Genomic DNA, 104,585 nt, shown 5'->3' with positions numbered 1-104,585 from the left:
AGCTCACCTGCAGCATATTTGCCAAGTGCAGGACCGACAGGCTCATTCAGGCACCAAAGGCCTTTTCCGAGCCGTGTGTCAATACACCAAGGGTGGGGCCGTGTCTCTGCAAGCCTGGAAGCAGGGGGCTGCCCCCAAGGTTGCCCAGGGAGGCCTCTTGTTTGCTATCCCCGCTTTGTAAGTGGCTTTACTGGGGAAGGGACTGCTCTGGGATGGGGGAAGGGGGCTCCTTTGAGCCTTGCCAATTGGAGGGGTCGGCAGACAACCCGGGGATGCAGCAAACGCCCCGAAGTCAGGGTGGGTCAGCAAATGCAAGCAGCCTGGGAGAGCTGGGAGAGGACAGGGAGGAGAATGGCATCCCTAGCTGGACCTGCCCCTTCAGGGATCCCAGGCTTTGGGGGTCACAGAACCACCTGGGGGCGTGTTGTTTGGGGTGTTATGCTACCACTTAACAGGAAGCTTCAAAGGCAAGCAATGAGCCCACTGACGGAGGGATGCTGCACTGGGAGGGGAGATGCTGCCCCAGCTTTTGCCTGCTGCCTCCTGTGGTGGGAGCCGCTCAGAGGCACCCAGATTTCCCCTTATGACGGGCTTGTCTGTTGAGACCCAGAGACTCACCTGGCAACCTTTGCCTTTCCACCGAGTCCCCAAGGTGCTGGCACATAAGGAAAGGGGCTCGCTGGCACCAGAATCCCACAATTACCGTCCCCCTTGCCTTTCCCGTGGGGATGCTGGGCCATGTCTATGGCCTGTGCGGCACCTGGCACATGAGTTCTGCCATGAATGTTTGTCACAGGAGGAGGCAGGCAACAGAGGAGTTCCCTTCCAGGCGAAGGGGGGCCAAGACCGTGTGTGTGTGGGGGGGGGGCAGTCCCTGGCCAGTCTGCCCGGTGGCAGCTGCCTGGCCCCACCAACGCTTTCCTTCTGGCACTACCCGCTGCGGTTCCTGGGCAGCCCCTTCCCGGCAGCCGCGGGAGCAGAGGCTGGAGCGGGCCTCCTTTCCCGGGCGCTGAGACCGGGAGCAGCACCTCCCAGCAGCGCCGCCCCTCCTTCCAACAGCCCCGGGCAGGACCGGCGGGGCGCGGCTTCCTCGGAGGGGGCGGGGGCCTTGCGCCCTCCCCGGAAGGGCCGCCTCCTGCTGCCCGGCCTCCTCTCCGGCATGGCGGCGCTGCGGGTGAGGCGGGCGCGCGGGGCGGCGGCGCGGGGCGGCGCGGGCGGCGGGGCTGCTGCGGGGCCTGACGCCGCTCTCCTCCTTCTCTCCCCGCGGTGCTGCAGCGGCTGCGGGAGGCGGCGGCGGTGCTGGGCGGCGGCGGGCTGCTCTTCGCCTCGGCGCTGGCGCTGGCGGGCGACGAGCGCTTCTACGGCGGGCTGCTGATGCCGGCGCTGCAGCGGCTGGCGGGGCCCGAGGAGGCGCACGCGCTGGCCCTGCGCCTGGCCGCCCGCGGGCTCCTCCCGCGCGCCCCCCGCCCGGACGCGGCGCTCCTGGTGAGTCCCGGGCGAGCGGGCGGGAGGCAGGCCGGGAGGGCGGGAGGGGGGCCGACCGGGGGCGCCGCCGGCCTCACCGCCCGCCCTGGCCCCGCAGGAGACGGAGGTCTTCGGGCGGCGCTTCCGCAACCCGCTGGGGCTGGCGGCGGGCTTCGACAAGCACGGCGAGGCGGTGGACGGGCTCTTCCGGCTGGGCTTCGGCTTCGTGGAGGTGGGCAGCGTCACGCCGCAGCCGCAGGAGGGCAACCCGCGCCCGCGCGTCTTCCGCCTGCCCGAGGACCGCGCCGTCATCAACAGGTGCGCGGGGCGGGGCGGCCCGGGGCGAGGCGGGGCGGCCGGCCCCCCCTGCCCGCTCACGGCCCTCTCCCCGCAGGTACGGCTTCAACAGCCACGGGCACGCGGCGGTGCGGCGCCGGCTGTGGGCGCGGCGGGAGGCGCAGCAGCGGCTCGGCGAAGGTGAGGCGAGGCGGCCGGGGTCGGGGTCGGGGTCGGGGCCAGGGCGCGCCCCCGCCGGCCGGCCGGCCGGCCGCCCACGCCCGCTCTCTCTCTCTCTCTTCCCCCCCCCCCACAAAGCCGGGATGCCGCTGGGGATCAACCTGGGGAGGAACCGGAGCTCCGCCGACGCGGCCGCCGACTACGTGGCCGGGGTGCGCGCCCTGGGCCCGCTGGCCGACTACCTGGTGGTCAACGTCTCCAGCCCCAACACGCCGGGCCTGCGGGCGCTGCAGGGCAAGGGGCAGCTGCGCCTCCTGCTGGCCCAGGTGAGGGGGGGGCCGGGGCCGGGCCGCTTCTGCCCCAGCTGGATGGAAGGGGGGCGGCGGGGGGAGGCAACTCGTCCCCCCATCCAGCTTTCCGGCCCCCTTGAGGGCTTGGCAGTGACAGCGGGGCTGCCTTCGGGGCCTCGCCACACATCTTTTGGGGCAGGTGCTGGCAGAGAGGGACGCTCTGACCTGCGAGCGGAAGCCGGCAGTGCTGGTGAAGATCGCCCCGGACCTCACTGCACAAGACAAGGAGGACATCGCCAGGGTGGTGTGTGAGGTGAGAAGGGCCAGGTGGGGCGGGCACGTCATCTCTCCCCCCCACCCCCGCAGCCCAGTTTCTGGCATGCACATCTTCCTCCCGCGTAGACTGTTGCACGAAGACTGGCTGGGGGCTCTTTTCCCAGACAGGCGTTGATGGGCTTGTGGTCACCAACACCACAGTGAGCCGCCCCAGCACTCTCCGTGGGGCTCTTCGTGATGAAGAGGGGGGCCTGAGCGGGGCTCCCCTGCGCCAGCTCTCCACTCAGACCGTCCGCGAGATGTACTCTCTCACCCAAGGTAACAGGGCAGGAGAGCTGGGAAGGGAGCTGTCGGTCACAGCAGTGCGTGAATCCCCCGCCCTACAAGCAATCTCTCTGCCTCCAGGCCGGGTACCCATCATTGGCGTGGGTGGGGTCTGCAGTGGTCAAGACGCCCTGGAGAAGATCCGTGCAGGTGCCTCCTTGGTACAGATGTACACCGCCCTTACCTATTGCGGGCCGCCTGTCGTAGGTGCTGTGAAGCAGGAGCTGGAGGCTTTGCTGAGGTGAGGAGGTGGCGGCCACAGAGGCTGAGCTCTGCCCAGGTCTTTACTGCTCTGCTCCCCAGCCTTGGCCGCAGCTGGAGGGCCAAAAGAGCTCAGCTTGGGTGCAGGGGATGAACTGAATAGGTGTGGGGCTGTGCTGTGCCATCGCCTAAGGCTACTTCCTTTTGTTCAGGAAACAAGGATTTCAGAGTGTCAAGGATGCTGTGGGAGCGGACCACCGCCTCTGAGGAAGCGTGGCTGAGAGCCACCCCAGCTGTGGCTGCTGCCACCACCCGGAGATGCCTGTTTGGGCAGAGTGGGGGTGGGGCTTGGTGATATCCCCGAGGCCTGCTCTTCTTTTCAGAGTGTCTCTCTTCTAGTCCCTCTGGGCACCATTGCTCCACATGTCAGTTTTTCAGTCAAGATTTTATTTCCTACACATTCTGGTAGCCTAGCAGCACCCTTTGTCTGGCATTGAAGGAACAAATGATGCAAACAGCAGCCCAGGTTGGACTCAGCTTCTTTGACCAAAAATTGAGTAGCAGTGCCAGACATGGATGGCAAGTTGATGCTGTGCACTGCTGGTGCTAAGGCCTTCCCCCTTACCTGCTGAGAATTGGCAAGGCCTGGTGTGAAATGTCTGTGCAGGGAAAGATGGGGAGGGCCCATTTGCGTGAAGCCTGGTGACTGGCCCAGGAATATGTCCTGCGCTCCCTCCCTCCATGTGCCTTGGTCTGTGGCTGGCACAGCTGAGGGGAAGGCCATGCTGCCACAACAGTCTTTTCTCTGGCAGCAGCTTTTGCCTTCTCCTTACATAAAGTTCTTGGCTCAGCGTCAGGAATAAAATGTAGTTTTGTTTACATCGTTGTTCCAGGTGTTGGTTTGATTTTACAGAGCAGTGTTTGGGATAAAGAACAAAGTTCCACTGGATACTCTGACCTTATCAAACTGGCCCCTTGATCTCTGCTGAAATCTGTCTGCAAAGTATTGCTGCCCTTTTCACCACCCTTGAAAGTTGCTTTGCTTCTGAAGGGGAGGGGGAGTGCAACTGGCCATAAGCTACCTGAGCCCCTCTCTGTGTGAACCTGTCTGTGTTGTCCTGTGACAAGCAGTTGCCATCTCCAGGAGAAAGCCATGGAAGGCCGTGGGAGGAGATGTCACAAGAGGCACCCCGTAGGATAGTTGTTTTAGGCTTTATAGCTATTCACTGGCAACTTGAATTGCCCCTGGCAGCTGAGGTAGGCTTAGAAGCAGAGAGGGACCAGGCCTGTTCTAGCTGCCTTGGAAAAGGCAGGTCCCATATTGACTTGAGCATGCAATAAAGGTGTAGGTTTATATTTGTCACTCTTGTGATCAAGATAACTAATAGGGGTGCAAAGCAAATATAAGAGCACAGTACAGGGTGCTATTTGCATAGTTAAGGCTCCCTATTGCTGCCTATACATCTGGAATATTGCAGAGCGGGGCAGCCTATCATCATACAGAGGAATACGTGGAATACTAGGAGGGTCTGGTGGGTGGCTCGGTAATGCTGGTAATGTGACAAGAGGATGCTTTCTTGGCTTCCTTCGGAGCCAGTTCTGTAATAGCAGCCAGGGCTCTGGTTGTTGTACAGGCTGGCTGTAGCTTTCTCTTGGGTAGGCCTACTGCCATTTGCAAGAACTGCACACTGCTCTCGAGAGCACTGGTTGTGTGTGCTTGCAGCAGCCCAGCAGTTAGCTCCTGCCTTGGTTGCTGGGAGTGATGCCTTGCTCCCAGACTGTTGGAGGAAGTCACAGAAAAAAGAGGCAGGTATGCCAGCATTGCTGTCTACTCTGCCAGCTAGGCCCTCTCTATCAGTTGCTGGTACTGATGACTTTTGCATAGCAGGAGAGTGCTTTTTGGCCTGTAAGTGCTGCCTCAGTGGCACCTGTGTCAGACTCGCCCCTGGCCCTGGAGAAGGGGATGCTGAGATGCAGTGAGCCCAGTCCTCTGGCAGGTACAGTTTGCTTCCCTGGAAGCTGGGCTGTTGGGCTTAGGCTCTTCATAAGCTCAGGCTGAAAGACTATGATGGAACTAGAGGCCAGTATGCCTGTCAAATGGCTGCCAGCTGCCAGGAAGTCAAGGTGGTTTTTCCCTAGGAGGGGCCCACCCACTACGCCTGGTACCCACAGGACAAGGTGGCAGAGCTGTTTGGGGCTAGGTAGGAAGCCCCCCACCCCGGAAGTTTGGGGTGTCCTGCCCACGAAGCGTCTGTCTCTCTCGGCTGACAATCGGTGAGGGCTGTAGATCCCCTCGGAGGGGAGGGGCCAAGCGCGAGGGCCTTGGGCGTCCCATCGGTGGGATTTCTGGTCCCAGCCTCCAGGAACTCCCCTCCTCTCCCTCCAGGCATTCGCCTGCCCCCTTTCCCGCGCTGCCGGGCTCGTCTGGGGCCGGTGACGTGCAGCAGGCGGGCTTTCGTCCCGGGCGCCAGACCCCGCCTGGGCCCGGGGCAGCTCCTGCCCCCGTCGAGGCCAGCGGGCCGGGCCCAGGGGCGCTTGGGACGGCCGGAGCGTGACCGCCGCAGGAAGAGCCTGCGGGGCCTGCGCCGAGCCAACCGCCTGGGCTGGAGGGCGTCCGAGCCGCTCTTCGCGGGCCGCGGCGGAGCCATCGGCCTTTCCCGCGGGCGCGCCGGAAGGACCGAGCCAGGCCGCCTCCACCCTCCCTTCCGGGCCGCGGCCATTTCCCCTCCTCAGACCGGAAAGGGGAACTAGGAGCCGTCCGATAGCGCCCAGGAAGTCCCGCCCCCAGGCACCGGAATTGACTCGTAGGAAAGGGTCCATCGCCATGACGTGTCGGGCGAGACCCGGTGATGCGATCACAGTAGAGCGCAGAGTTCTAGCAGAGCAGCCCCTTTCCCTTGTTTGCGGACGTAAAATCACTGCGGTTCGCGGGAGGCGGCGAGGAGCCCGGATGTAGCGCCTCTCTGGCCCCGGCCCCGCCCCCCGCGCTGGATCGCGTCCTCTGAGGTTGCCCCGCCCAGGGCCGGGTCAGCGGCGCCGCCTCGGCGTCTCTATGGTGCGCGGGGAGGCCAGAGCGGCCGGCGCGGGGCACTGTGGGGCGGGCAATGGCGTCGCCCGGGTGCTGAGGCGAGAGGCGGCCCGGGCTCCGAGCTCCTTTCCGGACCGGCGACGCTCTGGCTGCCGCCGCCTCCCGCTCCCCCGGCCCGGGGGTGGCGATGGGCGACGGTGCCGCGGCCTGCGCGGAAGGGGCGGCGGCGGAGGAGGCCTCGCTGCACCGGCTGGCGGGGCTGGAGCCCGAGGGGCAGGTGGGCGGCCTGGTGCTGAAGAAACGCGGCGCGGCGGCGGCGGGTGGCGGCGAGCAGCACGTCTTCAAGCGGCCCGCCCCGCGCACCTCCCTGCTGGGCCTCGACCTGCTGGCCGCCCAGAAGCGCCGCGAGAGGGAGCGCGAGGCCGGCGACGGGAAGCGCGTCCGCCTCCCCACCGACAACGACGGGCCCGGCGGCGGCAAGGACGCCTCCGCCCAGGAGCAGCGGCAGGACCGGGACCGGGATCGGGACGGCGCCGAGCAGGAGGGCGAGGGCGCCGCATCCGGGCGCAGCAGCCGCAAGGACAGGTGGGGCGGCCCTCCCTGCCGCTCCCGCGGCCCCCGTTTGCTGGGGCCTTGGCCGGCGTTCTTGCGAGGAAGGGGAGCTGCATGCCTGGGGGGGGGTCCCCCAGTGGTTGAGCTGATCTTCTCCTTCCTTGTGTTCTCTTCCCCCCCGCAGACATTATCGTTCAGCCCGGGTAGAGACGCCGTCCCACACCGGGGGTGTCAGCGAGGAGTTCTGGGAGCGCAGCAGGCAGCGGGAGCGGGAGCGGCGCGAACAGGGAGTCTATGCCTCTTCCAAGGAGGAGAAAGAGCGGAAAAGAGACCACGGGCGGGAGCGGGACCACGAGCGCAAGCGGGACCGAGGTAATCCTTCTGTTTTCCTGAGCAGCCCTCACCTCCTGTTCCAGGGGTGGGAGCTTGACTGATCACAGGCTGTCTCAACAGACGAGCGGGAGAGAAGCCGGCACAGGAGCAGCAGTCGGTCTGAGAAGGATGGCTCCTCGGAGTGGAGCAGCGCTCGGAGGAATGAGCCAGACAGCCCTCGGCATCGACCCAAAGGTGTCCTCTCCTTCCTTGTTCTCCCCATTCTGTGGGACAGGATCCTCTGTCTCCAGGAAGAGCTCAGTCAGAGCCACTGTGGGGTTCTGTGAGGCCACAGGGGCTAGAATGGCATAAGGTCACACGTGGCCTGTTTCCTTTCTGCATCCAGATGCGGCTACGCCTTCCCGTTCCAGTTGGGAAGAGGAGGATAGTGGCTACAGTGGTTCACGCCGCTCCCAGTGGGAGTCTCCCTCTCCGGTGCTCTCCTGTCGAGACTCTGAACGAAGTCACCGGGCAGCAGCAACCCGGGATAGTGACAGGCGTGACCGTGACCGGTAGGGAGTTGTGGGGAGTAGTGGAACCTGTTGTGGGGTTGAGTGGCTGTTACAGGGATGGACTAAGTGCATCCTGGGGTAGGTCATGGGGCTGGTGATGACAAATGTTAGGCTTCGGCATCTGTAGCTGGTGATGCCTTTTGGAGCCAGCTTTTCTCATTGTGTGATTTTGACAGGTCTGTGAGAAGTAAATATCCCGAGGAGACGCCATTGCCAACTCCATCCTACAAATACAATGACTGGGCTGACAATCAACAAGTTTTGGGTGCACCACCCTGGCTTTCGAGGGGCAGAGGTGAGAGCCAGTTGGGAAAAGGGTATGTGTGTGTGCATGCTCTGGTGCCTGGGACCAGAGTTGGCAATTGACAACATTGTCCTTTTCCAGGGAGGCGTGAAGAGGGAGAGGATGGTATTGCCTTTGAAACAGAGGAGGAACGGCAGCAGTGGGAAGATGACCAGCGAGTGAGTGTGGCTGAGTGCCTCAAGGCTGCCAAAATTGGGGCCTTTGTCTCACCACCCCACCCCCTTTGTTTGAGGCTTGTTCCAAAGCGAGCTGATTTTTCATTTACGATCCAGGCAGCACACAGTAGGAGTAAGAAAGGGCCACAGTGGTTATACCTCAAAAAGGACAGTGCAGGAATGGAAAAAGCATAGAATAGGCAGCCAAAAAGAAAGGAGGGATTAAGGCATCTTTTGTAAGAGAAAAGGCTTTGGAGTCTGGAGTCTCTCATTAATAAAACGCACGCACAAGGAGTGAATAGGGTGCACAGAATTTTGTTTTGTTGAAAATCGTGATATTTAGGTGTCTATCAAAATTTTTAAAAAAGTATGTCAGCAAATATGGAAAAAAAAACAATGGCTCGCATGCTGGAAATATTCAGTCTGCGTTTCAGTTCCCAGAAAGGGGATGCCAAAGAGTACAGCAACTATTGGACCCTCAGGTTAATTTCCTCGGCAAGCAAAGAGATGCTTAGAATTTTACAGCAAAGTCTCTTACCGTACATGGGATGAGAAATGCCAGATGTTTAAGCTGGAGTCAGAAAAGGAAGAGGCACCAGAGGCCACACTACGCATTTACCATGGCTGACGAAGTACACCAGGGAATTTCAGAAGAAAATCAGCCTGTGTTTTATAGACTGCAGCAATGATTTTGATTGTGGTTCGTGAGAACATATGGATGGTGTTAAGAGAAATGAGGATGCCACAACATCTGATGGTTTTGGTGTGCAAACCGTACTCTTGATAAGAGGTTACTGGTAGGACAGAATATAAAGAAACAGAGGAGTTAGCCGTGTTAGTCTGTAGTAGCAAAATCAAAAAGAGTCCAGTAGCACCTTTAAGACTAACCAATTTTATTGTAGCATGAGCTTTCGAGAATCAAGTTCTCTTCGTCAGATGCATGGTACAGAAACTGGTCAAATATAAAAGAGGAGGAGGGAGAGGGGAGAGAAGGGGACATATATCAGAAGGGGACAGGATGCAATTAGCGGGGAGGCAACCAAAACATTCCTTTGCTAGTAAATGTAAACATCTCCTTTTGGTGTGGAGTCAGTTTGCCGTGTTAGTTTGCAGCAGTAAAAACATCCAGTTCCTATGTAGTATAAGCCTTCGATAACCACAGCTCTCCCTGCCAGATGCATCTGACAAAGAGAACTGTGGTCCCCAAAAGCTGCATCTGGCAGGGAGAGCTGTGGTTATCGAAGGCTTATACTACATAGGAATTGGATGCTTTTACTGCTGCAAACTAACATGGCAAACTGACTCCACACCAAAAGGAGATGTTTACATTTACTAGCAAAGGAATGTTTTGGTTGCCTCCCCGCTTTTTTTTTTTTTTTTTTTTTTTTTTTTTTTATAAATTTTTTTATTTTTCATAACTACAAAACACTACACCAGACTATCACAAGGAAAGGGAAGAGGGAAGGGACAAAGGGGAGTGGAAAAAGAAAAAGGGGGGGAATGAACTACAAACACTAAACACTACACTTCAATGTTTCCCTTCATACTGTCATAATACAAAAATAGCTCCATAGAATAATGATGGAGTGGTTAATCATACAGAGAATAAACATTTCAAATTCTGATTAAACTTTCCTCCCCCTTCTGGGTCCCGGACGCAATTCTCTCTGTGCAACTGCTGTTGCAATGCTCTCCTCCTCCCCCCCCCTCCGGCTCCTCCTTTTCTTCGTTCTTGGTGCAGCAGAGTTCTGGGTTTTTATTCTCAAAATCCTTTAGTTGATCTTCTGATAATATCTTATAGGCCTGATCTTTATATCTGAACCATATTCCTTCCGGGAATAACCATTTGTACTTTATTCCATGGTCCCTCAGAAGAGCTGCAAACTTTTTATATTTAAAACGCCGTTTCCGGACTAGAAATGGAACGTCCTTCAAAATCTTGACTTTCAAACCCATAAAGTCCAAATCCGCATTGTATGAGTTATATAGGATGGTGTCCCGAATCTTTTTAGTTGAAAAGTCAATAATGATCTCACGAGGCAACTGTCGCTTTGTTGCATATTTTGAAGAAGCCCGACGGACCTCCAAAATGGCGCTTTTAACCTCTTCTTTAGTCGTCCTCGCGGGTGTCGCCAGTAATTCCGAGACCAAATCCCACAGATCCTCATTTTCCTCCTCTTTTACGTTTTGGAGACGCAAAATTGTCTGCGTTCGTTCCACTTGTAGCCCGATCAGTTGGTTCTCTACCAACTTCAGCTCCTTTTTTGTAGCCTTCACAAGTGACGCACTTTCCAGAGCAGACTTTTCTGCCCCCCCCGCTGCTGCCTTAATGGTTTTCACCTCGCTTTCAATTAAGCCCACCCTTTGATCAGTTTCGTTCAGCTTGTCAACAAAGGGTTTTATGGCTTCCACCACCGCCCTGCGCACCAATTCTTCGAGCGACTCCCCTTTCTGCAAGGTGGCCGAGATTGACTTACCGAGAGCGGGACTTTGCTTCTTTGCTGCCATTTTGGGGGGGGGGGGGCGCCAACAAAATTCTGGAACTCCACGAAGGGGAAGAACGAGTCTTCTTCAGATCAACCTCTCCTTCACAAACGCTTGTAAAACAGAAGGGATTCGCTTGTTTACAGGCTTCCGCCTGTTTCTTTTACTTGCCGTTTCTCGTTGCCCGGCGGCACTCGAGGCGCCGCGCACATCTGCCGGCCTCCATAGGGACAAACGGGCAATTCCCTCCCCGCATTGGTTTCGGGGAGTTCTTCCCGCCGCGTCCCGGACCCTGGCTCCCTCCCTGGGAGTCCTGGGGGCTAATCCTTGCAGATCAGCCGCCCGGTCAGGGTGCCCGGTCGTTTCCTCCCGGACCAGCCGAGAGGAGCGTCCGGCATGGCTGAGAAAACGAAACCGAATCCGGTTGCCTCCCCGCTAATTGCATCCTGTCCCCTTCTGATATATGTCCCCTTCTCTCCCCTCTCCCTCCTCCTCTTCTGTATTTGACCAGTTTGTATCATGCTTCTGACGAAGAGAACTTGATTCTCGAAAGCTTATGCTACAATAAAATTGGTTAGTCTTAAAGGTGCTACTGGACTCTTTTTGATTTTATAGAGAAACAGAATGCTTTCCAATTGGAAAAGTCAACGATGGGAAAAGTTGAAGGTAGTAAGAAAAGAGGAAGACCCAAAATGAGATGGCTTGACTCAATAAAAGAGGCCACATTCTCCAGTTGCAAGATGTGAGCTAGCCTATTAATGAGAGGAAGTTTTGGAGTCCTTCATTTATAGGGTTGCCATAGGTTAAAGGCAACTTAACAACATGTGATGGACATCCTCTTTACAGCTCCTGTGAGGAAGGAAAGCCTGAAGGGGAATGGAACCACACGCTGACTACAGAAAGCCCGGCTGCTTACTAGTTTTCTTGGTTTTTCAGTGAGAGATTCTTTCATTTGAATAAGGGCAGCTGATGAGGTTCTTACAATGGACCTTCTAAGACGCTTGGCAGGCAGCAAGGCACCAAGTTGGGTAATCACTGGGTTAGGTTCGTGGAGGCGAGAGATCCATCAATGGTTAGCAGCTGTATTGACTAAAGGGAATCTCTGCGCCCAGAGGCAGTTAACCTCTTGGTTAGTAGCTAGTATGCAGTGTCAGGGGGACAGCCTTGGCTCCCGTGCCCTGGTGGTGGGTCCTTCCAGGCAGTAGGTCGGCCAGTGTGAGAAACAGGAAGCTGGACTAGATGGGTTCTCCTTCGTCGGATGCAGACGGCTCTTCTGGTGTTCTGAAGGGAGGTGGTTGTGTGTGTTTGTCCCTGTCCAGCAAGAGCCCCGAGTAGCTTCTTTCTCTGAACTGCATGGAGAGGGGCTTCTAGAGGAGCCAGGTGTACTTTGAATACTGGCGGCTGGCTGAGTGAGGTTTGCCGTTATGTCTGAGTGAGTCAATTCAAATTCAGTTGCACGACCAAAGTGAAATGACAACATACCTGTTCTCTGGAGACGGCCGGGTGTTCTGTGAAAGGGCTTGGATTTTCAGCTGTAGTGGAGCATTTATGGTGAGGCTGTCAGGATCTGGAGAACTGAGGTGGCACACTGGTTAGCATGCCGGATTAGGGTTTGTGAGAGTGAGGCCCTCAAACTCACTGGTGGGCCTTCAGCCAGTCATTCTGTCCCAGGCTAAGCCTCCCCTTCCCTCCCACACAGGATGGTTGCCATGGTAAGCCGAGTCAGAAAAAGCCACACCCACATACTCTCATCAGGTCCTTGGAGGAAGAGGGGATCCAAACAGAGGCAGAGGGGCTTGCTGTCCTTGGGGAGGGGGAGGGCCCCTGTTTGGGAGCCCAAGAGGGCAGTCCAGCACCGTAGGCCTTTGCTTTGTGCTCCAACGCACTGGCTGCCTCCAGTGGAGAAGGGGAACGTGGCTGGCAGGACTGGTTGGCCAGCTCTGCTCACGACTCATTTCCTTCCTTTGCCCAGCAAGCGGACCGGGACTGGTATATGATGGATGAGGGCTACGATGAGTTCCATAACCCTCTGGCTTCTTCATCTGAAGAATATGTCAGGAAGCGGGAGCAGCACCTGCAGAAGCAGAAACAAAAGCGCATCTCTGCTCAGCGCAGGCAGATTAATGAGGTGAGGTGGGCGTATCCTGTTTGTGGGCTGGTGGGAACGCAGCAGCAGCAGCAGCGTTTGGGCCCCGTGGCTGCTGCAGCTACTGTCATGGGGGGAGGGGAGAGATTGTGCGACTTCATGTGGCCCTTCTGCTTTGCAGGACAACGAGCGCTGGGAGACTAATCGTATGCTGACCAGTGGTGTGGTGCACCGCTTGGAGGTAGATGAAGACTTTGAGGAGGACAACGCTGCCAAGGTTCACCTCCTGGTTCACAACCTGGTGCCTCCTTTCTTGGATGGGCGCATTGTCTTCACCAAACAGGTGAGAGGGTTTGCGTAGGGTGGGAGGCGCGACAGTGGGAGTGGCTGCCTGTTCCTTGCGTATCACTCTTGCTTCCATGTTTGTTCTAGCCGGAGCCAGTCATTCCCGTCAAGGATGCCACTTCAGACCTGGCACTCATTGCCCGCAAGGGCAGTCAACTTGTGCGCAAGCACCGGGAGCAGAAGGAGCGCAGGAAGGTATGTGGCTGCCTCCTCCCTTGGCTGGAGGGTTTGGCTTAGGTCTCTCAGTTGGGCAGCCAGAAGATTTGCCTCACTTGGCCAAACTTGCTTAGGGAGCAAGAATGCAGAGTCTTGCAGCATTTTGATACAAATGGCTTGAGCGGAGCATCAAGTCCACGAGGAAAAGAGCTGTGTCGGTTTATCCTCATGAGAACCTCGTTGCCTGAACTGCTCAGGAGGGAGTGTGGTTTGTTTTAATATGGCACCGGCACCTTCCTGTTAAAGGAGGAAGTGGAGAACTGTTGGGGTGAAGGGTGAGCCGCTGCTGTCTGGTTGAGGCACAGCAAGGGTGTAAATCTCTGCTATTGACTTGGGCAGGCCCAGCACAAGCATTGGGAGTTGGCAGGCACCAAGCTGGGGAACATCATGGGCATCAAGAAGGAGGAGGAGGAGGAGGGAGCAAGCCAGGTCTTGGCAGAGGACGGCACAGTGGATTACAGGTAGGCTCCAAACCTGTTTGGGTCGAGGTGAGAGGGTGGCGGAGCAGCGGTGACTGTGAGGGGCTGATGCCTCTGAATGCCTTCTCTTAGGACAGAGCAGAAGTTTGCTGATCACATGAAAGAAAAGAGTGAAGCCAGCAGTGAGTTTGCCAAGAAGAAGTCAATTGTGGAGCAGAGGCAGTACCTGCCAATCTTCGCTGTGCAGCAGGAGCTCCTGACGGTCGTTCGGTAACTCTCTGCTTGCCCAGTGGGGTTTTGGGAGGGCTGTAGGAGAGATTGTCCAGTTTTGCCAAAGCAATGGGACGTGGCTTTAAGCTGTATTCCTGCTGCTTCTGTGGATCTCGCTATGATTTATTCAGCAAAAAATTATATTTAGGTTGTATTGGATACCACAGTGCCTCATTATTAAAGGAATACATCTAATTTCCAATTGTCCAACTTAAGGTACAAGATGTGCCTCTTAAGTGTATGCTTTGGACATGTACAGTTATTTGGTACTTTTGAGAAAAATCGTTATTCATACTAATTTTGTATTAGAATGCTCATTTATTTTTGAAGATGTTTATATATTTTAAACTATTTGTCTGTTTCATGGAACGTAACTGACAGTCGACGTAAATGGACCGTCTGTGCCCTTACAGTTCTTAAAAGCGTCGGAAAGACAAAAGCACACTTACCATAATTTATTGGATTAAGGACCTTATAAACTTACCAACATTTGAGCATATCGTGTACTGAGAACAACTGTATATGGGCTTACTTAATATAGGTGAAGATCTTTTATAGAAGTTTATATAGAGAGTTGCCGCTTTCGGTTTTTTGGTTTCTTTTTTTCCTTTGTACAAATAAATAAAAATCCGTTTTTTAAAAAAGCCATTCTCTCTTTCTCACAGGGACAACAGCATTGTGATTGTGGTGGGAGAGACAGGCAGTGGCAAAACCACGCAGCTGACACAATACCTGCATGAGGACGGGTACACTGACTATGGCATGATTGGCTGTACGCAGCCCCGCCGGGTGGCTGCTATGTCAGTGGCCAAGCGAGTTAGTGAGGAGATGGGTGTGAGCCTGGGTGAAGAGGTGAGCGCAGTGTGCGTGGGAGGGGCCTGGGGGGTGGTTGTGCTGGGCCAAGGGAGGTATGTGGGGATGTTGAACTCTGCCTCCTCGGCTTACTGGGATGTGATGCGTTTGCTGCGTCTCCTGTAGGTGGGCTACGCGATTCGTTTTGAGGACTGCACTTCAGAGAATACTGTGATCAAGTACATGACTGACGGGATCTTGCTGCGCGAGTCTTTGCGTGAGGCGGATCTTGACCACTATAGTGCCATCATCATGGACGAGGCGCATGAGCGCTCCCTCAACACGGACGTGCTTTTTGGCCTCCTGCGTGAGGTCAGTGTTGTCTGGATCCTCTTAGGCATCAGTCACACCTCTTTGCCTGGGGGCGGGGGGGGGGGAGGGAAGGAAGGAGGTGCGTGATCTGTTCATGCCTTGTAGTTTGACCTCCTTGACACTGTGCATGCTGATGGGGCTTGGTGGTGGGGTGGAGGTGGGACTTGAAACCCCTGTCTCTTTCTCCACAAAGGGGGAGGGCATTCTATGGAGAGCAGTGTCCCGAGCAACCACTTCTTGATAAAACTGCAGGCTGCTTGCCATCCGGCACTAAATCAGGAGAGTCCCGTCTTCCAGAGACAGGGCTAGACTTTGGGTATCTGCACCTCCCCTTGCATGGGCCTTATAGCTGCTGGCCACTTTGGAAGGCTCAGCCTGCAGCACGCAACCCAAAACGTTGGAAATGGTAAACGCGGGGGTTTCGTTAGCGCTGTGAGTGCTGCTCGTCTGTGGGTTTGTTCCAGCACCCCTGCAGCTTTCCCAAGGAAGCAACAGCTGGTGTGCTGATGAAAAGCCATCTGCTTGGGCAGGGTGTTTTGACACACTGTAGGTGAAAAGCTGTAGGAAGCATTTCATTGTCCACGTGCCAATGCTTGTGTGTGGGTAGGGCTGCTATGTTAATAATAACAATAATAATATTCAATTTATATATTGTCCTTCAGGATGACTGAGAGTGGTTTACAAAGTATGCCATTATTATTATTATTATTATTATTATCAACAAACACCCTGTGAGGCGGGTGGGGCTGAGAGAGCTCCGAGAGAGCTGTGACTGACCCAAGGTCACCCAGCTGGCTTCAAGCGGAGGAGAGAGGAATCAAACCTGGCTCTCCAGATTAGAATCCTGCTGCTCTACACCAAACTGGCTCCACACAACAGTGGCTTGTCCCCCCCCTCATGAAATCCGTTTGCGTAATGCTAGCGGAGGGCTGGTAAGGCGCTCAGAATTGCCTGCCTTTGCCCGTGGAACAGGCAGGATCAGTAACCCTCCCCAGGGCTCCCTTTTCCAGCATTTTATAGTGCAAATGGGGAGGGGGGGGGCTTTTGGCGCTGACAGGGTCTTTTGCTCCTGGGCGGTGTGTTCAGGGTTTGATAGTGCAGGTAGAGATCTTTGAAGTGTGCCACACTTTGACTCTTGGGCTGAAGTGTGCGTTTAGTAAAACTGCTGCTTTAAGTTTTCCTTCCTAGTGGGCAGATCCTCTTCCTGTCAAGTTAGCAGGGCGAACCTTGAGAGTTCGTAAGTGCAGGACGGCCAGTCGGGCGTCATCTAAGTTTGCGCTGCTGCCTCAAAGAGACCTTTTTGTTGTTTACTTCAGCAGAACTGGGAGCCAGCAGGTCCTTCGCCAGCACTCTCTATGAGAATTGCCAGGCCTTATGTCTGACAGCATTGAGCAGCCAGTCTGGCAAAGGCTGTAGTATCGCACAGTCCCTTTTCTTACAAGCAGCGTGTTCTGACTTTTTGAGGGCCATGTGTTTTCTAATGGGATTGCTTTAGCTGAGAAAATTGGCAGCACCCTCGCTTGAGGGAGCCACGTGTGTTCGCCTACTGGTAGGCAAGAAACGGGCTCTGTGACCCTCCTTCTTGTAACCCCTCTCCAGGTTGTGGCCCGGCGCTCGGACCTAAAGCTGATTGTCACCTCAGCCACCATGGATGCAGAGAAATTTGCTGCTTTCTTCGGAAATGTCCCCATATTCCATATCCCTGGCCGGACTTTTCCCGTAGATGTCCTCTTCAGTAAGGTGCATGGGCGCTCTGAACGGTTGCCGTCTTTTGTGTCCCCCTGCCACGGAATCCTGAAGGGGGTGGTGGTGGTGTCTGGAAGGGGGGGGTCACAATTTCTCTCCCTTCCAGACCCCGCAAGAAGACTACGTGGAGGCAGCAGTGAAGCAGGCCTTGCAGGTGCACCTGTCGGGTGCTGCAGGAGACATCCTCATCTTCATGCCTGGCCAGGAGGATATTGAGGTGAGCCCCACGGCCGCCCCCCTTTCTGCCGCCCCCTCCCCTGCAGGAACATGCCTGACTCCCCCTCCCGCTGTTGCAGGTCACCTCAGAGCAAATTGTGGAACAGCTGGAGGAACTGGAGAATGCCCCTGCGCTGGCCGTGCTGCCCATCTACTCCCAGCTGCCCTCGGACCTGCAGGCCAAGATTTTCCAGAAGGTGGGTTCAAAGGGAGCGTGTGTGCCTGCGACTCTCCCCTCCTGGAGGCTTGTCTGTCTGGAGCCTCTGTGCAGCTGGTGTTGAAGAGGCGTACAGCCTGTCAACGTCTGCACTAGCAAGAGGAGCCTCTTAGAGGTGTATACCTGCCCCCCTCCCCCAGCTCAGTTGTGTCCTACCAGGTTCAAGCCCCAGAAATCTATTCTAGGATCAGGCTTGGCCTAGAGGGAGGGGAAGTTCCACAGTTGCAATGCAGCCTTGCTTTCTAGGAAAACCATGCAGAAGAATAGAAGCAGAGGCAAGCTAGACGTGAAAGTGGGCCCCCAAGCACAGTAAGAACCAGGCCGATGTCCATGAACAGCTGGGGTTGAGTGCAGGGGCCTGGAGGGGGACGTGGGGCTGGAGCAGAGCGGCAGGCGCAAGCCCAGCAGTGAGTGATGTCCTGAAGGGCACCAGAAGTGGGGAAGGCCTGGCTAGTCTTTGGGCAGCGTCCAGAATCCTCAGCTGGTGGTGTCCGAGAGAGGCTGGCCCACCTGTGGTTTGCAGGGGGGTGGGTGCAAGTATCCAGTGCCATCGTGAACTCTTAATAACGTAAGAGAAGCCATGTTGGATCAGGCCAAAAACCAGGAGTCCTCAGGAGGTCTGCCAGTGGGGAAGGGACACTAGGAGCCCTCCCACTGATTGCTCCCCCCCCCCCGCAAAAAACACCAAGAATGTAGAGCATCACTGCCCTAGACGGAGAGTTCCATCCAACTCTTCATTCCTGGCAGGCCCCAGATGGAGTCCGGAAGTGTATAGTGGCCACCAACATTGCAGAGACTTCCCTGACGGTTGATGGGATCATGTTTGTGATAGACTCTGGCTACTGCAAGCTGAAGGTGAGGGCGGTGAGGCTCAGTGCGGGAGGGCGGGGCTTGTGGCCTGAGGGCTGGACTGAGGCCCTGGCTTCTCTTGTCCCTTGTGTCCCAGGTCTTTAACCCACGGATTGGCATGGATGCCCTGCAGATCTACCCAATCAGCCAGGCCAATGCTAACCAGCGCTCGGGCAGAGCTGGGAGGACTGGCCCCGGCCAGTGTTTCAGGTAGGAGCTGTTCTTACGTAAGGTCCCTCCCGTTTGCTTCTGTTTCATTCCCTTCAGTTAGACTTTACCTTTCTTGCCAAGACAGAAGGCAAATCACATCATTTAAAAAATGGTAGAACACATACAATTGTTAAAACGGTGAAAAGGAGGCAGGGGGTGTCCGTGTGTCCCTGCCTGTGCCTCCTGTAGCCTTGCCTCTCTTTCCTGGGCAGGCTGTACACTCAGAGCGCCTACAAGAATGAGTTGTTGACCACTACCGTGCCAGAGATCCAGCGTACAAACCTGGCCAATGTGGTGCTTCTGCTGAAGTCCCTGGGGGTGCAGGACCTTCTGCAGTTTCACTTCATGGACCCCCCTCCAGAAGACAACATGCTCAACTCCATGTACCAGCTGTGGATCCTTGGGGCACTGGACAACACAGGTGGGAGAGGTGGCTGCCCTGAAGGTGCCTCAGGGCTGAGTGCAGGGGGGAGGCTTGCCAGAGCTCACCTCATCTCCCTGATGCTGCCTTCCTCTGCAGGAGGGCTGACGTCGACAGGCCGCTTGATGGTGGAGTTCCCCCTGGATCCAGCCCTATCCAAGATGCTGATCGTCTCCTGCGACATGGGGTGCAGTTCGGAGATCTTGCTCATCGTCTCCATGCTCTCCGTCCCGGCCATCTTCTACCGGCCCAAGGTGTGTCAGTCCTCCAGACCTCACGTCCTCCTCCCAGGGTGCCTGCTGCTTCACTAAACCTTGCTACCCTGTAGGGCCGGGAGGAAGAGAGTGACCAAGTCCGGGAGAAGTTTGCTGTTCCGGAGAGCGATCACCTGACTTACCTGAACGTGTATCTGCAGTGGAAGAACAACAGCTATGCCACACTGTGGTGCAATGAGCATTTCATCCATGCCAAGGCCATGCGCAAGGTGCCTGCTTGGGGGAGGGAGGGGCTGGGATGGACTGGTGGAGGTCCGGGAGCCTGACCATTGCTGCGCTTCCAGGTGCGGGAAGTGCGTGCTCAGCTGAAGGACATTATGGTGCAGCAGCGCATGAGCTTGGCTTCCTGTGGCACGGACTGGGACGTCATCCGCAAGTGCATCTGTGCTGCCTACTTCCACCAGGCTGCCAAACTGAAGGTGAGGGTGGGGCAACTGGGTATTTTGCACGGCTGGGTTGGGCACCTGGATGCCTCCTGTAAACTCATTCAGGCCGCTGTTCACGTTCTGCTGCACCTCCTTCAGCCGCTGCCCCTGCTGGAGGAGAGGCTGGCTGCCAGTCCACTTCCCTACTTTGAACCAGACTGTTCCAGGCCACAAACAGCCCTCGTCTCCCAAGGCCCCACAGCAGCACCTGCATCCCCTCTTAGGTCGTAGTGGCAATAACAATGCAACACAGTGTCATCATCCCCCCCACAGTGCTGCTGGGGAGCTGGGGCTGAGAGGAGAGGCTTCAGGACCACCCGGTAAACCCATGGTGGTGGTGAGCTTGGAACCGGCCAAGTACAGCATCACCGCTCGGTTACTTAACTGCCACACCACACCCGCTCTCTGTCTCTGGCCTGCATGCCTGCTTCCAGGATTTCCCGTGGCTGGGTGGTAGTCCAGATGTCTTGGAGCCCTTTGGGCCGCCCAGTTGCCAAACAGTGGTTCTTTCTCATGCCACGCTGGCCTGAGGCGGCTTCTGGGGGAAGTGCTGTGTGTGTGTGTGGGGGGGGGGGGCAGAGAGCACTACCAGCGTCTTCATTTGGTTCAGCTAATCAGGACGGTGCCTCACTGTTAAGGCTCATTCTCCATGTCTGGCCTTTGGAAGCACCTTCCCCCCACCCCCGCCCCGGCTATCCTGTGCCAGCCCCTGCCTCCTCTTCCCCCTTTTGCCCTGCTTGAGGGAACTTGCACTGTTTATGCCTGTTGAATGTGGTAAGAGGCCGGCTGAGTGATGTTAACTGCCTTCTCTGGTGCAGGGCATTGGGGAATACGTCAACATCCGCACAGGAATGCCCTGCCATTTGCACCCTACCAGTTCACTTTTTGGCATGGGCTACACGCCAGACTACATTGTCTACCATGAGCTTGTAATGACCACCAAGGTGAGTTGTGGGTGGGGAGCAGCTGTGACTGCAGCCTACTTTGGGGGGCTGGAAGTGCTAGGCCCTCCATCCCATCGCTTCCCCCTTCTCTTTGCAGGAGTACATGCAGTGTGTCACAGCTGTGGATGGTGAGTGGCTGGCTGAGCTGGGCCCCATGTTCTACAGCATCAAGCACGCTGGCAAGTCACGGCAGGTAAGGAGAATGACTAGCGAACACTACCCCGACGTGCTACTCTGAAGCCTGCCTGGGAACGCCAGCGGCATGTGGCAACCTGCAGCATGAGCCACCCCGATGCTGCTCTGGCTGTGGCTCAGTTTCCTGGTTCACTTCCAGAGATTGGTGCCCCCTGTGGCTGGGAAGGGCTGCCTCTGCCCACAGCACCCCTTTGTCTCTTTAGATAGGCTCTTTCAGGGGCAGCTCTGTATTTATGGAGGCCCCCTGAAGAGCTGGGGGCCTTTGCTGTCCTGGCTGTTGGGAAAGGCTGCAACAAAGCTGAGAGTGGGCTTTTAACTGCTTTTATGCTGTTGGTCACCTCTCTGGGGGTCATGAGTTGCTCAGCAGAAGGTGGGGTGGAGGGAGAAGGCAGTCTGTTCTGCACCATGGTCATGCACCCAGTTCCACTATGCTAGCAGCTGGAAGCTCCGTTTTCTACTGGGCAGCTGCCGAGGGAGGAACCAAGTGCAGCTGGCAGCTGCTTGGGCATGCAGAGAGGGGGTGAAAAGGCCGGCTGCTCTGGTGCCTCATGCGAGGCCTTCTGTCTGGCCCTGTAGTCCAGGGCAGGGATGGACCGCTGGTCCAGTTAAGCACTCAAGCACCTGTCAAGATGCAGGGACAGCACAGGTGATGCCTGAGGAATCTGCCCCCTAACACTACCGGTGAACTGGGGGAATCGAACGTTGAACAATGAAATCTACACAATTCTAAAATCTGCCTTTTGGCTGCTTGCCTCTTACTTCCCCAGGAGAGCCGTCGGCGGGCCAAAGAAGAAGCATCTGCCATGGAAGAAGAGATGGCGCTGGCAGAAGAGCAGCTCCGTGCCCGCCGAGAGGAGCGAGAGCGCCGCAATCCAATGGGCAGTATCAGGTAGGCGTGGCAGGTGCAGGAGCAGGGCACGTGCGAGCGTTGGCTTGTGGCCTGGCTGGCTGCAGGAGTGCTGTGGCTCACTCTTCTCCCTCGTCTCTCCACAGGTCAACAAGGATCTACACCCCTGGGCGGAAGGAGCAGGGCCAGCCTGGGACACCTCGACACACCCCTGCTCGCTTTGGCCTGTAGCCTGTACATAAGTCGCTGCTGTGCTCGGTTGGGCAGGGCCCATCTTGGGGGGGCGGGGACACAGAAATAATTTTATTGTTTATATAAACATTGCTGCTTCTTGAGCTTCCTTGGTCTGTTGCTTTGTGCCAGAAGAGCAGAGGTTTTAGTATGTGTTTGCCAATGATAACCGGGGGGGACGACTGGTTTCCAGCTAATGGATTGCTGCCAGGAGTGGTGCTGGGGCCTTCTACCCATTCCCCGATTCCCATCCCCAACCCCCATTTCTGCCCAGTCATTCCATTGAGTCTTTGGGGGAAAGCAGCTCAGCACCTTTCCTGTTTATTGGCATAGTATTTTGTACAAGTCCATTTTTCTTCAAGTCACATGATTACAGCAGATGGTCCAGTCTGGACCCAGTTGGATCTGGTACTGGGCTTGGCAGCTGCCCGTAAGTGCTCTTTTCAGCTGTGGCCAGCAGCAGGCCAGAGGCTACGGTCGATCCCACTTTGTGGCGAGGGCTTTGCATCGTCTCCAGCCTGCGCACTGACTGTGAATGAAAGGCAAAAAGTTTGTGTGTGTGTGTGTGTTGGGGGGGGGGGCATGGCTTTGATGACTGGCTTAGCTACTACCCTCAGCAGCAGGGGGAGTAAAACGAAGGTTAATATTTTATTTTCTGTCCTTGCAGAAATTTAAAACACCAAGCTAGAGGCAGTTTGTGTGAGTGTTTTAAGAGGAGGAGAATTTTTTTGACAGTGTGGAAAAACTGGAGGCTGGCAGGGGGAAGTTGTCCTGAAAGGCGCCCCTCTTTGCCTTCTCTTTTCTATGGTCGCGGCTCCCCCCCTTGAGCGCATGAGGCTCCATGCAGCAGGAAAGCACCCTCTCTTTCCCCGCCTCTCTCAAGCCCGGGGCGGAGGAGAGGGCCCCAGCTCTCAGGAATCCCATTCCGGCCCCATTCAATAGCCCCTTGGGCTTGGGAGCTGCAGGCAGCTGGTGGCACTGGGCAGCTGGCACCTATAGGTGGTGACCCGACCAGGGCTGTGCTCCTTTGCCACTGGGCTGCTAGCAGGGAAGCAGGGAAGACCCTTCTCCGTATCCCACGCTGGCCTCTGCCTGGGTGAAGAGGAGGGGTGGAGGAACACTTACTCTTCCCTCGGGAGCAGGTGCCACGGCTGTCTCTGGTCCTCGCAGGAGTCCCAGGTATTGCAGCGGAGAGCCTGCAGCACATGGGAAGGCACGGAGCCCACATGCTTTTCAGGGGTGGGGGGACGGACGAGCCAGTCTGCACACAGCCATGCCTAGTGGTCACTGCTCCCCTCTGCTGGCTGGTCCGTTGGAGGCTTCCCCCAAGGGGGTTCTAGTTAGCCCCTTGCATCCTGTGCTGCTGGCGGCCTCCTCCTCCTCCTCCTAGGGCTTGTCACTGGAGTCCTCCCCTCCAGCCCTGCTTCATCAGCCCATCCAAACCCCCATGAAGGCACTACTGGCGTGACAACAGTTTGAGGCGGGCACCGTTCTACGAGTTCTTGGCGAAGGCTAGACTCTGCATCAGCACGTAAGACTCCTGCCAGCCTTTCTGCCAAGGATGTCTGTAGCTGTGTGTCCCCTCCCCCAAGAGAGAGGTACGGGCCACCAGCTGCCTGCTTTTTCCGTTTTGAGGCAGTCTAAAGCAGCAAGGGGACGCCCTGCTTGCCAGGTCCCCTGCCCAGCCATGGTGGCAATGGGCATGAGCTGTATGCAGCTATTCCCCCAGTGGGGTGTACCACGGGGCATGCAGCTGTCTACATCACCTCTGGCTCACCTTGAGGCGTTCCTGCTCAATGCGCCATTCATCCACTTGGTTTTTCAAGCGCTTATTCTCCTGTTGGAGTCTCTCTGTTAATCCCTGGAGATGCCTGTAGAGAAAGCTTCCTTCAGACTGTGCACAAAGCTCGGGGCAGGAGCAATGTTTCCCTGATCCCAGGGGCAGAGGGTGTCCTTACATCAGGGTTCTGCCCGGCTGCAGCTGGAGGCAGGCCTTGAAGCAGCTGCTGCCAGCAGGACCATCTTGGGGGTGGGGGTGGGGCTCCAAGAGGTGGCCAGCACTCGCCCCTTTTGCCCCAGACCCCCAGGACCTCTCAGCTGTAGTGTGCTCATACTCAAATGTTTGTTCTACCTTCAGCCGGGAAAACCTTCCCGCCCCCCTCATGCACAAGGCAAGGGCACCCCCAACCCACGAGGGGCTCCCTCCTCCCTCCACGCCAAGGCTACCTTTCTGTTTCCTCAGCCATGCTAGGACATGGGGGCTCTTCAGCGGCAGCGGCCCTCTCGCCAGGGCGTGGTGCTGCTGCTGCGGCTGCTGCTCAGGGCAAGCTTGCTGGGGCGGAACTGGCCTACCAGTAAAGGACCCTGGGGAGGGGAACGGTCTTTGGCGGCAGGACAGGCAGGAAGGCAGGCTGCAGTGTGGCGGGGGCAGCAAGGAGGGGCGTGCCCCTGCTGAATGGCTCCCTAGACATCCTTCAGAGCATTCATGAGGAATTACTTGATGACAAACACGGTGGTCTTAGAATCTCTCTCCCTTTGCTATCTCGAGTATTGCTTTGATTGGCAGCTGCCAGCCAGCAACCGGAATGGCTCGCTTGCCACTCCGTCGAGGAAGTGTGAAGGGGTCACGTGACTGCATTTGTCAAAGGACATCAGATCCCTTCTGCAGATTGCAGGAGGCAGGCAGACATACTGCATCTTTGCGGCTCTCTTGCGGAGCCCCAGAAGAATTTGCTGTTGAACGCTGCGTAACACCTCATTTGCTTTGGCGGCTTCCTCGTGCGGCAGGGAGCACCTCTTCTCCGTTTCAGCCTCAAGGGAGGGGAGTCAGGGCCCCGGCCCCAGGGAAGGCTCCTCAGCAGACCAAAGTTACCCCACTTACTCTTTTTCACCTGTCAGCTGAGCAATCTGTTTGATCTGGTCTCGGATCTTGTGGCCCAACTGCTCGTTCACCTGCCTGTCAGGAAAGTTGGGAGTCGGGAAGGAGCCCTTCACTCCCTTCCCCACCCCCGCTCCAGGGATAAGAACCAGCAGATGCTGCTGGAGCCGCATGAGCACCCCGAAAGGCTGTGGGGGTGGCTAGCTCCCTCTTCCCTTCTCCAGCCTGGAGTGACTCTATGGCCTATCCCAGTGGTCCTTCGTTCCAGAGTGTTGCTGGGCAATGCAGCACGAGCTTCTCTCCGCTTGCAGGCCCAGCGAGGAAGGTGCCTGAGTGGGAGCCAGGCGGCCTGGCCCACAAGGACTGCCTGCCACTCACTTTTGCTCCTTGACCCACTGGCTGACATTGGCCACCATCAGCTCACTCTCCTGGTGCAGGCGACGGCCGTCAGAACGTGCTGCCTCCAGCGAGGTCTGCAGGGTTTCCACCTGCCACAGAAGAAGAGAGATGGCAGAGTCCTAGAGGGCCCCCAGAGCTCATCAGCAGGGCCTCTGCAAGCTCAAGACACCCAAAGACTCTAGGGCAGCTTTCCACAGGCCAGAGAGAAAGGGGCTGGCCCCAGGGCCTGTTACAGTCAGCCCCAGATCTCCTGCAGATGAAAGGAGAGGACAGCAACAAAGAGGCTGGGGTTAGGCAGGTGGGAGGTGAGGAAACACTGAGCCAGAAAGACGTCGCGTCGTGCATGCGCACAGCCCGCCTTTCTCACCAGTGGCGAGCCGAAGTCGCTTCCAACCTCATTCTCCCCTCCTCCGGTTTCCCTTCACCAACCCCTTACAAAGTATGTAGGGCTGAGCGTGACTAGCCCAAGGTCACCCACCAAGCTCCAAAGAGAGTGGGCCCTTGGCCTGGGATCTCCTTGATTCCAGTCCAACAATCTTCATCACTACTCCACACCGGTTCTCCAGATGCCCCCAAGCCTCTATCCAGCTTTGCCCTGAGCCCTGAGTCGGCTGCTGGGCAGGGTTTCATGGGTGGAAACTGGAGAGCAGCAGCGGTAGCAGAGAGGGGCCCCTCCGTGCCCTTGGGAGGACCTTGCGTCTGGGAGGAGCTCCTACCTCCTTGCTGGAGACGACAAAGTTCTGCCGCAAGAGGCTGAGTTCATTCTGCAGCTCTCCTCTCTGTCAAGAAAGCCCCAGGGGAAGAAGAGCATGAGCCACAGTGGAGGGGGGAGCGGGCTCGTGCCCCTCGAGGCTGCCGCGACGTCCCCGGAGGCACTTAGCTGCTGGGCCAAGCCACCCTGCCCTCTCACCTCCTCTGCGGCAGCGTGCCATTTCTCCTCCAGTGCAGCCAGCTCCACCTTGAGCACCACCAGCTCCTCGTCTTTGTCGGCCAGGGCCTGCTCAGCTGCCCGGTGGTCCTGCTGCCAGTGCTGCACTTGGCGGTCCATCTCCCCCAGCCGCTCCTCAGAGCAGCAGGCCTGTCAGAAGGGGAGATCGCTGAGCCCACGGGCAGCTCCGCCCGCTGGAAGGCGGCCGGCCGGCCTGGGCAAAGGCGCTGCTCACCTCCTCCTGCTGCTGCCTCTGCAGGGCTTGGAGCTGGCCTCGCAGCTGTTGTGTCCGCTCCTGGCACGCGGCAAGCTCTTCTTCCAGGTGGTCCTCGTGGTGGCGGCTGAGCTGGAGGTCTGCCTGCAGGCAGGACACCTCCCGCCCTCTCTGCTCTAGCTGCCAAGGAGGCAGGGGAGTTGGTAATGCCCAGCTCTCCTGGCGGCAGCCCTCCCAGAGGGGCCCAGCCCCCGTCCTCCTCTCGCCCTACCTGCTCCAGAGCTTCCTTCTGGCTGGCCTGGCAGGAGGCGAGCTGCCGCTTGAGGTCCTGGGCAATGTCCTTGGCTGCGGCCAGGCTGTGGCTGCCCTGCTGCTCCCTCTCTTGCGCTGCATGCAACTCGGTGTGCAGCTGGGCCAGAGCTGCCTCCTGCTGCAGTGCCTGAGAGGGGAGACCATGCAAATGGTCACCCTGCAGAGCCGCTGCTGCCTGGGAGGGAGGGAGGCGGGCCATGGGGCAGGACTCACCTCTGCCGTCTGCTGCTGCAGCTGGAGCCGCGTGTGCTCAAGGTTCCCCTGCGCCACTTCCAGCCGAGCTGCCTGCTGCTTCAGCTGCTCTCGCAGGAGCCTGTTATCTGCCTCTCGCTCCGTTAGGAGGCATTGCAGGTGCTGGCCTTTCTGCTCCTCCTCCTGCCACTGTCAAGGGGCCGGTGACGGTCAGCCGCTGTGGGACTCAGGCGCCCCTGCCCCTCCGGCCTCCCTGCCCCGTAGCTCACCCTCTGCTCGCTGGTCTGGAGTTGTTGCTGCAGGCCCTTGCGCTCATGAGCCAGCCCCGCTGCATGCTCCTTGGCTTGGAGCAGCTGCTTCTCCAAGTCGTCCTCCCGGTGCTTCTGCTGGCTCACCTCAGCATGCAGCATCTCCAGCGTGGACTCCTGCCGTTGCACCTGAGGGCGCACACAAGGCTCAGGCCCCAGCAGGCCCTTCGGCCCTCCCGCCCCGCCCCGCCCCTCCGTGGGGCAGGCAGAGCTTCCCCACCTGCTGTTGCAGCCCCTTCAGCCCCTCTCTGCTGCTCTCCAGTTTCAGCTCCAGCTGGGTGGCTGCCTGCTGGTGCTGCTTGGACTCTTGGGCAGCTGCCTGGTATCGCAGCTTGGACTCACTCAGCTCTTCCGTCAGCTCCTCCAACAGGACTCTGGGAGACAAAGAGGGCTAAAGGGAGGCCGAACTCTTCCCTGGGCAGAGAGCGTCCTCTTCTCAGGGGCCCAGCCCAAGAAGAAAGCCCTGCTGCCTCCTTGCCCGCACCCCAGTCTGCCCCAGGCAGGCCCAATGCTACCTCTTCTGCTCCAGCTCCACTTCAGCACCGGCGAGCCTGTCCTTGAGGGCCTGGAGCTCTGTTTCCATCTGGCGGCCAGCCTGCATGTGATGCATGACCTCAGCAACGCGCTCGCCCAGCTCTTCTTGGGCATGGGAGAGGCTGCTCTGGGCCAGCTGCACCAGTTCTTTCTGCTGCGCCAGTTCCTGGGCTGTGAGGCAGATGAAGGGCTGTCACTGCAGAGCACTTGTGGGCAGGGCTCATTTTGAGGGGGAACGCACAGGAACGCAGTTTCGGTAGTTCTCCAAAGAGGTCTCAGGTCAGGTGGCCCCACCCACCTGACTCTCGGCCATTTTGGGCCCATTGTGGCCTGGATTGGGGCCAAAATGACCAGGATCGGGGACGAAACCGCCAGGATTGGTCCCGAAATGGCCCAGATTGGGCCTCTGGTGGGTGGTGGATCACTCTCCCGCTCAGCAGCAGCCCGATCCTGACCATTTTGGCCCCCTTTGGGGCCATTTTCAGCCCCCTTTGCCATTTTGGGCCCAATTTCGGCCCTCAATGGCCAGGATTGGGTCCAAAACAGCCAGGATAGGTGATGTCAGGGGGTGTGGCATACGCAAACCACTTATGCTAATGACACACTTCCGGTGAGGGCAAGGGGTGTGGCGTATGCTAATGAGTTATGCTAACGAGTTCCTGCCGCTCTTTTTCTACGAAACGGCCCCTGCTTGTGGGCATCAGCAGTACGGCCCATCTGTTGAGGGGAGGAGCTGCTAGGCCCTGTTTGTAGTCAGGGAAAGCTTCCCTGCTTGGCAAAAGTGCAGGGAGAGTAACCCAATGCGCCTCACAGGCATCTCTTAGCGTGGCACTGTTTCTGTGGATGGCGCAATTCCATTCTGTTCTTCCACACTGTTTTTGAGCAGTGGAGGGGGGGCCTGCAGGCAGAAAGGCAGACGAGAAAGGTACCACCCAGCTTCCCATCAAATGCACGCTCCACAGGAGGTGGTGCTGGAGGGACTCTCTCTGCTTCAGACGTGCAGAACTACAGTATGCAGTGGCCATGCAGACCGGGGTGGGGGTGGGGGGCGCTCCCCGCAGCCCAGAAAAGCAGGTCTTTGCACAGCATGAGATGTAGGGATGGGCCAGCAAGGCTTTGGGGGCCGCCTACTGAGTCAGGGGCCAATGCGGAAAGCGTCACAATCTGTGGACCCAGACAGAGAGGGCGGGGGGCGGGCGGGAGGGGGCATCACAAGTCAGAAATACTGCAGAATAAATCCATGTGGTTGGAGACCATAGAATCCTAGAGCTGGCAGGGACTCCAAGGGTTGTCTATTGTGGTGGCTGTTGTCATTTATAGTCCCGCCTTTCTCACTGAGACTCAAGGCGGATTACACAGTGTAAGATTAGTACAGTATCGGAGCTGCTCCCCACTACCCAGGGACCCGACCCCAATGCCCAGAAGTCCAAAAACCTCCAGGGCCCCGAGCCAATCTGGCCTGGAGGGAAATTCCTTCCAGAGCCCAAAGTGGCAGCTTGCCACAGTAGGAGTTGAGCAGCTCTGCCCTCCCGCTAGCGCCTGCCAAAATCCAAATCTCCTCTTCCCACAGTAGCCCCCCCCCCACTCCCTTGCAATGCAGTCAGGGTTACGCCAAGACAGATGCAAAGTTGCTGGTATCTAGTGCTATGCAGAGGTACACAGGACAGGCCTTAAGGGTGGGAGGGAATTTCCTCTTGCACTCTCACAACTACTAATTTAACACTTGAATGGCTGACAAGCACAATTTGAAAATGGTGAAAGGCACTTCAAAAAATACGTTCAAAAATTAGCTAAGAGCAGTTTCAGATCTTGTTTTAAAACCTCTTTGTAGCTCCCAAGCAATGTTTCTAAAGCAGCTCAGGAAGCAACGAAGGGAAGTACCCTTGCCCATATCAGGGACGTTCTTCTGGCATGCTGCTTATGGCTCTGTCTGACCCAGGACGCTTCCCCCTGAGGAGCGCTCTGCAGTCGATCACACGGCATTCCTCCTGCACGGGATCAAGAGAGTAACGAGAATACCAACAGGGAGCTTCACTCCCTTTTCACCCTTGGGGGTAACCGCTGGGGCTCCCTCTCTGGCCCTGCTGGCTCCTCTCTGCTGGATCTCTGTGTTCCCTGAGAGCTGCTCGGGCTAAATACGGAAGGCCTTCCTCTGAGATGCAGAAGTTTTAGCCCATCAAAAGCTTCTTCCCTGTAAAACTAACACCCTTTTTTATTTCTACGGATGCTTCTCCTGAACGGAACCTCGGTCACGCCAAGAGTTTTTGTGTAGCAAGCGGCTGAGGAGTGCCCCATGAGTTAGGAGAGGGCAAGAGGAAGGGCTCCCTTCCAGACACAGCCTGACAAGAGCTAGGAAGACAACATTTGGAGCTTGGCCTGCAGGCGTCTGGATGCCTTTGCTTGCATCGAATGCAAACAGGCACCCGGAGGAGCCTGCCCCCCGCCCCCCCAGCCCAGCCCCTCTGCACAGCTACTTGGCCGAGGGTCCCGGCAGGCTGGAAGTGCAGAGAGGCAAAGGGACAGGCTCCCGTTTCTGTCTTGCATCGTACACGCAGCGAGTGCTTTCTGAGCCTTTGTTCATTAGCTGCCCGGAAGACGGTTGGGCAAAAGACAAGCACTGCATATTTGAGCCCCAGCACACTCTGGTTCCCCCCGCCCCCCCCCCCCAGCCTCCTCCTCCTCTCCCCTCTCACCAGCTTGCCGCTGCTGCTCCTGGCTCTCCCGCAGACTTTGCTGCAGCGCCTGGGCCTCTGTGCGCAGAGAGGCGCCTTCCCTCTGGCTCCGCTGCAGCTCCTGCTGAGCTCTCTGCAGGCTGGTCTCCAGCTGCTGGGCCCCAGCCCGCTGCCGGGCCACCTCCCGCCCCTTCTCCTGCAGGGCACTGCGGGCACGCACCATCTCCAGCTGGGATTTGCGCAGGACCTCGTCCCGCTTCTGGATGGCCTGTGGGAGGAGGGGAGAGGGGCTCAGCAGAGGAGGCCCTACCCCCTCCCTGCCCGCAGCTGGCAGAGGGGCTCACCTGCTCCTTTTGGGCACACAGCTGCCGGCACTGCTGCAGCTCTGCCTCCAGCTGCTGCCCCCGCTGCTGCTCCCCTGCCGCTTCCAGCTGCCGCCTTTCCTGCTCGGCTGCTGCCTCCAGCCGCAGACCCTGGACTTCCAGCTCTAGGTGAGCCGCCTCTGAAAGAAGACATCAGCATAGCATGGCAGGCGGCAACGTGCCTGCCCACCTGCCTGCTGCAGGCAGTGAGTGTTTAGACTGGGCAGAGGTGGCTGTCAGTCAAGGCCAGGGATGGGACTGTGGCTTGCCCGGACCTTGCCTGGCGCAGTTCTTCTGCTCTGCCACTCTGACCAACTCCCGCTTCAAGTCTCGCACCAGGCTCTGGTACTCCTCCGCCTGCCGCTGGTGCTCCGAGTTCTCGCTTTCCACCTGCAGGAGCTTCTATAAAGGCAGACCAAGTCAGCCGTTGGGCCCTGGAGATCCTCCCTCCCCAATGGTGAGCAGGCGCCTACCTGCCGGAGGGTCTCCGTGTTGATGACCTGGCTTTCGTAGCTGCTGTTGCAGTAGGTGTGGGAAGCCTTGTAGTCCACGAAGTCCTGCTGCAATGCTGCCAGCGCCTCTCCTTGGTCCAGCAGCTGTGGGGTGCACGGAGCGGGGTGGGGTGTTGCCTTCCTTCTCCCGGAGAGCAGAAGCAGGCCTGCCCCCTCCCCTCCCCTCCCCTGGAGCCCCTGGCTAGGACCTTGGTGTGGCTGGCTGCCAGCTGCTCCTGAAGCTCCTGCACGGCCTCTTCACGCTGGCTGGTGAGGTGCCGCCCCTGGGTCAGCTCCTCCCGGGCCCCACGCAGCTCCCGGGCCAGCCGGGCGATGGTGCCCTCTGCTTGGCAGCACTGGCTCTGCAGCTCTTCCTGCAGGCTCCGGGCAGCCTCCTCCCTCTCCTTGGCCTGAGAAGGGCACGAGCAGGTCAGAGCCAAGGCGGCAGCCAGCAGAAGCCCCCCCCCCCCGTTGCCACCCTCTGCCCCCAGGGCCGCACCTGGCTGGCCAGCTCCTCCAGACGCTGCACCTGGCTCTCCAGCTCCCCGGCCCTGCCCAGCGAGGCCTGGTACTTCTTCTTGTAGAGGCCCAGGCTGCTCTCCAGCACCCTGGCACTGTGTTCCGCCTGGGCCAGCTGCTCCTGCCTGCGGCGCTCCTGCTCCTGCTGCTGGGAGAGCACCGACTCCTGCTGCTGGGTCACTTCCTCGTAGTAAATGAGCTGGGAGTGAGAAGGGAGAGGCTCGCGGGCTGCGGGGGGGGGGGGGGGAAGGGTGCCCGTGACCCCCAGCTGTCCGAGGGTGGGGCTCACCTGCTCCTTGAGAACCTGGCACTGGCGCAGCAAGAGGTCCAGGTCCAGGCCTTGCTGCTCCACGGTGCACTCGCGGGCCTGCAGCTTGCAGAGGTTGTCCTGGTTGCGCCCTTTGCAGACATCCAGCTCCTGCTGCAGGCGCTGCAGCTTCCCTCGCAGCTGATCCATTTCCACCTGGTGGGCCTGCTGGCTGGAGCTCAGTTCCCCCTGCAGCTGCTCCAGGAGGGCTGCCTCGCCCTGGCCCTGCAAGTGGCGCAGCCAACGAGGGTCAGCCAGGAAGGCTCTGCGGAGGGCTCTGGAGCACTCCGACTGCCAGCCCTCCTGCCACAGAGCCAGCAGCAAAGCCCGGCTGGGGGGCAGCCAGCCCACACAAGGCTGGGAGCGCTTGCTTCCCGCTAAAGGAGGACAACCAAGTCCAGGGCCACCCCTCACCCTCACTGAAAGCACAGGGAGCAAAGTGTGGCGGGCAGAGCCAGGCCCACTCTAAGGGGCCATCCGGGGTGCTCTGACCTGGCGGAGGGGGGCCTGCTTCTCGTGCCGGAGCGGATGGATGACCCGCCTCTGCTCCACCATCCTCCTCTCCTCCTGCACATGCCAAGAGTCCCACAGGCTCCTCTGCCGCCTGTCCTGCAGGGGGTGAAGTTGCCCCCGGAGGCAGCTCCCTTCAGCCTCCTTCCTGGTGAGCTGCGGAGAAGGAGGAGGTGTCCTCGCAAAGCTTTGTGCAGCACACCCCCGGGGACTCTTCCCTGAGGCTCTCTTGGGCTAAGCCCCAGGGGCATTAGTTGCCAATATAGCTTTGAGCTGCAGACCTATCTCAGAAATAGCCTGGCTTCCAGTCTTCATGGTGCTGAGAGCCAAGGGGTTTGCCCAACCCCAGTTTACCAAGATCAACCTGTGTGGCAACCAAGCACGGTCCGTGCCTAGAAGGGAAACATTCAGGCGGGGGCATGGCTTCCAGCCCTTGGGCTGGGGTTCCTTCAGTCCCCTTTACTGCCCCCTAGAGCCTCCAAGCGGAGGGCTTCCCTTTGCCCAGGGGCTTGGGGAGGGCTGGCCTTGGGAGCTCCACTCCCAAATATCCCCTCATCTGTCACTCACGACCCACCCTCTCCCACAGCCTTCAGACATGCCCACATGGACACGGATGCCTACCTGGGAAAGGAAAGGCCCTGGCTGAGAACTAGTCTGAGGACCAAGGGAATTCTAGAGACAATGCCTAGAACTTGGAACCTTCCTTTCCCCCAGCGTGTGTGTGTGGGGGGGGGGGGCGGTTTTGCAGCAGTAAAGGCAGCCCAGGAGGGGGCCAGTCTGCAGAGGCAAGGCAGCTGCGCCCTGTGCCAGCTGCTGGAGCTTGGCCTCCATTCCAGACAGCTGAGCCTCCTGCTTCTGCTCTGGCGGTGGCTGAGGCGAAAGAGAGCCAGTCCCCTTGAGAGCACCTGGGGAGAAGCAGCCCCACGAGGGGAGGGGAGAGCAGAGCAGGGCACTGCCACAACTCTTTACGGAGCGCAGAGGAGTGAAGCAGCGGCTGGCTCTCCTGCTTACTTCTGCTCAAGCCCAGTGGGGCACAGGGGGAGAAATCCCTAGGCACACCCATGCTGCTTCCAAAGGAAGGCCAACGGCTCCTCTGCCCTGGGAAGATCTTGGCTTGCAAGACCCTCCTCATGTAACTCACAACCCGTGGCAGCTGGCTGGGGCACTCCTGAGCTCCAGGCCAGAACAGACCCCCTTCTGGCTGGTCTCCCAGTCAACCAACAGTGCCTGGAAACACATGACCACCACATGCCCCTCAGCAGCCAGCCCCTTCTCCTGGGATGCACGTTCCTTAGGGACAGACTGAGCACTCCTGCCGGAGTCTTGTCCCGCGGGAGGGCGCTGTCAGCATGTCATACTCTGCAAGGCCCTGTGTACTGTTTGACTCTGGCGAGAAGGGCTGAAGCTGCTCTCTGACTGGGATGTGACAGTCCGCACTTTCTGCTGTTATCTGCGTGTTTCCTCTTTAGCCTGGGAAGCAGCGCCTCACGGCCCGGAAGTTTCCAACACATCATCTCTGCTTTGTCCTGCTGCTCATCTCTTGAACGTTGCCGTTTCCTAAAGGTGGGGATTAGGCTGCGCTAAGAATCCTATAGATGTTATGTGCTTGTAGAGAAGAGCCATTCCTGGCAAGGAACGCAGTAGGGGCCTGATTCTAGTAGCTTATCAGTAAAGTGCTTCGACTCAGGCAGTCCCTGGACTCGTGCAGTGAAGCCTTTGAGAGCGACTTGGCAGATGCTTACAGGCGCCTGCTCATTCACCCTCAGGGCTTGGTAGGTGGAGAGGCACTGCTGGGAAGAACCAGGGGAGCTGACCCCGCCATTCCATTCCGAAGGGTCTCAGGTCCGGCTCTCTTACGGGGGGGGGGGGGGCGGGTACGTCTGACGTGCCCGTTCCCCTGGGACAGATCCCCCCTTCCCTGCCCAGCACACTTGGATTTCTCTACCCCACCAGAAAGTTTTCTCCAGGGATGGAAAGAAGAGATTCCAAAGAAGCGTGCAGGCCCAATTTCTCTCCCCCACTCTCACAAGGTGTCAAGAAAGAAATCGGAGCGAGGAGCCCATGCTGAATTAAATGCCACAACCTGAAAGGGATTCCCCTCAAGAAAAGGCAGAAGAAAACCGGGCCAGCAATCGCCTCCTGAAAGAAAGACCCTGCAGCCCCCTGGCCTCAAGAGGCACGTCCCCTTCCCACTTCCCGTCTGCTCAGAGCTGTGAGGGAAACCCAGGAAACTGGACGTGCCAAGAGAGGTCCACCGGGAGGGGGCCGCCGAAGTGGAGAGAGGCCCGGAAGCATTGGGGGCCAAGCTGACCCAGCACCCCCCACCCCACCCCAGGCGGAGGTGGCAAGAACGGCCGACTGCTCCCAAGTCCGAGAGATGCCAGTTGAGGCCAACTCCTTTACCAGAGGCAGGTGGGGAGGCGGGTCCCTCTGCTGCCACCTCAGCTTTGAGAGCCGCATGGCCACTGGGCTCGTGTGCTCTCGCCAGCCAGCCAGCCTCCAAGGAACAAGTTGTCAGCAATGAGGTTTTAATCCCGTCATCCTGGCCAGCAGCAGCAGGGCCAGCAGAGGATCAATAGTGTTTAGACAGCCAAGGCGAGCCCTTTCCCTTCAAATGCTCTCGATCAATAGCAGCTTCCTCCCTCCCTCGGAATGCAAGAGGATGCAGAGCCAGAGATGGCCTGGCCTGATCAGGACCCCAACGGCAGGCAGGCAGGAGGCAGGAGGGCAGGCGGTGGCCCTTGCCCCCACAGTCCAGGTCAAATGGAGGCATTTCACACCCAGCTTTTATACCCGGCTTGGACCACAGACCCCCCCGGTGCACAGTGGGCAAGTCAATCAGCATTCACTGGGGCATTTCATCCACCCTCCAGGCTATACAGGGAGCCTGTCTGTTGCCCAGCCCTGGGACCAAAAGAGCAGGCAAAAGCTCTAGACTGCCTGAAGCCGCACAGGAGGCTGGAGAGGAGAGCTGCTCTGCCCTGGATGGTTGGGCCCTGGTTTCCCACGAGCAGTGAGATCTCCCAAAGGGACACATCTTCTCCGCAGCCCCTGTGGGGCTTCTAGTCCTGGGAGAATGGCTCCGTCACAAGCCAGAGGCACTTCACGTGCCTCCGAGGGTGAGGTTCTCTTCAAGTGCTGCTGCAATCACAACGGGGCCCCACCAAGGAGTGCCATCCCCAACAGCGGCTGACCCAATGCCGGGACTTCTGCCCCCCTCCCCAGGTTCCTCCCCCCCCCAGGCAAAGGCCAGTGAAACCTTCCCCATGCCTCGCTTTATTACCACCTGTCGAAATGTCCTTCCTTCCACGGGACTGTTAAGGGAAACTCCACACTGTTGCCACGTTCTCTCAGGGGCAGAAGCTGCTTCTTCTCTGCTGCTTTCTGGTGTAACACAGTCTGGCAAGTGGTGGGAACGGCCCTTTGGACACTGACCGCGAAGGGGCCCTTCTCCCTCTGAGGGAAGGAGGACATCTTGGGCGATTCCCACCATCCAGTCAGGGAGGCAGGAACTAACTTCCTTCCTCTTCCTGTCTGGCATGTGGGACCACCCTCTCTTCAGTTCAGGTGACTCCACAAAGCAGTAACACTGAATTTATCATTCAGCAACTGTCAATACTGAGAGAAAAAACACCTGTTGCATTAACATGTGCTGTAAATAAAGCATAACCCGGAGGAGGAAGAAGAATGAGGCAGCAGGCTAGAGGAGGACGGAGACCCGGGGAGGGCAAGATGTCCTCCTTTCCTCAGAGGAGAAGGACCCTTCACGGCAAGTGTCCAAAGGTCCGTTCTCCCTCTGAGGCGGAGGACATCTTGGGTGCTCCCAAAGCAGTTTCTAGTTTCTGGGTGGGATGTGGTCTTCGTCCATGATCATGCACTGCAGTACTTTCCCACTACAGTCAGTGTCCGCTGAATCGTATAGATTTGATTTGTAGCATCTTAAAAAGGTCAAGACCGACAACCTTGTTGCTGCCTTGCAGACTTCTTCTACAGAAGTGTTCCTGTGTAATGCTGCACTGGTAGTAGCACTCCCCAAAGAGTGAGCTGGCATTCCACAAGGAACCTCTATGAAGAGAGGTGTTTTTTTTTTTAGGGAGTTTTAATAGTGTATGTTTTGCTATTGGCACCTACCACTGCTGAAGACATTTTCTTCCCCAAATTGAGGGGAGATATATTTAAGAACAGTAAGACTGACTTTCTAATTTGCACTGTTCGGAGCAGAGAGGCCTTGAGCCTCCTTCTGACATCTAGGTTGTGTCAGAGCCTCTCACTAGTCTATTTAGGGTACAGGTAGAAAAAAGGGTGGCCTTATCTCTTGCAAACTATGCAGTTTGGAATACGCTTTTGGAAGACAGTCCGGGGCATCACCTTACCATTGGGAAAGATAGAGAGTTCAGGTCTGACTAAATCTTCTGATAGATGCGAACATATTAAGGAAGATAGTCTTCATTCTCAGCCTTCTCAGGGGAACATCCTTGACCGGTTCAAATGGATGTTTGGTCAGGGCTGTGTAAAACGTCTACTAAGTGAGGGCTTCCCAAAGAGAGTTGTAAATTCTGAGCATCTGACGAAGAGAACTGTGATTCCCGAAAGCCCACGTTACAACAAAGCTGGCCAGTCCCAAAGGTGCCACTGGACTCTTTTTGAAATTCTGAGCATAAACTGTTTTCTGGATGCTAGGAGAGTGTTGGCCACCTCTGAGGAATATCCCCATCTTAGGAAGGTGTTCCTTTCTATTTCCACACCGTTAAGCAGAGTAAGTCTAAATGAGAGAGCCAAATCGGTCCCTGCTGTAACTTGACCGGAGAGGTCAGTATGATGAGAGGTGGAAATATCACCATCTGTTGGAGGGTGGAAAGGCATGGTCTGTTACTGGTATGGGTAGTAATACACAGAGGAGGCCTAATGGCCACTGCAATGTCAGGGCATCTGCTTGTGGGTAGAACAAATCTTGTCATGTACCCCAGTAGTTGATGGCTGTGTTGGGACGCACACAGGTCCATGAGGTGTTGCGAAGTGCAATGTTATGAGATGTTTCTTGAGGGACTATTCCCCTGTTGTCCCCTCAGCCAGTCTGCCTGGGCATTGGATATGTCTTTGATGTGTACAGTTCTGATCGAAGCTAGGTGACCATCCCCCCAGGTAAGTATCCTTGCTGCCACCTTGTGTCGCCTCGAGGTCTTGGATCCCCCCTGCTTGTTTATATATGTTTTGCCTGCAACCTTGTCCAATACGGATCTCTGAACTGGAACAGGGCCAGACAAATTGCTCACCTTTCTAAGTCATTGATAGGAAGACATGTCTAACCTGATTCTTACTCCTGTAAATATTTGTTGTTCTTGAGGGATCATGAATCTTTTGCTTTGCATTGGGTTGTTGACCTTGGCTCAGATGGGTTTTGATCTGAAGTGGTATCTGAACGGGAAGATCTGTCTTCTCCATGATCTGTTGTTAATGAGACCTAAGAAAGGTCTGAGGTGGTCTTGCCTATAGATGACCCCAAAGGTACTGCATTGTAGGTGGCCACTAGCCAACCCATCAGTTTCAGTAGTGTCGTGAGAAGTGATTTTGCACTCTGATGACAGGCTCAGTCAGCTGTTTGGTCTTCCTGACCTTTTCTTTGGTGAGGGATAGAAAAAACCCTTTTGGTGACTTTGATCTAACCCAGGTGTTCAAGCTTGTAGGACCTGAATGGTGAATTGAGTGTTGTGGTGAGATTTTCTCTTGAACTTGAACCGATCAGGAGATCATCTGGGTACAAGTGAACATGAATACCCCCCGTCCCTGAAACTATGATGAGGTTGATCATGAATTTTGTGAATAATCTTGGTGTGTGGACAGGCCAAAACAGGATGGCTCAGAACTGCTGGTTTTGTTTTTGTTTTTAACATAAAATCTTAGGTATTGTTAAAGGGCTGTCAGAATTGGTACACGGAGGTATGTTTCTGTGAGATCTGTAGATGTTATGTGTTCTTCTGATCGATTGGTCACTGCAACTGAGTGTACAGTCTCCATTCAGAAGTGATACAATTTGATAAACTCGTTCAAAAACTTGAGGTCTAATAACGCCCTCCAGTCACTATTCTTTTTAGGGACTGAGAAGAAGATTGAGTAGACCCCTTTCTGGAGGGCAGCTTTCAAATTGTATGGAATAGCCTTGTGAGACTAGGTGTAAGGCCTGCCTGCTTGTCAACCCAGGCTTGATGGTAAAGAGTAGTTGGCCTCTCACAGGGACAGCTAGCAAGTCCTGTCTTAGAGATCTGGGTATTAAGGTTGGATCTCTTTCCACGTGTGGAGAACTGTCTGTTTGATCTTGAGACAAGGTAAGCATTATCCCCACAATACAGCTGGAGAGCTGGGACGGAGAGGACCGGTTTATCCAAGGCCATGTGGCAAGTTCATGGCAGCAGTGAGATTTGAGCCTGCAGAGTACTGCATCACTGCTCAGTTACTTAACCGCTATACTACAAGTGGGGTCTTGAAAGGACCCCCCCCCCTTAATAAAGGGCTGCCTAGATTAACCCCAGGATGGCCATTTGGAATCTTGCCTGGACCTTAGTAGCGTGTGTTGTGAATAAAAGGCTGAGGGCCAACGGATCGCCTCTCAGATTGAGAGTTTCTGGCAACACATTCTTCTGTCCTAGGTCTCAATCTAGATCTTTCCCAGGGCATCCCCAAATAGCTTGTCTCTCTGAAAGAGGTAAGCCAGGACGATATTTTTAGAGTGTGAATCTGCTGGCCATGCTCTGACCATTGGTCAGTGTTATCTCCTCAGACTGGCAGCAGGTCACCAGGGTCTCAGAAAGAGGTTTTTCCCCTCATCTACCTGAACTTTTAAACCGGAGTTAATGGGGAACAAACCTGGATCCTTTGCACACAAAGCAGAAGCTCTTCCACAGAGCTACAGCCTTACTCATGGAGGGGGGAGGAGGAGGTAGACCCACACCACTATTTCCTCCCTCCTGGTTAGTCTTAAGAGTTAAAAAGTCCAAAGACACCGGCAAATTTGCGCCCTTTGTACATTACCCATCTGACAGGGAAAGGCAGGGCTAAAAATCCTGTTGTAGAGGCCGGGCTAAATCCAAAGGGGAAAGGCCTGCTGCAAAATCTCCAGCCAGGAGTTTGGCGTGGGCACATTCACGTAGTGCCAGGGGTTAAGGAGATTCCTGGCATCTTTACAGGGCCAAGGTGCTTCTGGCTGGCAAAGTGACAGGATGGCCGACAGGATTGCAGGGGACAGGCTATTGTCAGGGTCACTCACAGTTTCCTCAGGCCCATCTCGGCTGGAGCTCTGCGCGGTGCCTCTTTGTTCCAGATGATCTTCTCCCGCCGGGAGAATGGCAACCGCGTCCTCGGGTTTGTGCGGGAAAGATTCTGCCGCTGCAGCGTTTCCTGCCGAAATGGAGCTCTGCCGATCAGCGTCGCCCTCAGCCAGCAGGATGGGGCGCGCTGCCTTCTCTGCCTCCCGGCGATCAAGACCGGGGCCGTTTTGGAGGCTTAGGTTGAGCCTGAGACTTTTCTTGCCGGGGGGCCGTGCAAACCTTGGAGGATTGCCGGCGCCGGCCGGTTGCGTTTCCGCCGTCGGCAGGACGGTTCCATGTGAGCCACCTGCTGTTGGTTCTAAGAAGCTGTCTTCTGAGTCCGAAGACTCCCTAGATGCCGTGGCTCCTTTTGCTTTTTTTCCCCTCAAGAGAGGGAAAAGGAAAGTGAAAGTAAGAAGACAAAGGACAGGCGGCACAGTAAAAAAGGAGCAGTCAATAGTAGAAAGAATTAGGCAACAGAAAAGATTAAGGCACCGTAAAAGGAATCTAGCAGAAGCTAAGCGGAATAGAGAGACTAAGGGTTAAGAATGGAATGGGGGTAGCCGAGCTAGCCTAGCACAGAACTGCTCTCCCCGGAGGCAGGGAAGACCTGAGGACAGAGAGGGGTGGTCCCACAGGCTAGACAGGAAGAGGAAGGAAGTTAGCTCCTGCCTCCCTGAGTGGATGGTGGGAATCGCCCAAGATGTCCTCCTTTCCTCAGAGGGAGAAGACAGAGAGCCCTTCAGCGGCTGCAAGAGGTGCCTGTGGCCCTGAAGCCAGGAGCCCTCTGCGAGCCCTCTGAGGTGGGTCACGTCCTGCTGGAGTTCTGCACAGCTCCGAGCACCATCTGAAGAGGCAGTGGGGGGGGGGGCGGTTTCCAAGAAGTGCCCACCCGTTGGACTATGAAGCCCCCCCCTCCCTGTGTGAGGTGCTGCCCCAGTTTCTCCCGGACATCCTCTGGGGGGCTCTCCTTGCTCAACGAAAGCAGCAGGGCATCGCCACCCTTCTTCCTACCCGACAGAGGCCCCGCTGCTGGTGCTTACCTGGGGCCAGGATCCCAACCAGAGCGAGCCTCTATGGCCTGGGAACCTGTTGGGCAAGACTTGCTTCCGGGCCCTGCCGTTTAGATTCCTTGGGGCTTCCCCTGCTCTCTAGTGCTCCGGTGAGCCGCCAGCTAATTCCAAGCTAGCTGCTTGGCACTGGTGCAGGCCCTGGGAGAAGCTAAGCGGCGTGTTGTCCCTGAGCAAAAGGCACGCGAGGAGGGACTAAAGAGGGATGCTTCACCACTCAGGCATCTCCAGGGCCTGGGAGCTCACCCCACTACCCGCCAGAAGCGACACAAAGCATTCCTTCTTAGGGCGGCATCTGCAGAGACCTGCCTGCCTGGAAAGCAAGATGGAGCAGTAAATGCCAGGCACTGAGGTGGACTCTGGCCGCCTCTCCCCAAAGGGGCTTTGCCCCTGAAGGGGGGAATGGCCTCATCCTTGCTAGGGACCTTGCGCGCTTGCTTCTCTGCTTGTCCTGGCTTTTGTGCGCTGGTGGCAGAGGACAGGTACAAGTGGGCTGGGAGTCGCGTCACCTGTGGTTCTGTTCTTCCCAGCAGCCCGGGCCACGGAGGCCCTCAGTGATGCAGGCCTCTTCATCCTCCATCAACAGGGCCCTGTCACGAAGCGGAGGCTGCACGCACCACAAGGCTGTTCCAGGCTTGCAAATATGCAAAGTGAAGCACGAGCGCAGACCTCATTAACATCCGCCTCCAACATCATTAAGATGTTTCCAAGAAAATTAATTGAGAGACTCATTAAAAATAAATTAAGAAAAATGTGTTGCAGAGCGCTTGCTTAGGGCTCGTAAATCACAGCTCAAAGCTCCGGGCCGCTGCACAGACAATTAACGCCGGCCAATTTGTTTTATCCTGACTGAGAAAATTAGAAAGCAGACGTGGAGATTAGATTAGGGGCGTCTGTCGAGCAGAACCCCGAGTGCATATTTTAGGAGACAAAATGGAAATGAGAATGCCGCAAAGAACCCGTCAGGCTTCAGCCAAAGGTGCTGACAGGCAGAGGCGCCCAGGGCCACAAGAGGCAGGGGTGCAGCTGAAGAAGCCCCCCAGCCTCCTCCTGCCAGTGTGCCCCCAGAGCTGCTAACAGACACACCAGCGGCCCATCAGAGGGCCAGGCTAGTCCAGAGCCCAGAAGACCCCCTTCAGACAAGTGTGGCCCAGTCCCTTCGGCCACAACACCAGCCAAGCTTGCTCACTCCCAATTGCCACTGAGCGCATGCACCGAGAGGGCTTTTCTTCCCACACTGCAAACCCTCCTTTCTCCCCAAGCACACCTACAGGCCTCGAAAAGGAGCCTGGGAGCTAGCTAGCTAGCCAGGGCTAAATGCCGTTCACCCCAAACCAAAGGAAGGAGGCACGGCTCCTGGGGAAGGAGGGCAGCCGTGGCTCCGAGCCAAGTCACAGGGCCCTCCTGGCACGTGCGTGTTGGGCGAGCTGCTGTGGCCAGGCGTGTGGTGAAGCTGTTCCCTGTGCCCTCGGCCACAGCTGCCCCCTGCAGCTCCTTCCTGGCCCTTGCTGAACGGGGATGAGGCAGGCCCGCCCCGCGCCGCGCAGCCAGCCTGGTCAGCCTGTGACCAAAGGGGCACCAACTCCTGCTCCGGGCCAGGGAGAGTCCCCTGGCTGCTAATCTCTACTACTTGCTAATTCTGGCGCCAAGAGTCCCCTCCAAAGAGGGCTGGAGCAGGCTTGCATGGAATGAGCACTGTCAAAACTGGCCGACGGCCAAAAGGACAGGGGAGTCTTTTCAGTGGCAGAGCAAGAGCAGCTCGGGCCAAAATGGGGAGGGGGGCTGCAAAGAGATGGCTAGGCTAGAACACCAGCTAACAGCAAAATTGTTTTGAGACTGGCAAAGCAGGGAACAAGACCAGGGAGGAAGCCAGAGGAAGATGGGGAAATTGCTGAGAAGCTGAGGAGGCCGGAGGGAACTAACTGCACAGAGGAGCCAAGGGCTTTGGGAGAGGCATCCAAAGGACAAGAGGGAATAAAGGAAGATGAATCAAAACTAACGTACTAGTTAAAAAGGGAGAAAAAACCCTCAGATCACCAGGGCTAAATGGCATTTACCCAAGAACAGAAGTGAAACGTTGAGCTGGGTGAAGATTGGAAGGGCATCGAGCATTACATGAGAAAAGGCAGTGTCTCCCACCACCACCCCGCCCCAAATCAGCACAGCTTCTGCCCCAGGTATATTGGTGGGAAGCAGGAGTCTCTCTTACAGGGAACGGGTCAGCCTGGCTTCTGCAAAGCCTCTCCTTTGAGCCACCCACCTCAGTTCTCCCCCTCTGGCCTCTCCTCAGATGCTCTGCCCAGATGGAGGGCTTCTAGCTTTAAAAAGTATTTGCAACATGTTGCAAAGGTGACAGGATTCCAAGTCAGAAACCAGGGTTTAGGAAGGAAACAAACTGCAGTTTGCTCAAGTGCCTGATTAGGACACTGCAACAAATTGCAGTTTGCTGAGATCAAAGACTTCCTAAAGTCAGAAGTTCTTAATGTCAACACAGTGGGCGGGGGGCTTGAAGATTTCTGACTTGTTCTCAGCATTAAACATTTTTTTATTTGTGCACAGAGGGCAGGCATGGACATGCGAATACAGACATCTCATGGCAGTATCAGACTTGGACTTGCAAAAACCTACCCCTGAAGGCCTCTAGAAAGCTGTCCTGCAAATCCTTTTCTCATGAGAGGAAACTGGTTTAAAAATAAGTAAGAGGGGGAGAAAACACTGCCCCCCCCCCGAGATTAGATAGGTTTTCCAGAAGACTGAAGTTCAGCCCTAGAGATCTGAAGTTCAGCCCTAGGGCCTCACTGACACAGAATCATCAGTCAGTAATAGGAATACCTTACACAACTATCAAGATACTTTAGGGGTGAAGTGTGTGTGTGTGTGGGGGTCCTCTCTCACACACCCACACAGGTATTGCCTCTGGCACCCTTTGCTCACTTCTGATCTGGTTTCTGGATCGTGACTCCAAAGCAACGCCGCATCCAGTTTGAGCCAGTTTGGTGTAGTGGTTAAGAGCACGGGACTCTAATCTGGAGAGCCGGGTTTGATTCCCCACTCCTCCACTTGAAGCCAGCTGGGTGACCTTGAGCGAGTCACAGTTCTCTGGAGCTCTCTCAGCCCCACCCACCTCACAGGGTGATTGTTGTGGGATAATAATAACACTTTGTAAACTGCTCTGAGTGGGCATTAAGTTGTCCTGAAGGGCGGTATATAAATCGAATGTTATTATTATTATTATTATCCCTCATGGGCAGATAGTCGGCCAAGGCAATGGGCTGCTGGTGGGGACTGTGTGGAGCGAAATTCTCTCTCGACAAACCCTCGGGGTGGGTAAGCTGATGCGGACGTGTGCCTTGCCTGCAGCCTGGATGGAAGCAGCGACAAGGGAGAGAGAAGCTGCTTCCCTCCCTCGTCTTCCGTGCAGGATTGGACCCTCCAGCTGGCCTCCCCCCCACGACCCCCGCAAGGCCCGGCAGTGCCTGCGGCTCCAGGGACGGGCAGCAGGGGGCCCCCTCAGCCTTTGCAGCCGGCGCCTGCCCCTCCCCCACCCCCAATCCAGGGCATAATTCCAAAATGGCTGCGGCCTGAAAATTCACCTTGATTACCAGACACGAGAAGTGACTCATCCCGCAGTGACTGTCTGGCAGAGGGACAGGATCAGACAGGAGACAATGAGGGATGGGGCACATTAACCGTGTCTATTACGGAGCCCTCAAAAATGCCTTTGTTCTGCCAAAGATCCCACCATGTGGCAGTCGGACTCCTTGGAAAAGAGGGAATGAAAACACACAGATTTCTGACATCTCCGTCTCCCAGGGATGCTGTGGGGAGAGCAGGGAACAGACATCCGGGCACTGCCTGGGCAGGCAAAATGGGGCCTCCGCAGACACAACAGGGAGGGAGGGAGGGAGGGAGGGCTGGTGTCTCTCCTTGAGTGGGTCCCTGAAGGAGGCAGACAAAATCCTCCCTTCTCTTCTCTGAGACTTGAGGATAGGAAAGGACCGGGCTCCCCTTCCGCTCCCTGGGCTGCGGCCACTTCTGCCTCACACGCACGGCGCATCGGCCACCCCCACCAGGCCCAGCGATCCAGAAATGGAAAGCAGACAAGGGTGTGCTCAGCACCCATCCTGTGTCAGACCCACTGGCACGGCACATGCCAGCACGATGCTGGGCACCGTAGCCAGAGCTGTGAGGCCCGTGGAAGAGAGACTGCTCCTCCAGCCAAGGGCCAGAGCGGGCCAGAGCTTCCCCCTGTCCCCAGCACCCATTGCTAGCCCTGAACAGCAACAAGAACCATGAAATTCCTGCCCAGGGCCCCAAGAACAAGGGAAAAGAAACAGACAGGGACCGCAGCCGGCCAAATGGCACAAGGAAGCTCAAAGCATCCGTTCTAACCAGCAGGCTCAAAAGAGAAACAATGGGAAGAGAGCTTTCTTCTCTCTCGAGAACACCCAAGCATGGCCGACCCTGCGACTCTCAGTAGTTCCAAAAGCAGCAGCTGCCCCCGGCGAGAGCCCACAGCCACCCAAAGGCCCCACTTACAGCAAGAGGAAGCAGCGCTTCAAAACAGCCATGGGGCTGCCAGAACTGGCCTCACGCCAGCAGCCTGCTGCCCACAGTGGCTTCTGAGCCCTCCACAGGGGGCATCCTACCCACTTCAGGCACCCTTGTTAGAATCGCATCTCCTTCGTCACTGAGGCAAAAGGCAGCACCGAGCGGAGATGGCTACTCTCCCGTCTTGTGTGCTCCCCTGCCACCCCCCTCTCCAAACACCGCCTCGGTGAGAGCCAGGGGTCATTCGCCCTCCGGTTTCTGCTACAGCCAGCTGAGCCCGAGGGCCATCTGCCTAAAAGGCAAGACCCCCCACACTGAGGTCCACATTTCAACAAGAAGGAAAGCTGGTGGCAGCAGAGGCTCTTAAGAAGGGACCAAGGGAAGCCAGAAAATTCGGGGGGGGGGGGATCATTGTGAAACCGCTAAGAATCATTCAGCGTTGAGGTCAACACGCCCTGTCAAGTTAGAGTCTGCCCGACTTCTGCAAAGAAGCTGCTCCAGCCTGCCTCTGCCGCCTTCTGCAAGTCTTTGACAACGTCTACAAACGTCCAGAGGCTTTTTGACTTAGTCCCTCCCGATGGCTCCTGAGTAACCACAGCCGCTGCCGCCGCCGTGGGCTAAAAGGACAGGCCCACCTCCTGGGTTAGGAACTGGTCAAAGAGGAGGAAGTGAAGAGCAAGAGCGAGAGGGCAGCTGTCACCGTGAAAGGAGGAGCCGGCCCCAGCCCCAGCCCCATAACTGGTCTGGAACTGGGGGTGAGGAATGAGGCGGCCACCGTGGCAGGCACCATCAAATGCTCCAGGTGGCTGAAGGCCAAAGAGGGCTGTGAAGAGCTCCGGAAGGAACTCCCCAGTCTGGGTGGATCAGCGCTCTGAGCAAGCACGGAGTGAAGCACAGCGGGCTACTAGCCCCACCTGGGGTCTGAAGCGGCAATGGCTGACCGAGGAAGAGACCTCGGGGTTGCAGTGGACAGCTCAACAAAAGCAGCAGCCAAGTGAGAGGACGTAGCAAAGAAGGCAAATTCCAAGCGAGGCTCAGGGCCGCAAAAAGGGCGCAAGAACGGCGCGGAGAGGGAGAGGGTGCCTTTGAAGCGGAGGAGGGCGGCCGTGGGTGAGAGCGGCTGGATGCCTCAAAGCTGCCAGAACTGGGGGCCTGTGTCGTCGTCGTGTCCCCCCCCCCCTCCGAGGCTTGATTGCAAAGAGAGCTGATGTTTCATTTACCATCCAGGTAGTACGCAGCAGGAATAAGAAGGGGCTTCGGTGGTCATACCTCAAAAAGGATAGCGCAGACCTGGGAAAAGTGTAGAACAGGACAGCCGAAAAGATGAAGGGATTGAAGCGCCTACAGAATCTGGAGTTTCTCAGTTAAGAAAAAGGCGGCAAAAGTGGAACATGAGAGAGGCTTATAAAACTTACACAAGGGGTAGAGAGGGAAGGCAACCCCCCCCCCCCCACACACATTTCATCTCCAAAAATACTACTAGTCAGAGGCAATAGATTCAGGACGGACAAAAGTTACTACTTTACTCAGTGCTTAATTAAATTGTGGCATTTCTGCAACGGCTTTGAGATGGGTTAGCCAGACTCATGGAGAAGAGGCCCATCAACAGCTACTAGCCACAGGGACTAAAGGGAACCTCAACATCCAGGAGCAGTCAACCTTTGAATAACCAGAGTTAGGAGACCACCTCGGGGGGAAGGCCTTGGCCTCTGGGCCCTGTTGCTGCCCCTCAGGGCGACTCTTTGGCCACTGCATGAAACAGAGGATGGGCTAGATGGGCCGCTGGCCAGATCCGGCAGGGCTGTTCTGATGCTCTCGTAGCAAGTGCCTCTTCACACCGTGCCTCATTGCCTTATGGAATTCACTGCACAAACCCCAGTGATGACCTCCATGTTAGATGGTTTTAAGAGAGACAAGGTGAATTCATGGAAGGCAGCGCTAATGGCAACCAGTAACCGTTGTAGCTAAGGGAACAGCCCAGAGGAGGGCACTGCCTGCACCTGCGGTCGGTGGGCATCCGAGAAGGACCTGGCTGGCTACTGCCAGAAACATCATGCTGACTAAGAGTGACTGTCCCTCTGACCCGTCCCCCTCCTCTAACTGTATGGCCATGGACACTGCGCCGAGCAGGGGCAAGTGAGGGCAGGGACAGCCTCAGCGAGTTCTCGTCTCCAGAATCTTCTGTGCCCCTCCCACCAGTACATCAGAGGAGCAAAATTCAAGGCAGGAAGACACAACATGAGGTGGGGCTGGAAAACTCTGGAAGATGTTGGAGGGTAAAATGGCTGGAGGGGTAACTAAAGCATAAAAGCTTTCATGGAAAACAGAGGGGGAAAGAATGGGGACAACGTCCATGTTTGTATAGCATCTAAAAATTTATAAAGCTGCCCCTTATAAGCTGGCAGAAAACAGTTTGCAGCTTCAGTTGCCCAACGTGAAAAAGCAAGCCCTGCAGAGAGGGCTCCACTCTGGGAAGGGCATTCTTGACCTTCTAGCCTCAAGAGAAGAGTGGAGGCACGGGGCAATCTACCACACACTGGGCACAGAGACTTTTCAGGAGCCTTTGAAGTGAGCATCTTTTCATGAGAATCACAGAGAATCAGAGGATAAGAATCGAGCAAACAGTTGTCACAATGAACTTCTACATAACAGATTCCCATCAAAAGAAGGGAGCTTCAGCTCGAAAGCCTATATCCTGAAAACCTTGTTAGTCTCCAAGATGCCACTGGACTCAAAGCCTGCTGTTCTGCAGGAAGTGGCATTCCTTATGCTGCACAAGGAGTGAAAATAGGAGCCAAGCTTCTTGTGAGCACTCGTGCATTCCCAGTAATCCTAATCAGACCGCACTGTCCAAGCTGAGCTGCTGCCAATGTTGGCCAAAGAAGCCACCCCCATGCCGATGCAATCTCCAGTGTGTCTGGAGGTCTTGGAGTGGAAGGGTCAGGACTCATTTGGTGAGCGATGAGGGCCATAAAAAAGACAACACTCACCATTAGGAATGATTAGGAAAAAAACGAGAACAACAGAGGAAGGACTGCCATGGCTTTTAGAGTGCGGAACAGCGTGTCCAGTTCTGGTGGTCCCTTCTCAGAAAGGAGGGTGTAGAGCCAGGAAAAGAGCAAGCCCCAAAGGTCAAGGGGCCTTCTCTACAATGAGTTCAGAAAAAACACCAAAGAACACTACAACCTAGCTAGAGACACAACTCTCCCACTCAGAACACCAGCATTTGGGTCATCGAACGAGACGGATTAGCTGCCGACTTAGGACCAGCCAAAGGAAATTTATGCAAGATCGCTTTATGGAACTGACTGTCAAAAGATGTGGATTGCCTGCTGGCTTTAAAAAAAGAGGAGAGAGCCACCATGGAACGAAATGGAAGCTTCCTTTTGAGTGCCTGAAGATGAGAACAGCTGTGGCCCTTTCTGCCCAGTCTCTATGATCCGCAGGGGCAAGTGACCTTGGGCAGGGAGGCTGAAGCACCCTGTTAAAATCCCGCCAGGTGCTTGCTGCCTTCAAGGCATGTGCTTGAGGAACAGCGGTGGGGGCTGTCGCCCAGCCCCAAGGGGAGAGCCTCGAAAATCAGGGGCAGCTGCGGTGCTGCCCCCCGCCTTTGGATGCACCAAAGCTGCCTTCCCACCGGGGTGGGGTGGGATGACTGAGCCAGCGCAGGAGTCGATTGTCATGGAAGTCCTGGTTGCTTTTCTCCAGCCTCCCTAGAGCTTTGCAGCTTCACGAGGGAAGCATCTCCACTTCCGAGGGGCCTTGCTTCTCCACCTACAGCTCCTCTGTTGAACCAGCCTCACGGCTTGTCCTGACCCGTCTCCCCTCTGCCGCAAGGCTGCTGTGAGCAGGGAGCACACAGGCAAGGTGGCCTTTCCTCCTCGCCCGCCACAAGCAGCACTTGGCAATGCGGGCATCTCATGGCAATTGCACATGCTTCACTCCTTCTGGGAAGCACAAGCAGCCCTGGCCAGCTCTGCATGTGTGTGCCTGCGCACACGAGCATCAGACGCAACTGCTCACGTGCCAGATGCACCTAGAAGGTCCAGAGGGAGCCTGTCGCCTTCAGAGCACCCTTGAGCAAGGCATCCAAGGAGCACAGAGCTCAGACCCCACCCCCAGCCCAGCAATTGCTGGCTGCTCAGCCCAGAGACACATCCCCAGACAACGCCTGAAGCGCCAGCCCCCCAAGGCCATCAGTGGGAGAAGCAGGGCAGCCAGCGCCAGTGGGAAGTCCAGAATTCCATCAAGATCACCAGTCTGCACAGCTGCCTCAGGACACGAAGCAAAGAACAGAAACGGTGCAGGCAAGAGTCCTTCGGTCTGTTCAGGGTTATTGGGAATGGACGAGCACTCCCTCCAGGCTTCCTCCAAGCACGTGCGGGCCAATAAGGCTGCCAGCCCCACCCCTCCGCCCCGGAACCAACTCCCTTAGCATTAGGCAGGGGGCCCATAGTGCAGCACACCAAGGTCCACCCCGCTCTGCCTCCTTTTCTCTGCTTCTCAAGCAGGCGAAAATGGCTCCGTTGGAGGCCCATCCCAAGCCAGACTTGCATCTCACGCCTAGACACTACCCAGAGATGTTACATTTTCTCGGGGGGAGGCAAAGCCCAAGAAGGGTAGGCTGGAACCCCCAAGAGGGAGTTGTGTCCTTGGGCGGCTGCTGCTGCTCCTCCTCCCCTGAGCCCGCATGCGTAGCTCTGTTCGTGCTGCAATCTGGCATGCAGCCCGGCAGCAGCTGCCCTCCAACCTCTGCTCTCAGAGGCCTGTCCTCACTGCCTGCCTGGGCCAGCTGCACTCGACACTCATCGCGCTTTCAAAAGAAGCAAGAGGCAAGGAGTTCAGGCCGGACCGTGGGACATGGGGAACACTCAGCCAGTGCCCAGCAGATCCCCCTTCCTCTCTCTTCCTGGCAGAAACCGAACAGCCGGACCTCAGAGTCACAGGGGAGCCACGCGGGAGCATCCACGTGGCCTCTGATGAAGCAGCCAAGTGGGGCCGGAAAGATCATCCGTCAGAAGGGGAAGGGGCCAAACCATCCCCTGGGGAGGAGCCATCTCTCCCCGCCCACCAATCCTGCCAAAGGCCCTCTCCCCCCCCCCCCCCCCGTTCAGCCAGACGCAGAATGCCCTCCGTTCCTAGGGCCACTTTTCCAGCCCTCTCCTGGGTGGAGGCTCTGGGCTGAGAGGCAGGGCAGACAAAGAACAGCAACTCTCTCTCTCTTGGTGAGTGACCAGAAGGGGAGAAGGCAGGCCAGATCCAAGGAGAGGCCCAGACTGCTGTGGCAAGCCCTGGGGCAAAATCTCCATGCAGCAGCGTGGGGGGCGGGGCGGGGGACACTAGACACCTCCCCCTTGATGTGTCTGCCTGTCATCTCGGCCATGGACTGCCCAGGCTGGTGTTGGAGTGGTGTTGTCCTGGTCAAAGGCACTTGGAGTCTGCTTGACTCTAATCTCAGCAGGCAAGAGGCAGTACCAATGGAGCTTCCTGACCTTTGCTGCAGAAGCCAGGTACCAGGTGGAGGGGACCAGTTGCCATGGCTACAGTAGCGCCCCCCCCCCACATACACACACATACTAGCCCGCACGCTGCAGCACAGTGCTGGGACGGAGGGAGGCACATGGCTCTCCAGGCGCCTCTTTCCTAGCTCCCCAAGCCACAGGTCAGAAGAGGAAGGGGCAGGCTCTTGTGACTGAGGCTGACAGGCCCCTGGCTCATATCCCCTGCCTTGTGGCCTGGCCTCAGCAGCTGAGGGGGCACCAAGGCCCGGCCGGGTGGCACCACAAGGGCACACCGAGAGGCTGGATGGATCCTGGCTTCCTTTTGAAGGCAGTTTTCACAGCAAGCTCCTGAAGCAACGTTGCCCTAGAAGAGGAGCATCTGGTAGACAAAGGCAAGGGAAGGGCCCTTCGGTGAGATTCTAAGCTGAGCCCAACTTCAGGGAGAGGCAGCCAGCAGCCGGCCCCCTGTGGGGAGGCTCCTTCCAGGGTATGTGTTTCTTTAGGAGGGTGGGGGAGAAAGAGATGAGTAGGTGCTGGGAGGAAAGACGGCTGGCAGAGCCCCCCAAACCTGCAACAGACAGAGGAGGGTCCTGCTAGCAGCTGCCTGTGCTCCGTCCTGCCCCACAGTCCAGCGCCTTCCAAGCCCACTTTTGCCTCCCCATTTTAAGGGGGATCACCTCATCTAAGCAGACTCAGCTCTGCCATTTCTTTTCTTTCCTGAAGTCATTAGATTCCTATCATTTCTGGAGACATTTGCAGGGAGAGAAAGAGAAAGCTGGATTAGCCACTTCCCCCCACCCCAGGAGGCAAAGTCTTAAATTAAACGAGACGCCTATGAAGCCGCAGTGGCTGCAGGTCAAAGACTCCGCCGAAAGCCCGTGTGCTCGTGCGCTCGGTTCTGTCTCTGTATGCAAATAGCTGTATTAAAACCACAGATGTCAGCTCACTACACATCTCTTCTGCTCGTGATGATCAAAGCTGATTGCTTTGGCAATTACCGCACCGAGAAGAAAACCACGGCCTCCTGCTCACCCCTTGGCTGGCAGCATTTAATGGTTTAGCAGAGATGAAGCTGCGCCGCACTTTCCTTTGTGCACCCTCCCCCCCACCACCACGTATGTGTGGAGATGCACCACATGCCCCTGGAAGGGGCTGGCCAGACCAGCCGCCATATGCCCTAAGCAGGCAAGGGCCACAGTAGGCAGGCAGGCAGCTCCAGCATCAGTGTGCCAATGGTCCCCCAGCTGTGGGCCCCAAAGGCACTGCTGCTGAGGTCCAGTTTGGTGTAGTGGTTAAGAACGTGGGACTCTAATCTGGAGAGCTGGGTTTGACTCCCCACTCCTCCACTTGAAGCCAGCTGGGTGACTTTGAGCTAGTCACGGCTCTCTGGAGCTCTCTCAGTTGTGGGGATAATAATGGCATACTTTGTAAACCGCTCTGAGTGGGTTGTCCTGAAGGGCAGTATATAAATTGAATGTTGTTATTATTATTATATTATTATCCTGCCTTGGTTAGCATGGCAGACAAAAGGCAGGTCAGCAAACTCCTTGCTTCGGTGAAAGCTTCCCAGTCAGGTGTACGGCAGGGCCAGAAAGGAGGCGGCAAGACCCTTGGTGCCACCAGGCCTGTCTCAGGGCCTGTGAAAGGGTATTCTGATGGCTCCAGCAGCCCCTCCCCATGGCACCTTCATACTGCACTGCTGCCCAGGCACGCCCACTTCTCTCTCTCTCTCTCTCATACACACACACACACACACACACACACACACACACACACACACAGATAACAGAGAAGCAAGAGTTTTGTAGAGGGCATCTTACCATATAGGGGAAATGTAATTATAATCTAAACTAGTATAAGGATTAGGGGAATTTTATTCAGATTATATGAATATGAGTATAGTTAAATAAATATACTAATGGGGTATACTATATACAATATATTACGTTAGTGGATCAGATTGCATATTATCTAATGTGGTTTTGTTGTACTGTGTTGCTGTGCTACGTTGGTGGCATGGCACACAATAGGGGGTTTATAATATATGTTATATTGATAGTAGTATATTTGATAGATTATATGTTTAAAAGAAATAGAATATGTTTAAATTAAGATTTTTGTTATATATTATGACTCCAAAGCAACGCAGCATCCATCATGGAACAAATGAGCCAAGAGGACCCCAGCAGCCCTCCCAGGACAGAAAGTGTGTGTGTGTGTGTGGGGGGGGAGAGCAGGCTTCAAAAGGCCAAGACCCCCACCCACATCCTCACGGACGCCTGGCATGGGTCAACATGGCCCTGACCCTCAGTTAAGGATTACAATCAGGTGGCCATAAACACTGAAGCCTGAATTATTAGCCAGTTTCTCAGCCCAAAGTGGCCTCGGGTCACTCGGGCACAGTCGTGGCTGCTCAGTTCTGTCATCTCCCTGTCCACGTGGTCAGCACAAGAATGGCTGGCTGGCTGGGGGCGGTGGGGCTGTGCAAGGGAACCCCTTTCCCACTGCCTGCCTCCTCTGAGGCATGAGGACCGCCCAGCCTCTGAGTCTCCGTGCAGGAAAGCGGCCAGCCCCAGCTGTTTCCCTCCAAAGGGCAGTTCATTTTGTCCAGTTCACTGTTTTCTGACTGGCTGCGGTTTGTGCAGAAGCTTTGATTAAACCTCCTAATTTTTCTTCCATGCTTTCTTTCTGAGCAGGGCAAGCTCTTGACACGGGGGCAGAGAAAAGTGGTCAGAAGGAAAATAACAAGGCTAGGAAAGGGGAGGGGCAGAGCAGTGTTGCAAAAGAGGGCGAGGGGGGGGGGCGCGTGCTGCTTGGGAGGCTTGCAGCCACCCGTCCAAACACTAAGCCCCACCCCTGCCAAGGCGCACAACTCCCCGGGCCCGCCCACCCCGGCGCTGATGGCCAAGAGACCGTGCTCAGCGCTTGCTTCACTCAGAGCTTGCCAGGCCGTAGGAGGGCCAGGGGAGGGGATCTTTGCTCGCTTTGTGAACTGTCTGGGTGAACAGGAAATTCCTTTGCTGAGGATGCCCCCCCCCCCGCCTGCCCACGTCCCTGGTCAAAGGCCAGAACTCGGAGGGGGCAGGGAAGCCTGGGACAGTCCCTGGAAGCACAGGGGGTTGCCTGCCCTGCCTCTTTCTGCGGGGAGGGGACAGCGCTGTCCAGACTTCTGTTGGCGTCCACGTTTTCTCCGTCCCCTCCAGCTTCCCTCCTGGTCCCCTGAAAAGAGCCCCCAGCAACCACGCCTGAGAGCTTTGCCATTTCCTGGCCAAGAGCAAGGGCTGAGAAAGGAAGGCATGCTGCTGTGCCCTGAGGCATTTGCTTGGGAGCCAGTGCCACCAGCACCAGCAGGAAAGCAAGCTGGGGCTGCGGCCAGCACACACAGACTGAGCACCCACAGAGAGGCTCTCGGGCCGATCCGAAAGGTCAGCCTGAGGGAAGGCGGTGGTTCTGAGGAAGAAGCCACGAGCGCCACAGCACTGAAGGGTGGCTTTCCATGTGCCCCTCCTCGGATGAGAGGCCAGTTCTCACCGGCAGGTGCTGTGAGCCCAAGAGAGCAGGCTGGCCAGGCTCTTCAGCTTAAGCCACGCCACGGCCAAGCCTTCTGCTTCCATCACCCACCAGCACGGGCTCTCGACAAGTCAGCTGAGGTTCGGCCTCATGTCCCAATGATGCCCCTTCTGTCCCAGAAGCCCCATGAAACCAACCAACCCCAGGATCTCCTTAACGGTGTCCTGCCTCGTCACGGAGGCTGCGCAGGGCACCCCTTACCGTCTGCTGGGGGGAACTCAGCCTGGTCTCCAAAGGGCACTTCTTTGGGAGTTGGCACGCCGTTTCAAGATCTTTCTGGGAGATTTTGGGGTGCAGATCTCTGGTGATCCTGAATTTTAGCTTCTTTTTCCTGAACCTGTAGGGCAGGAAGTCAAACACAAACCCATGATGGACTTGGGTCTTAGCAAGCCCAGTTTGCCTTCTTTCTATGCAAATGTGTGTGTGTGTGTGTGTGTGGGTCATTCTCCAGTGTGGAAGAGGAACAAGGATACAGCACAGGAAAAGAACGGAGGAGCTCTTGGTCCACTCCACCAGGAATGGAACAAACTGCTGTGAGGACTGAGCCACTCTCCACACCAGTCTTCCAGCACGGGCCATAGGTCCAGCAAGAAAGGACCATAAGCATGCCTCCTTATGGCTCTCCGTTTATCTTCCTTCAAATCAAAATTCTACCCTGAGTCACCCAAGTCTTGCCACTGGGATTTTGACAGGCGGGCTCTTGCCTGTCACAGAGATAGGGAGGAGGAGGGGCTCCACAGAGCTCCGAAGTCCCAGCCTGACTTCCAACACCCCACCTCCACGGCTCTTTCAGTTCACCGGGATTAGGGAGGCACCTGTCCCACCTGCAACGGGCAGGGCTCCTCTGAGAGTTTCCACACTGTCACGGACTCATCCTGGCAGAGACTGGCACGTGTGTGTGTGTGTGTGTGTGTGTGACTGAGCGTGGCCATGGAGCAGGGCCGAGCTGTCTCAAGGAGGCAGTTTCCAGCGCGTGTGCTGGTGGCAAAAGAGGCAGTGCAGGCACCTTGGTCTACAGCACAGGGAATGTGGCATTTCCTCAGCTGTCCCACGCTGCCCGATGGCCACGAGGAGTTCAGCTGTATCCCACCGCCACCATCCCAGCACACTGAGGATTCCTTCTGGCTGCCACCGCCACGGTCACGAGCTGGGCCATGCATCTGCCACGCCCCCTGGGCTCCAGACCCTTCTGCCTCTCGACTCCGCTTCAAATGAAGGCTTGCTTCCTATGCGTGCCAGCCTCACTTGTGATGGACAGGCACACTTGGGCAGGTGCCTCCCTGCTGTAGCTTGATATCTAGTTATGTGTTCAGAAAAACATTTTAAAAGTATCTTCGGTTGTTTAAGCAGAGCTTGGTTATGAAAAGAAAATGTGCTTCCTTGTTTGGCTTCTGTTCACATCTTGCTGGCCCCAGTTCCATCTCTCAGAACACGTGCTCTTTTCTGAGCCCTGTCTCTGTCTCCTCTAGGGGAGCCCCAGAGATTCTGTATCAAGACTAAGATGGGTGGCCGTGGCTCTACAGAATTTGTTGTAGAGACACAGCTCACTTCTTCAATCTGAAGAAGTGAGCTGTGTCTCATGAAAGTTCAGGCCCTACAATAAATTGTATTAATCTTATAGGTGCTACTGGTCTCTTGCTCTTTTCTACTGTATCAAGACTGTGAGAGCACTTCCCCAGTGCCAAGTGGGAAATTACCAGTAAAGATAAAATGAAAAACTCTACAAGATTCTGGTAGCCACTGGTTAAACCAGAATGGTCTGGAAGCTCCCCTAGGCAAGAACCAGCCATCGTTTTGGGGTTACCAGATAACATATGAATTGCCTTCCTGCTAAGCTTTGGAGAGTAGAACTTGGAAGGAAATTAGGACCCACATTTTGACCAGGAAAAGCTCTGCCCTGCCCCTGCAGAGTCAACATTCACTTTGGAGACTTGCAAATTATCACTCAGATACATGGGGGAAGTATCATTTCCCCAGTACAGTTATGCAGAGAAGCTAGCATGGTGCAAGTGGTCAGTGGATAGGGAGGCAGGCTGGCTTTCCACCCTCATGGAGCTGCAAGCAAGCAAGCAAGCAAGCAAGCTTCAGGCTAACTTTTGTGGATCGAAATCGCAGGAGGTCATAGTCCCTCGAAATCGCATAAGGTCATAGTCCCTCTCTATATCATAAGAACATAAGAACATAAGCAAAGCCATGTTGGATCAGGCCAGTGGCCCATCCAGTCCAACATTCTGTCACACACAGTGGCTAGAAATCCAGTGCCATCTAAAGGACTGTCAGTGAGGCCAGGACACCAGAAGCCCTCCCACTGCCTTCCTTCCAGCACCAAGACAACAGAGCACCACCTCCCCACAAAGAGAATACCATCTATCTCCTGTGGCTAATAGCCACTGATGGACCTCTGCTCCATATATTTGTCCAGTCCCCTCTTGAAGCTGGCAATGCTTGTAGCTGCCACCACCTCCTGTGGCAACGAATTCCATGTGTTTATCACCCTTTGTGTAAAGTAGTATTTTCTTCTATCTGTTCTAACCCGACTGCTCAATAATTTCATAGAGTGCCCACGAGTTCTTGTATTGTGAGAAAGGGAGAAAAACACATCTTTCTCTACCTTCTCTAACCCGTGCATTATCTTGTAAACCTCTATCATGTCTCCCCTCAGTCGTCTTTTCTCCAGGCTAAAGAGCCCCAAGCGCCTCAATCTTTCCTCATAGGGAAAGTGTTCCAACCCTTTAATCATTTTAGTTGCCCTTCTCTTGGTCAGGCCACCCCTGGAGTACTGTGTGCAGTTCTGGAGGCCCCACTTCAAGAAAGATGTGGACAAAATTGAGAGGGTACAGAAGAGAGATGAGGATGATCAGGGGTCTGGAGACTGAGCCCTACGAGGAAAGGCTGAGGGCCTTGGGAATATTTAGTTTGGAGAAAAGGAGATTAAGGGGGGACATGATTGCTCTCTTTAAATATTTGAAAGGCTGTCATTTGGAAGAAGGCAAGGAGCTGTTCCAGTGGGCAGTAGAGGATGGGACCGGAAGCAATGGGCTTAAATTACATGCAGAAAGGTACCAGCTGGATATTAGGAAGAACTTTTTCACGATCAGAGTAGTTCAAAGGCGGAATCAGCTGCCTAGGGAGGTGATGAGCTCCCCCTCACTGGCAGTTTTCAAGAAGAGGCTGGATGAATACTGGTCAGGGATGCTTTAGGCTGATCCTGCACTGGGCAGGGGGTTGGACTAGAAGGTCTCTGCGTGGCCCCTTCCAACTATTCTGTGATTCTGCGATCCCCCTTGCCGTGCCACAGGCTCCCCACCCAACCTGTTTATGGGCCAAAAGGCCTCGCACCAAGGGCAGGGCTCAAACACACAGTCTCACTCCCCCCGGACTTTAGCAATGTCAGCCACAGGGAGGAGACGCCCGCATGATGTCACTTGTGGATAAGGCAAAAGAGCTCCACTCGCTAACGCCAGCCTGAGCTGTTGCCTGAGCAGAGAACCATGAGCGCTTTCCTTTTGGTGGGGATGAGAGAAAGAGGGCACAAGGACCCCAGCCCAGCAGTCCCCTCCTGCTAACAGGAAATGTGAATGATGCAAAAGAGCCAGGTCACACAATGCACCAGGCAGCCCTTGGAGAAAAGCTTGGTTCCTCGTACTTAAGTTCTCTTTGGATCGGCTTCGCTGGAAAGCTTCTCTAATGTCCAAGCCAGGCTTAGGTTTCATTTTGCACTCACTGCCTGCCTTTTGGAGCTTTGCTGGCCTGTGGCTGGAAACAGGCTGAGTTCCTTCTAGGCAGCCACCTGCTCATCACGTCACAGGAAGCCTCCCCAGCCCTATCCATGCTGTAGCAGTGCAGAGCCTACATCTCGGTGGCCCTGAAAGCACAGGCAGGTGTACCGCCCGCCCCCGCCCCCCACAAGACAGGCCCTTGCTTTCCTCCTGCCTCCCAGTGTGCTATTTCAAAGCTAGCTCAGCCTCTCGCTCCCCTCTCCCTGCCACACATTACCAATGAGTGGGAAAGCAGACATCATTAGGTTTGGGAGACCATTTCTTCCCCAATGGGCAGAGGCCTCCATCTGACTCCCCTGAGCTCGGCTGCCGTTCACCACTTGTAATCTGATTAGCGCCAGCTCTTCTCTAGCCTGCCATGCAAACTGCACGGCTCGGCACTTTTGGGCACTTGACCCTTCTACAGATGGAATTAATTCCCTCTTTGAAGCTCCTACAGCATGCAATTGTGCTGGTGGGGGACACAAAGGCAGCACGGCTGGCTGGCTGGCTGGCTGGAGAGAAGTCCTTTGTGACTCCGCTTGCCTCAAAGCAACGGGCTGGCAAGATCTGTCAGGAGCACTTCTTGGAAATCCTCCACAAAGGTAACAGGTAGGCAAAGTTTTCAGAGAAACCCTCTCACTGAAGAACCATCTCCCTTCCCAAGCAGAGGGCTCTCCCGTTCCCTCTGAAAGACGCTTAGGCTGGATTGCTCTGGCCAATCCTCACGTGAACAAAGTCCTGAGAACGTGAAGCGGTTCTGGCAAACTCCTCTCCAGGTGCCCGTGGTTCATCAGCGGTGCGGCTGATGAACCACGATGCTTTGCTTGGAAACCTGGCCCAGCCAGTGTCTTCTCTCAAAATGCCTCAGTCACGGGGACGGTTCAAACTGTGTTCAGACCACTGAGATTCAGCCTGAAGCAAAAGTCCCAGAAGGCCAGCAGGCACTCGCAGAGCAAGGCGGCAGCAGCAGCAGCAGCACGTGTCAGTGGCCCCACTCCTCAAAGCAGGATGCTGCCCCCTCTTGAGCTGCTGCTGCTGCTGCTGCTGCTCTCAGCTTCATGGGGCTCAGGATCCTGGCCAGCTCGGTTCTCGAGCGCCACTTGCTGTGCACAAACATGCACGGTTCCTGAGGAGGCAGGAGCCGCCTGGGCCTTCCTCTTCTCCTGGCAGTGGCCAGCCCCTCTCTGCTGAATGCGGAGGGCAGAGCAAAAGTGCTGCACCAGCGCTATGGGAGCCCCTCGCCCTTCCACAGTCACATGCCATAGGAGGGAGGGAGGGAGGGAGGGAAGGGAAAAAAGGCAGAAAAGGTGGGCCAGCGGCCCAAGAGGCTGCAAACAGGGAGGCCGAGACACACACACATCCCTGCCACGCCACCCACCTCACAGCTCTGGAGCACTTCGGAATACACGCAGTCAAGAAAGAGCGGGGCAAGAACAAAAGAGTGCCAGAAACAGGAGGCTGCCTGCAGCAGTCCCACTGAGCTGATTTGTCCAACAGGGTCGCCTTTGGATGCCCCAATTCAGTTGCCCTCCACAAGCTAAATGGGCTGGTTTTCAAGGTGCTGGAGACTCTTCCTTTTGTTTGGGCTACAACTGAGACTAATGCAGCTCCACCACTGGGGGCGACGGTGGGTCTCGAGTCTTATAAGGCCCAGTGCCGTGAATGGCGCCTGGCAGCCAGCGGTGCCACCTTGGAGGACCCACCAGGCAGGCAGGTCTGAGTCAACTCCCACCCCCTGATGCTTCTCAGCGGTCTGGCCATACAAGAGGCACCTGAACCTTACCAGAATGGGACCCCTCTTCCCCTGTCTGCCGTGAGGCTCACATGGTGGCTTTGGGCCAGGGACATGCTCTGTCACACCTAAAACGGAGGAAGGGCAAACCAGACAGCACAGATAACTGTGGCAAGCAGGAGCGTTTGTCTCCCACGGATGCTCCCAGACCAGGCAGAGTCAAGGCCAGGCCCAAATCTACCCACGCATCTGTGGATCTGATCCTGAAGGAAAAATGTAACTCTCGCTGCAATAGGTTTGATCAGACCTCCCTGGTGCTTTAAACCCCGAACAGTATGGTGGCCTTGTCCGGACAAATTTCAGTTAACTAGCCCTTATCCAGTCCATTTCCAGCTGAGGAACCCACTGCTCACCTCCACCACCACACCTGGCTCAGATGGCGAAAGGTCCTCTTTTCGACTCTGCCCCCCCAGCTGGTGGCAGCTGGGGCAGGAAGGGGAGTGCTAGTCCCAGGTGCTCGCCACTGCCTGGCAGCAAGAGTTTGGGGGTGAGAGGCAGCTTGCTGGGGTCAGCAGTGGGGCCTCCAGAGCAGACCCCAGAAACTAGCTGTTTCATGCTCTGGCCCAAGTTTTCCTGCCTGTGTAGAAAACACACGCACACACCCTGTGGAGATGGAGGCAATTTAATTTAAGGTACTTCCTTTATACCCCCACCTTTTCCCCCCAGTGAAGATCCAAAGTGGCCCCATTTTATCCTCACAACAACACTGTGGGGCAAGCAAGGCCTGTCTGGACCGGCAACGCCTCCTCGGACTGGCAGGAGCTCTCAGAAGGGATTCTGCACCTCTGCTACGAAGGAAGGCAACGGGGAAGGAGACAGCTGCTCTGCACAGCCCAGTCATTAGCCTTGGACCACACGAGACTGCCAGTTTAGAGAACGCGCACACCAGAAGCCACCCGCACACCTCCTGCACGAGGACAGAACACGCTCTCAAAATGTGACACCCATATATAGATGGGCAGGATGCCAAATGCCCCTGAACAAGACATTGGGCTGCTGCTGCTGCTGAAGGCATAGGAAAGGCCTGAGCACCAAAGGGAATGGTCTCCTTGGAAGATGCTGAAGAGTTCGCTGGCTGGCTGGCTGGCTGGCTGGCCGCCTCTCTCTCCCCTCGTTTCCACAGTGCGTGCGCACACCCTCTCTCTCTCCTGGCGGAACACTGCCCTGCCCACTGGGAACTCTCACCCTCAGGCTAACCCTAAAGCAAGTCTTAACCTACTTATTGCACCCCTAGGCAATGCGTGGAGCCAGGAAACGCTGTGTTTGGGGAGGAGGATGAGCAGAGCTCAGCATTTAACACTATGCTGCAGTCACCCGAAGAAGGCAAGTGAAGCTGCCCAACCAATTCAAGTGGCCATTTGCAGACCATTTGCCTGGTCAGGACAGAGGGAATGGGCAGCACAGCATCCTTGCAGGGCAGGCCTGCCCATGTGCCAGAATGCCGCTGCTACCACCTCCACAACGGCCAGAGGGTGGCAGTCCTGGAAAGCGAATGGGCCACAGCAGCCTCCTCTCCCTCTCCCTCTCTTTGAGCCTGTGCAATGTGCTTCTGGCTTCTGGCTTCTTTGGGTGCTGTGTGCCTCTTAGCTTTATTGGCGCTGATGGGCAATGTGGGTGCATAGGACCCGTCTCCTCTGCTTCATCGTCCCCACTGTGGAGCCAGGGTGGCTCCATAAGCAGCTTTCTAAAGATCTGAACATTGAAAAAGACACAGTTAAGAAGGAAGGAGGGCTGTATAAGGATGAACATAAACAAATGGCCAGCGCTTGTAGGGAGAATTTTAAAAAGCCTAAAGCTGAGTAAGAGCTTAGGCTAGCGAGAGATGCTAAACACAGCAAAAAAGGGTGCTTGGGCTACGTAAAAGAATAAGGGACAGGCCCACTGCGGGGAAAGGGAAGAGAAATTTTAACAGCTAATAAAGGGAGGGCAGAACTGCTCAATTCCTACTTGGCCTCAGTCTTCTCTTGCAAGGGGAGCTGTGCTCAGCCTGGCAAAAAGAGAACGCATGAGGAAGGAAGGGAATTGCAGCCTAGGACAGACATACGGGTGGTAAGTAAACACCTAGCTTCTTTCAATGCAGTGAAGTCCTCAGGGCCAGGTGGATTGCATCCTAGGGTACTAAAGGGACTTGCTGAGAGAACTGCGGAGTCTCTGTCTAACATCTTGGAGACTTCTTGGAGAACGGGTGAGATGCCAGAAGACTGGAGGCGGGCAAATGTTGTCCCCGTCTTGAAGAATGTCTACAGCATTTCCCTGATCCACCAACCCCACATGCACAGAGATACTTGGGCAATTAGAAAGGTTATCGTTATATATTTAATATTAATAGTTGGATCTTATGCTATTATGTGTGCAGTGTTGAGTGGCACAAAGAATGTACAGGAGTCCTGTGGCTCTTTTGGTTGATGGCGATTGCGGGGGCGGGGGGGAGGTGGTAGAGGACAAGTGGGGGGGAGGGGGGCCGGGTGATCCTCGCTGTAGTCCCAATCGGCCAGCAAGGGAGAGTCTCTTCCAGTTGGGCCGTGATGGCATAAATACCAAGCAAGTAAGGGCTACGGGGGAGTAAAGGGCATTGCCAGGTGGTGGGCGCTCAGGACAGCTTCCTGCGGACAGAAACAGGGCCTCGAGAGGACCGTTCTCCTATATTGCAGACTGGAGAAAGCTTTTACAAGATCCAGATTTAGGCCACTTCTACTTGAAGAGCAACTGCACACCCTTCAGAGGAAAGGCTGACATTTCCAAGTGGAGTGATTACAAAGGAAGTGAAAGATGGGGAATCTGGCAGGGTTGGTGCTGGAGAGCAGCCCAGCACAGAAAGAAGATGGATGGGCAGCCTATTGCCCTTCGCGCATATAGGCTCCAGCGCGACAGCTGCCTTCTGACAATCTACCAGGTTTTCAGTTCTCCTGGCTGCAAAAGATCCTTCCTTGTTCAATGGCAGCTTTTTGTGCCTTGCTCTGAACTGCAGCCCCCCTGCCTACTCTTTGAAACAGCCTCCACCCTTCCTCTGTCCTCTCAGAGCATACAACTAAAAACAAATAAAGCTTTTAAATTTACAACAAATCTAATAGTCAGTCCAGAAACAAGCATGAAAATGAACATTTATGCAAAATAAGCCAGTTTATACATGTTATGCATAAATTACGTATAATTTATTCTCAGTATTTTTTTCTTGGAGGTTTGTTTTCTTAATGAAAGACAAATGCATTAAGAATGTCTCTAGTCTCTGTTTATGAGGTTTGCATCCCAGCCAGCCTCCAGCAAAAAGCACTCTGGGCAGCTCACAATACCTCCATTAAAAATTTAACCAGCAGTAACAAAAGTGACCATATTCGTAAGAACTAAACCAGCAGAAAAGGCTAAAACGCCCCAAACTTTGCTATATAAAAAAACACCATCAATCACAGTGGATACAACCACAAAATGAATGCATGAAGGCAGAGTGGGTGGGTAGGTGGGTGTGCTCTCTCTCTCTCTCTCTCTCTCTCTCTCTCACACACACACACACACACAAAGGCCCTCTGAAGCCGAATAACCTTGACGGGGTGTGGGGGTCCACAGGGAGGGAGGGCACTCTGAAGCCAGCCTGCCCTTGATGCTGGCGGGAGCAAAGAGCTGCCCAACATGCAGGCATTTACTTCCTTTGTCCCTTGGGGAGACCCAACGTGGCTCACATCCTCCTCCTTCCCTCTAGTTTATCCTTGCAACAACCACCCTGTGAGGTAGGTCAGGCTGAGGGGGTGCTTCCACGGCAGAGTGGGGATTCCAACCTGGGTGAGCACAGGAAGCCGCTTCGGGCTGATTCTGATCCTAGCAGTGGATCTCCAGTCCCAGGCAGAAGTCTTTCAGGTAATCTATTACCTGATCTTCTCCCTGAGAGCATCTGCACGCCAAGCGGACCCTCGCACACTTCGCCCCAGGCCCCTCCCCCGAGCCCCTCAGGTCCGAGTCTGACACTCGAGACACTTCACGCCACCCAGCATGCGAAACTCCCTGGGGAAGGGCCATCGGGCCGGGCAGTGGCTGTAGACGGCAACAAGCGTGTTGAGCCCCATCTCGCCCCAAGGGTCCCCAAGTCTCGGGGCAGAAGGCTGAACCTAGAACATCCCCAGAAGACCCAGAAGACATGTCAGTCCCACAGATTAGGGGATGTTTTTGCTGGAACTGCAGTCCCCAGCCAAAGGCCGGAAACCAACCTGGAAAGAATGTCTGTGATGTCGAGAAGGACTTGCAGTCACAAGCCACCGTACGGTTTTGGCGCACAGCCAACCCAAGCAGAGGCTGGGAGGGTGCCCCCAGTGGAGCTTTGGCCAACCTGCAGAGCCAGAAGGCCCCCAAGTGGCACCGAGCCACCCTTCCGGTTCAGGAGGGAGAGCGGGTGCCGTTTCTACACGCAACACTTCTCAGAAAGCTTCCGGTTACTGGAAGGGTTAGGGTTCAGGACACCGAGAGACCCCCTCGGCCTGCATTGCCAGTCCCTGTGAAGGGGGGAGCCCTCCCTGATTGAGGGGGGACAGGCTGTCATTTGGAGGACAGCAGGGAGCTGTTCCAGTTGGCAGCAGAGGGTAGGACCCGAAACAATGGGCTTAAATTACATGCACAAAGGTGCCTGCTGGATATTAGGAAAAACTTTTTCACGGTCAGAGTAGTTCAAAAGTGGAATCAGCTGCCTAGGGAGGTGGTGAGCTCCCCCTCACTGGCAGTTTTCAAGAAAAGGCTGGATGAATACTTGTCAGAGATGCTTTAGGCTGATCCTGCACTGGGCAGGGGGTTGGACTAGAAGGTCTGTGTGGCCCCTTCCAACTCTTCTGTGATTCTGTGATCCTCCAGGGAGCCTTCCCATGCCAGGCAGGCCCACTCCTCTCTCATCCACTGGTACTACACTGCTGCCAGGCCTCCCCCCCCCCGCTCCGGTTCTGAGGAGCACAGCCCCTTGGGGCTGGGAAGGCAGAAGGGCAGCCGCGCTGCGAGGGAGGGGAGGGCAGCTTGTCCGACTTTGACTGCTGTTTGTTGAGCGAACCTTAATACAGGACAAGTTTGCAGGCAGACACTGGAGGAATACATTATACTGCTCCTTTGCATATCCCAGTCATGAAGCATTATGCAAATACCCCCCAATCTGCATAATGGATTCCACTCCTCGCTTCAGTTGCTTCGTGTTTTTTTTTAATGAAATAAAATAAAAGCAGGAGAAGGGGGGGCCGTTTCTACCTAGCCACTCCCCCTTTCATGTGCTTCACAGAGGAACCTCCCCCCCCCCCCGTACATTTTGTTGTTAATTACAGCCATCCAGCTTGGACTGCGTTGCAATTCTTTATCATAAGCAACACATGAGAGCCAATTATGGAGCCAGAAAAAGGGAGGAAGATTTGGGCTCCTGTTCCCCGTACTTTCTAGCATGCCTCGGAGTGGGAAATTCTTCCCTTCCTGTCGAATTAAATACAGCAGAGACGAATCTCTTTTTTGGGTTATAATAAACTGAGATGGAAAGGGAAACAAACCCTTTCTTCCCCCTCCATGCTAAAAAAAGCTTTCCTTTCCAGCTTGGTTGGGGGGGGGCGATGTTGATTATCTATAACCAAACCGACTGGCAGCATCTTGCCCAGGATGAGCCAGCGGGGTGTCGCCCGCCATCAGCAGCAAGCGCATTTCCCCTGCAGGGTTTGCCTTGGCTTTGCTAAGACGTTGCAGGCGCCTCACTGCTCCCCTGTGAAAGGCAGAATTGTGCCAAGCGGCTGGCGTCTGTACCCTGTGGGAAAGTTGACTGTAATTCTTCAGCTTTTAAAATCAATTAATCCGTGTGTTAATTAACGTCAACTCGATGGAAGGAGGAGGGGAGAGCAAGCGAGAGGGTGGGGGGAAGGGAGGGAGGGAAGAAAGAAAAAAAAGCTGCAAGGGCGGATGGCAGACTAGTTGGCACCCTGCCATCCATTCAGTGGCAACGCCACAATTTCATGTGATAACAGCAGCGGGTATATGTTCCGGGGGCCCTGTGCGTGGGCCAGACAGTGCGGAGAAGAGAAAGGAGATTAGACTGCAGGAGCAGACGGCACGCGGCAGCCAGGGGCACGGGTGCCAAGACGACACAGGCTAGCCCTCCCTCAGCCGCCCAGCGATCCTGGGGCTTCCCACAGGCGAGGCGCCCACTGGACCTCTTGTCTCAGACTGCTGCAGCCGAGCCAACGCTACGGAAGACAAAGGCCGCCATGATGCCGCTCCCAAGCCCAGCCTGGCATCACATCAAGAACGAGAGGAGGAGACAAAAACGGGCCACGAATCCTCTGCTACTCCACGCTGGGGCATGCGGGCATCTGTCGCTGCAGGAGAGATGGGGACGGACTGCGCCCCTGAGGGCACTGGTTTGTTTGCCATTTGGATTCACTTATAACCAGCGGCAAAAAGAGGAAGCCAAGATGAAAACAGAAAAATTCAACATAGTCCACAACAAACAAAAGGGAATAGCCAACAGAAATGCCACAGGAAGCGTCCGGAAAACTGCAGATCAGAAGACCAAAGGCAGCCTGGGGCGGGGGGGGGGGGGCACGGAAATGCTGACGGCAGATCCCGAAAAGCTGCTGGAGAGGCAGCCAGAGAGAACGTTTTGTGCGGACTCTCTATGGACTTGTGCCAGGCAGCTCTGTGCCAACACACACGTGACGGTGCGCAGGGCTCCAGGCACTGGCCCTGACAGCTATAGGTACGTACGAGATGAAACATGTGTGCCTGTATGCTCACTTGGGTGTGCAAGCATTCAGACTTCATACCATATGCATGCTTGCACCTGCACACTGAGACAGGAGTGTGCACACATGAGTGAAAGAGAGAGGAAAGAGAGTGCCTGTGCACGTACCTGCCACTTTGGACCCAGTTGTGCACAAGAGGCAAACATTAAAAAGCCAACTCCAGCAGCATCAGATTTCTCTCCATGCGTTGCTATCACCAGGGAGATGAATGGGGCTGATGGGACGCTCTTTGGAAGATCCACTATGGACTGCAGTGTGTGCATGCGCGCAGGGGAGAAATGCCACTCCACACCAACTTAAAGGCACAGCAAGTTGGAAGAAGCTCCCTGTGACAGCGTCCAGGTGGCAGACCAGAGAGGCTGGGAAGGGCAGCGCTAGAGGCCTCGTCAGCAGGGCTGGAGGGTTTCTAGGGCTCCTCTTAGGGCACTGATGGTGCTGTGGCGGCGGCTCCGGAAAGGCATTCAGCTGGCATCGGGCGCTGAGCCAGGGACGGGCTCTGGAGACAAAAGGAAGACACAAAACTAAATTCATGCCATAGCTCCTCACTCACCAGGAACCTACAAAAGCAGGCAACTGGGGGCTGGCTTCCCCTCTTCTTCCTAGAAACTCCAAAGAAGGTAAAACATGGATTGGCGCACTTTTCTTTCACACAGAAAATACTGGCATGGGATTTACTGCCAAGCAGCAAAGCTCAGGATTAACAGCACTGGCATCTTTGGGGCATATTTTTCCTAATGAACCAGTTTTTGCACTTAATGAGGAATAATTATTTAGCTAATGAGCTTTGAAACATTAAGAAGAAAGAAGGGTTTTCTGTTAATCACCCGGGTGCCACTTTGTAGATGGATTACAAAAGACAGCAGGACAAAGGAGAGAAATGGCTGCTGCGATGGGTGCTGCCTCTCCTGTGCTGCATCTCCTTTCTCGGCATTCTCCTCTACCAGCTGCCAAGGGTTTCCCCACACTCTGCTGACAAGGTGGATGTTCAGGGAAGATCACCACCATCAAACAGCAAGTTGTGGCTCTTAACGTCTCCAGTATTCAATCATCATACAGGAGAATGGTTTTGCGCATATTTCATCTGCGTATTATTAAACCATGCTACTGTGGGACAGAAAGCGGCACGCGCGCATGTGTGTGTGTGTGGGGGCTGGGGGGATTGAGATAATAAGATGCTTGCCTAGCTGATCTGCAGGATCCAAGAGTCAGACCTCCACTGGGCTTCTGCTGGCGCCCCAGTCATTAGGAATGAGAAAGCTTTGAAACTGGGTATAACCTTGGCTCCCTCTAATTGCAGCAGCAGTGCATGAATAAAAAGGGTGGAGGGGAAGGCTGGGGCCAAGCCAGAGGTGAGGAGGAATATCCGCTCCAGTGGAATGGAAAGAGCAGCTCCCTGGCAAAGCAGCCCTGGTCTTCCCAGGTAGTGCCCTTCGGGGTTCACGTTAATAATGGAAGATCACACCAAGGCAAAACAAAAGACAGCAGTGAGGAAATTCAAGTAGGAATGAACTCCCACCCTTGCACCTCTCCACCCTCATTAGCCAACAGTTGTCTCTCCCCACACCCTGCTTGTCTTCTGGGGGTCGTCTCTCAAGGGATTCTGCCAGTATTTGCTGGCAGACATGGCTCCTTCCCTGGCACTGGCCAGCAGAGGTGGGGAGGGGGGCTGCCGGGAATGCTGAACACAGAGGGCTCTTTGTGGCTCTGAGACATAAGCCCAGCATCTTCACTGGGACTTCTCCACACTCCCTGGCAAATAATAGACTGTTTCCAGTTCTGCTAAAAGGCAGCTGGCTTCTCATGGCTCCCTTTGACTGGGCTTTCCCACTGAAACGGGGTGATTCATGCCAAAGCAGCCGAAATATTTCTAGTGGTCTTAACTCAAAGCACATCTTCGGGGAGGTGGGGGCGCATTTTAGGCAGCAGGGACCTTCTTTCCCTTCCCTGACTTTCAGCTGTTAATCCTGGGAGACGATGAATATTCAGAAGAGCAGGAAAGTGATTACCGCGTCCAAAACCTCATATGGTGGCAGCGGCCACTGGAAGCCGACGGCAACAGAACCAGTGAGCTGCCTGCCCTCCTTCTTTGGAGATTGGTGGCTGTATTTTTCTCCTGTCCATAGCACTGCAGCACATGCAGATGTCGCTGTTGTTCTTTTAAAAACCTTGATGACATGCAAAAGCGTAACAACCCCATTGGGGCGCAAAGCATCAGGGAACTAAGGGTCTTGGGAAGGAGGGAGGGGAAGGAACGATGGCGGGCACCCTGATGGAAGGAATGCCCTCAGAAATTATTTTTATTCAAAGGAGATAGAATAGGGAGCCAGCCTGAAGGCACACAGCATACGGGCCAAACATCCGTATGCAGAAAGGCTCTGGCCTGGTGAGTGCCTTAAGCCTAGGCAGGCCTTGGAGCAGAGCAGGGCCAGGGCCCCACAGCTTGGGTGCCATGACTGCAGCCCTCACCGTCCACCAAGAGGCCAGCAGCCAGAGTGGATGTAGACCCCTGCCCTGCTGCAGAGGATGTCAAGCCCGAGTTCCATCCCAGGGAGACTGGAGAGTCACAGGCAGGAGCAAACACTGCACAGAGCCAAGCCCCAAAGGCCCAGCCCCACGGCAAGGCAGGCGGTCGCTCCCAGGCACTGCTAGAAGACGCACCCCCCCCCGCCAGGTCCGAATAAAAGATGGGCTAGAAGAACCACCTGTGACTGGGCTGCAGCACCTGCTGGCCAGGGGGCCCCATGCAGACACCAGTCAGGGAGCTGCGGCCCCACAGGAAGCCACCCAAGCCAAGGCTGCTTCAGGCTGAGTCCCCCAGATCCTGTCCATGGCCCAACTCAAACTCTGACTCTGACCTGGAAACGCAAAACCAGGGAGGCAGAGTCGGGGAGAAGGTCGGCTCACGTCGAGCAACGGCAGGTTGGAGCGATTCATTAGGGGCACCAGAGGAAAGGCAACCAAGTCCAGTGCAGGGAGATACGCAGGAGACGCTGCCAAGATGGGCAAGGGAACGTTGCTCAGAAGCAGGCTGCCTCTTCCTCACGTGCGCTACATAAAAGCGTCCCCAGCAAGCAGGTCACGGCACCCGTTTTACCAAGGAGAACCACCGAGGTGGAAAACAAAAATGGCAGGCAGCTTTTTAAAGCCCACCAGACCAGAGGTGTTCAGTCTACACCCACATAGCAGTGGGCAGTTTCCAAGGGGAACGGAAAAGCCAAAACTAAAGCCACACAAGAAGCCAAGGAGGAATCTGAAGAGCCAGCCAGGGACAGACCAGTGTGTGGAGTGGGCAGTGCTGGCCCTGGGTTCAAATCCTTGCTTGTCAACAAAGTTCACTGGGTGCCCTTGAAGCAGTCATTGCCATCGCTCAGCCTAACCTAGCCCACAAGCTTGTCGTCAGGATAACAAAAAATATGGAAACGAATGATAAGGATTTCAGTGCCAGTCACTACAAAAGAGAAGATGATCAGGGGTCTGGAGACTGAGCCCTACGAGGAAAGGCTGAGGGCCTTGGGAATGTTTAGTTTGGAGAAGAGGAGGTTGAGGGGGGACATGATTGCTCTCTTTAAATATTTGAAAGGCTGTCATTTGGAAGAAGGCAAGGAGCTGTTCCAGTGGGCAGTAGAGGATGGGACCGGAAGCAATGGGCTTAAATTACATGCAGAAAGGTACCGGCTGGATATTAGGAAAAACTTTTTCACGGTCAGAGTAGTTCAAAGGTGGAATCAGCTGCCTAGGGAGGTGGTGAGCTCCCCCTCACTGGCAGTTTTCAAGAAGAGGCTGGATGAATACTGGTCAGGGATGCTTTAGGCTGATCCTGCACTGGGCAGGGGGTTGGACTAGATGGTCTCTGTGTGGACCCCTTCCAACGCTATGATTCTATGAACTCACCAGCAGGGACCCTCTTCTCGAAGGGCGTGCCCAGCTCTGCCATCAGAAGTCCGACAATCCCCTTCGGCAGCACTCTCCAGGCCCCCAGTGCCCCAGAGGGATGGCTGCTTCAAGAAAGCTCCAAGCAGTTAGGAAAGATCATTGCCCTGCCAAAAGACAGCAAAAATTGTTTTGCAAAGAGATGCACTCTGGAAAAGAGGGAAGAAGTGCACCTGACAGTTGGCACCACACTTAAGCAGTTGATTAAAGAATTAAATATTTATAGACCATAAAGCAGAAAGCAGGGAATGGGCTGCAAACCACTTGCTGAAAGGGGCATTACAAACCACGAGCCCAGCAGGGATGGATCAAGTAGAGGGAGCCCCACAGCTGGCTGGTTGGTCACCTGAACCCTCTGTGCTGCAGGGGCAATGGGCAGGGTGGGGGGACACGCAGAAGAGCCCAGGCTGCTGAGTACCGGCAGAGCTGCCCTCCAGGGGCTGTGCCCACCCTGCAGCGTAAGCCATCCACCTCCCTGCAAAGTGGCAGGAACTGGGGACACACCTAGAGAGGATCCTACTCCGCCTGGCCAGATACACAGCTTTATCAAGCAGGCCCTCGGGCAGCAAGAGGGAGCCCCCCGGCACTGACACAACAGCTATCAACCCCTTCCAGGGTGCGAACATGGGGGACCTCCAAACACCTCTAGAAGGGAACTGAGGCAGCCTCAGGCCCCACTTCCTTTCCGCAAATCCCTTCATAGCTCTGTCCCCAGCTCAGCTCGGTCACAGCTGCAGCACCCCCTCCCATTCAATCCAGCACACCAGCGATGAAAGTGGATTCTGAACTGCTGAGACCAGCACAGGGGGAGGAGGAGGAGGGGGAGGAGGCCACCAGCCCTGCACCCCCCCCCAGTTCAAGCGGGTGCAGCGTGTTCAGTTTCTTCTCGGTCAGCTTCCCACCACCCTTCTTGCCCACGTCTGTGGCCTGCCAGTTCCAGGGTCACACGTCCCGAACCATGCTGCTCTTCTCTTTCGTGCAACACTGCCAACATGTCTGCTCTTGCCATTTCTCAAGTCACCTCCTCTGAGGAGCTGGGTTTGATTCCCCACTCCTCCACTTGATGTCAGCTGGGTGACCTCGGAGCTCTCTCAGCCCCTCCCACCCTCACAGGGTGTTTGTTGTGAACTGCTCTGAGTGGGCATTAAGTGGTCCTGAAGGGCGGTATATAAATCAAATTATTATTATTATTATTATTATTTCCTCTAGCTTTCCACAAGGTGCCCCCCAACTCCCTCTCTCCCCACATTTCCAAGCCTGACGCGGGCTCAGCCCCCACGTGCCACTGCAGGGCCTCCAAGGCTGCAAAGGGCATTCGTGGGGGCAGGGCCCCCTCATTCCCAGAGCTGGGCCAGATCCCAGCCACTCGCTTTGGGGGCTGCTCCTACACCCTTGCCATGGTTAGTGTGGTGGTTAAGAGCACGGGACTCTGATCTGGAGAGCCGGGTTTAATCCCCCCCCTCCGCTTGAAGCCAGCGGGGTGACCTTGGGCCAGTCACAGCTGCTCAGAGCTCTCTCAGCCCCACCCACCTCACAGGGTGTTTTGTTGTGGGGATAATAATGACATACTTTGGAAACCACTCTGAGTGGGCGTTAAGAAGGGCGGTGTATACATCTAATGTTATTACGTAGCTTGCTCACTGCCACAGGATACCTCTGGCATTGTTGTCTTGCCTGCTGACCCCCCCCCCCAGCCTTCAACTCAGGGTGTTTTAATTTAAAAGGGGTTGATTTCAATGAGAGCTGGGCCAGGAGTGGAAATGCTGCGCTTCTTGTCCCTGAGGGATGGAGAAGGCACGTGGACCTCGGGCACTGATTTCTTATCTGCCATTCCATCCCCAGAGAAGGTGGGGACCCTGTGAGCCAGGCTCACACGTTTGCCCAGTAAATAAAGGCAGCAGAGGGCATCACACCTCCCGTGAGTGGAACCAGAAGCCTCCACGAGACCCATATGAGTCGCAGGGGGCTGGCTGCACCAGGGCAAGCCTGTTTGTCAGTTTACTCCTCACATATGTAAACAGCACCACACAATCAGCAACGTTTCAAGCGCGTGCGTTCTCCAGTGGGAGCCCCCCTTTCCCCCTCCTCCACAGACACACCAGCAGCTAATCATAAACACAAACACTAAGCAAGGCTGGCAGCTGGAGCCAGAACTGCTGGTTTTCTTTTTTCAATCTTACTGCTTGATGCTTAAGTCCATGTGGTTAGCATTGTACTGCCCTCTGCCTTTCCCTACAGCCACATGACAAGCAAAGCTCCCCCCTCACAGCAATTACATATCTGACCAGCCATAACCCTGGGTGGAACCATCTCACTGCGTAGATGCAGAAGTGCTCACAGAGCCAGGCAAGGAAGCACCACTGGCAGAGTTACTGCACAGCCTCGAAGCTGTTGGATGGCCCTTTGAGGTTTGCTCACAGGTGGTTGCAGCTGTCGAACACTGCATGCTTGCTGCAAAGTCCACAGCCTCCCTGTTCACCAGTGCTGCAGAGCAACTGACAGCCTCCGGCTCTTAGAGGGCTTGGTGGAGGCAATCTTATCAGGCTGCCATCTAGGCAGGAATGTCTGGCTGCCACTGGCCTGGGCTCCGGTGGTAAGAGGCACCTCTAGATGGCAAAGGCAATGGAGGTTCCCAAAACTGGAAACAAGTGGCTCCCCAAGAGAATTCAGGCAGTTAATATACAAGTGCATGAGGCACACACGCACTTTCCGAGGGCTGGCCAAGGAGCATGTAGGGGAACGCTGGTCTCTTTTTCATGCTGCACGAAAGCATCTACAATGCGAAGCTGGCATGGCATGGCAAGCGTACCCAGAATGCAGAAAAGGTGAGCTGCCTCTTGCCCACAAGTAGTTCACTTGGAGCCGTAGCACATGGAAATGGCCGCTGCCGCTGCCGCTGTGTGAGGGCATCACTGAAGGTCCTCAAAGAGACTCCTGCCGCACCTTGCAGGCACACTGGTGACATGAAGAGTTGTTGGGGGTTTCATTCTGTCTGTCTGTGCTGGCGGGGTTGGCGGGGGGGGGGGGGAGAGGTTCTGCACAACGTCTGATCTGGGCTAGCGTGGCATGCCCCTCCTCTTCCAAGGGAAGCCCCCTGTCAGCCTCAGAGCGCCACACTTCCTGCACATCCCAGCACGGAGCAACTGCCCATTAACCATGTTTACGAAATCCAACCACAAGCCATCAGTGAAGACGCCTTGAGCCAGCCAGCCTCATTTCACAACCTGAGAAGCCTTCGCCAGATTCAAACGCCGTAAGGTCGGCAGAGCTGTGGAGTCGCCACCCCTCCCCTTTAAAAGCAATGAGCTATTTACTCCCTAACAATTCTGCTTCTGAGCTGGTTTAGCATTTTTATTGGAATGTGAAAGCTCTTAAAAGAAGGGGAAAAAAATCTAATCAGGCAGCAGAGATAGAAAACTTGCTGAATTTTCGCTCCCCCTTCCTCGTGCCCCCCTCCATCCTATCAAAAGCACATCTCCCATTCATTGCTTCCCGATGTCATTATGACAAGCGGCTACAAATCAATAGCAGGAGGAACGGCAAGAGCCGCCTGCATCAGCCGGTGATAAAGAGTCACTCTCAGCCCCGCTCTGCTAATGGCACATAATAGCAGCCACTGGTGCCCCGCATTAAATCATACATTTCACTCGGCATTTATTATGGGATTTTTAAAACTCCTCACCAAATTGGATTTTCTTGATAGTCTCTAATTTCCACATTTATCATTTAAAATTAAACTCCTCTACGGGGACAGAAAATGAAAGGGGGGGGGGGAGGAAAAAAGAGCAAGAGAAAGGGGGTGGGACTCGTTTTGTATTTTTCTTCTTTCCTAAATGAAAACCCATAAATAATACCCAAGTACAGCCATTGCAAGTACTAATATTTTTAGCACGCTAAAATGTTAGAAGCTGGACTAGTCCACCTTTGGAGGCTTCACCAGGAAACTGTCAAAAGGCATATAATTGTTTTCTTCAATCTAGTGTTTAGGCCATTTTCCACGGAAAACCTCAGGAGCAAGCCAACTGACCGACTGTCTCCCCCCACCCCTCTCTCTGAGAGGCACAGGGGCTGAGGGCAGATATGCCTGGCCCACCAGCCCACTCCTGTGCGCAGATGGGAAGAGGAGGAAAGGCTCCCTCCTAATCAAGGGCGGGTGGAAGGAGGCATTGGAGAGCCATTGGAGCACAAGGCTGAGAATGCAACTTTCCTGCCTCCCCCACCTCTCTGCAGCCCACTGATCTTTACCACATGCTGCTCCTTAGTGACAAATGCGGGGGGGGGGGGAGGGTTGCAGCAAGAAGGGGGGATTAAAAAAATAGCCCCTCCCTGTCCATTAGTGGAAAGCTTAGACTGGATCCAGCCCAGAGCTTGGGAGTTTCTGGCTGATGCCTCTAGAGCAGGGGTGGCCAAACTTGCTTAATTTAAGGGCTGCATAGAATAAATGTCAGATGTTTGACAGCCACAAGACATGACGCACTGAAGTGACTTCAGACGAAGAAGTGAGTTTGGGGGAATGTCCTTAAAGTGACATCACAGGAAGGGGTGGGGTTTTGGAGCAGTATACTGGAAGTGACATCATCAGAAGGGATGGAGCTTGGGAAGAGCCATCACCTGACCTTTGACTTGGAAGTGATATCACAAAAGTGATGTCACATCCTTGCTAGGCTTACCCCCAAAGTCCCCAGGTATTTTCTGAGTCAGACCTGGCAACCCCAAAATTTTTATTGAAAATATGAAAGACATGGAAAGAAGGAAAAAAGGAAACGGGAGGGAAAGACATAGAAGGAAAGAAAGGGAGGAGGGGAAGGCATGAAAAGAAAGGGAGGGAGGGAAATAAAAAAAATAAAATGTATGGCTATGACGATACTCAGAGATCACCGGGAGCCACACAGTATGTCTAGAAGAGCCACTTGTGGCTCCCGAGCCGCAGTTTGGCCACCCCTGTTCTAGAGCAAATGCCCTCTCTGGTGGGATCACTGACAGCTTTTTCATACAAGCCGCTGAGCTTGTGAAGGGAGCAGCCTCTTCCCCCTCGTCACAGGCAGTCTGCTAAAAGTCCAAAGGAGGTTTCCTTCCAGGAGTCCAGGCACATGGCTAGCGAGAGACGGGTTGACTCCTGCCCACCTTTGCCACCCCACTCCAGCCTAGAGGGTATGAATGAAGAAGCATGGAAATCTTCCTTACCATACGGGTTCATTCACTACGATGGAGGCTGGAATAAAAAGGGGCCGCGGAAAAGCGCAAGTGCACAAGTCTTGCGTGTTGTAGTGTTCAGTGGGCTCCCTGGCACTGCCTTGCTGTTTCCTGCAGTTCCAGAATCTGAAACGTCCTGAGGAGTATTGATCCTGGTAATCAAACACGGTTGCTGATGAGAACCGCTCAATCCTCCCCGACTGGAAGTTTGTGTCAGACACCATGGGCTGCAATTAGCTAGCTGGGATTAAGCACCGCCCAGTGAGGAGGGCCTCCACATACGCAGCTCCCCTGGCTTGCGGAAGCAGCTTCGTTTGATCCTACAGCTTGTACTGTCCCAAGAATCTCATCCATAAAGCATGAATTAGGTTGAGGGGGGTGGGTGGGTTCCCATTCTGACAGAGGATTGTTCTGAATGCTACCCCTTCTAGAAGTAGCAAAAGGGAATCACCTTGGCTAATCCATTTGTTAGTAAACTTAATTCCATACTCCATTTCCAAGCAGAAGAAAAACATGGTTGCTCTTACCTGTAGCTGATGTTTACAGAGTGTTTTTCTTTGCACTGTGGGACACGTGGGAACTGAGTGGGGCAAGCTAACTGCAGACATTCCAAAGCTCCTTCAGTGCCAGTTTTGCTCCAGTACCCCACAGCCGTGCTAAGTCTTGGCTTTCCCTTCATCCAGGGAGGTACCAAAAATAAACTGCATAGTAACCATTGCTACCAGCAAACCTTGAGAGTATCTCCTGATAAAAGGAGTCACATATCTAGCACCTGGGACCTGTGTCGCTGTTTAGGGCATCTACCTAACCCACTTCCTCCTACAAACTAGCGTGGGTGCAATCTATTGCAACTTTGCAATTTAGAACTATCATCCTGCAGAATGGCAGGTTTACCCACTGCTCCTCCCCATTACTGCACTTCATATATTAAGACTGAACAGAGGTCGTCTATTTCCAGAGACCAGGCTTAGAGCATTCAAAATATAAGAAAGTTTCATAAATGAATAAAAAGAATGCACATGGTCTGTTTAAGCATTCAGGCTGAGCAAGGGTGCAAAGAAAAGGTGAAAACATGCAACCCCTTCCTGCACACTCGGTACTTATTATAAGGATATTTAACTAGGACAGGCTAGTCTTGAAGTTGCAATAGTTTAAAGTTCATAATTACCTTAGTTCTTGTGGCTGGGACTTCTCCCCATTGTCTCTTGCCATGTGGACAAGATGGAGTCCCTAAGTAAAGACTTAATCCTCTATGGCTTCCCCATGGTCACGAAGTATAAGATAAGAGCTTTCCCCCTGTACCCCTCTTTGGAGAGTCCATTTCTCCAGCCCCCCATGGGGGTGGGTCAGACCTTTCCACCACAAAGAGGAAGAAAATCCATCCATTTGACCATTTCCCTCACTGTCCCTTGAAGCAAAACCACCTGGCAAAGTATAAGTTAGTCAATCATTGTCCCATCTCCCAGCCCTGTCCTTGGAACAAAGTTGGACATACTGCGAGTGCATCCTTGCAGTCTTGAGTTTGAGAACACAGATGTGCAGGAAGGTCTCCTATGGAGACTGTATTCCACTCAATGGATTTCCCACCACCTCCCGGAGTCCACAGATTCTGAGGAAAGTGTTGGTGACCAGGGAAGAGATGCATGACAGGAGTCTGTCTCTGATGGAGCATCAGACAAGGGTTCTGAGAATGCACCTGGAGATGCTGGATTCTTTCTTCTGGCTGCGCAGTGGAGGTTGAAAACCCTGGCAAACCAATTTCGTAATCGCCTGAGTCTGCTGAAGGGGGCTACAGATGTTCTTTAGGCCACGAAACCTAACAGTTGTGTATCTGCAACACTTTGAAAGTTTGGTGTAGCGGTTAAGAGTGTGGGATTCTAATCCCACCCCACCCACCTCACAAGGTGTTTGTCGCCTGGATAATAATGACATACTTAAACCGCTCTGAGTGGGCATTAAGTTGTCCTGAAGGGCGGTATATAAATCGAATGTTGTTATTATTATTATTGACCACTACTGCAAAGATGCTACGGATTCTGTCTTCTAGTGCGAACTTGTGAACCAGGACAGAATCCAAGACTGCTCTAAAGAAAATTATGAACTGGGTAGAGAAAAAAACAGACTTTCCTTGGTTCCCCTCTAGGTCTAGATCCCTGGCCATGGCTAGGCTCAGTGAGGAGTGGGAAGACAGTTTCTCTGGGTGATATCATGATGCTTCTATCCTCTTCCCTCAGGTGTGCAACAACTACTGCGAGTGCCTTCGTAAGCACCCTTGGGGCAGCAAGGAGCCTGAGCAGGGGCAACAGCATGTGGGTGAACAAAAGTGTCCACTGGAAACACAGGGACTCTCTGCCATCTTGCTTTGTTGAAATACAAAAATAAGCATCTTGAAAGTCATCTCCCCCTATGGCCGGCCACAGCAGCATGACTCTTCTGAACAGGACCTTCTGCAGGTACCATCCTGCAACTGGGCAAAATCAACAGCTGCGCGCGCACACACGGGCATTCTCTGTGGTGCCCCCCCCCACTGCCTGAATTGGTCAGGAAAGCACCCCCCCCCCCATCTCGGCTTTCTGCAAACTGTACAAGACTGAATTACTCAGGGCCTTCTGCTCAGGCAACAATGGTTCAGAGAAATGCTTTGGTAAAGGGGCAGGGACTGTAGACTATATTACTGGGTACTGCTCCCACTGTGTAGTTTCCACCTTGTTTCAAATGCCACATCAAATTACTTATGTTTTGTTCAACTTTGTTTCATCTCTGTATCCTTGTATTTGAATTTATACTACTTGATCAAATTTCTGCAATTGTTTCTGTATTGTTTATTGAATGTCCACATCCTTTATGCCTTAAGAGTTTTCTAATTTCTATAATCCTAGTCCTATGTGTGAACCAGAAATCTTAGAAAGTGAAGTAAAAGCTGTACTCAAAGAAACTGGGAGAAACAAAGCGAAGTAGATGGAATACCAACAGAGATATTTCAAGCTACAGAAACGGAGTCAATCAGAATCTTAACAAGAATCTGTCAACAAATATGGAAAACAAAACAACGGCCCACCGACTGGAAACACTCAGTCTATGAAGTCTTTCGCACTCGGTCTTTACTGCGCGTTCATTTCCATTTCGCATCCCATGTTTTTCTGCCTTTTACACTTCCAAGCTAGTCATGAGATGCAGCTCCAGAACATTAACAATTTGAGATATGCAGACGACACCACATTACTGGCAGAAAATAGTGAAGACTTGAAACAGCTACTGATGAAGGTTAAAGGAGAAAGCGCCAAAGCAGGATTACAGATGAACATCAAGAAGACAAAAGTAATGACTACTGAGGAATTACACAATTTTTAAGTTGACAATGAGAAAATTGAAATTGTACAAGATTTTCTATTCCTTGACTCAATCATCAACCAAAAGGGAGACTGCAATGAAGAAATCAGAAGATGATTGAGACTTGGAAGAGCCACTGTGAGGGACCTAGAGAAGATCCTTAAAGATAAAGATCTCTCTCTGGGAACCAAGATCAAGATAATCCAAACGATGGCATTCCCCATTACCATGTATGGATGTGAAAGTTGGACAGTGAAGAACACTGACAGGAAATGGATTCCTTTGAAATGTGGTGCTGGAGGAGAGTTTTGCGGATACCTTGGACAGCCAAAAAGACAAGGAAGTGGGTACTAGATCAAATCAAGCGTGAATTCTCCCTAGAAGCTAAAATAACAAGACTGAGGCTATCGTACTTTGGTCACATCATGAGAGGACAAGACTCTCTGGAAAAGTCAACAATGCTAGGAAAAGTGAAAGGCCGTAGGAAAAGAAGAAGACCTAAAACGAGATGGCTGGACTCAGTCAAAGAAGCCACGCCCTCCCGTTTGCAGGATCTGAGCAAGTCTGCTAATGAGAGGACGTTTTGGAGGTCTTTCCTTCAGAGGGTCGCCATAGGATGGAGGCGACTTGACGGCACACCACACACAACCTAGTCCTGTTGCATTGTTACTGGATGCCTTGTGTTATCTGCTTGAAGTGCAGATAGGTCTCAATGAAAAAAGGGAGGCTATAAATGAAAGTAAGTAAATCAAGTTGATAGCCAAAAGGTTCAGGAGAGACAGAAGGAAATACTTTAGGCACTGAATAATTAAACTGGAATTCAGTGCCAGCAGGGCCAGTGACGGCCATGAGCGCAGGTGGCTACTGGCCATCGTGACTAAAAGGAGCCTCCGCATTTAGAGGCAGAGGAGGCAGGGTCCGTAGGCGGCCTTGGCCTCTGTGCCTGGTTGCTGGTCCTCAAGGGCAACTGGTTGGCTGCAGTGGGAAATGGGTAGCTGGGCTGGATGGACCACTCTGAAGTTCTTATGAAGCCAGGGGGTGGTTCACTCCCCCGGGGTCCCACCATGTAGCTGCCATTTCCTCTCCACTGGCATCCAGACACTGGACCTCTCCCTGCACTCAGTTCCATCAGTGTATCTGATTTTCAACATGGCCATATGTGTGGATACTGAAATCTGGAGGGTAGGTCTGTGACAGACAAGGGAAAAAGCCCCAGGCTTGCAGAAAAATCTGAATCCCTTAAAAAAAAAAACCGGAAAGGGGGGGGGGGGTTAACCACCCCAAAACAACAGAAGGCAGGGTATCTACAGCTTTAAGAAATGGATGCCCTCAGTGGCTGTTGCTGGGCAATCCCAATATCACTGCCAGCCACCCAGTCTCGGTTCCAGGCAGTAAAAGGCAGGGGAGGGGCAGGACCTTTCATGGGCTGTTTTGCCCTCTGAGGGAGGATCCACGGAGGACAGGGTGGCCAGCAACCACCCGGCAGTGACATGCTACCTTGTGACTTGCATGCCTTCCCCAAGCCTGGCTACTCACTGCTGTCCAATAGCAGCCACCCTACAAAAGCCAGCCTGGTGTCGGGGGTCGCAGACCAGGATCAAAGCCCTGCCCTGGCAGGAAAGCTCACTGGGTGATCTTAGGGCAGCAGCCCACCCACCCCTCGGCCTCACCTCTTTCACAGGGTGTTCCGAAGATAAAATGGGGAATGGTGGGCGCTGGAGGGCAAAGTAAATAAAGAATAAAGACAAGTGGGTGACCTGCAAGGACTGGAGGGGGCATCTCATTTCCCCCTCCCCCACTGTGTCCTCTTTCCCTTCCCCAGCCACCCCCCCCCCGTTTTCCTGCTTCCTTTTTCTTCTTCCCACTCACCTGTGCCAGCCCCGCCCTCACCGTTCTCCCTTCCTTCCACTGGCAGCCTTTCCCCTTTGGCCCAGTAGCTGGAGGCACTGCCCTTTCCCCTCTGCCCCCTTCCTCACACGCCTTCCGCTTTCCCTCCTCCTGGCAGGTTCCGAATGCTCACCGTTCCCTACATCCTTCCCTCCTTCAAACCCATTAAACACCTTTCATCTGCCTCTCATTTTCATTCATGTTTATTAATTTACTTCATTTATGTACTGCCTTGCTCCACAGCAACTTACATAATTCTCCTTGTCTCCATATCATCCCCACAAGACCCCTGACAGGTAGGCTAGGCTGGGTGCGTGTGACTGGATCAAAGTCACCCAGTGAGCTCTTACAGCAGAGTGGTGATTCGAACCTGAGTCTCCCACATCCTACTTTGAAACTCTAAACACTACCAATATCAGAAATATTGGCTGTGAAAATTAGGCAAGACACTAAGATTTTCAGAATAAAAGAAGGCAGAAAAGCATACAAAATGAAAAGTTACGCGGATGTTGTTGTATCAGTGACAAAACACATATTTACATTTGGATTGTATTCTAGATATAAACTGAACAAAAAGAAGACTAAGATAGTGTTACTAGCGGCAACCAGAACAGACCAAGGAGAAACCGAAAAAATAACAGATTGTGCTGTCACCAGCAAACCAGTCAAATATTTGGGAAGATCTGCAAACATGGGAAAAAGTGATTATTTCATAGCTAGGAAGAATCTCTGCTGTTAAAATGAATATATTACCAAAACTGAACTTTCGGTTCCAAATGTTACCAATTCATATAGATGAGAAGATCTTTAAAAATGGCAGAAAAGGATAAATGATGTTGTATGGCATGATTTAAAATATTCCAAGATGAAAAAAGCCGGAGTGGAAGCAGTACCAAATATTAAACTGTATCATCAAGCAGTTGCACTAGTATGGAGATCTGATTGGATTATAAATCCAAACAGAAGAAATATAAAACTGGAGATACTTGATACCAAAGAAGAATTCATAATCGTTTATGGATCAAGAACTCATTAAAAACTATTCAAAACCAAGATGGCACGCATATTTTGAGGGACGGACTACTAAGAACATGGTTTCAATGCAGCAATAGATTAAGTTTGCCACTGACGTCCCCAACTGATGCCTTTTTATGATATTATTATAAGAAATAAAACTGATTATATAAATAATGAATACATGAAAAACAAGAGAAAAATAAAAATGTGGCAAGGAATTCAAGCTTAAGGAAAAAAACATTTCATGGCTGTTATATTATCAAATGGGGTCTAAGCTTAAAGATTAACTATCTAAAAAAGGTGGCCAGTTAAGAGAGAAAACAGTGTTTGAACAACTAGATTCAAAACACCTATTAGGAAAAGTATATAAAATCTTATTGCAGTATGCCACAGAATCAGAACAAGTAAAAATTGTATGATAAAAAGGATGCAAAACTTCAGAGAAAATATATGTATGAGCCAGTCGGAAAATTTATGGATTAAAGAAATAAAATTTACAGAATGTCAAATATTAAGGGAGAATTGGTATAAAATGTTCTTCAGATGGTATATTACCCCTAAGGACACTGCAAAAGGATTACAATGGAAAATGTTGGCAATATTAAAATACAGATGCATCATTTTATCACAGGTGGTGGACATGCATCTAAGCAAAGAAATATTGGATAGAACTACATGAAGAAATGCAAAAGATACTAAAGTTTGACTTTGTTGTTGAAGTCTAAAAATGTTATTAAATATCTTACGAAGTAATATAAAATACATAGTGAATTGTTTAAATATATGGTGACAGCAGCAAGAGTAGTATACGCAGCAAAATGGAAGGCGGAATGCTGTTTAGATCAATGGTTCTCAACCTGGGGCCATATGGCCCCCCAGGGGGCCCCAGGATATTCCAAGGGGGCCACAGGTAAAAATTGCATAAATGGGGGGCCATGGCACGAGATTAGGGGGCCACAGAAGGAAGTGAGAAGTGAAGAAAACAGAGAAGTGACCGAGAAAAGAAAACAGAAAAGACAGTGTGTGGGGTGCTGTTTCTTCATGCAAGTGTAACCCTTGGCTATTTACAAACAAGACACTGAAATAGCTTCCTTCAAGTACAACACCTTTATTGGCATATAAAATAGCTACCTTTATATCGGTAGTACAGGGGGGGCCACAGGAAGGAAACAAGGTCGGAAGGGGGCCACGTTCGGAAAAAGGTTGAGAAACACTGGTCTAGATTAGACAGAATGGATGGCAACTAAGCCTAGAACACTACCCAAACTGTTATGGTTGCCTAGCAACAGCCACTGAGGGCATCTGGTTAAAGCTACAGATGCTCCTTTTATAATTTTAAATTTTCTAACTCCCAATGTACTTTTTTGGGATTTCAGACTTTTCTGCAAATCTGGGGCATTTTTCAGGCATGTATGAAAATATATCTTGTCCATTCATGGCTCCAGTCTCCTGATATAAGTATCCATAGATCAGGGCTACTTGGCTATTAGTCCCAAGAACAGACAATCCGCTGTGAGGCCTGAGGAGGTCAGGAGAGCCCCCTGCCCCCCGCCTAGATTTCTGCAAATGATGCAGAACCAAATTATTCAAAAAGGCTTTTGTATTGCAGGGAGGGGTCTCAGACGCTTCGCGAATGAGTTAGGGACTAGAGACCATAGACCACAGGCTTCACCATGTTGCCTTACGTACTCCCTGTTGGCTTGAATAGGTGCTCCTATGAGCTGCCTGTGCTTCACGTGGTCCAATGTCAGCCCCAGAATTGCTTCTGTTCTGTCTCAGCATTTCTCCAACTCTGTATTGGATTCTTGCTAATGCTATGTCTTTGTAAACTTGCGTTTATTTACCCTATGGCATTGTTTATGGAAATGTCCTTCATATCGACTGTACTAATCTCACACTGCGTAAATAAATAAATAATAATAAAATAGTTAAAGATAGGGGCCAATAGAGGTAGATTGGCTGGCGGGTGGGAAGGAAAGAAAGAAGCAGGCAACGGGGAGAGGCTAAGGGGGGTGCCAGGAAAGGGAAAGAGGAAGTAGTGGGTCAGGGAAATGAGATGTCCCCCTCCAGACGCGGTGCATCCCCTGCCTTCTACGTGTGGGAATTCCACCGCCACCGCCTGCCCCGATTGCTGCATCTGACCACACACTGCACAGTACGGGACTCGGCCACTCAGCCCAGTGCGCTGCCAAGTTCTGAGGCTCTGGTTTCAGCCAGGATGCAGGCGACCCTTTTAGCATCCCTTCACCCTCTTCTTACCCTTTTGCTGTGTTGCTGACACCAAGTCTGGTTACTCCAGCCAGGCTTCACACATCTCACCTGCAATGGTCCAACGCACGCCCACGTGAACCCTGGCTTTTACAGGACGCTGTTTTTTCAGTGAGGTTTTGTTCACTTGCTCTACTTCCAAAAGAGGCAGAGGCTCTGCCTCAGTAGCAGGACCCCTGCTTTACACACAGAAGACTGCATGCTCAGTCCCTGGCCTCTCAAGCTGTGATTTCAAGTAGCAGGTGCCGGGAAAAAACTCTCCCTGCCAGGAGTGTGGCTGAGTATAAGGCTACGCCATATGTGGATAGTTCGAAAATACTATGTTCACCCCTTTGCTTCCCCCTGCATTTAAGCTTCTTAAAAAGAAGATGCACGCCTGCACAGAAAGGAGACAGTAGAAAAGAGCAAGAGTCCCGTAGCACCCATGACTAACAAAATTTGTGGCAGGGCATGAGCTTTCGTGAGCTACAGCTCACTTCTTCAGATACAGCTAGAATGTGAGTCCATCTTCCTCGTATCTTGGAGAGTGGAGTGATATCAGATGCTGAAAGAAAGGAGATGGCAACTTTTACTTTTGTCTCCACTCTATTTTGCCCATCTCACCTGAGCCACTGGAGGACAAGAATAGAGGCCACAAAGAAAAGTCTCTTGTAGCTGCCCAAGGCTACTCTGTCTCTTCTTGAGGTCTGCCCTACGACATCAGCAGAGACCAGCGGGATCAGACCAGGCGTCCATCCGGTCCAGCATTCTGCCTCACCCAGTGGCCAGGCAGTTGCCCCAGCAGGCCAGCAAACAAGGGACAGAGGCGGAGGCCTCCCCTCGTGCTGCCTCACAGCATCAGGTTTCAGCAGTGTGTGCCTCTGAAGATGGAGAGTCCCCTTAGTCAGTAAGGCTAGCAGCCCTCTCCCTCGTGAATCTGTAGAAAGAGACCCATGGCATTCTTGCCCCCAGAGGCGGTCTTGCATTCTGCGACCTAATGGCTGCTCGGCTCCCACCTTATTCCACAGCTGGATTTACTCCCTCAGCCTTCCCAGAACATTGCTCCACCAGTCTGCAGACCCCAGCTCACAAAGAACTGCAACACAACACCTGCTCCCTGGGCACCATGCATCGGGGGGGGGGGGGCGGGGGGGGGGTTATAAGCAAAGCCTTACAGTAAAATGAACCTCCCCTTCACAGCCTCAGTGCCAAGGCAGCTTCACCCAGACGCACCTTCCACAGGAGGGGACATGCAAGGAGTGTTCCGTGCTAGCTGGCCTCAGCTTTCCGCTTAGTGGACGTTGGGGCCAGCAGGGAATCCTGGTACCCCGCCCTGCAAGCTCCCCACCAGCCCCTGGCCCCTGATCCCAGGGGACGGGCAGGCAACAGGGCCCTCCAGGAGATCAGCCGCAGCAACCCTGCTGTCAGCTGGGGAGGGGGGGGGCGGCTTCTGCAGCTCCAGGAATCTCTGTATTTTTAATGCTTTCAGACCAGCCAGTTTCCCAGATCAGCTAATCGAGTCCAAGGGGTGTCCGTAAGGGCAAACATCACCTTTCCAGCAAGAGAGCAAAATCCATTATAAGAAAGGCTATTGAAGGAGATGGTTCTTTCACAGCTCATGGCCTGGGGGCCTCATTATTCTCCTGAGGAAAATTCAATTTGCTCTGTTTTAAAAATGCTAACCTTCTCTCCCCCGCCCCCAACACACCAAATATGCACCTTGCCAATACTTTCCAATTAACGCAATCAGTTCCTGACTTCTGCCTGACCCCAACAGCTACCTTGTTGGGCCAAGTAGGAAATGAGCAGTGCCAGCAGGTGATCTCGAGAAGGCCAAGAGAGCCACTGCAGAACTGACCGTTTAAGGATCCCCCCCCCCTTCCCCAGCACAACAGCTCACTTGAGCACTAGGCAATGCGGAAAGGATCCTTTGAAGTAATTATGAAATCGGTGCATGAAAAATAAGGACTGTCATTACCCTGCCAGAGAGTGAAAGGCAGGCAGAGAATTTCTGTCTGCAGATTTGCTTCTGAGATCAGCACGGTGCCGTTCTGCTACTTACATCTGGTTGCCCCGGCAACATGCTCCTGTAAAATAAAGATTATTAAAGCGCATATGATTATTTGCTTGCTGCTTCTGAATTCCTTATCAGAGGAATTCCATTTTAGGCCAAACTGTGTTTTTGCCCCCTCCTCCCCTCGCCCTGCCCCCATTCCAATCCCCAGCCGACTCCACCGGAGACCCTCTTGCTGCTAACCCTTTTGTGCCTTGCAAGCCAGCCCAGCAAAGGTGCTGGCACTGGAAAAGACCCAGCAGGGCCGCGTGGGACCCACCCACCCCCCGACCCTGAGGCACAACAGCTCCCCTGCATTTCTCGCTCCTCGCCGAGATCCCCAGCTTTTCCAGACTCAAGGAGTGGAGCTCCTGGACTGGACCCAAAGGCTATTCCAGCCCAGCACTCTGCCTTGGGAGTAGCCAGAGAAGCTCACGGGCAAGACATCCCTTGGTGCTGGTCTTCCACACTGCTCTCAAGTTGGAAGTTCTCGTTTTAGCAGCCTTGCTCAGCTACAGTCTTGCACCACGCCTTTGGCCAGGGGCCTCACCAAAGCGAAGCAATGCAGGGCCATAAACACAGTCCATTCCCACAGTGAACAGGGAGCTCGGAGTGCACATGGGCAGCTGCACAGAGGGCCGCTTCATCCGCCTGGAGGCAGCATCACCCGCCCTGCCGCCCCCCCCCCCGGGTCACTCCCAACATCTCCCAGCAGAGGTCTCCACAGCCCCACCAGCTCCAGCAATCCAGGACAAAGACAGGCCACCTGGACCATCTGCGCCAGGCCCAGCAAATGGGACCAGCGAAGACTCTGGGCAGCCAGAGGGCAAATTCCAGCAGGTGAGAGGAGGACAGAAACACTCTGATGCCAGACTTGGGAGCATCTCATTGTGGAAGGGAAGGTGGCAGAGGATCGTAAAAGGCAGCCACGCAGTTCAGCAAGCGTCCACATTAACTCCAAACCGCTGCCGCAGCTGGGAGTTGCAGTGGGAATTCCTCTGCTTCAGGCCAAATTAAAAAGCACACTGCAAGAAAACCGACTGCAAGAAAACCGACTGCAAGAAAACCGACTTAAAGTGGCACCACCAGCAAATGCCAGCCTGTTTGCTCCTCGCCAAAGTGGAGAATCACGTGGACGCCATTCCAGAAGCGGCCCTTTCTGGAGTGTGCCAAGATTTGCCTAGCAACTGCTGCAGGAGAAGGGCACATGTTGAGAGATGCCCCCAGCCCTCCACTGCAGAAAAACAAATGGGGTGTGAAGAGGGGAGCTCTGCTCAGCCAGAACAAAAGCCCCTCCATCTAGCACCCCACTTCCCACTAGAACAAGCCAGGCACTTCTGGGAATCCCCAACCTACTGCTGGCCTCCACTCCTGGGAAGTCTGCTGCCATGGAGGTACTAGTTAATCATCTTGACTAGTAGCTGTGGAGAGATTGGTCCTTCAAACATTTTGTTCGTACCCTTTGAAAGCCATCTCTGCTCCCAGCCATCCCCATGGGCTACACCCGCGAGTTTGCCAGCGAGTGCTGACTGAAGCACTTTCCTTCATTGGCAGCCCCCAAGGGCTGGTATTGTGAGGCAGGGAGGGGGAGCCCTTTCCCGCTCAGTGCCAGGGGACACCCCCCCCCGCCCAATCTTTCTTCTAACTTAAGAAGGCCCATGTTTTTCAAGGGTTTTCTTATGACCTCGGATCATTTCAGGCCCATTTCTCAGATCTCCGATATCCTCTCTGAGACAGGACAATCAGAATCGTACACGCTACGTCAAACTCAGTCACACCACACAGTCGTCGTAAGCTTTCTTTCCAATCCCCTTCCCAGTAATCCCTGGCATGGAATTTGCCTTTTTCGCAGCAGTTTCCGCATTGTGTCAATGTTTTTTCTAATCTCCGCAATGACGCCCTTGTCGGCCAATGCCAGTTCAAGTCCTATCAGAACATACGCAGTTCGGATTTCTGCCCCAAAGTGAATCTCTTTACGCCCACTTAAACTGAACCTCATTTGCCATTTTGTTGCCAACTTCCTATCATCTTTTTCGAATTCTTCTCAACCCACCTTGGTTTTCACTACCCTACTAATGGAACAATAGAAATATACAGAGGAAAAACATTTCCCCCCAGTCTTTTTTTCCAATCCCTCACCTGCAGAAAATTGGAAAAATTAGAAACGTTGGGGAGACCTGAAGAAACCTCCTATGAAATATTTTCTCTTTTAGAATAAGTGGAATGCTTTTAAAGACAAGATGGGCCTGCTGTAGCCATATAAGATGCTTTCAGCACCTAGAAGGTGTGAATGAATCGACAGGCCTGGTTCAGTTCGCGCAAACCTCAAAGAGCCGCCTGAGGACTAAAACGAAGGCTCGGTATCAGACTCTGGTTCTGATTAGAGACTTGAGGTGCTGATACTTTTAGGTGACTAATTTTGTACATAATTAAAATGCTATGATGTATGTGCTGACAACACACTACTGAATAGTTCAGCGTTCAGACTCGAAAGAATATTTTGGGGTTGTGGATCACAAAAGCTGTTCTGTTTGTGTGACATTGTTTTCAATAGATTTTATTTATGAAATTTCTAAGCCAATTTTCAGACATGAAGTAGTATATAGAAGAAAATAAAACAAAATAATCATTAAGCTATTAATGCTAGAGGCAGAAAAAAAGTTAAAAGTAGAACACTAATTCTGAAGTAAACGCAACGCAGTGTATTCCAGCACAGACATTAAGACCATAACGCGGGGCCTATGGACAGCAAAATTAAGGGGCGTGCGCTCAGGCAACATGGGGTACAGCAGTCTGCAGCTCTTCAAGCAGTGTGTGTGTGTGTGTTTGCAATTTTCCTTGTAAAAAAACCAAAGTATTTGTATTTTTTAAATTCCATAAATATGCCAAATTGTACAATTTTATTTTCTAAGTTATAACTTACACCTTTATGGTGTTAAAATAGTTTAGGTTTTATAGGAAAATAAGCACTGCATATATTTCAGTCCCCTCCCCCTGTTTCTTTTCTTTCTTTTTTAAAAAATAAACATGTTACCACCGTGGCTTAAAAATTTCTGGAAATTTTACTTCTGTAGAGATACCTAGAAAACAAGGTTATTAAAATACAATATCCTGAAGGCTGAAAAACAAGCGTGACTCCTAGTCTCAAGGCAAATTAACATAACACACAAAAAAATCTACTACTATACACACTTGTAACTTCCAAGTTTATGTCAGATGACCCTCTTGTTCTTGACAGCACTCCTAGGTGGGAGGAAAAATAGTTTTCCTTTGGAGTAAATACCGTATGCTGCTCCTTCCATGCATTTCCAAGTTCACAAGGAAGCCTCTGTTTGTGAAGAAGGGTGCCTACAAATGCAGCCCAAGGCAGGATGGCGCTCCCAAACGGCCTCCTCCTCCTCCCCAAAGAAGACCCCCACCTCTCCAGATCATTGCAGGGGAGGGGGGCACAGAAGCCTGTTTTCAGTCAACAGAGCTAAAGCTGCATAGTGGGGCGGGGAGTTCAAATAAAATGGCATGCTAACTGAGTGGCAAAGCTTGGGTTTTAATACAGTACAGAGACAGAAATGTTTCTTCTAGATACTGATAATTTTCTCATTTTTCATTCGTTACAGCCTAAACTCATTAACAATTCAGTTTGTAGATACTAACGCTTAAGATGCACTTTTCACTTGCCAGAACTTGAAAAAAAAAATTGTTTTCAATTAGTCTTCATGGAACATGAATCCTAACAGGTAGGTATTTTTAGACAGAAGATACAAAAATATTCCTAAGCAATGCTAATGCACAGCTGAGATTTGCCTGGAAGGGCATCTGATCCAAGCCATCAAGGTAAAGGCTGTGCAGAAGGCCTTCGGCTTCTCATCACATACTTTGCACCTGGCACTGGAGGATCGATTAAACTTTGCTCCCAAGCCAGGCAGGATTAACCTCTCCAGGATCCTGAACCCGGCTGAGTTCTCCGCCTGGGCCATCCTCACTCCCCCCCGCCCTATGCTGAGAGGGCATTTTACCAGACTGGATGGCTTGCCCATGCCAGGGGAGCCCCCTCCCCTCATGCCCTGCTGCTTCTCTTCTGCAAGGGTTAAGTCTTCTTTAACACGTGAAGGCCCAGGACAGAAAATATTTTTCCTCAAAGACTTTCCTCCCGTGTTTCCAAAGCAAAAAAGAAGAAAAAATCCAAAGGAAAAATCAGGGAGTGCTGAAAAAGCCTCCTATGAAATATTTTCTCTTTTAGAACTAGTAAAATGCTTTTTATGGAAAGCTTTTCACATGTATTGCATGAAAAAAGTCTAATGGAAATGGAATGGAAATGGAAAAACTGGAAACTTTTGAGGAGCACTGAAAAAACCCTCTTATTCCGTAGAGGCATACCACGTTTTCAAGAATATTTTTATATAAATGTAAATAATTTGGGGGGAAAACAATATGCCATAACGTGTTTAATGATAACACATTATCAAACATGCAGAGAAGTTGGCCGTGTTAGTCTGTGGTAGCAAAATCAAAAAGAGTCCAGTAGCACCTTTAAGACTAACCAATTTTATTTTAGCATAAGCTTTCGAGAGCCACAGTTCTCTTCGTCAGATGCATCTGACGAAGAGAACTGTGATCCTCGAAAGCTTATGCTAAAATAAAATTGGTTAGTCTTAAAGTGCTACTGGACTCTTTTTGATTTTACATTATCAAACAGTTCAATGTTTTCAATGCCATAGAGTTTAGCATAATATCCAAACATGCTGGCAGTCCAACCTATTGTGACTCAAGAGTTTCTGTTCAAATAATGCATTTTCTTTTGTTTTCTACCTTCAACTTTTAGCAAAAATTAGAGAAATACGTGCTGTGTGGTGTCATAAGGGCACAGCAACTGGCAACTCTCTCTCAAGTACTGGACATACTTGAAGATTTCCTTAAAGAAAATGAAGCTATTGATAATGTTGTATTTCATAAATATGTCAAATAGTATAATTGTATACTCTTACTGAATTAAAAATGATGTATTTTATGTTGTTAATTCCCCCCCCCCCAAAACTTTTTTCTTTAACTGTAGCTTCAAAATTTCCAGACATTTTACATCTCTAAGCAATAGATGGCTATCATACTTTGGTCACATCATGAGAAGACAAGACTGCCCGGGAAAGTCAATAATGCTGAGAAACGTGGAAAGCAGCAGGAAAAGAGGAAGGCCTAAAACGAGACGGCTGGACTCCGTCGAAGAAGCCACGCCCTCCCGTTTGCAGCATCTGAGCAAGTCTGTTAATGAGAGGAGATTCTGGAGGTCTTTCCTTCATAGGGTCGCCACGGGTCGGAGGTGACTTGGCGGCACATCACACCCACCCACAAGCAACAGATACGTCTCTAAGACCCCCCCCCTTTCAGAGCTGTTGGTGGCAGCCCATGAGTCGCCTACAGTGATGACGGGGTGGGAAAAAATTTTTGCCCCGCATACGTAGAGACCGGCTGTTTCTCTGTCGCCGCCAGGGCTGCTTTGCTGCAAGTCAATCCTATCCGGTGGGCTAAAGATGGGATCTGAAGCCTGGACAACCAACCCCCAGTGCTTGCAAAGGGTTCAGGTGTGTACATGCTGCATTTGCCTTTTTCTGCTAACGTTGTTTAAATTATTTATTTAAATTTGAATTAGAATCCCCCCCCCCAAAACCCGACATTGATGGTCAGCTGCCCTAAAGCCTAGCCCCTGCTGCCACAGTGCTGCCTGCCTTAATTTCCAGAGGCAGAACGACAACCGTGAAGCCAGACTCTCATATGGAAGAGGGCGCTTGTCCTCCCACGTACCTGGCGGCCAGAAGAAGTTGGCAAATTTCCTTCCTACACAGGGGCCACAGCAAGGCCGCATGTTCCCGGGAACTGCAGGCCCCAGTGCTGCAGTAGCACCACCCCTCTCTCCCTTCCCTCTCTTGAGAGAGGTCACCAGCTGGCACCCGGGGCTCTTGCATGGGACATACATGTCAGCCCTGGATTCTCTTAGAGGTAGCAGCAACTGTTCCCTGTTATAACAAAACACACAGACAGGACGTGTTCAGTCACAGACTCATCATCCGACCCACCGGCCAACAAGCCTATAGAAGTCTCAGTGGTATCCTTGGCCAACAGCCCTGATGGAAAAAATGAGTCACTCAGTCAACACCAGGAGGGCTTGGGACAGTATCAGTCATAAGCTGAATAAGAGGTCCCAAGACTTAAAAGAAACACAGAGCTCTTGGTGAAATTTCAACATGAAACGAACAGAGTGATATACCAGGCTCCTGAGACAAGGACCAGCTACCGAAGCCTCTCGAACTGGTCTAAGACCAGCTTGGCTCCTAGCCTGACATTGGACGTTAGAAACCCCTCTTCAGAAGCAGCACAGCTCTTTTACACCGAGCCACATCACCGAGGGACGTGAACAAACAGCCCTTTGTCCTCTGAACAGCTGGCTGATAGCCAGGGAAGGCTCCTGTAAGGGCCCTGCCAAGATATTCTACAAGAAACTCCACTGGTTGGTTTAACGAAGATTTATTATAAAAACCCAGTTCGAGGTATAACGAAGACTGTGTTAGGAATGACACATTATCAACAAACGGTAGTACATGTCGTTCAAAGTACTGCCCCCCCCCGCCCTTTCTGGGGGTTGGACATACGGCCTGCGAGAACCTGGGCACTCAAGGTCAACTTCTCAGCCCTCCCAGGAGGATGCTGGTATTGTTATATTTACTACACTGAATGTATTTACTGGGAGCCCTTTGCTGGTAGCACTTTATATATATATATATCGTTGTGTGTCTAGGTTGAAATATTTTAATTACAGCAGGGAGAACCCCCTTTGCCAGCGTGCCCCTTGTTGCTTGGTTCTCCCGGCTCTCCTCAGCTGCCACCGGAGGCACTGCCGGAGTGCCCGCCAGCCACGTGTTGCCCATCCCCTGCTCCAGGCGAAAGGAGAAGAGCGTCGGCCGTGGGTCTGGAGCAGCCCTCCTAAAGCGGTTTGGAGAGAAATCCCATCAACCCTCTGGGAGCAGGCTATGAGCAGGCAGCTACTTTCTGCCTTGGCAAATGGTCTCAAGACACAGCCATGGAAAACATGCTGGAATCATCTGGTCAGACGGCAAACCTTTCTGAGCAAAGGGGCTATCAGAAAACCGCTTCTTTCTGGCCACTACCTCACAGCCACACTCCTCCCGATCCTGCCCAACAGAACTGCACACAGCGGTCCCCCCACCCGAGACACTCTTGCGGGACTTGGGTCAAACTGTAGCACGCACAGAGCCATGGCTTCCTTGTTGGATGCCCAGAGAGGCATCCTTGGAAATGGCAAGCTGGCTTCTCACCAAGCCCATGCCTGGTGCAACTCTCAAGCAGCTGCTGCATAGGAATAAAGCTGCCCCCTGGGTCGGTGCTGTACTCATGACGAACTTAGCCAGGGAGCATCGAGGCAATCCTGTCCGCAGCTCACCTTGGGTGTAAGCGAGCGAGTCCAAGTAAGCGGTGTTCACCATGAAATTCTCAGCATGCCTATCCTCTGGCAGGAATAGTCCCTCGCTGCCCTCCAGAAAGTCCTCTGCTGTGCTACACAGCCACCCTTGATGTCTCCTTTGGTGTACAGTGCAAAGCCTGAGCCCCAACCCGGCCTCTGCCCGGAGGCCACTGTTTGCCCGCCTCCAGTCACACTGGGCTTTGGGCGGAACGCATTTGCCTGGCTTGCTCTAGACCCGCCTATCCTTTCAGCCCCCTGTCCCAGTCCTTATACTTCCACATCGCAGCACAAACCAGGTCCCGATTCTCAAAGGATACACTGTGACTGTGTCTGAACTCTAGCCAAGACTTTTCTCTTACCAGTTTCTTAATTTCTGGGGCCCAGCCAGGCAAGACCCTCCCTGCAGAGTTGGTCCTTGGCAAGAATTCTGAACCTGTGCTACAGGCAACGCCCTTCTGCTGAGCACCCTCTGGTGGTGTGAGCCCTGGCAGCATTTGCGTTGGAACTCTCCCCAGTAATTTAGCGGGTCACGAAGCTGGTCTAATCACAAGCCAAAGGAGAGGGGCGGATGCTGCTCTAGCCCATTGCTGGGAAAGCAGCGACTTTGCTGCCAGAGGTAGCGGGAAGAACCATGGAGACCACTCTCGGCAGCTTCACGAGAGGAGGATGTCCTGGAAGGCCCCAATAACGTGTCTACTCAACCCGCCTCGAAAGCTAGTCAAGGGAGTGGCCACAGAAAGGTGGCCGCTGACAACCTACCAAGCACCAACAGACAGCCTCCGAGCAGTTGGTGGAATCCGAGGCCTGCCCTGCTCAAAAAGTGCCCTAGTTCTGCCATGCTGCCGCGTTGTTCCTCCTTCACCACATACAAGACACCATTTGTCACCTCGACAGGGGCGAACAACAGTTCAGCTGCCTGTCCCGCCCACTGCAGGACACACATTATTTCTTTTGGATGTTTTCTGCACGACTTCCCTCTCCGGAGCGCAGGGCTGTGTGCCTGGCTCTGCTCTCCTCCACTGGAACTGCGGAGCTTCTCTGCAAGGGAGGAGTGTCAGAGCCAGCCTGCTTGCCGCAACCCAAGCAGGACCCTCATGGCACTTGAAGAACCGAAGGACTTTTATCCTAGCAGAAGCCGGGGGGCAGGGGGGGCGGGGGCCAAGTCTGTCAGATGCTCACGAGTATACAGACAAACCAGGTACAGGAAGAGAAACGGGGGGGGGGGTTTGTCTCTCACTCCCTCACACACATTCGCACACACACACACCCGTGAAAAGTGCTTAATTGAACACTGTCATTCAGCTGCCCTCAGCTACTTGGAAAACACTCGAGATATAGCTTCAGCATGTAAAATTAGCACAGCATACTTTAGTTTCATTTTAAATCTGATCTCAATTAATTTAGGACACTGAAAAAAATCCCAGTTCTAGCTATTCAGGAAAACGACGCCGTTAGTCCTGGGAGCACGCAACACCCCCTTCAGGGCACGAGAAAATCAGTCTGAAGTGTGCCAGGAAGGCACCCCAGAGAAGCAAACGCAACACTCGCACGCCTCATGCTCTTCTCTGCATCTGCTACCAAACTTTAATTGCAGCTTCTGTCACCGGCCACAGAACGAAGGGCCTTTCCTACATGCAAGAGGCACGAACGGAATGTACAAAGCAACCCAAACACGGAGTCTGCATTCTGCACGCTGCCTGGCAATGTATGCAGAGTCCCTGTGGCAGGCCTGGTGCAGCCAGGCTCCTGCCCTTCCCACATCATTAAATGATTACAAACGGCAGCTTCTCATTTCAGTGCCAGAGGAAAAGGCTCTAGCTTTAGAAACAGAACCCAGGGACTCCCTCTTCTCCCCCAACCACCCTGCTTGGGAGGGGCAGGTCCTGTGCTGGTATTTAAACATCGTGGGAGAAAGCCCGCGGTTCATGAGACATTCCCAACTATGGTAAAAAAGCAGGCCAGAAGTCACAACAGATTTACTACCACCACCCAAGGTAGGGGCTGCTCTATTACACGCTTAGGCTTGTACAACACAACCCAACTCTTGGCATCAGCAGAGAGCAGCTTTACCGCCTGGCACTGAAGCTCCAACACGGAGAACAAGCCCCAGAAGAGGCCCTGGACTCGTTCAGAGGCACAAAGCCTGGCATGTCAACTTCAGGCTCTTCAGGTCTCTCGCCCGGGTCAAGGCTCCATGCACAGACGAGAAGAGGCACAAGGCACTGTGGTGTTGAATGGAGGGAGGGAAAGACAGCAAGAGACGCCACTTAGGAAAGCCCCCTCCCCAAAGCACGACACACAATCAGACTCTGGCCTCCAACCCCAGTTTTCATAGTCCGAGAGCCTGAGGCTTTGCCATTGGCTGCTGAGCCCCAGGCCCCTTGTCTGCTTCACAGCTCCCACCCCAGGCAGCACTTGGGCCTTTGACGCCTGAGTCAGGACTCCACGCCTGCTGCCTCCGTGCCTCTGCTCTCCTGCTATTGAGCCACTGGCTCTTCAAACATGCATGCGCTTACACCGGCTTATGGAAAAGGCAACACAATGAATGTGCTTTGCTCTGCCACTGACCATCACAGAGGGCACTCCGTCCAGGCACCGGAGAAGGCCCAGGGGGCAGCTGCCTCTCACCTGAGGACTCCCACCCAGAACTGGACCCAGGGCCAGGCAGCTGCCTCAGGAGTGAGGAAGCCCCTGGCATGCAGGCTCAGGCTAGCAAGCAAAGCTGTGCTGCCCTTGTCCCACCCTGGGGCCCCACAGACACACGCAGGCTTTCGACAAACCAATTCCCCGACAGTCAAGCATGCTTCAGACTGCAAAAAAAGAAAAGCCCTTTGTGAGCCGTAGGTGCCGTGTCCCACTCAGGGCCCGCGAGCTGGCCGTGCTCAGAAGGGAAGGACTTGGCCATCAACTCAACTGTCCTCCCACCGGATCTGCTCTGGCAGGCTTGGCTCCACTGGTTCAGCCTGCTGGAGCACCTTCACTGTGTGTGAGCCACTCATGGCAAACAAGGTGGCCAGAGAGCCCCCGATCAGTCCCCCCGATGCCCCCAGCTGTCCCGATGCGTCGTCTTCCCCTCTCCTCTTTCCCTCAAAGACAAGAGAGCTGCATAGGCAGAGCAGCAGGAAGCCCTGGAATCTAAAGCAGTGCCTTGGAGAGGCAAGAACTGCTCTTAACAGACAGGGAAAGCCTGAGAAGTGCTGAGCTGTCCGGGCCGCTTTCCTGGGCCCATCTTCTCATTTCCTTCTTTTTTCTCCTTCTTGCTGCTGGGCAGCCTGGGGTTGGCAAGGGAGGGGGGTTTGGGGAGACTGTTTGCCAGAGCCGCTTGGAGAGGCCAAAAAAGGACAAGAAGTCTGCAAGCCTGTTGCATATATAAGCAACGGGCTTCCCTATGGATGGAACCCGTGGTGTGCGTCAGGTGGTCCACTGGGCACTTGTGAGGAGAGCAAGGGGGTCCTTCGAGGGAGGCCTGGTAAGTTGCCACAGATGCAGGATCCCCCACATGCTGTTTACAATCTCCCACCGGGAAACACATTCACCCCACTTTTCACTGGATGTACGGTTCATGAGCTTGGAGCCAACGCACTCCTAACACCGCTGGGAACTTAGCGGTTGGACTCACTATAAAGTCTCTTTCCTCCCAATGACTTCCCACCCCCAGCGGGGTTAATTTAGTCTCGTAAGTGGGAGGGGGCCCCTTCATGAGGGTTCCATCCATCAGTTCAAACCAGATCGGTTCCGGTAGCGGCACCAACTCAAGCCCCAATCCTGTCACTAACGGAGAGGCTATTAATTCTCAACTGCACCCTGAGTCAATTAAGGCTCGGACCCTAATATGAGTCCCTCTCTTTGGGTTCGCTAACGTAATAGGGATGAAAAACAAAGTCCCCTGTGGTCTCACCATCGGCAGTGCCCTCTCCTTTCGGACCTACGGCTCGGCACCCTTCATAGCAGGTCTTCTTCATTTCCTGCTGGCTGGGCTTTTTCTCCCTCGCTGCTGGTGGAGGTGCCATTTTTAGGCCATACAAGGTCTTCTTCCTTTCCAGCCACAGCTGCCTTCTCGTTGAGATGGGACGCGGCGCCTCCCCGAGCTGCCTTTGGTTTTCTGTTCCTTCTGAGGAATAGTTGGTTTCTCCCCAGGGCAATCTGCTGCAAAGTAGCCAGCAGCCCCGCATTTTAGACACAATCCTCGCCTTATTCTCCTCTCCCTCTCAGTCAGAGTAACAGGCTCTTGGGGCTGCAGCTCCTCTGTCTGCCGGTACTCTCCCATTTCTCGCCTCACTTGCCCTGCTTGATGCTGGAGTCGGAGCAGTTTCACCACTTGCTTCCGTTTTTCAATCTCACAGGCTACCTGAATACACCCTAACAGGGTTCATGAGTTATCTTAGATCATTGTCTTAGCCACTAAATTGGGATTCAACCCAGCCCGAAAAAACTCCACCTTCACCTCCTCGTTCCAATCTCGCACTTTGGCAGCATGCTCACAGAACTCCACAGCAAACTCCTGCACTGGCCGGTTCCCTTGCTGCCTGTGTTTCAACTTAGTCCTCGTCTTCTCACCCTTGAGAGGATCTTCATACTGCGCCTTAACCGCTAGCAAAAAGTCTCTCACACTCTATAGCTTCAGGGCTCGGGCCGCGTAGAGAGTAACGTACCACTTCACTGCAGGTCCCCTCAGTCGGGAACTCAGGTAACTTATATTGTCGAAGGCTTTCACGGCCGGAGAACAATGGTTGTTGTGGATTTTCCGGGCTGTATAGCCATGGTCTTGGCATTGTAGTTCCTGACGTTTCACCAGCAGCTGTGGCTGGCATCTTCAGAGGTGGAGCACCAAAAGACAGAGATCTCTCAGTGTCACAGTGTGGAAAAGATGTTGGCAGGTCATTTATATCTACTCAGGAGGGGTGGGGTTCAGCTGAGTCGTCCTGTAAGAGTTTCCCAGGGTGTGGAATGCCAGTGGAGGGAGGCTTCACTGTATCCTGAGGAGGTTCTTTTGCATATGGATTGGTGCTTGATGTGCTAATCTTCTCTGCAGGGCTATTGTCAGGTATAGAGTGTTTTGTTAGCCTGGTGTTTTTCAGGACTGGAAACCATGCTCTATTCATTCTTAAAGTCTCTTCTTTCCTGTTGAAATTGTGCTTATGCTTATGAATTTCAATGGCTTCCCTGTGCAGTCTGACAAAGTAGTTGGAAGTGTGGTCAAGTATTTTAGTGTCCTGGAATAGGATACTGTGTCCTGTTTGAGTTAGGCTATGCTCAGCCACTGCTGATTTTTCAGGATGGCCAAGTCTGCAGTGTCTTTCATGTTCTTTTATTCTTGTCTGGATGCTACGCTTTGTGGTCTCGATGTAAACTTGTCCACAGCTGCAAGGTATACAGTATACACCTGCAGAGGTGAGGGGGTCTCTACTATCTTTTGCTGAACATAGCATCTGTTGTATTTTTCTGGTGGGTCTGAATACTGTTTGTAAGCTGTAATTTTTCCTAAGCTTTCCTATCTGATCAGTGATTCCTTTGATATATGACAAAAACACTTTTCCTGTGTAACTTGCGTGGCTGGTTTCATCTAGAAAGGTGTGGCCTCATTCCCACTTGCACTAGGAAAGACCCTAGCTCTTTGGGGTCCCCTCCAAAGCGGGTTTCCAGCTTGCGTAGCCCCAACGGCTGTTGGAATGGCAGCCCCAACAGCTCTCTGGCTGGCTGTACTGGGACCCCTCCCAGCGGCCCTCCACTAGGAATAACAGGCGGCAGCAACGGCTGCGGAATTCCTCCTGGTGGCTGTACCAAGATCTCTCCAGGTGGCCCTCTGCCGTGCCCAAAAGGCAGTAGTAGTGGCTGTGTTGGCCCTCGGCCTCCTGACCCAACTGGAATTGTGGGCCCTCCTTGGCCGTTAGGAAGTATTGGGGCTCCCTGCCCGTCCAGTAGTGCTGGGGCTCCTTGCCCATCTGGCAATGCCGGGGCTCCCTTGATCTGGTCTGCCGCCTCGATTGCCTGGTTGACCCAGCTGGATGGTCTCCCGCAGGAAGTTCTGGACCCCCCATGCTGCATCTCAGCTCCCCCACTTCTGCCCGAAGGTCTTGCACTGTTCGCTCAGGGCTTTCTCCCAGCAAATCCCCCAGCTCTAATTCCTCCTCTATCAGGTCCTTGGTGTCCTCGAGAATATCCTTCCCCAGATCAAAGGTCTGTACAAACAGTCAGCCCCGCCAACGGTCCTGTTGTTCCATCCTCCTCCTAGTTGATGCCACGCAAAGAGTTCATCCCCGTGGGGTATTTCCCAATAACCCCAGGCCACTGAGGCTTCTTCTGGTAGTGCCCCTCCTGCAGCCAATGCCTCCGCATTGGGCCCACACACGTCTGCAGGGACCTCCACAGTTCTTCCATCCAACACACCTGTGTTGGGTCCACGCCCGTCAGCGGGGTCTTCTGCAGTTCCTCCATCCAACACGTCTGTGTTGGGCCCATGCCCATTAGCGGGGTCTTCCAGGTTTTCCCCTGTTGGCATTGTAGTACTGGTACCCTCTACACCTGTAGCCATGGCCCAGGTGATGGGAGTCAACGGTTACTCAGGTCCAGCTCTCAGGTGAAAAAGGATTCCAGTCAAACTGAGACTGTCAACTTAGATCTCAAAGAACTTCACTGCACAAGTGCACAGATGCATGAGTTAAAAGTTTTAATGATAACCTAAGAGTACAGTACAGAAGACATATCTTGACTGGCATGCCTGCCCCCTCCCCCTGCTAAGCATTAAACCCTTCAAGCACAACCCACCCTACTTCCCTCCCCCCCCACCCGTATCTAAGCTCTAATTTCCCATCTACGCAGTGAAAGCAGGAAAAGTAAAAGTAAACTAGAGTTGTTGCGTCTTTCTCCGACCAACTGGCAGCATCTCTGTAGCAATGCTGATAACTGCATTCCTTCTCACAGCTTCCCCCAGCAACATGTAATGTTTCTCAGGCAGGTTTGATACACAGGCTCCAAAAACACTCTCAAAGCATGGCGCCAGAGACCAGTGAGCAGCGAACCCCCAGTTCCTCGAAGTATGGCAGGGGCCACCGTGACACAGCTCAAGTCTCTTCACTTGGCTCTCTCGGCAGGTCGAAGGGCAGAAAGGAACGCCAGCAACCGTTCATGGATAAGCTCCTCCCAACTTTTCTGCTGCTGCTGCTGCTGCTCAGTTTTACTATTTCACTGGCACAGCGGGGGCTTTCGGGGGGGGGAGCATGAAATGGTTCAGAAAGTTGCACTGGGAAAAGGATAGGAACGGGCAGCTGTACTCCTGAGATCTGTTTTCCAAGTATGCTCCTATTATATATATCATTTCTGCCCTTTGTAAATGTTTATGCTCCGATGATAGCAAGTCTGCTGCAGCTTTTGTTTCAGATTTCCGGTTGGCCCCCGAGTTCAAAAATCCAAATCCTATTGCACTGTTCATTGGATGCCCCATCCTGGTAATTGTATTTTACTTATGCTATGTAATGCACCTTGAGTCTCAATGTAAAGATAGAGTATAAAGAACCAGATAAAAATAGAATAAAAATCTAAAGGGCTCCACTTGCACCAGAGGTTTTCAGGCCTGAACTGAACCTGCTCCCATGTAAGGAAGCAGCCCGCTCCCTGGCACTCTGCTTCAGCAAGCATGGCCAGTCCAAGTTGTTCATTCAAGATGGCGCACGCATCAGTGTCTCCTTTCCTCAGCATCCATCTCAGAGAGCCTACCTGCTAGAAAACAGACAGAGGCATAGGGGAGAGAATGCCGACCACTATCACTGTTCAGGAAAGGAAAAGCACCAAAGACACAAGATCACTACCAACACCTGAGTCCAACCGCACAGCCCTGAGTGCAGCTCCACTGCTGTGGCTGAAGTGCTGGACTAGGATCTGGGAGATTCTGGTTCAGATCTCCACTCTTGGCCATGAGCATCACTGGGTAACCTTGGGCTAGTCACTCTCTCCCAGCCTAACTAGTTTTACAATGCATGCTTCCCTGTGCTTCTTGGAGGAAGTCTACTAGACAGACAGACAAACAAACGACAGACACTCTCCTCCACAACTGCTATGCAAGGGCATCAACGTCCTGCCCTAGACCCAGAGACCAGTGCCAAAGAAGGGAAAGGGAAAGGCCTCTTGCTCTCCACGTTCAGGCTTTGCCTGCAGGAGCCCAGACCTGCTGTGCATTCTGCCTCCTGCTTTCCCCTCTCCAAGGAGGGGTCTGCTGAGTGCATGGCTAGCTGATCTCCAAGCTTATCATGCAGGAAACAAGGAAACCATCAGCAAAGAGGCCTTGCAAGGGAGGCAGCTGTGGAAGTCTCAGCCCCTGCAGTCCATTGCTAACAAGTTAAGCTAAAAGCACAGCCAGAGGTACCTGCCAGGCCCCAGCAGAAGTGCTACGGTGCAACCCACGTGCTCTCCGCCAGAAGACCATTCTCCATGGTCAAGACCTCCCCCCCCCCTTGCAGGGTAGGATGTGGAAGCCAACATGACCCAGTGCCTTTCAGGGGCAAACACAGCTTGGAGAACCAGAGCCGAACGTTTGAGCTAGACTAATTTTATATCACATCAAAGTCAACCTAATCTTTGTGTAATATCCTGATGAGCTATGCTATAAGCACAAAACCAGGTCAGGTTTGCAAAGTTCAGTAGAGATGAAGTAGTCACATACCCCTGTACCTTCGATCAATTGGAAACCCACCATGCTCTGTGTTATCCAACACACCATGAGAACGACATTTCACAGGCAACCCACCCACCTGTTCAACAGCAGCTGGATTTGGTGTAGGAAGGGGGGTGAGTTTGGGGAAGAAGGAGATTCCTGGAAATCACAGGAAGCTCACACCTTGGACAAGAGGCGTGGCATCTGGTCCAAACCTTCCTCGCTAACATGCTGCCTGCACGGCCAAATGAAGCTGCCTTGGGACTCGGCTTTTTAGAAGCCTGACAGCATCAGGCAGCCACCAGATAGATTCTTGCTGTACTCCAATACTCTGGTTTCCATAGAAAGTGAATTCACCAATACCCCTAGCAGGCCAAATGGGGGAGGTCTTTAACAAAACAGCCAGCAAGTAAAGTTTCTACAGGGCAGCTCTCACAAAGACTATAACTGTCAGTAGGGCCAACATGACAAGGTGGGCTTGAAATATTGAATAAAAACAAAATAAGGCAGGAGTCCTCTTGGAACTCAAAGCACAGACAAGCAGACAGTGAGGAGGGCATAGGCCATGTGTAAGTCAAGACAAAGTAACTTTAAAAAATCCTTGCCGCATGGAACAGAAATAAGCTTAGCATGTCCGATGGCTAATTTAGTCACTGGCTGATCTACAGCAATATCATAGAATGTTCTTCAACATTTCAACTGCTGAGGTGGAAGGTTTGTTTCAGAGGTACTGACAAAAACAAATGGCACAAATCCTTGAAGAAAATGAAAAGATTTGAGAAAGTGGGAAGAAAGCTTCCCTTATCCTGTTAGAGACCTGTGTATATCATGGGAAGGGAAGGTGAGCAACCAACCCCATCCTATGCCAGGATAGCTATTTGTAATTCAGCCTTGTTTTTATGTTTGCCAAATCCCCTTTTTAAAGATGCAGAGTTGTGGACCAGGAAAACAAAAGGAGGTCATGCCAAGACTTGCCTCAAGAAAGCACATTTACAAATTGTTTCATGAGCAGGACTGGCACAATGGCCAACTCTTCAGTCAAAGCCAAGAATGTCAGTGAGTCCCTGCCAGCTTTTTATTATCTTGTTCTGGTGCGGTGGCTTAGCAAGATCCAACTAACAGTCGCTTGCCCCCGAGCCCTGCAGCACAGCTTCTGCTCCTGGCCGCTGACTTCAATGGCAGATGATTCCGCATCCTGAACAGGGGTCATCTGTGACGGGAGGTGAGAGGAACCCAGGGAAATGCCTCTGGCAGCCTGCTGATCTCAACAGGTTTTCTAGCAGCTCCAGAGGATTTGCACTCAGGTGTGGGGGATGCTCTCATCAAAGCTGCAGTCAACCTTTGGACTGCGGAGGAGACCCTAACGGGGAACGCAACATCCTCTTCTGCTGAGCTCCCGACTTCTGAAGGGAACTTGTTGAACAAAAGAGTCCGAGAGAAGACCAAGAGGCTGGAGAAAGCCAGACCTGCACACGGAGCAGAACCCGTCTGAAGGACTAAGCGGAAGAGCCGCCGCGCAGAGGACGCCCACCCTGGGGGTCTAGGGCCACCGGGGAGAAGCTCGAGAAGCTCGGCCTGCTGATTACACTGACCTACATTAGGTAATCTGCTTTGAGTCTCAATGAGAGAGGCGGACCGTAAATTATAAACAGCCCTTGAGAAGCAGCAGGCGCCTCAAAGAAACAAAGGTGAATGGGGAGAGTCAATGTCAAATCTTAAAAAAGTGTAAGATTTGAGTCCAGTGGCACCTTAAAGACCACCAAGATCTTCAGGGTATAAGCTGTTGAGAGTCAAAGGTCATCTGCTAAAGGAAACTTTGATTCTCAAAAGCTTACACACTGAAAACCTTGATGGTCTCTGAAGTGCCACCGGACTCAAATCTGGCTGTTCTGCTATAGACCAATATACTTGAAACTACAATTTCAGAAGAAAGAGTGTGCAGTCCGTGTGGAGTTTTCTAGCACTCAAAAACATATTTTTAGGCTTGAGGTGTTTTCGGTCGGCCTCCCGGAGAGCAATTAAGCAGACCTGCCTTCTTTCCAGTTGTCAAGAGGAGCAGTGCAGCATCCAGGAGCGCTTCTGAGCAGGCTCCCACCCAAACTGCCTGCTTCTCGGAGATGCAAGGGGATTCAATAAAAAGCTTTTAAAGGCATATTTTTAAACTTGCAGCAAGAAAGCTTTTCTGTGTCAAGACAGTAACTCCTCTAACAGCATTGATCAAAATGTCACTCTTTTATGAGCGTACAATACCTTTTAATGGCATACAACAAGCCATTAGGGTTATACACCTCCGTACAACAAGCAGCTTCCGGGAAAAGCTGCAGGCCGGCCAAGCAAAGCTCTCCCCAGGAGCCGCGCACCGGCCCCCCAGCATCACCCGGCCGGGCAAGCCCCAGGAATGGGG

The 104,585-nt window shown here is 53.8% G+C and overlaps 3 protein-coding genes across 3 annotated transcripts; 2 read left to right on the top strand and 1 right to left on the bottom strand.

The window, feature by feature from the left end:
* Positions 1-1,146: 1,146 nt before the first annotated feature.
* On the top strand, positions 1,147-3,890 carry DHODH (dihydroorotate dehydrogenase (quinone)). Its single transcript, XM_055000298.1, has 9 exons — positions 1,147-1,174; positions 1,276-1,485; positions 1,583-1,782; positions 1,859-1,941; positions 2,059-2,246; positions 2,410-2,523; positions 2,651-2,804; positions 2,892-3,051; positions 3,224-3,890. The coding sequence occupies exons 1-9, from the start codon at positions 1,160-1,162 to the stop codon at positions 3,276-3,278; spliced, it is 1,179 nt and encodes a 392-aa protein (XP_054856273.1). The 5' UTR covers positions 1,147-1,159; the 3' UTR covers positions 3,279-3,890.
* A 2,197-nt stretch (positions 3,891-6,087) lies between these two features.
* DHX38 (DEAH-box helicase 38) lies at positions 6,088-21,584 on the top strand. The gene is made up of 26 exons (XM_055000386.1): positions 6,088-6,624; positions 6,776-6,963; positions 7,045-7,158; positions 7,310-7,475; positions 7,652-7,770; positions 7,861-7,937; positions 12,391-12,546; positions 12,686-12,847; positions 12,937-13,044; positions 13,405-13,526; positions 13,617-13,754; positions 14,420-14,606; positions 14,733-14,918; positions 16,518-16,658; positions 16,771-16,881; positions 16,961-17,077; positions 17,845-17,952; positions 18,044-18,156; positions 18,369-18,577; positions 18,677-18,831; positions 18,906-19,061; positions 19,137-19,271; positions 20,096-20,221; positions 20,319-20,414; positions 21,184-21,305; positions 21,410-21,584. Exons 1-26 carry the CDS (start codon positions 6,227-6,229, stop codon positions 21,492-21,494), a joined length of 3,795 nt encoding a protein of 1,264 aa, XP_054856361.1. The 5' UTR covers positions 6,088-6,226; the 3' UTR covers positions 21,495-21,584.
* A 215-nt stretch (positions 21,585-21,799) lies between these two features.
* PMFBP1 (polyamine modulated factor 1 binding protein 1) lies at positions 21,800-99,999 on the bottom strand. The gene is made up of 26 exons (XM_055000284.1): positions 99,922-99,999; positions 99,218-99,713; positions 97,979-98,124; positions 97,725-97,882; positions 96,460-96,636; positions 54,315-54,450; positions 31,593-31,835; positions 31,284-31,502; positions 30,994-31,194; positions 30,767-30,889; positions 30,569-30,695; positions 30,276-30,433; positions 29,953-30,199; positions 27,241-27,430; positions 26,946-27,099; positions 26,687-26,854; positions 26,439-26,606; positions 26,185-26,352; positions 25,935-26,093; positions 25,682-25,849; positions 25,488-25,550; positions 24,751-24,860; positions 24,376-24,450; positions 23,272-23,365; positions 22,620-22,690; positions 21,800-22,023 (listed from the first exon to the last, which is right to left on the bottom strand). Exons 1-26 carry the CDS (start codon positions 99,997-99,999, stop codon positions 21,966-21,968), a joined length of 4,155 nt encoding a protein of 1,384 aa, XP_054856259.1. The 3' UTR covers positions 21,800-21,965.
* Positions 100,000-104,585: the final 4,586 nt, after the last annotated feature.

The sequence above is a fragment of the Eublepharis macularius genome, chromosome 16 (assembly GCF_028583425.1).
Source record: "Eublepharis macularius isolate TG4126 chromosome 16, MPM_Emac_v1.0, whole genome shotgun sequence".
Classification (NCBI taxonomy): Eukaryota; Metazoa; Chordata; class Lepidosauria; order Squamata; family Eublepharidae; genus Eublepharis; species Eublepharis macularius.
This window is presented reverse-complemented; position numbering and strand designations above follow the sequence as displayed.

Bases quoted from the DNA above. Each gene is read 5' to 3' on its own strand.
- DHX38 (XM_055000386.1), top strand. From the start codon at position 6,227: ATGGGCGACGGTGCCGCGGCCTGCGCGGAAGGGGCGGCGGCGGAGGAG. The intron at 17,078-17,844 runs GTGGGTTCAAAG...CATTCCTGGCAG, and splicing joins AGGCCAAGATTTTCCAGAAG to GCCCCAGATGGAGTCCGGAA. The intron at 21,306-21,409 runs GTAGGCGTGGCA...GTCTCTCCACAG, and splicing joins AATCCAATGGGCAGTATCAG to GTCAACAAGGATCTACACCC.
- DHODH (XM_055000298.1), top strand. The intron at 1,486-1,582 runs GTGAGTCCCGGG...CTGGCCCCGCAG, and splicing joins GCCCGGACGCGGCGCTCCTG to GAGACGGAGGTCTTCGGGCG. The intron at 2,805-2,891 runs GTAACAGGGCAG...CTCTGCCTCCAG, and splicing joins GATGTACTCTCTCACCCAAG to GCCGGGTACCCATCATTGGC.
- PMFBP1 (XM_055000284.1), bottom strand. From the start codon at position 99,999: ATGGGCATGGGCCCAACACAGACGTGTTGGATGGAGGAACTGCAGAAG. The intron at 31,836-54,314 runs GTAAGGGGTGCC...CGCCACTTGCAG, and splicing joins TGAGTTCCCCCCAGCAGACG to GGCCAGGGCGAGGCAGCCCT. The intron at 30,696-30,766 runs GTAGGCGCCTGC...CTGCCTTTATAG, and splicing joins ACACGGAGACCCTCCGGCAG to AAGCTCCTGCAGGTGGAAAG.